The following is a 144179-nucleotide window of genomic DNA, read 5'->3' on the forward strand; positions in this document are numbered from 1 at the left end:
ACGACCAACCAGGGCCGGGGACAAACTGCAACCGAGGTACGTGCCCTTAGCGGGAACCAAACCCGGGTCTCTCTGTACTGCAGGTCGACGCTCTAACCGCTGAGCCAAACTGGCCAGGGCTCTACTGTTCTTTACAGTTCTCAAAAACCATGTTTCAGAAAATATCAAATGCTTAAACTCCTTTTGGTGCATTTCATACTCTGTGGAAAAGAACAAACATCTAATTTCATCATTCATCATTCAAATATCAGTAATCATTTTTCTATCAAATATCAACAATCATTCGGAGAACCGTACTTTAATTTGGTAGGTGTATGGGACATCTTGGGTAGTTTAGAATACATCAGGAGGTGATATAAAAATCATCCATTTCAAAAGTCAGTCAAAAAGGGAGAATGACTTACCTTGAAGCCAGGACACTCAAACTGCAGTGGGGCTTTAGATAATGAAAAGTTAGTATAGGCTGAGTGGTTTAATGGAAAGAGCCTGGATTTGATATCAGAAAACATAACCATAGGTGGTCTGAGCTATTTATACCTAGTGAAATTCGCTTCAATTTTCTGAGCCTCTGTTTCCTCATGAGTCAAATGAGCATAGTAACACTGACATCAGTGCCTATGAGGATAAAATGAAACACAAACGGAAGTGCCTACACACTTAATTATCTTAGATTGTGAGGCCAGGAAAGATATACCTGAAGAAGAATTATATGTAAAAGCCTCAAACTGTGACTGGGGTAAAGAAGATGCAACTCAGTTATGATGAAGAGTGTAGGTGAGCCCTGGCCAGTTGCTCAGTGGTTACAGCTCCACCTGCACACTGAAGGGACATGAGTTCGATTCCACAACCAATCACTGTGTCTCGGTCACATAAATGTTTTTCTCTCTTCCCCCTCCCCGCCCCCGCCTTCCCTCTACTCTCTAAAAATCAATGGAAAAAATATCCTCTGGTGAGGATTAACAACTTCAAAAAAGAATGTAGGTAAATGTTTCCTTTAGTTTGTTTTTGTTTAACTGAGGTAACACTGGTTTATAAAATTATGTAAGTTTCAGGTGTACAACATTATAATTTTATATCTGCATACGCTATAGCATACACACCAAAGGTCTAGTTTCCATCCATCACCATACAAACGACCCCTTTACTCAGTTCACTCTTCCCCCACCCTATTCCCTCCTGGTAACCACCAAGCTGATGAGTTTTTGTTTTTGTTTTTATGTTCCACAGATGAGTGAAATCATGTGGTACTTGTCTTTCTCTGTCTGATTTATTTCACTTAGCATAATACCCTCAAGTTCCAACCCTGTTGTCTCCTTTGGCTTTAATGATGAAAACTAAATTCTGGAAGCTTGAGTCATCTAGAGATGAGGCAGCAGCAGAAAGCCTAGGTCATGGAGAAAAGCAGATCAGCACTGGAAAAGTCAGGGAGGCAGCAGGCCTGAGTAAGAGGGGTTGGAGAAGCCTTAGTGGATGTCTGGCTAGAGCCGAATGCCTGGAAATGGAAAGGGAAGCTGAAAGTGATTATCACTTCAATGACTCAGGGATGAATCTTTAGGTGTAGCGCGAGGTGGTTTTTTACAGACTAATTTGGCTTAAGGAAGAAAAAAAAAAAGGCATTTTGAAGATTGAAGCAGTTGTACAGTCATGAACTAGCTGGCTGGTTAGTAAGACCTAAAGGGAAAATTTGTGTTTAATTGAATGAATTATACCTAAACAAGAGAACAGAAACCATGTTATTTGTAACATCCCTGTAAGACTAGGGATGTTAGGCTAGAGCCAAGAATTAACTAAGGACAACAAAAATATATGCACTTTTTAATTTTTTGTTCAGGTAAGAACACAAAAAGGATGCCCTTACTTGGGATAAGCAGATAAGCAGACAAGCCAGAACAAATCCCTTTTTCTTCTTTATCATGAAAAAATAAATATTTCAATGGAAAGAATAAAATGAACTTTAAAAGAGTTAATTGAAAACTAAGCGAAGAACTTGTAAGAAATACCCTAGTTCCCTAAAGCTTAACTTTTCTTGTCTAGAAAAACTCCAGCTTAGCAAGGAGAGTTTATATATTTAGGACTTTCATCTAGAATCAGCGCCGAAGACTATTAACACAAAGAGATTGAAGATGGACAAAGAAGTTTTCAAAAAAGAGCAGCTTGATTCTTAAAACCAAGACAAGGGGCTTTTCACAGATCCTGAGCAAAATTAATAAACCTATTATTAAAATAATATCTGGGCATGTAGAAAAGGAAGAAGAAATTCAGAAGTTAATGAGAATTCACTAAGTAATCATTTTCTTTTCTGACTATGTTGCAACTCCAGCAAAGCAAACACATGGGATAGACAAAGCACATCTGCTGTTTAGACTTCTACCTGGGAGAGAGGGGTCGTTTTTTTCCTAATCCCTCAGTCTGAGTAAAAGTGGTGTACCTTCTTCAAATTTCCACAAAGATGCCATGCACCCATGTACATAGATACTACTATGCGACAAGGAATGAAAATATGACTCAGTAATATGTGGGTCCTCATTGTCATCGACAGTATGCTAATTCAGTTTCAGTTGGCATGGAAGGCACCTGAGAATGAGAACCTGAGTGATAATATTGCATACAGACAAAATTTACGAAAGACATAAAATTGGGAGTTAGAATTACTCAGGTAAAACAATGATATTCAACATGTCAACAAGCTAAGTGAATTGACTTAGCACAATAGAATTAAAAGAAATGTTTTTATTGATTTGAGATAGAGAGGAAGGGAGAGGGAGAGAGAAAAAGAAACATCAATGACAGAGAAATATTGTTTGGATGCCTCCCTCACACCCCCTGCTGGGAATCAAGCCTGCAACCTCTTGGTCCATGGGTCGATGCTCAACCACTGAGCCACACTGGCTGGGCAGCAGAATGAAATTTTAATAGATTAGTATGTGAAGTGCTAAACATAAATTATAATATGTATAGGTTGAGAAGGTGTGTTTTGTAACAGTTGTTAAAAAGACTTTACTGCTTGAGAGTTTTAGTAAATTGTAATATAGGAGTCAATAGGGTAATATTACTGCCATAATAGCTCTCAGGATTTACTTGGGGAAATACAGTAATTAGAACAAAGCCATTAAATATCTTTTTACTGTGTGTTGTTTGGATAAAACCCTGAATTCAATTCTTGGGATCATATTTTCAGAGGGATGATGGCAAAGTAAACTACCTTCCAAGAACTTGAGGAGGAAAAGCTGATGGAGCTGGCAGGTACCGAGGCAAACTGAAGCACTTTCCTGTGGAATCAAGGCTAGTTGCATCCTGGAAGCATCCAGAGTGCAACACTGCAGCTCTTTAAAGCCTACTGTATAGGGGACAAGAGGTGGATGTTATTCAGCAGCAAATTTTCAGGTCAATTGAAGGCAAAACTGGGGGTAAAGGAGCAAATGCCAGTGGGTACTACTTCCTCCTTTGAAGTTCTCAACATACTTGGTTGCACATTTTGATCACCTGAGAAGAGCATTTAAAATGCTGATGCTTAGCCCTGGCCAGTTTGGCTCAGCGGTTAGAGCGTCGGCCTGCGGTCCGGAGAGACCCGGGTTCAGTTCCCACTAAGGGCACGTACTTCGGTTGCAGTTTGTCCCCGGCCCTGGTTGGTCGTGCGGGTGGCAGCCACTCGATGTGTCCCTTCACATCGATGTTTCTCTCTCTCTCTCCCTTCCTCTCTCTCCCTCCCACTCTGTCTGTACAAAAAATGGAAAAATATCCTCAGGGGAGGATAAAAAAAAAAAAAAATGCTGATGCTTAAACGCTAGCCCTAGAGATTCTGATTTATTGATCTAGTGTTGGGCCTCTATTAAAAAGTATTTTATCAAGCCCTGGCCGGTTTGGCTCAGCGGATAGAGCATCAGCCTGCGGTCCAGAGATACCTGGGTTCGGTTCCCGCTAAGGGCATGTACCTCAGTTGCAGTTTGTCCCCGGCCCTGGTCCTTCGTGCGGGTGGCAGCCACTCGATGTGTCCCTTTCACATCGATGTTTCTTCCTCTCTCTCTCTCTCTCTCTCTCTCTCCCTCTCTCTCCCTCCCACTCTACCTAAACAAAAAATGGAAAAATGTCCTTGGGTGAGGATAAAAAAAACAACAAAAAAAGAGTGTTTTATCAAAACTCCCCTGCTGATTTGATGTTTTAGGCTACAGAATCACTGAGCTAGACGACTACTCATTGAGAGGTGAAATGAGTCAAAACAGATGGTTTTTCTAAAGTCTCTTCCAAATTTGAGAAGATAAATGGAAATGCACACTTATGGGTTACATACTACAGCTAGGCACTTTCACAATTAATCGTCTCTAACATTTGAATTAATACAGCAAATCCTTTAGCACAGTGTCTGGCATGAAGTAACTCTCAAATATAAGCTATTTTTATTTCATCCTCTCTATAACTGTTCTATGATGGTATTATATCTCTACATCGCAGATAAGGAAACTAAGGCTTTGAAGTTAGATTTCCAAGGCCTGTAATAGAAAATTGCAAAATAAGGATTTAAACCAGAATTAAAAACTAGTTCTAAGTTCTAGAGCCCCTCTGCAGGCCACCTCTAAAACATCTGGAAGTTTATGCCAATCAGTGGTTTACCTGAGTAAACATTTCAAAAATTTAACAAAACCACTTCCTCTTGACCCGTTTGTAAGAAATTTCTCTTCAAATGCATTTTTTGAATAACAGAAGTATAAAAGTAGATATCCACGTTTTTTTGTTTTCTATCGTGGCCTAATGAATGGAACCACCTCTGTAGGTCTGGAGAGCCCCTGAGGACCGGGAATGGATGGAGGCGGCCCTGTAGAACTCAAAGCACTTGAGGAACGGGCAAACACCCCTCACTCCTGTACTGTCTAGCTCTGGTAGGTTAATTACATGCTAACAATGAGAGGGAAAGTTAGCACTCAGGTGATGGCCTGGTTCATGTCCGACCCTTCTCTGGAGCCATGTTGGTGCGGTGGCTGCTTTTAGAACTGAAGAAACGTCTCCGAGGGAGCTGTGATTACTAAGATTGCAGAACTCAGAGGGGTGAGTGCGCTCCCTCTCCCTCTCCCTCACCCACCCACACAGGCCCAAGAGATAAGAAAAATGGAATTTCCTCTCGTGAGCTGCTTACACTAAATGCTCTGTCCCTGACTCTTTGCCTTTGGTGATTAAAATCCATTCAGTGTTTAGGGTTCAGTAGCTTCAATTTAGTATATGTGGTCAGTACAGTTAAGGCAAGAAATGCTTCTAAATAGGTGGGTTTTCTGCCTTCTCTCTGAGAAGAGTGAAATGGAATGCGGGAGAAGAGGAGTATCTATTTTGGAGAAGGCGAGTGGAGTGGGCAATGGCCCCCCTAGTAAGATTCTCCACGTTTTCCTCTATTTCTTTCCCCTGGCTGTATGGAAGCATCAACTCCTCCCCCTGGGCTTCCAAAAGTATCTTTCGGTTGGGGGCGAGTCCAAGTGGAACCCGAAACCTACGGGTCACTAGAAACTACTAGAGCTAGTTAGAGCCAAAGAGGCCTGGCAAGGCAGGGGTGCGTGGAATCTGGGCCGCAGAGGAGGGGACGGCCGAGCGCAGCTCGCGAGCCGTGAGTCCCGGGCGGGCCGGTGGTCGGGGTCCGGCAGGGGGAGGGGGTCCCCGTTTCCTCCTCCCCATCCTCGCCTCCGCGGGGTCTGGTGACGTTGCGGTTTCCTCCTCCCTCCGGCTGAGCCTCGGCGCCCGCCGCGTCCCGCCTTCCTCCGGGCTCGCCCACACCCCACCCGCCCGCGCCGGCCCGGCTCCCAGAAGCGCCAGCCGAGGCTGTGGCGGCGCATCCCGCGGCGCGGCGCCCACCAGCACCGATGGCGCGGAGGGTGCGCTGAGGGCTTGGCTCCGAGGGCGCTGGGCGCCCTGGAGAGAGGGGGCCGGGCCGGGGCTCTGGAGCTTGGGCCGAGGCTGCGGAGGCGCCGCCCGAGAGGAAGAAGCCGCGGCGGGGAGCGGTGAGCCGAGGGCCGCGCGAGGGGGCGGGCAGGGGCGTGCGGCGGCCGCCGCTCAGGGCCCCGCGCGGCGCAACTTTCTTCCGGAGTCGCGGGCGGGCGGTGGAAGCCACGTCCCCAGCCGGGCGCCCAGCGCCGTGGGCTGCGCTCCCGGGCCCGGCGCGGCGGGGTGCCTGGAGGGTGCGCGAGGCGTGAAGCCCGAGCCGTGGGCTTCCCCTTCGGCGGGGCAGCCCCGGGGCCGGCCGTTCGCCCCTTCCCACGCCTTGGGCGCCCGGCGCAGAGCCGGGAGCATCGTAAGAACCCGAGATCGTTTTCGGTGCGTCGGCTCTGGCCCCGCCGCAACTTCCCGGACGGCCCGCAGGGCTCTGGCATCCCTCCGCCCTCCTTTCACTGCGCCCGCAGATCGGGGGATGGGGTCGGGTGTGCGGTCCCGGCGCTGGCTGCCCGCTCCGCGGCTGCGGGAGCCCGGGGAGCACGTCCCGGCTTCCCCAGACGCTGGGTGCCAGCGCTGCGAGGCTCGGCTGACGCTGGGAGGAGTTGTCGGTAAACCCACTCCCAGGCAGCCCCAGGTGGGGTGAGGCTGGGACGCTCGGTAAGCAATGCCACATGGGCTCAGGATCTGTCGCGGCTGGAATCCGAGCTAAGTTTGTGACCCGACAACTTTCTCCTTTTCATTGCTCATTTGATCGAGGCAGCAGCATCTACTTAGGCTGGCTGGCTGGCATGAAACGTTGACACAAAACCCTCTGCTTAAAAGCAGCGAGTGCACCTTATTTACCTGGAATTCTTTGGGTCAAGGAATGGCACTACTAGTTTCTAGGGGTCTTCGTGTAATTAAATCATTGACATATTTTTTTTAGTCATGCTTTGCAAAGTCATGGTTTAATTAATGTTACATTAAATTTGAGAATTGACTTTCTCACTTAGAAATAGTTTTTAGTACTTCTCACATTACAGAATGTAATCTTCCTGTAATTATCTTTTCCTCGTTTTTTTGATTTCTCAGTAAATGATAACCTGTGAAATGAAATATGATGTGCAATATTTTGTAGACTATTCAGACACCACTACTAAAATTGGATCACAAAAATGTTTGTAATGTGCACAGAAGAAATAAAATGTGGCATTATCAATCTGAGTATTTACCTATTGCGTGCTATTGTTTTCTTTTGAAGTCACCAGACAGATATAAATCTTTTTATGAAGTTTGTAGGTAAAAATGTGTTACAGTTAAAATGGAGAAAGGATTGAATTGGATACCTCCATCGTTTAGTCACCCATCTGTGTGGGCTCAGCAAAAAGTCTGAGACAATGCTGGTCACTTAGGAGACATTTAGAGCTATATGAGACTCTGCCCTAACTTTCCTGAAGCTGCTATAGAAAGGGAGAAAACCTAAGTCAACATTTGAGAGTTTGAGCTTGGGAAGCATCATTTTTCATTGATTGGTATATGTCAGATCAGTTTCATTGTTTTAGTTCAATAAAAACAGTGACCTACAAAGTACATTTTTAAAAAACTTATCTTTATTGTTGAATGTATTATAGATGTCCTTCTTCCCCCCCCCCCCCCCCTTGACCCTCTCCTCCCCAATCAAAGTACATTTTTGCTTTCAGGTTGAAAAATATTGATAGTACAGTCACCAAGTAAAAGAGAATTCTCAAAAAAAAAAAAAAAAAAAACTTGGACAAAGAAATTTGCCAGAACACATTTTGTCACTGAGGGGATTATTGGGACTTTTCCAGTCCTGCTGGTAGACAATTTAAAGTTCCTCCCTCTGAGGTTACACACCTGGTTGTGGGACACCCTTCAGGGGTGGGAAAGGGTTGGGTCTCCTCAGGCTATATAAGGCCCTCAACATCAATACCAGCTAACATCACAGGCCTGACCAAATGTAGCAGACCAATTTTTAAGTTGATAATTTTGTATGACCCATGAATGACGTTATAAATATTCAAATGGCCCTTGGCAGAAAAAAGGTTCCCTACCCCTGCAAGAAGTCAGCTAGGTTGGCCACATGAGGTCAGGACCATTATAGTGACTTCTACTTTTGTACTTATGAAATTAGACCACAATTTAGTTTATGAAGGTTTTTAATGAGATTTGTAGTCCTTTCAGTTCAGCATCTGCCAGTGCTGCTTGAGAGGAAGGAGGTGGTTACCCAAGAGGTGAAGTTCTTCACAGATGCTCCTCTGCCTTTCCCAATTCCTCATTATAAAGATATTTTCAATCTCTGAAAAGTGTTTAGAATCACAGGTGAAAATATGCTCTGCAATTAAACAATAAAATAGTTATACATTTCTTAATGTTATTTGTGATAGATTATTTTGGTATTTATTTTTACTGCCTTGGATCACACTGTTGCATGAAAGACATTACATGATTCCCTTTCAGTATTATGATGTCAACAAATGATTGGAGAGGAATAAAGGAAGATAAAATATTTAAATTTGGGTTTTAGTATATCAGCAGTGTTTGTTTACAAAAAGAGTGAAAAATTAGTAATAGAAGACTAACATGTTGTAGTTGCAGCATAGATTGAATAGTACATAACCACTGGCATATTTGAGTCCTAAATATACAGAGTAAATATTCTTATCCTTTTTTACCACCCCAATAAAAGAAGTATTGTCATTGTCCTGTGATGTGTGTGTGGTAGGCTTTTGAGATCTGAACCTGTGGTAGAGGTAACATCATCATCAGTGGATGTTGTTACTCCATTTACTGAGAGGCTGGATCTTAACTCCTCTGCAAAAAGGGAGAAGGTACCCAATGAGATTCCATGACCAGCAACCTTCTGAAAGAAAGTGTCCAAGCAGAGGATAGGACAAGTTCTTAATACTAATGAATGCCTTAGGGTTTTCTCATCTTGGATTTACATTATCTTCCCCTATGGTGATATGTAGAATAAAACTCTTTGGGAGTCACCAAATTGCCAGCAGATGTTTGGATGATACAATAAAATTCTCTAAACCAAGAGTCAGGCCCCAACATGGGAATTCATGAAGTGTATTAACCCAGAGAACTGAAAAGAGGAATTATTTCCCCATGAAATTCATATGGTGAATTAGTGAGAATGGGAAGTAGAGATTAAAATGGCAGATTCCTGAGGCACTGATCCATTTGGTGATAGCAATAATTAGAAAAGGATGAATTGCAAATAGTCGTGCCAATTCCAAAGCCCAATTCTAGTAGAGACTTCTCTTTTAAAAATTAAACTTTGCATTAAGTGGATACTATTTTAATGGGAATAATCATCTATTAAAGAAAATGTTTCTATATATGTTAGTAAATAAATGTAGATAGTTCTGATCTATCTAAATTTAGTGTTTCACAACTTCTAGGTATGTATAGAAGGTTAGCTGATGGTGGAGAAGTGCTGCAGAAAAGAATCAAACTGGAAAGAGAAACACAAAGTATTGTGGATGGGTTTAAAAAGGGGCCATTAGGATTAATAAACTCTTCCTTACACATTTATATGTGTTTAAACAATTGAAGGAAAGGAAAAGTCCCCATAGATTGTAGAGCTATATGAATACTGGCATTTTATTTTTTAGCAAGGCTAAAATTGCTTTGTACTTTTTAATTTTTTTCAAATAATACTAATATTTTTTTGTATTTCAGCCTAGTGAAAATGGAGAGTGATGTAGATGAAGGGTGTAGGTAAAAATATGTTCTGGTTAAAATGGAAAAAGAATTGAATTTGATACCTCCATTGTTGAGTCACCCATCTGTGTGGGTTCAGCAAAATGTACAAGACAGTGCTGGTCACTTAGGACTCATTTAGAGGTATATGAGACTCTGCCCTAGCTCTCCTAGAGCTGCCAATGTGGAAAGGGAGAAAACCTAAGTAAACAGTTGAGAATTTGAGCTTGGGAAGCATCCTTTTTCATTGATTCGTATGTCAGATCAGTTTCATTGTTTCAGGGGTGGGGAAATAGAAATACTGTTAAAATAAGCAATTTGTTTATCTTCTTACAAGTAATTAGTGGCCTGTCTTAAATATGAGATGAACCTAAATTGCATGTTTAATTGTACTTTTCTCCTTTATGATTCCAAATTTATGTTATTAAAGACTCTCACACTTTATTTTTCTACAGGTCTAGTTTATTTTCCCTTTTCATGCTCACTACTGTCCATGAACTGGAATGCTCATGTGTTTCTCAGGCTTCTGTAAACTGGCCTTTACAGACCCCCTTCCCACAGCTCTCTCCTCTTCCCCTTCTCTGCATCTTTTCTCATGCCTTATAAGGATTCCATTGTGGGGCCTCTTCGAATTTCTGCAGAGCCCTAGGCTCATCACTCAGTTCTCATTAGCTGGCCTCAGGTCTTTGAGTGCTTTACCAATTGCGTTGCTTACTATCTAGGCAAGCTCCAGCCTGTTGAGGGTGTAGATTCCAGATCCTCTTTCAAATGCCCAGAAGACTATAAACCTGAAGGAGGCAGAGTGTTCAGAGAGATGGTTGGAGATCACAAAGAAGAAAAGGGATTTGGAAAGAGAAGAAAAGATTGTTGAAGCTTTGTGTTTATTTCTTTCATGCAGTAGTTTGTTCAGTTCTTAATACAGAATAACACCATGAATTTTAATGTGCATAAAGATTACCACTGGATTTCTGTTTGTTTCAACTCTCTTGGGATATTCCATAAGCATGATTTTGGTTAGCGTTGTTATTAAATGTTATTAAACAATTCCTGAAAGAATAGAATTTGCCTCTTCAGTAATACTTAGAAGCTATAAAGATACTGATAATAAACATGACTTATTTTGGCATTGCATATTTGGGAGTAGCCATAACTATTATGTAAGTATAGCCCTGTTCTTAAAAATATAACAAAACACATATGCAGTTACGTCTCAAGTACACATACATGACATATTCATTGTAGGTTATTTGTGTCTATCTGCTTTTCCTAGACAGGGTCAGAGTGAGTTTGCAACTGACTGTATGTGTCTGCATGCCAAAAAAAATTTTTTGGTATTATTTATAGAATTAATAGTACCTCTTTTCTCCCCAGTTAATGTGAAAAATAGCAGGACAATCATAGCAAAATTCCCCGTGTGTGTTTAAAGTAATGTACAGGCTCTTTTAGTAGAAATTGAATAGGTTCACAGTCAGTTTAAAAAGCTGCCATTTAAATCTTTCCATTTGAATTATTCGTTGCACACACAGATGCCATAGAGTTGTAAATGTGTATTTGCCAATTAAATCAAGGCTTTTGTATTTTTCTCATGTGTAACAAACTTAGCTGCTAAGCAACAAGCATTTAATACATGCAGATGTTATACCACAACAAAGTTGAATCAGCATTTCATAACTCTTAAAAGGGATTTGTAAAGGAAATCGGCTCACCAAGCTTGTGGGTCTATAATATTTTTATTGATGAAGTAGGCAGGCAATATACTGATTTTAGTGTTGGAATCCATTGGTGATTGCAAGAAAAAAAAAAGAGAGAGAGAGAATATTTGTTAGCAATTCCTAATGTGGGAGGTAACAACATTAGGTTGTTTATATAAATTTTGGTGTAAAATGTGATCTGCAGATTATGTTGTGAATCTAGCAGAGATTATTCATTTAAAGAAACAACAGAGTGCAAATTGATACTTTCATTTAGAATAGTCCTTTAGATTGCGGTATTGAAAGAAGATTGCATTTCTAAAGTTAGCTTACATCCAGAAAGTTGTCAGTGACAAACTCAAGAATTGCATGATAAAAATCACCAAGTAGTTTAAACGTGTTCCGTGCCAAGGTGCACTCAGCACCCTGCCACGTGGAGTGGAGCAGTGGTGAAGACCAGCACGGCCTGGCTACGGAACAGTGCTGCTTACCTTCTTTACAGCTCTCGCTGCAAACTTCTTGAAACTGGGCTATTTGTGTTGTTTGAATGTGTCTGAGGACAGGCTGTAAGCAGTAGATTTCTAGAATTTCACAAATTCTGGTAAAGAACTTTTCTTGGGGCCTTTGCAGTTTAATGATGTCATTCTAGGAGGCACAAATGGAGTCAGGCGCACCAACCCCATGGATAATCAGGCATGGGCCAGCTGGAGGAGTCACCTGCAGTGTTTACACTTCTCCCATAGGGGGTGGGGGGTGGGGGGCTGGCAGAAAAGAAAAAGTAGCCTGAAAGGGGATGTTGAACAGCTGTTTTCCATCTTCCCTGAAGAAAAAGGAGAGGAAATCAACTTACAGCAAGCATCAAGAAGGATTTATGCTAAATACAGAGAAGTTTTTCTGTATGTTTAACCTTTAGAATAGATTTCTGATGGAAGTCTTTGAGTTCTTCTCTATGTAAAAGGATTTAAGTGAAGCTGTCCTGAAGGGATGATAGCATTTGTCTTCTGGGGTTCTAATTTTATGACTTCTGCTCATCTGGATTTAAAAATCTTAGAAATTAAAAATTATTTAATTGCAGTTGACCTTTGAACAACACAGTTTTGAATTGCGCAGGTCCACTTATATGCATATTTTTTCAATAAATACGTACAGTATGGCAAATATATTTTCTTTATGATTTTAAAATAAGATTTTCCCTCTAGCTTACTTTATTATAAGAATATAGCATGCAATACATATACAAAATATGGGTTAATCAACTGTTTATGTTATCAGTAAGCTTGTGGTCAGCAGTAGGCTATTGGTAGTTGAGTTTTTGGAAAGTCAAAAGTTATACACAGATTTTTGATGGAGTGTCTGTTGCTCAACTGTATTGTGAATGTAGAAGAAATGGTCAGTTTTATATAAGTTGTCTTTATAGTTTCTACTTAGCATTTTTATTTATTAGTACAAAGTATTGACTGGTTAAATACTGATCATATATAAGAGTCCTCTAACTTTTCACTTAGGTACACATTATAGTAGCTGAAAAATCCTCTATGCTTAATCTGTTTTTACCTCAAACAGTACACTTTTCTTCACATTTCTTTTTTATTCTAGAAAATCTTAAAAAAGGGTTTTGGCACTAGGCTATGATGTTCCATTTGGACTTTCAGTAATATCCTGTATGTTTCTCTGCTCCGTTTTTTATAGAACTAGACTGGCACCAGCGGCCACACGAACATACGGGGCCTTCATCGATTATGTGGTCAAAATATACAGGTCGCCCATGTCAGAAAGAGTCTGGACACTTCTCTCATATACCGAACTTCTTGTAGCAGTATTTATGGCTAAAAATAATTATTATATTTATAAAAACAATGTGAACTTTGTTTAATTTTTGTTTAGGAAGATAGAATCTCCAGTAGAATTGATCCTGTGGATTAAGGCCAGTGGTTCTGTTTTTTTTCTCAATATTAAAATTAGGCAGTAATTATCTTGGAAGAGGGTTTATTCTGATGAGCAGAAGGTTTGAAAATGCACTCTCAGCCAGTAGTGGGTCAGTGGACTTGGGGGATGCCAGAAAGTCCAGCCGAGCAGTCCATGTCTTAGACAGTTGGAATTAAGTGTTTCAATTTAGTTTTATAGCCTGTAGTTGTAAAGCAGTTTTGAAATGCTTTTCACCGTTACCTTTCTCAAAGGGAATGCATTCTTGGGAGTGCTGAAAAAGCTGCAGTGTTATCTTAGGTAAGAGGGTCTTTTGCTGGCCCCTTGAGTTGTGAGGTTAATGTCTTCTTTTTCTTTTTTTAAAATTGATTAGAGAGAGAGAGATATATCTATTTGTTGTTTCACTTATTTGTGCATTCATGGGTTGATTTTTATATGTGCCCTGACTGGGGATTGAACCTCCAACCTTGGTGTATCGGGATGACACTCTAACCAACTGAGCTACCTGGCCAGGGCCAGGCTAAATCATCTATAAGTTAGACCCTTTTGGTTCTAAAGAGAACCCAGGATAACTGGAGAGTGAAATAAGAATCCATCTGTTGCTTTTGTGTAGTAGTTCGGTTTATCCTTTCACAAACAATGGTATGATATTTTAAGATCCACCCTTTTTTTCTTAAGGACATCAGTATTGTTCAGATTTGATTCATCTTGTTAACCATGTACTATGATAGGGTTCCAAGATTTTCACCATTAAAATTTTTAGACTTGTGTGATTTGCATAGAATTCTGTATAAAATTCAAATTAACAAATGGTATTTGAGTATCTGCTGTGGGAACTTTCAAAATTCAATTTTACCTCTCCTTGTTAAATTTCATCTTGCACGTTTTAGGTTAAGTTGGACCACTTCCAATATCTCTTTCGTGGGGAAGAAATGTGTGGCAGTATTTATTCTACTAAATTGCCATAAAATGATAAATCCTGTGCCTGAAGAAGTTGAAGTGAGCTAGCAGAATTAGGGCGGTTACATAACAGATCCTTCTTTGTGTGCTTACACCTTTTTTTTCTTGTTGGTGAAGCCACTGAAGTTTGGTTCAATGATTGCAAGTTTTAAAAAAGATAAATCTGTGTTACTTGGCAATGAACGCTTTGATATATAACTTTTTCCAATGTACTTTTGAACCTGGAGAGTCAGATGAAAGAACGTTATACTTTAACGATAGAAATACTGAAAGGATTTAGTCATCCAGCAAGTATTTGCCAGGTACTTCTGTGTTTGAGGGGATATCTGGGTGGAGGTGAAGAGGGGAGGCATGCAAAACAAACATGACATAGTTTCCAGCCTTGGGGAGCAATAAAATTTAGTTGGAGAAATAACTGAGCATGAATCTTTGTGAGAACAATTAAGTGCTGAACAGACAAAAGCCTGCGGTAGAATTGCAGGCAGGAAGAGATCTGTAAGGATTACCTGGGCAGAGAATACTCACTTAGGAGGCGAGAGTGAACTGGGTCTTGGAGGATGCCAACAAGGGAAGGGAAAACACTGCAAGGAGGGCAAATGCACAGGAAGGGGAGTGAGCAGCAAAATGGGGTGCCTGCCAGGTCAAGGAAGCTTCTTAGAAAAATCGTGTAAAGTCACTTATCTCCTTTTATAACAGTCTGTTTCCTTTTTGCCTCCCCTTTCTCATATATTCTTTCATTATTTTCCGCAAATATTTTTGAAGGCCTGTATTGCATGTAATCAGTGGGGCTTGACACTTAGGAAAAAAGACTAAGACCCATGCCTCCCAGGAGCTTATACCTGAGTTGGTGAGCTCTACCTCAGATTCCTTTTGGGTCCAGAGAGGACTGAAACAATCAATGTGAGAAAGGAAGATAACTTGGTATGCCTGTAACCAGTACTAAATACATCAATGAGTAGAGACTTTTAAAGCTGTACGTATTCTTATTGACTCTTTAAAAAAAATTTTATTGTTGAAAGTATTACAATGTCCCCCTTTTTCCCTATTGACCCTCTCCTTCCCCAACTCCCTTCTACCTTCCCAGCCTAGAGTCCATGTCAGTTGGTTGTGCATTCATGCATATAACATTGACCCCTTTTTAAAGCCCAGTTCAGATACCACATTCTCATACACCCTTCCTTCTCTATCCCAGCCAGAGTGTTGATGTACGTACATTTCAGTAATACTTTGTCATTCTCATGCAAACTTACCTCCTTTTATTTTAGTGGTTTGTGTAAATATATTATTTCTTCTGTCATCTTATAGGATGGTATCAGCACCTTCTTGGCTGGCCTCATCCCTGAATTCCCAAAGAATACTGAGTAATACATATATGGGGCGACAGGGAGACCACTGATGATGGATGGGGTTGCCAGGGAAGGCTTTGAATGATGAAAGCTCCAGGTGAGTCACTGCTAGAGCCACCAAGAGGACTCGTGGCCCCAGGAGTTGAAGAGGCTGATTCCATTATGCTTGTGGACTGGGCAGAATAAAATGCGGCCTCTGGGAGAGCACAGCAGAGGATAAGATGTCACTGAAAGGGTCAAAGTTACTTCACAAAATCTTAATTTGGAAGAATCTTCCGTGACACCTGGCCCCCTACCCTGCCCCGACGAACTCAGGAATCACTTGACAGATGTCCATCTGGGCTCTACATTCATTTAGGACAAAGACACGAGAAGAACGTTTTAAAAATTTAAGATCGGTACAAAAGCCATTTTCTCCAGCATAGATGAAGAGAATTCCATCAGATTTGACCAAGAGAAGTAGCTAGGTGGAATCTGGCTGTCGGCAGAGATGGGTGAAATGGGCAGGATGGATATGAGAGGGATATGCCTAGATTGGGAGATGCAAGGAATGGGGCAAACACTCCCAGAGTAGGGTGCTAACGACAGTGAAATATAGACAGATTCAACAAGACAAAGATAGACACCAAGTACAACACGCGTGACCTTGAACATGCATGCAGACACAGACGTTAACTATCTGGCCGTGTTTCAGGCTTTGAGCTGGGGCATGTCTGGCAGGAGCATGTGTTTTGGCGGTGGATCTGTGGCCAGCAGTTCAGAGATTATGCTCTTGTTCTGCACAGCCCATGCAGTCTGCAGCATCCCAGTAAAGCCTTTCTTTTCCTCAGAAATTGTTTCCCGGGTAACACTTTATAGACTATAAAATTTCAGCATACTAAAGTTTTTAGCACAAAATAATAGGAATGATATAAGTATAGAAGAAATAATAATTCATTAAGGCATCCTTATTCTTTTGAATTCTCTAGATAAAAGAAATGTTAACACTACAGAAAGAGTTTCTTTTTAAATTGGAATTGATAGTGCCAATAAAGCCCTTATACCAAACCATTAAATAATAATAATGATGATCCTTGGAAATATGGTTAAAAGTGGGGACATTAAGAGAGTCACTTTAAGTTTCAGAACAGAGCAACCTCAGTCAAAGTCTTGGCGTCCAGACAGTCACCTAGTGGAGAGGGAGGCCTGGCTAGCCTGGGCTGAGCAGACGGGAACAGTGGTGGGATATCTAACCCCGTGCAAAAGGGGCTGAAAGTTTTAGGTGGCATTTAGGAAAAGACCCGGAGAAAACCCATGGAAACCATTCATGGGATGTTGGGAAACAACAAAGGAGGCTCAGGGAATGGGCTGCAATCAAAGTGGGCCATGCACGTTAACAAGGGCAAGCCGGGCGAGCCTGGGGCGGACACAGGGAGAGCTTTTCCCTAAGGGAGGGCAGGGAGGGCACTGGGTATGGTGGCAGCTCTCAGTAAGCTCTGTGATCATTACCCTGGGAAACCTCGAAGGGTTCAAGCACTGGAGTACACTGTTCCTCCAAATGGTTTGTCTTGGTACACAAAGATTTTTATTGCTTCTTTTTATGTAGTCATATTTATACAGCTATATAATTACATGTATAATTATCTCTGAGTTTTTAAAGGTTTACATCTTGACCCATTAGTTATCTATTTAATAAATAATCTCCGAGTGTGTATTAAGTGTTAAGGACTCTTCTAGGTGTTAGGGATAGAGCAGAAAGCTAAATGCCCTTATGGAGCTTACATTCTAGGTGGGGGAGCCAGGCACATACATATGAGTAAATTATATAATAGATTAGAAGGTTATAAGTACTATGAAGAAAAATAAAAAGTCAGGAAGGAGTTAGGGAATAGTGGTGGTTGTGCATGGTTAGGTTGTAATTCAAATATGATAGACACAGCCAGCTCACTGAGAAAGTGTCATTTGAGCAAATACTTAAAGGGGGTGAAGGAGCAAGCCACACTGCGGGACAAGCACACAGGGGCAGAGGAGGGAAGACTCCTCATGTGGACAAGAGTAGCAAGGAGGCCACATGGCGGGTATGGGCAAAGACAAGGGGAGAGCCGTAGACTCGGAGGCAGAGAGGTAACAGGGCCAGACCATGTTGAGCCTTGAGGGCTATTGTCAGCACTTTGGTTCTTACTGTGAATGACATGGGGAGCCACGGGAGGATTGTAAACAGAGCAGTGACATAATCTGGATTATGACTGGACAGGATGGCTCTGGTCCTGACGTTGAGAATGACCAGAGGGAGTGAGGGTGAAGCCAGAGGGCCTAGCTTGGATGCGCCGTGGTGCTGCTTAGGCCATTATGGAGGTGGTGAAAGTGGCTGGATTCTGGATGTATTTTGAGGGTGGAGTCAACAGAATGTGCTGATAGTTTGGAAATGGAGGCAGAGGGGAGAAGGGGAAGGTTGGGGAGCTTGGTTCTGAATTGCTGGCAGGGTTGTTTGCCAGCAACTGAAAAGGGGAAGTCTGAGAAAGCAGTGCCTACGTCTTTGGGTTAATTACTCTGTGCATCGCTGTTTTACAAACCAAATCTGTGGTAGTCTGAGTTCCTATTATGATTCATAAGAGGACATTTGGAAAGTACTGAGGGATTTTGATGCCAAAGAATTACGATCTGTGAGACAAAAATGACCAAAAAAATATACAAAAATGTCTGTGTATGTGAAAAGCAGCAAAAAAGTAAATTTGTCATTGGTGAAGATATTTATCATATATTTGAAGATTGAGAAATGGAAGAATGCTTGAATATAAGTAAGGAATAAAAAAGAGCTTCATGCCCTGGCCGGTTTGGCTGAGCAGTTGGAGCATCAGCCTGCAGACCAGAGTCCTGGGTTCGGTTCCCGCTAGGGGCACATACCAGAAAAAAAGAGCTTCATGTATAGAGCTAAAAGCATTGCTCCATATGTACTCATTCAGTAAATACATTTTATTTTAAATCAAGTGTACTAGAAATGTAGGTTTAATGCCAGTGAATTACTTTTCCATGAAATGCTTTGAAGCCTTTTGCCTAACATCTATGTATTTCATTTTTAGACACTGTCTAAAATTTTTAAGCAATTTGTAAGTCCAGTATATTCCGCTTTGTACTTTACTCCAATAGTAACATTCTTGAACAGAATCTTTTTCTGAGTGTAAGTCAGAAAACAGTAACAAAACTTGGGTGAAGAGAAGGATTTGGCGGAAAGTATCTCCTGGGACAGTTATGGCAAGACTCATAATTCTAACAGGAATTTAGTTGATTGGACTAAAAATGAAGGTCAAGGTCCCTGAGACCCCCTTGGGCTCAGTGAGTTGCTGGAAAGACTCACGAAAAGCTGTTGTAATCGGGGTTTAATACAGTGTAAGGATACAGATGAAAATCAGCAAAGGCACAAGGTGCGCAAGGAAGGCGAAATCCAGGAGAAATCAAACACGGGTTTCCAGGGGTCCTCTGCTAGTGGAGTCACGCTCCCAGCAGCAATATGCGACATGTGTGAAGTGTTGCCAGCCAAGGAAGCTCACCCCAGCCGTGATGTCCAGGGTTTTTATGGGGTTCAGTGAGGTAGACATGCAACACCTGTCTTCATGACTGACCTCAGCTATCCAGACCCCAGCCTCCCAGAGCAGAGACAGCCGTTTATCATAAATCATATTTAGTATAAACCATCTGATCAAACTGTTACCACATGGCTCAAGGCCGCAGGCATGCAAAAAACTCCTATTGGGCAGACTATTACAAGGCCTCCAAGCTCATCTCCCCTGAGCTAGACAAGGGCCAGTATTGAAGACAGGCCTTTCTTATAAATATGTAGTGTTTGAGGAGTAGACCTGCTGTGTTAACCCTTTTCTGCCTAGTATGGTAGGGCCTTGAACATGGTATTAGTGCTTCTTAGAGACATTATCACTAAGGGTAAACTTACAGGACCTTACTCTGGAGGAGATGATATAAGGGCATACCCATAATATACACAGTTTTAGCCAAATTCATAAATGAGTGAAACAGAGTAGATTACATACAAGGGGGGGGGGGTCAAACATGTTTTGTGGTACTTCGCCTAAAAATCTATCATTGATGTCTTGACTGATCCCACAGAAGTTTGCAGATACTGGGCTAAGAAAAGAGGAATATGTGGTATGACTAGAATCAGGAAACAGGTGAAAAAGAGGAAAGGTAACCTGGGAATTGATGTTAAGGCAGAGGAATTGGCTCATGTGTCTATGGAGATGACAAGTCCTGGTGTAAGTTTCAATCTGAAGGCAGGAGTAGACTGATATCCCAGCTCAGGGAGGAAGGGAGGGGGAATGGTCAGGGTAGGGGGAAGGGGAGAGACAGAAAGAGAGAATGTTTTTCTGTGTAAGTACACACACACACACACACATATGGTGTATCAGTAAGCTTTTCTATATGAATTTGGTTGATGAAGAAATAGTATTAGATTTGAAGACTTCTTTTATCCTCAGATGTGTTCAGTTACTTGGAATATGAACCTTGAAAGTTATAAATGTGCAGTTGAGCAGGAAGAAGGAGCCACCTCTTGGCATAAAATAAATACTTTGTATTTGTCAAAATATTTGATATTTTTAGTCTCTTGACAATCTACAAGGTTATGAATACACAATACACTACCTATTTTTTATGAGTACTTCCTCCTGGTGTCATGCACACTTCCTTCGGGTTGGCATGACCTTGGTGTTCTCCTTGAGAAGGTGGTGGTGCTTCTGCAAGCTTTGATTGAACACTCTGTAGATCCTTTTAGTGCTTTAAGTGTATCACTAATTTAAGGCCACAGAAACCCTGTGAGGAAGGTATTACTATTTCATCCATTCTACAGAGGAAAACAGGGACATAGCTAAGGATGTGGTGGTGCTGGGACTCAAACCCTGCAAGTCTGGCTGCAGCTGGTGCCCTCAACCACGGATCGTGTTCTGAGGTGAATGATGGTTAACTAGTATTTGGGGGGAACACTTACCAGAAAGTGGTAAGTGTTTTATGGGTGTTATATCATTTAATCTTCCAACCAGTCTGGGAGACAAATACCCTTTTTGTCTGCACTTTAAATGAGGGGCTAGGGTTCGATGGTTAGCTTGTCCGAAGCCATACAGTGGTAAAATCAGCCATTCTGACCTCTGTGCCAGCCCTCTCAACCACCTCACTGGTCTGCCCTCGTGACTCCATGGCAGGAAGACAATTTTACTTTATTTTTCGTGAGCATTTCATGGTTTAGTTTAACTGTCATTTAAAACCGTATGATGTTATATTTAGCTATTGGCTTCATTATCTCTATTTATCTTCTTTTCTATGCTTTATTTTTTTAGCCAGCAGTGGCAGAAAAAAAAGTGTTTTCATGCTTAAAATTATTGCTGAGAAAGCTATAGGTGGTTTCTCAGGCCCTTCCAAAAAATATTTAGTTACTTACTGTTTAGAAAAATTTTGAAAACAAAGATTGTTAATTTTCTTTTGGGGCCATGCCCAGTAAGTTAAATAAATGGCTGTGGACTAAGGGAGAAAGAACTATTTAACTTTAATGTCAGACAGAGTAATGCAAATACTGCAGTTTAAAAAAAAAACCAAAAACCTCAGAAACACCAGTTCCTTAGATTTTTTTATCCTATAGTTATTTAGGGCAGAGCATAGTTTTTCTTGTTTACTTTGTATCTTCATGCCTAGCACAGTTCCTGGATTTAATGGCTGCTCAAGACATAGCTGAATCAATTAATATTTACAAGAAATTCTTACCCCCAACATGGATAAGGAATTGATATTCTAATTCTGAAAAACAATACTTTTAAAAAGATTGAGAGTACCAAAAAGAAATGCATGTGCTTATACTCAACATTAAATTATTCTGAAAATACTTTAGGATATTGTATTCCAACACCATCGTTAAGAAAATCAATTAAAAGTGTAATGAAGAAGTACGAATCGATGTCCAGTTGTTAGACTGCTTGAAAAGGTAGAATTTACTTGTAGCTTAACTTAAAGTCTAACCATTTCATTTTCTCTTTTAGCTTTTTTAAAGCAAAATTAAGTACTCCAGTAGTTGCATCAGTGACTTTGCAGACCCTGCTTTCTCTTTGTCACCATGAAAATGATACAGACTGAATTTCCTTTCTACATTTTAGAAGACAACCACTCTCTCTAAAGCTGAATCTTAACGGTTCTTAGTTTTGTAATAATGTGCACCAGGCAAAAACCCTAAAACTCAATTAATGCCTTCAGCTTAACAGCCACTAAATTACTCATTCAAGTAATCTCTGGTGAATGGCAATTGCAGCCTTCAGACTTGATACCAGGAACTTTGTATGACCATTCTAAACATAATTCAAATTAACTATTCTTCTCATAAAAGGAAGTTAAACACCTATCGTTGTTGATGTAGGAAAGAAGTGAGCTTCAGATATATTGGGTGAAAATGTGGTATCTTCACGAAAGCTTTCCTGGGGACAATGTAGAAATGGTCTTTGACTGCTCAGAGCTGCACTTAACTTGCAAACCGAATCTAAAGTACTTTCAGTGCTGCGTGTGGAGGTGGTGAACACCATCATTATACAGTGTGGTTTTGCTGTGTGGGTTCGGGGTTATAATTACTCCCTCAGTAGTGTGTGTAAATTCTTGGGGGTTCTATATGGTATAATTTCATATTGTAGATTTTTGTTTGGAAATGACTTTTTAGGGAGATATATTTCATTTCACCCTTAAATAAGGAAACAATAAGCCCTTAGTAAAAGGAACTTTCATTTTGATTAAGAGCCCTTGGCTTTTAAATTTTTCTGTTTTTGGCTGAGTCCGCAGACTTTACACATCAGGGAGTATAATTTTAGGGAATGATTGTATGGTACGCAAACCATATGTTTTCTTAGGATTTGACAAATTTAAGAATAATGTTCAATTTATTTCATTACAAAAAATTTACCAAGGAAACATATGGTTTATTTGGCTATTTAAGAAAAATTACTTTTCAAAAATTATCCGAAATATACATTTAATAAAATTGAAATAGAAAAATAAGGACAACTTTAAAAACATGTATACCTTCCATTAGTTAAAATATATGCAAACAGTGAGGGGAGTATTATGAGACCATGGCAAGATGTTTCTCCAGTACTTGGAAACGGGGTTTCTCCGGGAGTTAAATCCTAAAATAGATCAGAGAAGGAAATGTGCAGCTCCGTTAGGATATATTGTGCTCTCAGGCCATCAGAGTCTGCCTAAAACCAGATTGGAGGCCCCAAGAGGGAGGGAACGTGGGTTTCAATGGCAGCGTGGACAAGGAAGAGCTGTAGATGCTAACTTCTGCAGTGTCTGCATTTTCCGGGACAGAGGGTGTTACATCAGGGGCATTCAGTTGTCTGGTCTGCTGGATTGTTTGGGGCCTTTATGGATATGGGTCTATCCAGTCTTAGTGTGGGAGGTATCCAGTCTTCAGCTGTCCTAATCATGTAACTAGCTACTAGGCCCATCCAGTGGGTTGGGCAAACTGGAACAGCTACTCCTGGGTGAGCGTGGTCGAGGTGGCACAGGAGCTGTGAGGAATGTACATTTTGCTCTTCTCTCCTACATGTCATGACAACATGACAGTTGTAAAAATTTTGTTTTTAATGATATCCCAGATGCTGACAATACGGCCTTCATTCAAGTGCAGTTGTGGCAGTGATGTTGACTGGTTGCGTTGTTCCAAGCCTAAGGCCCTTCCCACTGCCTTTGTTCTGATTCCTTGTTCACCAGGCAATTATCCAATAATTTTACTTCCTGTGTGGTTTTATGACAAAGCCAGAAATATTTCCTAATCTGCTTGATCATTGTATCTCTTATAAATGAATGCAGACATTCTGGTTTTATTTATCTTGAGGGAAGAGAGTTTGAGTTTTATTAATATTGGAGAACATCTCCTGGGCTGATCAGCTGAGATAGAGATGACATTGGCTGAGCCAAGACCAGACCCTGGTTTGAGGTTAGCTCATCAGTTCTGGCAAAAGCAACAGATGTCCCTCGAGTATTCATGTCCCTTCATATAAATTTGTTACTAGGAAACAGTTCCCCGGCCAGAGATTGTAGTATTTCCCAGCCTCTCTTACATCACTTGGACTTTCTTTTAAACAAATACAGTAAGATGCAGTCGCCTTTTGTACACCAAGATTTACTGGCCCTGGGAAGCAGTCAGACTCAGATAATAGTTTATTTTGTTGTTGTCCTTTTCTTTTGGGGCAAAACCTCCAACAAATACTTGAAAAGTTTCAAGGGTCGTATGCTTTTCTTCCTCATGAGTGTTGAGCTTACTATGCATGAAGTGTTGAAGAGTCGGGGCAATGTGTTTGAGTTGCAGCTGTCTTTAACAGTGGTATGACCTCGCCTGCATCAGTTAACACCTCTGGTTCACATTCTTTTGCTTATAATGTTCATTTTTTACAAGTAAAATATTTTATGGGTGGGTTAATACAATCTTACATGTCTGAAACTTTGTCTCTTTTGTTAAAAATTACAGATGTTTATTGAGCTCTTACTTCATAGCAGGTTCTATGATAAGTGCATTGCATAGTATTTAACCTCCCCATGAGATTGGGACCATTTTGTGAAGGAGAGAATGGCGGCTTTGAGACCAGAAGTCAGTTGCTCAAGCTAGTAGACAGCACAGCTGAGATTATACTCATGTCTGCCCAGCTCGACACACGTTAATCATAATGCTGTGCTCCTTAGACTTGGCACATACTATAAAAGGGTTTTTAATCTTTCTTAATTTGGGATATGTTTTACTTTCTACAGGGTGATTTCTCTCTTCCATTCTTATGCATTGTGTATTTTTTAAAATTTTAAATTATTTTTTAATGCTTTCTGTATTTTCTAAAGCCAGAGGAATTGAAAGAACTTTTGTGCTACCATGTGTTTCATGTTTAAGCAATCCCAGACCACTTGGAAACCCACTTCATTTTGGAAGCCTGATGGACTAATCTAGTTTTCAATTCTTTTCATTGTCATACTTTTTCTGTGCTCTCCTTGTGTAAGGATGGCAGAAATGTTGTTGAGTTGTTAAGCATTTGCTTATAGGAAAGAACCTTGGTTTAGGAAACCGGGTTCTAGTTCTGCCTCTGAAGTTTACTCTAAGATACTGTTAGAGTAACTGTACCTAGTAACTCTTAATACTGCTTTACCGCATTAACTTACTGTAAGTAAAATGTCAAATATGTGAAAATCATTTCACACAGAATTTCTCTGTGTGTCAGAAATCATAATAGCTGCAGTGGACAGTTGGAACCAGAACTAAAGCAAAATAATTTTTGGTTTATTGTTGTTGTATAAGAACATGCTTAAGGTAATTAGAATTTGGACTTCTTGAAATACTTTTTATGTCCTTTGGCTTGGCCTAAGCAAAGTGCCAAACAAGGACTACTGCAGATAGATGATCAAATTGCTGTCTGAATTATCTTGTAGTGACAGGTAAATTCTTAAAAGTCTATATTACATTCATTAATTAGGTCTAAATTAGAGAATGTTTTGCTGTCTGAGCTTTGTAGGAGGAGACAAAAGAACGGGAAAGAAAGCTGGATTAGAAGAGCTAGCGTATTATAGTGGAGGGGAAGAGGAAAGACTTTTATCGGAAACAAGGCCGAATGGAGTCTTTCAGAAACATCTTGAGAATTGACTTATGGGTAAATTGTATTATTAGAGTCAGCTGTGGAGGGTAGTCTGTGCTTTTGCCAGGTTGAAAATGCCATGCTCTTTGAACTGGGCCACGTGCAACTTAAAGATTTAAGTGAGTTGGCTCTGCTCGGTCTGCAACACAGTGAACGAGGCAGAAGATGGGAACGAGGCAGAAGATGGCTTGGGGGGTCACTCACAGACATCTGAAAGTACAGAATAATTTGTTGAGGAGGTGTGTGTGTGTGTGCGCGTGCGCGCGTGTGTGTTGGTGGCCATTCTGGTAAACTCTTTAGCCTTTAATGGCCATTGTTTCACTCAGCATTCTTAGCATCTCCCAGGGTTCATTCATTCAGGCACCACCCTCAACAAATGTTGCGTTATCCATTTACTTTTTTAAACAACCTTTAAAATATTTGTATTTGAAATGGGAACTTTATATATCTGTTGAAATTTTGGGTTTGTTGTGCAGTAGTTTTTCCTAATGTAGATTGAGCTAAGTATGTAAAATTAGCCTAATACCTGTCCATTTGTGGTCCACCTAAAATTATCTTGAGAAACACTCTCTTCATCTCATTTTAACTCTTTTCTTTAGAGAGTGGGTCTACAGAATGCCAGGGGAGAGTTTAAAGGGGAAACCCAAAGACTGGAAATAGGAGCTTAAGGGTGGAATTTTCTAGATAGACTTAAGATGATAGAAGTGAATTAGGTTTCCATGTAGGTTATCAGCCTAAAGCTAGTTTGGGTTAGACTTTATTAAGTTTAATTTCTTTCTTTCAAAGAAAAAACCCAATAGTTTTTAGGCTGCAGGAGTTTCTGGGCCTTGTGAGTGTCTCTCTCTGTTAGTTTCCTAGCAGACTTTTTTTTTTTTTTCATGAAACATTCTAAACTTGGGTTGGCTTCAAATAAGAGGGAATAAGGTTTCTCCTTGTTGATTTTAGCGATGATATCTACTCCGCCAGCTCCTAAGCCCAGGAGTTAGTTTAGTTCAGCCAGAGTTTATGAGCTGCCTTTTCTGTGTCAGGCACAGTGCTGAGCCCTGTGATGCAAAGAGGAAGTTCTGGTCCTGCCTTCGGTGAGGCACAGCATATAAACAGCCACAACAACCCAGTGATACAGCCACGTGTCGGATCCAGGAGAAGTGCACTCCTCGGGTAGAGCAGCAGAGACCTTGACAGCCGGGAGAGCACTGGGGGCTGGGCACAAGGAGTGTGACATAAGGGAGGCAGCACGGTCGGTGCCACCGTGAATGCTGTGGTTTTTCCTCCCCAGGCAGTCTTCATCGACGATCATTCTGCAGAATTTCTGTGGGTTCTGCGTTGGCCCACATGGAATTCCAACAAGAATTGATGTTTTACATGTGTGGTAACGCACAGCCTTGCTGCTCTGACACCCTCACATGAATTTGAAGTAATAACGAGGGAACCTTCAATAACAGTTGGCATATTGAGATGGCACCGTTCCCAAAACAACATCTCAATGAGGTTCTGTGCTTCAGAAGCAACTCTTCTTGTTAAATATACTCAGGCACGTCCTACCCAACGGGAAGCAATGTGGCAGAAGTGGCTGGGCTCATAGTGTGAGTCCCAGGTGTGAGGGACTGTCTGGAGCAGCCTTGACTGTCTCAGAGACTGGACCTGGGTAGGAGGATGATATGCATAAAATAAACCAGCCTTAAGCACCTTTAAGGAATATTTGTACAGAATCTGAAATAGAGAATTTCTAATCTCCACATAGCTTCTTAGCCTCCCTTATAACCCAGACCACCCCCTACCCACCTAGAACTTGAGCTACACCTTCGAAAACCAACAGTGGACAGATCTTCAATTCTATGCACATAGGGGTCAGTTAAAGGAGAAACAACCTATCCTCAAGCTGGGTACCTAAAACCCCCCGGTGTTAATTATATGGATGGCTGCATTCAATCTTAGATTTTGGGGGCTTTAATATATACAGGCTATTGAAAAATTGTTAGCACGATTGTTCTCCGAAAAGAGCAAGAAAAAAACCTGGAACTTGGCGGGGGGGGGAGGGGACAGTGGGGACTGAGCATTACTTGAGACCTAGCCACATTTCTGTATTGCCAGAGACCACACCCCTTCTCAGACACAGCTACAAAAGATTATTTCTTTTGGCCAGGTCTCTGACCTTGAAGGATCCAGCCAGCCGCCTTGAAGCTTTGGGTGCTAGACATAATATGGGCAGTCCAAGAGTTATTTCTATTTTATATTATTTAGCATGGCTATACTGATTTTTTTTTTTATTCACCACAAAGTCTTCTCCTGAAGTAAATCTAAAATGCTTTACCAAACCAGTGCCGTTGACTTCATATATTGTATGCATAGTATAAGGCACATTCAGAAATATAAAGAATTCTAGGGTTTATGGCAGCATCCAGAAGTGATGCTTTTCTCTTGGAGATTCAGCACGTTGAGTCTGGATTGACTTCAATGTGTGTTAAATCCTTGGTTCTCTTTCTTCTGAATGTGATGAGACAGTTTCTCCTTGGAAAAATCATTTGTGTTCAGCTGCTTTTTCTCCATCAGTTTTTCTCTTTAATAATTGAAAACTACTGTTCATTATTTACATAAAACTGTCTTTTACTGGTCTGCTTTCTATAACCTTTCCCCTCTGAAGAATTTTAAGAATTCCCTGACTTTCCTCTAGGGGATTTAATGCGTGCTTTATCCCAGATGTGAGACATAGACTAGGACTAGGCTGAGGGGTTTTTTTGGTTGTTTTTTTTTTTTTTAATGTTCCTACATGTGAAAGACATTCTTTTAACCTGTGAGCAAAGCTGCCACCGAAAGAAAGGACTTTTAAGAAAGTTAAGTAGTTAAGAAAATATGTGAGCTTGGTTTAAATGTCTGACTTACTGAATGACACCAAAATCCCATATGCAAAATGAAAAAGTAGACAGTCATTTCAGATAATAAGGGGAAAATGCACACGTGTTATTTTAGCCTTTTGATTCTGGGATTTGATTTTCTGAATGAAGGCGTGTCCGTTTCTAGTCCCAGCAGGCCCGGTGCCTGGTCTCCCCCTGCATGCTTGCTGATGTTGGCCCCGGGGATGCACGGGCCTGGCAGATGTTTTCCCTGCTTTTGTCTTCTCTGTCCCCACCTTCTGCTGACACAAAGAGGATATTTAGCCTTACTCATAATATTGCGTCTGCTTACATTCTTACAGCTGTATTGATCCTAATCCACGGTTTAGAGTGTAGAACGTTAGGAAGCAGGCAGAGGTTGGAGGGAAGCAGACCCTGTTAAGAAAGACAGGATCTTCTATTTTTTCCTAATGTCTATTCAGATTCCCAGATGACATTTCACCACCAGCTTTTGGTTATAATGGTTTTCATATTAGTGGCTAAAGACGAACCATAAAATCTAAACCGATTATGTGCTAAAACATGAGAAGAATGCCTGTTTGCACAGATGTGATACTGTTACCCCAAGTCCACAGTTGTTTTCCACAGTGTATACGTGCCTGACGAACGATGCCTAATTAATTAACTAATTGACTAATTTTAAATGATTAGGTTTCAGTAAGTTTCTATTTCAAATGTTTTATTAACATAATCTAAAGTCATACGTTTTATTTTTTTAATAATTGGGCCTTTTCCTAGTAAGTGAGGTCGTTTCCTACCATAATGTTTGCTTGGTTAACGTATCTTTCTTTTCCTTTTTTCCTCCTGTAGTATCTTTCGAAGATGGTTTGGCTGCCTTGGCGATTTGGAGATCTGATGCCACGATGAGGACTCACACACGGGGGGCTCCCAGTGTGTTTTTCATATCTTTACTTTGCTTTGTGTCAGCCTACGTCACTGACGAGAACCTGGAAGTCATGATTCCCTTCACCAATGCCAACTACGACAGCCACCCGATGCTGTACTTCTCCAGGGCGGAGGTGGCAGAGCTGCAGCTCAGGGCCACCAGCTCCCACGAGCACATTGCCGCCCGGCTCACCGAGGCCGTGCACACCATGCTGTCCAGCCCCTTGGAGTACCTGCCTCCCTGGGACCCCAAGGACTTCAGCGCCCGCTGGAATGAGATCTACGGCAACAACTTGGGTGCCTTGGCGATGTTCTGTGTGCTGTATCCAGAGAACATTGAAGCCCGAGACATGGCCAAAGACTACATGGAGAGGATGGCAGCTCAGCCTAGTTGGTAGATTTTTGTCTTTTTCTTCTTACTGTATTAACTCTGAAATTTAAAGAAACAAACTTATACTCAGATGGAATCTGGAGGCCACATTTTCACATACGTGTGTGTGTGAGTGTGTGAGTGAAGAGAGGACTTGTTATTTGTGTTGCCAGTGGCTTATAAAACATCCAGTTTCAGAAGACCTAGTAACGTCCATGTTTAAAGTTAGAAGGAAAATATTTAGATACAACCTAACCAAAGAAAAAATAATTCATTGAATTGAGTAAACAGTACCATTTTGATTGTAGAGAATTTTTTTAACTCGTTCGAAAAATGCTGTCATCTGGCCGTAGGTTCTGATTGACATCCCAAGTGGTTAAAACCTTTATTCAGCAAAAAATATCAGCCAATTAAAATTTATTTTTATGATAAAATTTGTTTTTATGATAATTAGGAGCTAAAAGTAAATGCGATGGGATGAACTTGTAGTTTGTAAACAACATCTTATCTAATTGCCAGCAAATTATCCAAACCTGTAGAAAAACCAATGTTGTTGTGTAGTTGTGTGAGGAATTCTTATTATGTAATAATTTACTTTCAGAAGTTCAAGATTTGAGGACAAACTTCCTCTCTTTTTGATTAGTTTAACTTTATTTTATTTGTTTATAATTAATGTGTCTACTTGCTTCCAAAAAGATAAGGATGAATAGATTAAATTAGAGATTTAATGGGTATTCTTACTTAAATTATGTTTTAGTACATAGTCACAGTTCACTTGCACTAAAAAAAATACAAACTATATGAATTATCCTTTTAAAATTATATAAACTGCTACTTGTCATAGGCTGGAGAGAGCTCATTGTTAATGCTTAGAAAGATCAATGAATGTATTTAATGCCGGGATGAATTATATCTCACATGAACTACATCTTACATTTCATAGGGGTGAGGAATAGCAGTTGGCAAGCTTCCTGAGTTTTGCCAATAGGGTAAAGAAATTTAATTCTTTCTAAAGTTCTGCCAATATAGTAAAGACTGTTTGCTTATAGAGTTTGAAGGATTTTCTAGAATTTCTTAATGAGAAAGATTATGGAAGAGTTGGCATTGAATTCATATCAGAGCTGATTTTTAAGGCTTCTTAGTTGGATATATGTAGTCATTCCAAAGCTTTTATAATATTTTAGATTGAAAAGAATCTTTTCAAAAATTACATTTCATAACTGAGCCATGTATGCAGTAGTTTCTGACTTGGGCATTAATGAACTATCTTACTCTACTGACACCAAGAAAGAAAATAAAAGATGTATGAAAATTTGTTTGATATTTGAACTACAAGATTATATTATCATGTTATAATTACTTGACATTGTGTAATTAGTTGAAAATGGCAAGCATATTTATTTAGGGAAAAAAACCTTTGTTTTCTTATAAGTGTACTTTTTTTAAAAGCTCCTACTACCCTGCTCTTTTTTTGATACATAGTGAAATTTGACAGATTAAGATACTGATGGAAATATTCCAGAGAGATAGTTAATGTAAAAAGCCATTTATTTGACCTTATAAAATAGTAGCTGACTGAGAAGTACCATATATTTTTTTTTTCTTTCATTTATCTTCCGATAGAGTGGGAGGGAGAGAGAGAGAAAGAAAGAGAGAAGCATCGATGTGAGAGAGTCACATCGAGTGGTTGCCACCCACACGACCCCAACCAGGGCTGGGGACAAACTGCAACCTAGATACATGCCCTTAGCGGGAACCGAACCCGGGACTCTCTGGTCTACGGGCTGACGCTCTAACCGCTGAGCCAAACCGGCCTGGGCGAGAAGTACCATATTTTTAATGGAGATTTTTTTTAGCATGAATGTAATAACATTAAGAGAATTGCATGACTAACGTAGTTTTGTTTATTATAATATAAATATTCAGGCATATAAATATCAGCTTAATGCTATTTGAAAAGATTAGACTCCTATCATAAAAAGAGAATAAATGACTTTATATAAAAATGACAAGTTTTACAGAGTTTCTGCAGGTTTTGATTTACTGGTTATTGGAGATATGTAGAAATTTACTAGAGAACTAGTACTTTATTCATGGCAATTATTATATAAATGGATATAGCTGTATGCCATTATCCAGCAATGCATAAACCAGTCTGTGACTTAGTAGAGCTGAACAATTGATTTCTTTTGCTTGACCTAGAAGCTGAAGGTCAGAAATTGAGAATTTACCTTTACATCCAGTTTCTTGCTCTGGAAGTGATCCTAGCATAAAATTTTGAGCTACTGGAACATTTTGTCTTAGCAAGTACTACTACCAGGCTGTGCTTTTTAATGATTTTGTGGAAATTTTAACTTTTTGAAAGCTACCATACCTCATCCCTAGACTCTTACATTTTCATTTAAATTTGTAGTTGAACATAATCACTTTTTGACAACTTAAGACACTGTTAAATGTTTTTATAGTTCAACTATCTCTGTTTAAATCAACTAATTCATATGTTCCCACTATGCATACAGAAGTATATTGTGGGCATGGATACTGTTTTAGGATAATTCATCTATATTTGGTTTCGGGGGTGAGGAGGAAGGCTAGCTCTTATTTATAAAGGATCAATAATCAATAATTCATACTTTTGAATTTTTTTGAAAAGCTTTGTACAATGGCTTCATCAGACTGAATACATTTGCCAGTTTCCTTGAAGAACAGTTCTACTATTTTGAAAACCAATAACCAAATTGTGTTCTTGGATTATTTAATCAACAAACATTTCTTGAGCATCTGTTGTATGTCATAAACTGTGCTGGGTGCTGGGCATTCAACGATGAAGCAATAGCCCAATAACTTTACAATTTGCACCTAGGCAAAGGGGTGCAAACTTGGGGTATTTGAAACCTAAGCTAGGGCTATGTCCTCTTCTGAGAAATGAGTGTTTCTTCGTGATGTGCCCAGCAGTGTGTATCATGCAGCACCCCAGTGTGGTAAGGTGTCCCTCTGGAGTCACACCACCTGGATTGGAATCCCAGCTCCCCCCTCTTCAGCTGCGTTACTTCAGACTAGTTTACTTAATTTGTCTGAGCCTTAGCCTTCTGATCTTTAGAGCGACAGTAACAGCAGTATCTACCTCATAGGGTTGTTAGGATTAAATGAGATAATATAGAGTACTTAGCACAGTTTCTTCACATAATAAGCCTTCAATAAATTAGAATAATGACAATAATGATAATTATTGTTACTGTTATTTACTTAGCACTAGACCCTGTTTGGTTTATGACTGTAAGAAAATAATATTGGGATTTATTTGGAGATTTTACTCATTTTAGTTGAGATTACTCTCAAAACTAGAACATCTGTTTAACTTATAAAATTTTCCCTTTGGCTTTGTTCCATGTAAACTTTCAGCAGGGATCCCCCTGAGCCCTTCTTGCATCTAAGAGTCTGATGCTAACGCCAAAGAAGAAGGCTAGGGGAAAGTACCAGTGATGTGTCTTTTGTCTGGTATTAGAAAGAAGTATATCTGAGAAAAGAATGAATACAGATTTAATAATGTAGTTCATTTCGTTTGAGCATTTTGTAAATAAAGATGTGAAAGACCACATCTATAGATTCACTTGTTTATGAATCTTGGGCCATTGTAAAAGAAGAGTTAAGTGGAAAATATTATCTAATTCTACTGATCTTGTCATGTGTGCACCTGAGACAATGTACCACAAGGTTGAAATGAAATCTGATAGCTTGATAGTGGTGGTGGTGACAATGTGCTGTGTCTGCCTCTGCAGAGATGCCCACATCCTGTCGCAGAAGCTCTTTCTCCTTTGTGCTCCCTTCTGCTAATGCTCATGTGTTCTTCATGACAATAAAAGTAACTGAGTAATTTAAACTTGCTCTTAACTTCTAAAAATCAAATTTTAAAAGATATTTTAACCTATATGTTTAAATAGGTTAAATAATGTCTTCAACAACGAATAATGTCTTTGACTTTTGAATTAAGCTTTTTTCCCTTATGGATCTCATCTTCCAAATGAGAGCTGGGATTTGGGTGGCAGCTGGCTCTGCGTTAGGTAAAAGTGTGACTAGAATTTAATATGCAACCACTTTAAGTACACTTAATGAGCTGAAAATATAGAGCTAAGGCTGGTAACAATTGAAAATGCATTTTATTGCACTTAAAATGAGTACTTTTTTTTTTTTTTTATCCTCACCCAAGGACATTTTTGCATTTATCTTCAGATAGAATGGGAGGGAGAAAGGAGGGAAGAGAGAGAGAAATATCAATGTGAGAGAGACACATCAACTGGTTGCCACCCACACAACCCCGGGGCGGGGACAAACTGCAACCGAGATATGTGCCCTTAGCGGGAACCGAACCGGGGTCTCTCTGGTGTGCGAGCCAGCGCTCTAACTGCTGAGCCAGACTGGCCAGGGCTGAATTCATTTTTTACATAATATCACCTAGTCACTAGAACAAGTTCTGTTCTAGTGGGGCACTTGGGGGTATTCTCATTTATAAATGGTTGTTTTGTGCATTCAGTTCTGATACAGTTAAGAAAAAGAGACAATTGAACTCTAATTAAATAAAAATCTTTCATCATTTTTTCCCTCAAGACCTTCAACTTTAAGGAAGGAAAATAATAAAAACACTTCTTAGTAGAGATTTATTTAAAAGGATGTCCATAAAGTGAGTTTCTAGGAAGAGTTTTTGGAGTCAACACATATTACTCCACTTTCCTAAAATTTTGATAACATTTATGTAAGTTTTCATTTACTTATTCTACTGTGCCTTCCCCTCAGAAGATTAAGAAAACATAAAATGCAAGATTCAAATTAGAAGTAGCCGGGAAAGAAAAGAGGGCAGAGGAAGGTGAGGGACATCAGCTGGACTGGGAATGAGACAGCTGCTGAAATGTGTCTTACATACCATGCGTGGGTCACAAGTGAGCCCTGAGTTCTTTTAGCAGCAGAGAAAGCTGACTCAGTTAGTTTTCAGTATACAGTGTCTGTGGGATTAAAAACAGATCAGTAACTCTGTAGAAATGTTACTGTGGACCCAAGGATAAGACATAAATTTCTCCTGGGGTTTTCATGCGGAACCTTCACTGTTATCTCGGGAACACCCTTACAGTGCGTGTGGGATGAGTAGCACAGTGCTGTTCTTTCTACGCAGCCTAGCTGAGGACAGGACCATGTCTGTTTTGCTTGTGTGTGTATACCCCACATCAAGTGTATTCTGTTGAATGAATGAATGAATACTGTAACATTCCTGATGGAGGATCTCTAGTCAAGTTCCCTAAAACCAGAGTGGAGGTGCAGGGGATGAGCGTACGGTTAAGCCACAGGCCACTATTCCCCCCCCCCCCCCAGTCTAGCCTCATCATTCAGTAGAATTTTGTATATGTAGACAAATGGAAATGGCCACATTTCTATCAGGCAGCCTCTCTATACATTGTGTATCTCAGCCTAGTTCTTGGTAGATGAGTGATGGTGATCTTGACATTATAGTCCTGGGCAAGTTGTTACAGTAATCTTCTATAGCTGAAAGCACATGAAAAACTCACTCAAATGATTATTGGAAAACACTACAAATCCTGCATCACTTAAGAAAAGTACAGTTCAGCTGACCAAATTTTACTTAACATGAAGAGATGAATGCATTTAAAAGAGATTTAAGATAGGAGTGTAACAAATAGAATGTGTTGTTCAAGCTGTAGTTGATAGTGTAGTTATCTGGTGTGCACTTCCAAGCCACAGGCTTTGGGGGGCTTTTGTGTAAGCCTTGCAAACCATGGGGAACAGGCCTAGCATAGTGTAAGCTTTGAGGAGAGGCACACTTCCATCTTAACTCTGCAGTTTTATTGGCCAGGTGTCCTTTGGCAGGTTCCTTAACTTCTGTAAACCTCAGTTTCTTCATCTGTAAAATGTGGATGATTCCTCCCGTGTGAGATTGTTCCAAGGATTAAATAAGAAAATGCATATGAAGCTCTGAGCATTATGTGCCTGGCACATAGTTTTACTAAAGTGTTTACTGTCATTACACAGAGATACACAGGAACATACAGATTTACTCGTGTGAAGTTTCTTGCTGCACATTACTCCATTTTACCTACTCTGTCACTCTGGAGTTTTTGAGCAAAGAATTCTTTGTGAATCATTCCATTATGGCATTTTTGCTTACTTATAGTCAGAAAATAAATCACAGAGGAAAGAAATGACTTCACTCTTGCATTGGAGCCAGTCAGCTACAGGAAATCAGAACTGGTGAGGGAAACAAAGAAAGCTGAACGTTCGGATAGAGAAGTAATTATATTTTTATCTGCAACAGACTGCATATTAAATCCTTACCTGTGAAATGCAGATTTCTGGAGCGTGACATTTGAGGCTGTATTTGCAAAATAAAATAAAATAATAAAGAGAGAAAAAAGAAAGAAAAGCCTTGGCGTAGTGAAACGGACCCATCAGTTTCACTCCTCCGCATTCCAAAATGAGGATGCTGCCTGTCTCTCTCAGCATGCTCTGCTTGGCCAGCATGCAGTCCCCTACAACCATTTTGCAGGCTTTTTACTTTTCTAATTCTCACGTTAAGGCTGGGAATTAAAGTCAGGGAGGATGTAGCTGGGCCCTGACTTGTGGAGCTACAGCACCATGAGTGAAAAGGTCAGGGTTTCCTCTCCTGACCTTGCAGTGGGGAAGACAGGGAGGCTTATCCCTGAATGCACGTGGAATCCACTGCATTCCAGGAAACAAATCCAGTGGATAGGTGCAACAAATGCTAGGCTCTCAGAAAACCCAGCCCCCAACTCCTCTGGCTTGTTCTCATTCATATTTTTCCTTCCTTTTATTCCTTCTCTCTCTCTGTCTCTACCTCTCTTTTCCTCTGTTCTTTTCCTAAAGAAAGTTACCCCCTTTCCCTGGCCAGTTTGGCTCAGCGGTTAGAGCTCGGTCCGCGGTCCAGAGAGACCCGGGTTTGGTTCCCTCTAAGGGTACGTACCTTGGTTGCAGTTTGTCCCCAGCCCCGGTTGGGGTTGTGTGGGAGGCAGCCACTCGATGTGTCTCTCTCACGTCTTTCTCTGTCTCTCTTCCTCCCACTCTATCTGAACAAAAATGGAAAAAATGTCCTCCGGTGAGGATAAAAAAAAAAAGAAAGAAAAAGAAAGAAAGTTATCCCCTTTACTTTGTTTCAGATCCTTGGAAATAAAAGTCTAAACTGATAACTTACAAGGCTTTTAACCATCCGATTCTTTAAAATTTATAGAAACACATGTTTTAGGAATATGGTCTTTGGGAATTCCTTTCTTGAATGCCATTTAATAAGCAGGTTGTTGCAGCAGCAGCATGGGGCAAGGATCAAGACCAGGTGACCTGTAGCAGGAGGAAGCATGTGAAGAGTTGCTGAGGGAGAGGCGGAGTTATCTGTGTATATTAGCTGAGCATCTCAGTATGATTGTTCAATACATACCAGGCAAATTGTGCTCCATGATTTCAAATGCAAGTAAGGATAAAGTCATTTTAGTAATGCTTCTTTGTAACAACTAATTGAAGATACTGTATAAAAGCGATCAAAATACAGGATTGAAAAGAAATCTAGAATTAATTTTCCTTGTGAGATCTGTTTGCTGTTTGACTCTAAGATTCAGTATTGGTCTGACCTTCAACACATCTCTGTGATGAGTGACTCACTTTCTCCTACCTCCTGCCCTTTTAGTGTCACTTGCTGCCTTTTAAAATACTACATGGGCTTTCGGAGTTGCCTGAGGAGAGGTGCTTAAGGCCAGAGGAATTTTCCTCCTCCTTCTGGTGGAGTTCTAAGTCAGCGCCCTTCACCTCATGTATACAAAGACATGAATGTTCAACATGGTCTTTACAATCTGGCTCTTAAATTTTTCTTATTAAAAATTTGCCCGTCACGATGTTTATTTAAAATTTGTGCATTCCTTGGCCCATATATTGAAGGGAAAATGTTGGTTGGCAAGTGCTGCATATGTATCTGTATTCTATTTTAATAATGCTTTGTAATATTTTTTTAAAGTTTGTTTTATCTGTGAAGTAAAATAACTATTTACCACTTAAGAATAGGGTCTTACTCAGAGAAAGACAAAGACCACATAATTTCACTTATACATGGAATCTAAAGAACAAAATAAAAAGCAAACAAACTAGAAACAGACTCACAGATAGAGAACAGACTGATGGTTACAGAGGGGTCGGGGGATGGGAGGCTGGGTGAAGAAGGTGAAGGGATTTAGAAGTACAGTCTTGTAGTTACAGAATAGGCATGGGGATGTAAAGCACAGCACAGGGAATATAGTCAATAATATTGTAATGACTATGTATGGTGCCAGGTGGGTACTTGAAATGTCATGGCATGACTTTGCAAAGGATATGATTGTCTAACCTCTATGTTGTATACCTGAAACTAATACAAAATAATACTGAATGTAAACTGTAATTGACCAAAAAAAAAGTAATAGGGCTCTGACAGGGTGACTTAGTTGGTTGGAACATCATACCGTACACCAAAAGGTTGTGGGTTGGATTCCAGGCCAGGACACATACTTAGGTTGCAGGTTTGATCCCTGGTTGGGGCATGTGTGGGAGGCAACTGTTTCATGTTTCTTTCTTTCCCCTTCCTTTTTCTAAAATTAACAAAAACATTTCCTTGGGTGAGGATTAAAAAAAAAAAGAATTGGGTCTTGATGATATTAAGTTCTTACTAATGCTCTATAGATATTTACAACTACTAGAGAGCAGTAATAACAGGCAGATGCCCATGGAGTCTCATTGAGCTGGGCAGTTCATTTTGCCTTATTTATCTTCAGAAAGGCTCTTTAATTCTTCATCTCCTGCCATATGCATTAAGGGAACGTGGTTTAGCCATGCTTAACACAGCTTCTCATCCATCTTTCCCTTTCCTTTCCAATGTCAACATGCTGGCATAGGACAGCAGAAGAAGACATAGTCAGGGGCCAGACCATTGCTTCTCCCACCTAAGCCTGTGGCTTAGAAGCTTTGTGTGTGGAATGGCTTGGAGGTGAGGGATCAGGAGGAAGGGGCTTTAGTAGAACCTTGTAATAGTCTAGGAAGGAGATGAATACCACAATTAAGATAGTAGGGTAGCCCTGGCTGGTTTGGCTCAGCGGTTAGAGCGTCGGCCTACAGTCCGGAGAGGCCCGGGTTCGGTTCCCGCTAAGGGCATGTACCTCGGTTGCAGTTTGTTCCCGGCCCTGGTTGGGTCGTGTGGGTGGCAGCCACTCGACGTGTCCCTTTCACGTTGATGTTTCTCTCTCTCTCTTCCTCCCACTCTATCTAAATAAAAAAATGGAAAAATGTCCTCGAGTGAGGATGAAAAAAATAAAAAAGATAGTAGGGTGGCCCTGGCCGGTTTTGCTGAGTGGTTAGAGCATCGGCCCGCAGACCAATGCTCTGGGTTCAATTCCAGTCAAGGGCATGTACCTTGGTTGCTGTTGCGGTTTTGTCCCCCACCCTGGCCGGGTTATGCAGGAGGCGGCCCATTGATGTGTCTCTCTCACATTGATGTTTCTCTCTGTCCTTCCCACTCTATCTAAAGATAAATGGAAAAAGTATCCTCGGGTGAACATTAAAGAAAAGATAGTAGGGTGGCAAGAAGGTGTAATGAATTTAAGAGACATTAGGAGAGAGAATCTACAGAGATTGATTGGATATGGGACAGGTTTTCTTCAAGTATGACTGTTGCATCAGCATCATATAGGAAGTCTGAAAAGGTAGATTCCTGGGCCCTGCCAAACCAATGAATAATTTCTTGGAGTAGGCCAAAGCACCTGCCCGTTTAAGGTCCCCCGAGGCACTCAGGTGTAAATGGTGAGGGAAAGGGAGGTGTAAAGACTGGCACTTGGTTTTTGTCTAGGGTGAATGGCCACACAGTGATGCCCCAGACCAGGGAGGAAAGAGGGTGGGCTCGTGGAGAGAAAAGGTAGTTCAGTCCCCTTTTTCTCCTCCCTCTCCCTTATTCTGTCCTTCACTCTTGCTACTCTGTGAATGCGTTTTGTTAATTGTTGTTTGTGTCCTTACTGAGTGTGGGTGAGCTGTTCAGGCAAAAGTATCTTTAGGTGGTAAGAAAAGGTTAACTTGTTTTCACCATCACTGTAAAACATGCCCCCATCCAGGGCTTACAGATTTTCAGAGTCTTGTTTTTCCTAGAATTTTGTGATTTTAGTATTTTAGGCTTTTCACTGACAGGCATGATGTGTACATCTCCCCAGTGGTCCACCTGGACCACGTGTACTGACGCTTTCACCCCTGCCCTGAGTCTGGTGGCGATACGCTTACAGACCTGCCTGAGCTGCCCTTTCTGCCCGCAAGGATCCCAGACTTTGCCATCCCATTTGTGCCTCCTTTCCCTCCTACGCTACTCAGACTTCAGGACATTTTCTCTAGATTCTGCCCCTCTCAACCCCTACCGTTACTTTTCATGTGACATTGGTTTGTAGTAGTAACTGGGTTACTTACCTTGTTCTCTCATCAGGAGTGTATGTCTTCAAGATGCAGCCCCAAAGAAACTTCTTTCTAGAAACCTCCTGAAGTCCAGCTTCTACTCATACCTTGGCCAATGTGGTTCAGATATGCCAAGGAGCCCGTGCAAAACTCTTACAGGATGCTTCACCTGTACTACATCATTCTTGATTCATTTGTTTGCCTCCTCCACTGACACACACGCTTATTGAGGGTACGCCATCCTCACATTTTGCTGTCAAGTCCTGAGAGTCAAATATGTTATACTGGCCACAAGGACACTATAGTGAACAGCCTGACTGGTGTGGCTCGGTGGATTGAGTGTCGTCCCATGGACTGAGAGGACCCCATTGGATTCCCAGTCAGGGCACATGCCCGGGTTTTGGGCTCAATCCCCAGTAGGGGGCGTGCAGGAGGTAACCGATAGATGTTTCTCTCTCACATAGATATTTATATCTCTCTCTCCCTTCCTCTCTCTCCAAAAAAAATCAATAAAAACATATTTAAAAATATATATAGTGAACAAGTGAGTAAATGACCTTATTTTGATTAAGAGTCTAAACTTACCAAGAGCAGAAGTCCTGAATTTGTATACAACTTTGCATCTGATTTAGTGCCTTATACACTGTGGGTGCTCCATTTGTCTGGGCTCACTTTTCTCTCTGAAGCCCTGCTTGTTGTCAGCCTGTAGTCACCGAGGTGTTGCGCCTTTGGCCTACTTGGAGGCCAGTAGGAGGTATGTCAGGGCTTGACATCTTGGTGCCTCGTTTACCAGAGAGTCTTGGATTACTCGCTCTTTGAAATGCTCCTGCACTTGGTACTTTCCCCTTCCTATCCCTTGATTTGGCAGCCTGCATCTAAACATGGACATACTATTCATGGATCTTCCCTATCAGATAACCTCAATATATTTTTTTTTAACTTTAAAGCCACCTGCTTCAGTCTTTGGAATGAATGGCGGTAACATTAGATGGTGGGAGGTGATACTTTACTGGAATTGAGGACAAGGAATGTGGAGCCACACTGCCTGTCTTCCAGTCCCATTTATCAGCTGTGTGACTTTGGGCATGTTACTTGGCTTCTCCAAGTAACATGGTTCACTTTCCTCATCTGTAAATTGGTGATAAACACAGTACTTTTCACATAGTAGTGTTTAGAGGATTAAATGAGTTAATGAACGTAGTACCTGGCATAATGTGTCAGCTTTAGCTATGACTTTGTTTATATTTTGTGTTCTTTTAAATTGATGCCAACAAAGGCAATTTTAATTTATAATAAATGTAGGCACGTATTCATTTTTGTGTAAGTTTATTGTGTACTTGGCCTGTTCTAGGCATTGTGCTAGGTACTGGGCATAGAACAATTTGAAGACAACTTATACATCTTGTTTTAAGTTGTTGACCTCTGGAAGATAAGAACTAATAGACAACATGAATGAAGATGATAAATGTTGTGATGGGGAAAATACAGTGTGCAGTGGGAAGACTTTACCCAAGTTGGAGCATTGGGGAAGGCTTTCCTACTGGGGACAGATAGGAATCAGCCAAGTGAAGGGGAAGAAGCATGTGGGAATGTTGCAAGCAGAAGTGACTGATGTTCAGACTGACAGAAGAAAGCAGAGTGCTTCTGAGGAACTGAAACGTTAAGGGAGGGAGGGACTGGCAGGCTTTGAGTGGACAGCCAGATGCTGCAAGGCCTTGTTCACCATGTGAAGGAGCTTGAACTTTTCCTTACAAGCTCTGTAAGGCCACTGAAGGGTTTTCACAGGACAGCGACATGATCTTTTTTGTGTGTGGGGTTGGTTTTATTTTTAACCCTTTCATTGCAAAATAAATATAAACGTGTCTTCACATGCCTATCCTAGTAACCACAGCACAGATCAAAAACGAACTTGCCAGCCACCCAGAGAAGCCCCTTCATGGGCTCCATCCCCATCACAGCTCTCTCGGTCCCCACAAAGACTACCCTGCCTTCTATGCTCATCACGCCCCTGGGTTTCCCTGAGGTTCATACAAGTGTGCATCCCTAGACCCAAGTTTAGTCTTGCTCATTTTTTAGAACGTCTTTTAAAAGTTTTTTTATCAGCAGTTTTCTCTCCATCCCTTTATTTTTGTTACAATTATTTATCCTGTGGAAGGACCTGGGCTCTTCCACCTGCGCAGCTTCCCACAGTCTGGACGTTGCTGATTGTACGGTCAAGGTGCAGCTGGGTGCGCTTCTCCACCTCGGCATCTCCTGCAGACTGCCAGATGCCGAGGCTTGATCCGACTCAGTTTGATCACTTGGACACAAGCACAGGTGGTGGCTGTGCTCCCCTCAGGAGATGGGAAATGGCTGCTGGTTTTTCCATGCGACAGATCTGTGTTTTAGGAAGGAACATCTCTGACCACACGTGTGGTCAGAGTGCAGAGGTCAGACTGGGAAGACCAGTTAGTCCTTTTGTGTTTGTCCAGATGAGAGCCTGGAATGGGGCTCTGAATGGAAAGGAATTATGGTTTCCAGAAAGGTTTAAGAGTTAGCATGTGTAAGACTTGACAGTTATATTTGAGCACAAAGAAATACCTTTTGGGGATGCTGAGAAGATGGCGGGACTGCTCAGTGAGACTGTGAAACTTGGAGCGGTTGGGAAGGCTCACAAAGCGTTTGGTTTGGAGATACTGAGTTTAAAGTGCTGCAGACCGAAGAGATGTCAAGTTCATCTCTCAAGCATTATTTTTAGCTACTTTCTTTTTGCCAGTAGTGTATTGACTTACAAAACTGTTGTCACCAGCAAAGAAAGATGTGATTCAATATAAAATGTGCTTTCAAGTACAACTTACATAGTTTCCGTTGATGATAAAAATAAAATGTAGAAGGAAAACTCAAAGAAGGTCAGATTTAATTAAAGTGGGCCTCCCACTATACCTAAATGACTAACAACCAGGAGAATGAAAAGAAAAGGCAAGGTGCTAACAGAGTATTCCGGCCTCACGGGTGTCCTTGGGTCACCTTGTGGAGCTGAAACCGAAATGAAACCCCGCGCAGGTGGTGCTGCAGGTGGAGAGCATCGACCTGAGTAAATCAGCTGTTTCTTCCGAAGTTAGAACAAGAAAAAAGATTCTTGATGAAACGCAGACAGTGATTTGGGCTTGTCACAATAGAATGAGCAACTTTTAGTTCGTTTCTCTGATTCCTTGACAGTGAATTCACCATGAGAAGAAAAAATCTGGGGAAGGAAGAGATAAGAATAAATTCATACATATTGCTAAAACTTTAATATCTTCCGCCTCAACTTTTAGCCATAATTTTGAAAAACCACATAGAGTTTACTGTTTTTTCTTCTATGGAGAACTTGTTGACTTGGGAAAGATTTTAAAGTTTGAGTCTTTTGCTCTTTGCTTTTCTACCATTTCCTGTCACTTACACAGAGAAGATAGGGGGAATGTGGTGACATCCGGCCTTCGGGATGGAGGTCAACTTTTGTTTTCAATATGACAAATAACTCAAGATCTAAAATTTGGAAAACTTGAATATCCATGGCATGTTCAACATAGCCTGCAAGTTTGACTCATAATTTGATTTAAATTTAATGTATTCATTAATTCTCTTTTGTGGCAACATAGGGGATAGCACATCTCCAAATGTTTTAGGATTCACAAAGAAAAATCCTAAACTGACTTTTTCCACTTTATTGCCTATTACTCTTTAAGAAGTACTCCTTGGAACTGTGTCCCCAGGACGTGAAACAAAATAAACGTTGTTGGTGTAGGGTGCTGTTCAGAGGCGTTGTTTCTTCATCCCTCTGGAACAGAGTGCTTTGGGGCAGGAGAGCTGCTCCATCGCTGTTCTTCCTGCGCTGACTGCCTGGGTCCACCTGCCTCTGCCGTACAGCACCTTCTGCCTCTACTCTGAGCATTTTGAGCTTCTCTGGTGTCCTGGGTTCCTTCCTGATGAGCTCACATGGGACTGTCCCTCAGTGCCGACCCCAGACCCTCTGCTGGAGAGCCCTCTGGGAAGCTGGGGATTCAACCCTGCCTGAACCTGGTCCTCTCTGCTGCAGGACGCATCCCAGGGACCGCTTGTTCGGTGTCTCCTTTATCCTCTGAGACAGTGGGTGCCAAACCTTTCTCACTCTGACCCACAGTAAGAATCACAGTGACGTTACCACCCGATGTACACATAACTTTAACTCTACATATGTAAATATATAAATAAAAGTTGCACAAAGCAGCCCTCGTATTTAAATCATACTTTGCAGTCTACTGTTTTCAATTCTATTCCATTCCATTAACTTACACTAAAAAACTTCCGGTCAAGATGGCGGCGTAGGTAAACGCAGTATCGCGTCCTCCCACAACCACATCCAAGTTACAACAAAACTACAGAACAACCACCATTCAAAACCGCCTGAAATCAAGCTGAATGGAAGTCCTACAACTACGGAATTAAAGAAGCTGCATGGAGACTGGTAGGAGGGGCGGCGGCGGACTGGCTGGTCCCACACCCACGTGTGGTGGATAAAAATCAGGAGGACACCTCGGCTGGGAAGGTCCTTCCTGAGGACTGAGGGGGTCCCCGTCCCACACCAGGTGCCCTGCTCAGGGTTCCAGTGCCAGGAAGAGAATCCCCATCACTTCTGGCTGGAAAAACCAGCAGGAACTGAGGCTCAGGGAGGCTGAGGCGGCTGGAGCCCCAGGCAGCTCCTTAAAGGGCCCGCGCACGGACTTATCGGACTCTCTCCCTCTAAGCTCGGAGGGGAGGCAGCTCCAGGGGCACCAGAGACATACAGGGAAGAACTGAGCTGTTTGGCACTGGAGCAAGGGCTGGAGAGGGGGCTTTCTCTGGGACAAAACGTGCTGTCAGAGGCCTTTGTTCCTTTGGTGAGCCCTTCCCTGGGGCAGCAGACAGTCGCCATACCTGGGACTCCAGCAACCTGGCTCACACTGGTAGCCCCGCCCTGCTGACTCCCTGAGGCCCCGCCCCGCCCCACCCAACTTTCAGGCCCACCCAAGCTGTTGGCACTTGCTTAACCATAGGATTGGCCTGACTTGGATCCTGCTTCAGGTTTTCCTAAATTTTTTCAAATGAGCAGCATCTGGTCTCAGCTAGCCCCATACCGCTCATTAAGTAATACACAGAAACAAACACAGGGAGGCAGCCAAAATGAGGAGACAAAGAAACAGGTTCCAAATGAAAGAACAGAACAAAACCCCAAGAAAAGAGCTAAGCGAAATGGAGATAAGCAACCTAACAGATGCTGAGTTCAAAATACTGCTTATAAGGATGCTCAATGAACTCAGTGAGGGCCTCAAGAGCATAAAAAAGGACCAGTCAGAAATGATCGATGCACAGTTAGAAACGAAGGAGGCTTTAACTGAAATAAAGAATAATTTTACACAGCTTCAATAATAGAGTACGTAAATCCAAGGAGCAAACCATCGATTTGGAATATAAGGAAGCAAAAAACGCCCAATCAGAACAGCAAAAAGAAAAAAGAATCCAAAAAAATGAGGATAGTGTAAGGAGCCTCTGGGACAACCTCAAGCGTGCCAACATTTGCATCTTGGGGGTGCCGGAAGGAGAAGAGAGAGAACAAGAAATCAAAAACCTGTTTGAAACAATAATGGCAGAAAACTTTCCTAACTTGGTGAAGGAAACAGACATACAAGTCCAGGAAACACAGAGAGTCCCAAACAAGATGAACCCCAAGAGGCCCACACCAAGACACATCATCATCAAAATGCAAAAGGTTCAAGACAAAGAGAGAATCTTAAAAGCAGCAAGAGAAAGGCAGCTAGTTACCTACAAGGGAGTTCCCATAAAGCTGTCAGCTGATTTCTCAAAAGAAACTTTGCAGGCCAGAAGGGAGTGGCAAGAAATCTTCAGAGTGATGGAAAGCAAGAACCTACAACCAAGATTACTCTATCCTGCAAAGCTGTCATTTAGAATCGATGGCCATATAAAGACTTTCCCAGACAAGAAAAAGTTAAAGGAGTTCATCACCACCAAACCGTTATTATATGAAATGATGAAGGGTCTTTTTGAAGAAAAAGATAAAATATATGAACAAACAAAATGGCAATGAATACATATCAACAATGGAATCTACAAACAAAATGAACAGGCAGAACAGAAACATTCTCATAGATACAGAGAACATTTTGTTGGTTGCCAGATGGGAGGGGGTTTGGGGGAATGGGTGAAAAAGGTGAAGGGATTAAGAAGTACAAATTGGTTGCTAAACTGACAAACCTCAAAGGGAAAGGGGCTGGGGGTGTGGGAAGGAATAAACCAAAGAACTTATATGCATAACCAGTGGACACAGACAATAGTGTGGGAAAAGGCGGGAGGGAGGTGGGAGTGGGGAGGAGGGAGTCAATGGGGGAAAAAATGTGGAACATCTGTAATACATTCTACATTCAACAATAAAGATTTAAAATATATATATATATATATATATATATATATATATATATATTGGTCATAATCCATTATGTTCATTCCACAATTTATTAATAGCTTGCAATTTATAATTTGAAAATTCTGTCTAACATACTGATAAACACATGATTCCTTTTCAGAGAATTCCACCTTGATATATCCCTGTTTTGAATATCTCCAGAGAGGGGATTGTTTTATTCTTTGAGGTGGCTACTTCATTCTGTGTTTCTAGTGTTTAGAGTACTTATTCCTAAAGCATATTAGGAAGCATCTTTTTTTCATTAGGAAACAGTGCAAGTCTGTGATTAATGATTGCATTTCAGGTTTCCAGGGCTGAGTGGAATAAATTCTTTAGTACATTATTTCCTATTGGCACCCAGAATAAAATCAGCCACAGTTACCCACTGTTTTATAAAGGCAAGTTCAGCAAAACCTTTAAAAATCATATTGTAAAAGGAAAAAATTTTGATAAAGCATGAGAAAGTGGGCATCTTGGGGAAACATTGACCTTACTGAGGAGACCATAGCGAGAGTAAAATGTAATTTCATGTATCTTAAGACCTTAAGGTCCGCCTCATTTTGGTTTTGGTATTTTCTTATCATTAGGGTGCCAAGATGTAGAAATTTGAGTACACAGTTTTTGCCATTGTTAGAGTGTCTTTCACTTTTTAAACTTGATATCCCATTGTTATGTTGTGTTGTCAGAATATTAGAGGATTGCTCTTCAAAATAAGGGAGAGCGTTTGTTCAGGCAGCAGCAAGGAGATGGTGGGTACAAGAAGGTCACACTCTTTAAGGTCATTGCTAGGACAGCTATAACAAATGTAGCTTAAAACAAACAAATCGATTCTCTCACCATTCCAGAAGCTAGAAGTCTGGAATCAAGGTTTAGCAGGGCTGGTTCTTTGTGGAGGGTCCAAGGAGAAACTGTCCCATGGCAGGTCCGTGCCACTCTCCCACCTTTGGGTGGTTGTAGGCACCCCTTGACATTCCTTGACTTACAGGTGCATCACTCATCTGTCTCTCATGCATACCATCCACCACCAACACGTGCATCCTCTTGTCCCTCCATCCTTCCAATATAGATATGTTGTCATTTTAACTAGATGCATATTGTTGCTGCATATTTTAACAAGGCAGAAGCTATTGACACCTGAACCATATCATGTATATAATGATCACTTTTCACTTTGCATACAACTTTTTGTTTTCTCTTAGATAACAGCTTTCTTGTTTCATGTACTTAGTTTCCTGCACCTTTATTGCTAATTACCAATCAGACTGTCAATTGGTTATGTAAATCTTCTCTCAGTCCATTCGAATAAGACATTATTCATAGCAATTCATCTTCTTAAAGAAGTTACTCCCAGAGCCATGTGACTTGCTGTGACCTAGTTATGCCATACAGCTGCTGACTTATTCTCCTTTTCTCTCTGGTGCTGGATCCCCTGCCATGAATCACATGTAGTCTTCTTTTTTTGGCATATATTCTAATTTGGGTGGAGAAATTCTCCACTGGTTTCAAGAGAAGTGAATTTTGCAACCTTGGATGCCTGCATGTGTTTATTCTGCCCCAGTGCTGAAATAGAAGCTGGTCTGGGTCCAGAATTAGTCTGGAAATCGTCTGTTTGGATTTTGGAGGCATTGTTTCATTGTCTTCTAGCTTGTCGTGTGCTATTGAGACAAATGAGCCCACTCTGATTCTTCATGTTTTGAATGAACTGATTTTTCTCTCTGAACCTTTTAGGGTCTTTTCTGTGTCACTAATGTTATGGAATTGAGGGACCGTGTGCCTTGGTTTGAGATGGGTCTGTTTTCATTCATGTGGACTATTTCAGCCTGGAAACTCATGCCCTGTAGTTCTAGGACATTTTCTTGATATAGCTGATTTTCTTCCCCTGTTTTTCCTTTGTTTTCTTTTTTGGTTCTCTTCTTACTCAGATGCTCAACCTCTTGGGCCAATTTTCCCATTTTCTTTTCTTTCCTGTTTTCTTTGTCTCATTTCCCTGCTCTCTTGATATTTCTTCTACTTTCCTTCAGCCCTTGTATCGAGTTTGTCTTCCTGCTATTTTATTCTTCATTTTCAAGAAATCCTTTTTGTTTTGAAATTTTTTCTACCTGTATGGTTTAATTTTATTATTTTGTTCATTTGGACCTCTTCTTTTCTGTTATGGGATTTTCATAAATCTCTGGTAGTCATTGACTATCTATTCATATAAGAGTGGGGTTTTATATGTTTCCTATTGTTGCTGTAACAAGTTGCCATAAACAGTGACTTAAACAACACAGATTTATCTTACATTTCTGTAGCTTAGAAGTCTAATGTGGATCTATTCACTGGACTAAAATTAAGGTGTTTGTAGGACTGTGTTCTTTTCTGGAAGCTCTAGGGCAGAATTTATTCCTTTGACTTTTTCTAGCCTCCAGAGACCACATAAATTCCTTGCTCTTGTTTCCCTTCCTCCATCTTCAAAGCCAGCAGTATGGCATCTCTGGTTTTTCCACTGTGGTTACATTTTCATCTGACCACAACCAGGAAAGATTCTTTGCTGTTAAGGACTCATGTGATTAGATTGGGTACCCAGATAATCTAGGACAATCCCCACCCCTAGGTCCTTAATCACCTCTGCAAAGTCCCTTTTGCCATGAAAGGCAATGTATTCATAGATTCCGGGAGTTAGGATATACATGTCTTTGAGGGGACTATTACTCTGCCTTCCACAGGCTCTAAACAGCTGATTGCCCACTCTGTGTACAGTGAGGCGGGGGTGGGGTGAGGGTTGGGGGGTTGGGGGTTCAGTGCACAATAAGGTTGATAACAATTTGTCTAAGCCTTTTCTTTGGGAAACCCTTGATGTCAAATCTTTAGATCTTTACTCTTGGTCCTAGAGTACTTACTTCCCCTTTATGTATCATGTTATGTTTGAAATAGAGATTATGTTTTTAATGTTGCATGTTATAACATTTATATTGAATTTTAGAACATAAATATATTTAAAAATACACAGAGTTATTATAACTGATCAGTTGCTGTCAGAGCCAACATTTATAAATTTCTATTTTTTTCTGAACTTTTTAGTTTGAAAATTTTCAGATTTGCAGAGATTAAAGACTATGTAGTTGATATTTGCTTATATACTTGGTTCCTGGATTCAGTCATTATTTGTATTTCATTATTTGCCTTTGTTGATTTTCTCTTATCACTTGTCTGTTTTGTATTTTATATATTTTTGTCTTATCTGTATTATTTGTTTTCTACAATTAACACTGGCTTTAATTTGCTTTTCCTGTCTTAGCTTTTTAAGGTGGAATCTGAGACGATTAGTTTTATACCTTTTATTTTCTGTTTTAAGACTTTCAGTGCCATAATATTTCCTCTGAGGACTGCATTGGCTATATCCCACAAATTCAGACATTTTATGCTCATTATCATTTGCAATAATTCGTAATTTTGCTTATGATTTCTTTTTTGACCCATGAATTATTTAGATAACTGTATAATATATTGGTAAGCTCTTAAGCTCATGGTAGCAGATCTGTTTTCCAAAATTCTTATCTTCACTTGAAAGCTCAAATTTTGTCATTGGCAACCAAGACGTTCAGTTTTCCTTGACCTGGAAAGCTTCCTTGTTCATTTAAAAAAAAAAAATGTTCACTTAAATACCCAAGTCTAGATAACCATAATTTGTCACTTGGTCATTTCCTCACGTAAAAATGATGTTTCATGAAAAAAAGCAGCTAGTTCAGCTCTTAACTCAATGTACAAGTTCTTTTCCTTGTGATAGTCATTGCACTTTGGTGTCCATTATGCTTTTTACATATTTCCCATTTCATCATACAGAATATTGAAAATATATATATACTTGGAGAGTTGAGATTTTATAAAATTAATAATTTTACCACTTCATCAAGGATATTCTTAGTGAAACTGGCTTTTTTTTCTTTCTTTCTTTCTTTAACTTAGAGTGCATGGCAGCAGTAAAGAATCACACAAGGATTACTGGAGCAGTCTGGTTCCCCTGCCTGGATTCCTGCTAAAATGTCAGCATTTTTAGCCATTAGTGCTTTTGTACCATCACTGCAAATATCAACATATAACATCTTTATATTATTATGAAAAATACTTTTACTTGGGGCTCCCCTAAAAGAGTCTTGGAGACCCTAGGGGTCCATGGACCTTACTTTAAGAACACCTCTCTAAGGGAAGAAACTATAGCTTATAAAAAGAGGAATATAGTGAAAGTTTTCCTAGCTAACCTCCTCTTAACTGACTCGCTTTTGAAGTTAACCTCCATTCCTCACGTAACCTAGCAACTCTCACGGAGTGCTGGAGGCGTCAAGCCTGGTGGGCCGTTTTCTGCTATGTCCATTCATTTCTGTTCCCCCCAGTAGAGTTATGTGCTTAGCAAATATCAACTGTATTTGTTCTCAGACCAGTTGATGCCAGTTTCACTAATACCTGTAATGACACAATTTTAATACTATTATGTAAGCCTTTTTAAGTGTGAGTTTTAAAATAAAAAGAACTAATGTTTTTACAACCAACTTCAGTGCTTTGTAATGACTTAGTGCAAAATATTGCTGTCATATAGTTTAGTGTGGATGAAATGTAAAAATTTAGGGGAAAACAAAAATCTGGAAGAATTCTATAATCTTTCATAAGTATCTTTAATTTCTTCCTATGTTATAGAGAAAACAAAGCTAGAAATTGTGATGATGTGTTATCTGCAGAAAAGAACTATGAAACTCCATTCTGTAGACCCATATTTAAAGAAAGGCAATTAGTATACCTTCAAATTATTGGTGAATGTGTGTACATGTCTGTATTTTAAGTCAAAATAAAATTCATAAATTAATAGTTGTCATATATTTTTATGATTCCCCATTTAACCAGCCTTTTCAATAAATTAACCACTGGTCAGAATCACATCATGTAAGATAGTTTCTTTGCTGCCATGAACTAGAAGGAAATTTCCTTTGGTTTCCATAACAGTAAAATATGCTCTCTTCCTACCATTGTTGTACTTTGTATCTGAGGCTGGGTAAGATTTTACTGGTAAAGGATATATATGACTTTCTAGATATGTAGCTATTACAGGCCAGATTTCATAATGATCTAGTAGTGATGAACCCAATGGTACCATGAACTATTTTTATATGTGTGCTAGTATTTTATTGAATTGAAAACTGCTTGGAATAAGTAACTGTATGTGAGAGGTTAGATATTTTCACAGCAATTGCATAATAATATTTCCTGAAGAATGAGAAGTTTATTAAATGTCCTTTTATCTTTAAAAATAAGTTCATCAGTTAATCAGACGTGTCAGGGTTTGGTAGATAGTGACAGTTCTTTGACACCAGCTTTGCTGCGGCTAGGTGTATATGAAGTCATTTATAGAGGCGGCATGACATGGTATGAAGACACAGAGCTGAGAACGGCTGACTTGGATTCTCCGCCTGGCTCACCCATCACCATGAGTCAGTGGAGACTGTGTTCCTAACTCCCTGGCAGTGAGCTTGCAGTATGAATTTTATTTTCCCCTCAAACTGGGGAATTAATTCACACTCTTCACAGTCTGTTTACAACCAGTACGCACATTGGCAAGCTGAACTGGCCAGGCGGCTTTTTCTGTGACCAAATGGTTAAGAAACCCATCAACCTGAGTCACTTTAGCACCATTCTGTATCACCAGCACAGCCAACCAGTGATATTATTCCGAAATACCAAGGGATTTCTCCAAATTCCTGATTTCATAATGATTGCATATTCATTGTCAACAGTGTGGCCTAGTTTTATTAGGTTGTTCATTTTTTCTTTTAATAAAAATGTTTATTGAGAGTCTACTATTTGCCAGACACTGTTGTAGGATTGGGGATCCAATAGTGGATACAACAGAGCAGGGAAGATAACCCTGCTGTTGCAGAACTTAAATTCCAATAAGGGCTACATATGCATACAGTATCTCATACATATATGTATATGCTAGGAGGTCCAAAAAGTGAGGAAGGGAAATGAGAGATTGTTGTTTGGGGAGTGATGTTGAAATTCTGACAGGGTGACCAGCGAAGGCCTCACTAACATCAGTTCTTTAATATAAGCTCCTAAAGGAAGAACACAGGATTACTCCTAGAAGAAGTAATCTCTCAGACATTTTTAAGTGTTCTTAACTTGGGGCCTATGGTGTTAATATGGGGGAAATATTGCATCTTAATTTTTACTAACCGTAACTGAAATTGATCATTTCTTACAGATTATGGATATAGATAACCAGCTATAGTGCTCTTGGGAGAACCTGTAACTGTGTCACAGATAGAAAACACAGATATTTTCATACCACATTACAGTTATCATAGGCATCTCAAAATACTGTTTGTGCTCATCACTACTCACACACTATGGTAGTTACTATCCCTGCTGTTAAATCTTATGATTGAATAAAGAAACACATACCACAATTTTTAAAAATATGTTTTAATAATTACATTTCAAAGTAAGAGAGTTCCTTATATCCTTGTGTATTTTAGCTTATGAATTTTAAAATATACCGAGAAAGAGGCTAACACCTCACTAAATTGCCAAAGGAGGCTCATCGTGGAGAAATGTTGATGTTCAGTTTAATTCCTAACAGAGAGCTTCCGTCCACCCCCCAAGAGAACGGCGCCCTCTTCCTTTGTTTCCGCCCCGTAGAGATTAATCAAATCCATCCTGAACAGATGGGGAGGGCTTTGTGGATAATTCCCCAGAATTGTGGTTATGAAAAATCCCTTTTAGCTTCCTGTTTGACACTTAAAATTCTTGCTGAATAGTATAGCAAGTCAAGCAGAAATGTGGCTTCGTGGAAAAATGACAGTTTAATACTTCACAGATCAGCTTTTAGACTTCTCTGAAAGTTACTCAAAGGACCTTAAAGGCATTGCAGTTCATCATATGAGGAGAATGAGATGTAGAATTAGAATCAGTTCATTTCACTTATTTGCATCAGCTTTTTGGCCATTCTCCCCATTGTGGGGTTGACCAAGTGAGTGTGTCCCAGTTGAGAGGCCATAACTCTAGGCCACCTGCCTTCACGTTGGCCATCTGTGGGAAGTGAGAAGGGATGTACATGTTCGACTGCTTCAGCAAGGCAGTTCCACAACCAGGACCTCTTATGCAAGTAGAAAAGGGAGGGGAGCATTAGTTAAAAATGGGTATGCCTTGCTACTGATGTCATGTGCTTCACATCTCTTTGGATCTATTCTACCGCCTCTCATCAAGAGGAAAAGAATCAAAAGAAAGCATTCTCAGCATGTTGAAGTTACTGGAAGTCTGAGAGAGAAAAGTGCTAACTCTGTCATTTTCACGTTAGATACACTTGATGCTTGTGTCTAATGCAGAGGGAAGTTGCTTCTGTGTCATTGAATCTCTTGGATTCCATCTTCAGCTGTGCCCTTCGGTTCTGAGTAATAGACACTTAAAAGTGGGAGGCAAACTGTGAGCCTGGTCGCACTCATTTGCCTGGCTTGTTCTCCTTTACAGGTTGGTGAAAGATGCTCCCTGGGATGAAGTCCCACTTGCTCACTCCCTGGTGGGTTTTGCCACTGCCTATGACTTCTTGTACAACTACCTGAGCAAGACACAGCAGGAGAAGTTTCTTGAAGTGATCGCCAATGCCTCAGGATATATGTACGAAACCTCATACAGGAGGGGATGGGGGTTTCAGTATCTGCACAATCATCAGCCCACCAACTGCATGGCTCTGCTCACAGGAAGCCTCGTTCTGATGAACCAAGGTGCGTGTGGACACAGTGGAGGGATGCCCAGGCGGACGCGAGTCGTGGTTGCCATGATACGAGCAAAGCATTTTTATAACTAGTCTTAGTACACGTTCATACTTGATTGTAACTAAGCCTGTGAGATGAAGTAATACCTAGGGCATCTCTTAGAGGATTGAGAGACATCTCTTTCTTTATTTCTGCTAGTTATATTAGCATGAAGTTTATTTAATTATGGCTTTTTTTTTATTGTCCCAAGCCATATTTTCTAAAATATGTTTTTATTGATTTGAGAGAGAGATGAAGGGAGAGGGAGAGAGAGAAACATCAATCCTCTGCCTCCTGCATGCCCCCTACTGGGGATTGAGCCCACAACCTGGGCATGTGCCCTGACTGGAAATCGAACTCACAACCCTTTGGTATATGGGACGATGCTCAACCAATTGAGCCACACCAGGCAGGGCCCAAGTCATATTCTTATAGCACAAGATCAGTGGTAAATATTGATTTTTCCAGAGAATTTTAACAGTGAAGACAGCCAGCCTGGTTAGAGTTTTTAAAAACTAGCCCTGGCCGGTTTGGCTCAGCAGTTAGAGCGTCGGCCTTCGGTCCGGAGAGACCCGGGTTCGGTTCCCGCTAAGGGCATGTACCTCAGTTGCAGTTTGTCCCCGGCCCTGGTTGGGTCGTGCGGGTGGCAGCCACTCGATGTGTCCCTTTCACGTCGATGTTTCTCTCTCTCTCTCTTCCTCCCGCTCTATTTGAACAAAAAATAAAAAAATGTCCTCGGGTGAGGATAAAAAAAATAAATAAATAAACAGGTGGTGTGTTATTTGAAACAAATGTTTCCTGCACGGATGTATATCATTACATCTGTACTCTTATTCTCTAAAGACTTCAAACAACCAATCTAGATCATTTAGGTCAAATTTGGAAGTGACTTTTGTGGATTGTATATCTACTTTGCCTTAATGTAAATGTAATTGCTAATATTACATTTTCTCTGTTCTTATAATTCTGACTTAATTACAACTCCTGTGGAAGTCTATAAATGACTAAATAAGATTGTATTTAAGAATAACAGCTCTCAGTGAATTACAAAGATATTAAATATATACTTAGAGCTGGCAAATCTAAAATAATTTAATTCTTGATTATATTCCTCATAAAAATAAATAAGCATTTTGTAGATTATCCAGCCTCAGATTTTCTCAAGTCTGGCTTTCTCCCTTGTCACATCAGCCAACCATCACTTTTAATTAGGTCTAAGAGGAAAATTAACTAACGTCAGATGAGCATATGACATGTGCCGATTCTTGTTCATATTTCTTCTAATTTTGACATCAACCATATAAGGTAGCTGGGATTTGGACCCACTTCTGGTCAAACTCAAAGTTCAATCTCTTGTCACTGTATTATGTTGCCTCTCTGGGAATAAAAATTTAATTTGTAGCAGTAAGAAAAGCTTAATTAAGAGGGTGAATTTTTATCCTAACTTTCTTTGCCCTCTCTTCACACAAAAACAAAATCTAATCCCAAGTTCTGTGACTGGTTCAGATTGGAGCAAAATGTGTACTTCTCCTCCGGCAGGAGTTTTCATATGCACTTGTTTTCTGATTACGGTTCCAGGTTGCTCTGGGATATAGTCTTCCAGAGCCCCTACAGGGAGTGCACACATTTGTAAGATGACTGGGTAGAGAAAGGGGTGAAATCTTGGGGTCTGCACCTCTCAGGCTTGTAGTCCTCATTTTCTTGGTGTACTCGCTCTAACTTCAGGAGCTGTTCTGGCCAGGCCTTCTCAGTGTTCCACGCTCTCCAGACCCGCCTGTAGGTGCTGACTGAGATAGCTTAGAGCACATCTGTAGTTCCACTACACTCATAGAATCTCAGGAGGATTCGAATTTTCTGTCTGCTCTGCTAACCCTGCCTAAGGCTTCGTGCATAGAGACCACAGGATCACTTGTAAGCAGTTTACAAATCAACTTTAAAGAAGAGAGATGTGAAATGTTTCAATGATTACCCAATAGTTATAATAGCACCAGGAAATGAAATAAGAGATTTCATGAAGTTATGGTTACATATCTTAAGTATCTTAAGTTTGAATTCAAAAGAACAATGTTCTTTAAGTGAGTTTGAGAAGGTACATGGAACATTGAAGGATGGGTAGGGTGTAGTAAGTGAAAATAATGAAGAACATTCTAAGGTATGTGGATGGTGGAAACATAGCATCATTAACAACACTGTACGTCATGTGACAGATTTGAAGTTTGCAAAGTGTGTTGATGGACATTGCCTCATATCTTCTGAACAGGGTTGCTCTAAGGAAAAAACAAGGCAAATCCGATAGTGTGATATCCAGAGAGCAGTGAGTCACAGGCCTGATTTTAGGCTTCAGTCACCTTGGTGACTGGCTGCAGATGGAGGATACAGAGAGGGGAAAGAGGAAGATGACTGGCATTTTAAACCCTAACAGTTAGAGGATGGAAATTGAAAAGTATCCAGAAGACTGGCATGTCAGGTGTGCAGCTGGGTGGGAGGCAGATCCAGGGTACAATGAACAGTCACCTCTGCCCAGCCGAGCTGAGAACGGTGTTTCCACATGAGATGAGAGTGGGGACTTGGGCTGGGACCTTGGACTTGGGCTGGGCACTGTGGTACCTGGGCCTCTGGAAGCCTCCACACCCAGCACACCTAGCAGACCTGATGGAGTGTTCAGCACTGAGGGTCATACACACGTCTGGGGAGCGACAGCAGTAAGATTATACCCACAGTAGGAGGCATTGAGCTTAATTTTATCCTCAGGGGTTGTGTGTTTTAAATACAAGAAAACAAACCTTAAATCTCAAGACCTGGGCTTAGATCAAAGTTCTGTTCATTTTCAGTCATGTGCCAGAGGTCTTGAACAAGTCAACCTTTCTGTAACTTTGGAGTAATAATGCATAATTGAGTTGTTAAAAGGATTAAGTAAGATTATGTTCAGTGCTGTGTAAATTGCAAATGTTATAAAAATGTGAGGATTTGTTATGGTTACTTAAATGCTAGTCTCCCAAGAATTATAGCAAGCTAACATTTATGTTGTAAGGATTTTTAGAAAGTTTTTAGACCTTTAATTTTCAGTTGGTGAGACTGAGGAATGTGACAATTTGAAAAAAATGCTTGAACAAAATCACATAGCTCATTTTTGGCAGATTCTTGACTCCAGCTGAATTTTTTTTGCCCTTAAGTTGCCACCCCAGTGGTCCCTTCACCTCATTGTGCTCCTTTTCAGATCCTAAGGAATCTAAAAGCATGAAGACCCCGTGAGAAAGTGTTTTCTAATAGAACAGATTGAAGACTGCCTGTTTAGCCTTTATAGTATTTGCAACTTATTGCAAACCCTATAAAATAATGGTGAAAGTTTTGTAAAGTGATAAACTGCAACAAAAATATTTCAAAGTAGTAGTTTTTAGAAAAAGTGAATGACAGGTCTCAATATACAGATCTTTTCCTGTTAACATAAAGTTACATGCAATTTGTGATCTTAGATGTGATATGGTTTCGGTTTATTAAAGATTGGAAAATGATACTCTCGTAAAGGTTTATCTTCATTTGATTAATAAGTGACCTGTATTCAAGAACTTCTTTACTTCCATCACGTACCCATCACAAACCTGGACTAGCAGGATGTTACTGATAATGTTGAGACAGAGAGTTTTACGAAATGCAGTTTGTCCTATAAACTAGTCAGATAACTCAGAGGGTTTTATTTAGCCGTATTTTTGTTTATGTTTTGTTACAGCCTTAGTCATTGTTTCCACTTGTTTTCATCCTTCAGGGTATCTTCAGGAAGCCTACTTATGGACCAAACAAGTTCTGACCATCATGGAGAAGTCTCTGGTCTTGCTCCGAGAGGTGACGGACGGCTCCCTCTATGAAGGGGTCGCGTACGGCAGCTACACCACTAGGTCACTCTTCCAGTATATGTTCCTGGTTCAGAGGCACTTTGACATCAACCACTTCGGCCATCCGTGGCTTAAGCAACACTTTGCCTTTATGTATAGAACCATCCTGCCAGGTATTGTGAGGAATCACAAGTGGGTCAGCGTTAGCTATTGTAATTTTTTCTGATTATGAAAATGAGCTAGAAAAATGTGGGGTTTGAGCCATATTACCATGAAGGGGATTTTAAAAAAATCAAAGTAGAATTCAATGTAAGAGTTATATAGCCAGAACATCTTAAGAGTGAATGTGAGGATTTGTGACTTAGGTATTGTAAAGCTTGGAGCATGACGGATCACATGTAATTTGTAGCCTCCACAGAACTTTTATTTTTGTATATGTAAAACTTGTGTACATATGCAAATTCATTTTCATGAATCTAAACCGAATATAGGCATTTGTGATTACTTGTTAATTTTCCTTTTTGTGTGATCCCTCATAGATCCTATTTGGGTTTTTAGTTTGTAATTTTTTCTTCCAAACTGTATAGACATGATTCAAAATGAAAGATTACACCTACGTATTTAAGTTGGTGCTTTCATATTTTCTTTTAAATATTTTATTGAAATAAATAGTACAAAATATAGGAAAATAATCAAAAAATGAATTTCTATAAAACTCATTTCTTGTTGCTGTTTAACTTAGTCACCTAGGAGAACTGGATCAAAAAAAAAGTCGTATGTGATTTATGAATGTATTTATTTCTAGGAGAGCCTTGTTCTCCTTGTTTCTAAATAGGATGTTAGAAAACATTTAGGAGGTAGTTTTTCATCAGATGGGTCTCTCCCCACTCCACCCCCACTCCAGTGAAATGCAGTTTTTAGATGATGGTTCTAGAATTACAGTAAAAAAAAAATTTAGTGTTTAAATAATTTTGTGGAGGTTGTATGCACATGGATTGGATAGAATTTCCATTATTGGATTAGTTTTCTAAAATATACTGCAAAACAAAAGAGCCATATTAAGATTTAGTTTACTCTTACATTCAGAACTCTATTCGTTTTATTGCTTCTTCTTAAGCATACCGGAGAGACCTGTTTTGTCATTTATGTTGATAGTCAAAGGCCATCTATAGTAAGGGACCTTCAGTGGTCTCAGTGTTTTGTAATTTGAGCTGAGATCTAACAGCCAAACACAGCAGGGCTGGGGTCTGCTGTGAGCTGTGTATGTGGCTACTTCTTAAGCTAGAAACACCTATGAACACCTCTCAGAAGAGGATTCAAGTATTTGTGATGATTGAGTCAGTAAACCTTTCTTGAACACCTATATGCTGGACAGGGGATTCAGAGAGGAATAAAACACAACACCTGCTTTCAGGGTGCTCACAAATTAGTAGAAGATTCAGAAAATCACATTTTATAATAAGATTTATTTAGAAGAGATTTACTAGATTGCTAGAAGCAAAAACATTAGCTGTACATGATGGAAATATAGTCATGGTAACATTCAGAAGGGATTCTGCGTTAAGTCAGTCTGTTTTCAACATTTCTCTATTTTTCTCTACTGTGGCAATTCTAGTAGTGATTAGTGCTATCTGACCCAGAGTTTTTGCCCATTCTCCTTTTTCAAGAATGTCTGGAGCATATCCTGTCTTCCCTGCTTTTATTTTTCTGGCCTATTTCAGTATAATCTTTGCACTTTTTTCTCTCTCTCTTTTTTTTTTAACTTTCAGCAATGCATACTGGCATGATCTTCTGTGGGAATTGTAAAGTTTTCTTCCTGTCGAAACTCCGTTTCTCCCCACTTTATTGGAGGCCAGATTGAGACATTTATGTTATTATTTTGGTGTAGGATGTGGGATGAGTTGGTAGGGGAGCGAGTCTTCATTTGAGGTTCAGGAACTCACCATGCACAAGGGCATAGTGTGCGTGTCCATGCAAATATAACCGCACGTAGCATGGGCCCTGGAAAACGAGGAAAGTGGGCAGTGTATGTCATGAGTCGTCATGGCATTGTCACCACCAATGACAAGTTACCATATAACACATACAGACTTGCACACAAGATTTGTGGAAGACCTTCAGAGGGATTCTGACGAATTGATCTGGGGTGGAGTGTGGGCATTGTGGTTTTGTTTGTCATTTTTATCTAAGATACACAATTGATTCTAATTTGCAGGCAAGATTGAAAAATCATTGATTAGACCTTCATGGGAGTATGAAGTTTTAAACTCACCTTAGTTCTGTTGAACTTCTTTCCCCAGGGTTTCAAAGAACTGTGGCCATTGCAGACTCAAATTACAACTGGTTTTATGGTCCAGAAAGCCAGTTAGTGTTCCTGGATAAGTTTGTCATGCGGAACGGCAGTGGTAACTGGCTCGCTGACCAAATCAGAAAGAACCGCGTGGTGGAAGGCCCAGGGACCCCATCCAAAGGCCAGCGCTGGTGCACTCTTCACACGGAATTTCTCTGGTATGACACGTCGCGCTGGCTTTGAAAAGAGATTGTACCCAGCGTGCTAGTTTTTTGCCTTAAAAAACACCCGATCTAAAGCACTTTATGCCACCTAGAGTACTTGCAACTTCAGTTCACATCACAGTGTTTGAACTCTTTTAGAAACATGCCCTTACATTTAAATCTAACCACTGTTTGCAGTTTTGGGTTTTCTTGTATTAGAGATGTCCTGGGCTCACACAGTTTCATAGATATGCATTTCTAACTTACATCATTTTTGAAATTATATAAAAAGAGAAAACCATAAACTTTGGACTGGGTTATTCTGATAACCATACCAAAAAAAATGGTGGTAAAATATTTTGTTTTGTTTTGGTAAATGGAACATTATAATCTTCTAACAGCAAAGCTGTTGCCAAATTTTCAAAACTGACAGTATTTGACAGTTTCTCTTTGATAATAAAAGAACCATGTAATTTTTTTTTTTTGCCTTAATCTTTTAAGCCCAGAAAGAGAACCAGTGTCTCCTTTTTAAAGTATTGCCAAATGTATTGTTGGCATCCAATAAATTAAAATAAAAATTACAGGGAACAGGTTAATAATTAATCCCTGATGTCTTTTCGCTTTTGTCATTTGCATTCAACTTCAAAATAAGATTCTGTAGTTTGATTGTTTCTCTTTATTATTATATTTAATATAAACAAATAAGAGGAAAATAACAGTAGAAAAGAAATAACTGTCGATAGTTTAACCATCATTTTTTAAAACTATATTCACGGGTAAGTGTTTTTTGTTATTCCTTACCTGAGGATATTTTTCCATTATTTCTTAGAGTGGAAATAAGGGGGGGGGGGGGGGAGACAACAAGAGATATCAATGTGAGAGAGACACATCAATTGGCTGCCTCCCACATGACCCCAATCAGGGCCAGGGATTGAACCTGCAACCCAGGTATGTGCCCTTAAGTGGGAATCGAACCCGAGACCCTTTGGTCTACGGGCTGATGCTCTAACCACTGAGAAAACCAGCCAGGGATGAACTAAATATATTAATATGCAGCCATTCTTGACTCCTTTAAGGGGTATCAAGTTGTTATCTAATTGCGTTTTCATTTGCCCATAAGTAATCCAGAGAGTTCTGTAAAGCTGACTACAGGAGTCAGGTTAATGCTTAGTCTAAGTTGGTTTAAAATCTACCTTATAGGAGTTTGTAGACTGACCAAAAACTGAGAGAAAGATGGAAAATTCAGCTTGTATCTTGATTTGTTAAATCACAAAATGAAGCCAATATTATTATACTAGACCTAAGTAGAGACACATTTTCTGAGGTTTTGTAACTGAGACTCTATCTAGAACAACAGATGAAACAGCCACACTCAAACACCAGTGAGATGAACTTTACCATAATGATTGATTCACTTTAGGAAAAAAGTGTCTACGAGCTAAGAATACAGGTCTGCCTTTCTTCCCTTGAGCAGGAAATTATATAAACCTGTCAGACTGTTATTTCAAATCATCAAAAGCAAACATTGTGTTTATTATTATTTTTGTGGCCTTTCTGAATCCAAAACCTATGTTCTTAATCACTTGGAAGTTTAATGTTAATTTTTTTATTACTTTGATAATAAACATTTACCCTAAATAAAAATAAGAGACCATTTATTGTCCAAAATGCATGACCTCATCTGCAGATTAAAACGAAACCTTTAAATCTGGGGTAGGCAGTGGTAGCCACAGTTAGAAATCCTCCGGTCTTATTATTTTCCTGAATTTCATCCACTTATATTCACAGATGTGGTATTCACTATAAATTATATCTAATATGTGAAGTTCAACTCTAAATTAATTTTTGGAGGGTAAAAACTACTCTGTCAAACTTTAATAGTACCATTTATTGCAGAACAGTATTTCATTGCAACTCAAGGCTTGTTAGATTCTAGATCCTAACACAGAGCTCCCAACGAGAGGCTTGGATGAAGCCTTAATGCTATGATCTATGAGCCTCAGTCATTTGGACAGTAGCTCTGACGTTAAGTGCAGAAGGTTATTAGCAGCAGTAATCATTTCAGGCTCAAATCCAGGGATCGCATGTTGTAAAGACATTCTCCGCTCCCTATCACCAAGGGTGTTAGTCCCCTGCGCAATCTTGTCATCCATTGGTATTTTCAGAAATGTCCCTGCTACAGTCTACACTGCGAGTGCTCTGGGCAGCATTTGTGGGTTCTGATGTGTTATTTTCACTTCCACCAGAAAACCAGTTAATTTTTAAAAATTCATTCTTTCAGGTATGATGCCAGCTTGAAATCTGTTCCTCCTCCAGATTTTGGCACCCCTACATTGCATTATTTTGAAGACTGGGGTGTGGTGACTTACGGAAGTGCACTGCCTGTGGAAATCAATAGATCTTTTCTTTCCTTCAAGTCAGGAAAACTTGGGGGACGTGCAATATATGACATTGTCCACAGAAACAAATACAAAGATTGGATCAAAGGATGGAGAAATTTTAATGCCGGGCATGAACATCCTGACCAAAACTCATTTACTTTTGCTCCCAATGGTGTGCCTTTCATTACTGAGGCTCTCTATGGGCCAAAGTATACCTTTTTCAACAACGTCTTGATGTTTTCCCCAGCTGTGTCGAAGAGTTGCTTTTCTCCCTGGGAGGGTCAGGTCACAGAAGACTGCTCATCAAAATGGTCTAAATATAAGCATGACCTAGCAGCTAGCTGTCAAGGGAGAGTGGTTGCAGCTGTGGAGAAAAATGGGGTGCTTTTCATCCGAGGAGAAGGTGTGGGAGCTTATAACCCCCAGCTCAATCTGAAGAACGTCCAGAGGAATCTGATCCTCCTACATCCACAGCTTCTCCTCCTTGTGGATGAAGTACATCTGGGAGAGGAGAGCCTCGTGGAGACGGCCACGAGCTTCTTCCACAATGTGGACTTCCCTTTCGAGGAGACAGTGGTAGACGGGGTCCATGGGGCTTTCATCAGGCAGAGAGATGGTCTCTATAAAATGTACTGGATGGATGATACTGGCTACAGTGAGAAAGCAACTTTTGCTTCAGTGACATACCCTCGGGGCTATCCCTACAATGGGACAAACTATGTGAATGTCACCATGCACCTCCGAAGTCCCATCTCCAGGGCAGCTTACCTCTTCATAGGGCCATCCGTGGATGTTCAGAGCTTCAGCATCCACGGAGACCCTCAGCAACTGGATGTGTTCATAGCCACCAGAGAACACGCCTATGCCGTTTACCTTTGGACAGGTGAGACCATGGGACAGTCTGCCTTTGCACAGGTCATTGCAGATCGTCAGAAAATTCTGTTTGACCGGAGTTCAGTCATCAAGAGCGCCACTGTCCCTGAGGTGAAGGACTATGCTGCTATTGTGGAACGGAACCTGCAGCATTTCAAGCCAGTGTTCCAGCTGCTGGAGAAGCAGATCCTGTCCCGGGTCCGGAACACAGCTAGCTTCAGGAAGACTGCCGAGCGCCTGCTGAGATTTTCAGACAAGAGACAGACTGAGGAGGCCATCGACAGGATTTTTGCCATATCCCAGCAACAGCAGCAGCAACAAAGCAAGTCAAAGAAAAACCGAAGGGTAGGCAAGCGCTATAAATTTGTGGATGCCGTCCCTGATATTTTTGCACAGATCGAAGTCAATGAAAAAAAGATTCGGCAGAAAGCTCAGATTTTGGCACAGAAAGAACAGCCCATAGATGAAGATGAAGAAATGAAAGACCTTTTAGATTTTGCAGATGTAACATATGAGAAACACAAAAACAATGGCCTGATGAAAGGCCGGTTTGGGCAGGCGCGGATGGTGACTACCCACAGCAAAGCCCCGTCCCTGTCGGCCTCTTACACCAGACTGTTCCTGATTCTGAACATTGCTATTTTCTTCGTCATGTTGGCAATGCAACTGACTTACTTCCAGAGGGCCCAGAGCCTACATGGCCAAAGATGTCTTTATGCAGTCCTTCTAGTAGATAGCTGTATTTTATTATGGCTGTACTCTTCTTGTTCCCAGTCACAGTGTTAGCACTGAAGCTATCAATCGCTTGATCACTTATGATCACAAGTCTATGTTAAAAAAAAAAAAATTGCCCTTGTTTGTTATTGGATTTTTTCTCAGATTCATTTTAACAAATTAAGGGGGGTATCTCTTCATACAAGAAGGCAAGGACATGGAGAAATCAGAATTGGAACAGGCAAAGAATGTGTCAAAGGGATAAAAGTAGTTTGGTTGTCACATGATGTTCCTGGAAGTGTTTGGCTTGACTAATTTAGCAGTCCATATAATACTACACTCTTAGAAGAAACAAGAAGACTGGTTGCAAGTAATATTTAAGAAACAAAAAAGACTTAGAATAGGATTTTATTAATATTAATTTAATGCTATTAGCAATCTTCAGATACTGTTTTGTTGTTGTTGTTAATCCTTACCTGAGATTATTTTTCCATTGATTCTAGATAGAATGGAAGGGAGGGAAGGAGAGAGAGAGAGAAAGATCAACTGGAGAGAGACACATTGATTGGCTGCCTCCCGCACGACCCCTACCAGGGCTGGGATTGAACCTGCAACCACATGCCCTTGACCAGGAATCGAACCCATGACCCTTTAGTCTGTGGGCTGACGTTCTAACTGCTGAGTCAGACTGACCAGGGTCAGATACTATTTTATAAAAAGACTGCAGCACACAATTCTGAGAAATAAAGACTTTTTTCAATGGTGTAGCCATGTTTAAATAAATCAATGTTGCTAAGTCCTGCTATCATGTTGTCAACTTCCTGGGAGTAGTTGGTTAGCTAAGTGAGTAACAGCACCTGTGTATTGGATACTGTTCAGATAACAAGATAAAATGATGGCAGAAAAATCATTAAAAACTTAAAATATATTTCCAGTAGAATACATGTATCTATGAATGACTATTTTTTTTATGATGTCAGTCTCTGTACACACATAACAGATTGCTTTTATGCATCCATTGGTTATTCAACAAATTAACAATTACAGATAACTTGATTTTCTATTTTCTTTGTATGGAAAATTGTTGTAGACCCAATGACTAAACTTCAAAATAAAATATTTTATATCCTGAAGGTTGATTTCAATACCAAAGAAGATGGGGAGCTAAAATTTGGATATGATTCTTATGTTTTTTAATAGAAAATTTTCTTTAAATTTATTTTGTTAAATAAACTTAATAATTGTGATTTTTCAATTGTGTCTTCTTCTTTTCCCCATTACATTTAACATGCATGCAGCAATTTCGAAATCTTTGAAGAGAAATATTTATCTGGGTATGCATTAATTAAACTTATAAAGTAGTGTTAGAATTGAAAGAAGTAATTTCTCTTCTTATTTACCTTTTTGTTGTTTAAACATTTGAAACAAAAGCCAACTTCTGATAGTTGAGTAATGCCATACTTTTAAAAACATAAAATTTTCTTATTTACTAGCAGCCAAGTCCTCAGGAAGTTAATAGCAGCACAGAGTACTGAAACATATCCCACAGTTTATACTTCAGCATAAGAAAATGATACACGTAAGAGGAACTGAAAAGTAAATTGTCTTACATTCAGCATAGTGGAGTCTTCGATATTTCTCCCTTGAATAGATGTTGGACTCAAATTTCACAGTCAGGACATGTTCGCTAATTTGTATGTCTGAAGTTATATGATGTCTTCTCCTTTTCTTTTTGTTTGTGGAAATACCAGTATATAACAGAAAACAAGAATGTGGAAAAACTCTTTTAAGAGCACCATTTTGCAGTTCTAATTTTGAATCTTCTTACATAAATAAAACACAAGTTTGACTTTTAATGGTGCTTCACTCATTATTCTTGGAATCTAGAACATGACTTCTGGGGAAGTCTTTTTTTTTCTTTTTCTTTTTTTCTTTCATGGAAAAGGTCTCCAGGGAGGATGTCATTACACACTGTTTAAAAGAATAATGTTTTCAAAAGATGAATGCTTCCGTTTGTCCTGCATGGATGCTATTACTGGGATTTAAACTTGCTTTATGTGACAGATTCTCCGTTTACTTAACCCCATTGGACATTCCTCTCTCTACTCTTTCTCATTCAAAAGGGATGAATTGTCTGAAATGATCAAAAGCAAATTTTTTTTAAAGGGGAAATTGCCCTTTGAGGCTACCAAGCAAATCTGATCTCAGATCCAAACACTCGGGGCCTACTTTCCAATAGAGATGAAAAGTGCCAGCGAATGCCCAAATCCAGCCCTTTTGTTTTCATTAGTTCAGGGGCAAATGATAAATTAGTTTCAAAGTAATTGTTAAAAATGTGGTAATCATGTATCTTTAAAATAAAGTTCATTTAGTAGGCTCTTTTTCCTTCTAATGAACTTTGTATCTATTTCACTTTAAAAAATTTCACAGGCAGTGACTTAAGTGTTTGAGTAAAAAACTAATGCTGAAACAGATCACTGCTCTTCATATGGAGACATGTTTTATATCAGAGCTCCGGCATATTTGATTGAAACTAAGGAGCTCTTTGTAGCTTCCAGAGAACCAAGCAATTTAAATCTCCCTTGTAACTGAGTGATCAATTATGGAGTCTGTTTCAGTGCTGCTCACTCTGAAAGGAGTGTTTCAAGTTCATGGGATAATATGTGAGCTGTTGTTCAGGGAACTGGCAGGACTTTCAGTCCCAGCCTTCAGGAAAAGTTGGGAATCATTAGCATACAGAGCTTGTCTGTGCGGTGGAAGGGACATATTCCCCTTTTGGTAACTGATTAAGTAATAAACAGCCATGATGATGGATGAGACCTATTTCTGCTGAGATAGTATTCTCTTGAGATCATTGCCATAACTGATAGTAAAGTCAGAAGGAAGACCTTGTTCTGTGACTTTTAATAATTAAAATTTATCATGTCTAGAATATTAAATTAATCCGCAATATCTGTCCTAAATTTTTAAAAGTACCCAGTGTTCTAAGATTATTAGAAAATAGTTTGAACAGAACATATGCTCACTGAATAATGTTTTAAAAAGGAAAGTTTACATTATCACTCTCACTCTGTTTCTAAAAAATTCTTCGTTGTTCACAAACAACCCACAAAAGAATCATAAATTTCTCCAAATTTTTAAGAAAATTCAAGTTATGGCCCTGGCCAGTTTGGCTCAGCGGTTAGAGAGTCGGCTTGCGGTCCGGAGAGACCCGGGTTCGGTTCCTGCTAAGGGCACGTACTTCAGTTGCAGTTTGTCCCCGGCCCTGGTTGGTTGTGCGGGTGGCAGCCACTCGATGTGTCCCTTCACGTCGATGTTTCTGTCTGTCTCTCCCTTCTTTTCTCTACCTCCCACTCTATCTGTACAAAAAATGGAAAAATATCCTCAGGTGAGGATAAAAAAAAAAAAAAAAAAAAAAGAAAATTCAAGTTATGAAGTATACAGGAGTGGCAAAAGGAGGTTAATAATAATAATACAAGAGGAGCAAAAAGATATAAACTAAGACCGTCCTAGAAAAACTAAAGTATATGGTCATCTGTGTCAAGATTAATTCAGGAAATAGAAGCGGATGGGGAGGTGTGTGAAGGTCTGACTTGAAGTGTAATGCTAAAAAGGAACTTGAGAACATCTGACAACCTCCCAAATCTATTGATGAAGAAACAGGGCTGAGCGGAGGCTGTCCTCTCTCCCGCTCCCTGCCCTGTGCTTATCCCTGTGTTGATCCATTTCTATGGCAAAGCCCATTCACTCGATTCTCTCCTCTTTATGTTCATGTTGAAAAGAGGTCGGTGTCTGCAGCTTAGCTTACCGGCAAAGGTGGCATATTTACCAGCCGTATTTCAGCTAGATATTTGCTTTATGCTATATAACATCAATGAAGTACTGACAAGTTTACAGGAAAGAGCAGAAATCATGCATTTCACTACATGGACCAAATATTTAATTTGGGATCTTTTAATACATAGATTCAAACTCTGTTTAACAAGACATGTCATCACAATGTGAAGAGAAGTCGACATTGCTTTACAACTTTCCTGTTACTTTTCTTGGCTGTGTAGTTTCTCTCTCTATTTTGAGGTTTCCTCCCTCCCTCCCTTCCTCCCTCCCTCCCTTCTGTATAAGTTATAAAGATACATGATTGAACAAATAAAATCATCTAGCAGGCTTGTAGTTTTAAAAATCTGCCCACTCACTTTGTAACTGCGCAGAAACCTTATTTTCTTCAATCTAGCATTTTATTTTTATTTTTTCCTTCAAATTGGCCTCACCTAGCACCCTGACTCACCCATGTCCCTCTCCCTTGCTTAATCATTAAGCCCTTGGGACATTGAGGTTCTGGTCAGCATCCAGTAGGTCTTAGGAACAAGGTCCTGGGTCTATTTACTACTGAGACAGTTAAACGTAATATCTTGGACTCGGTTATATTTTACCTTTGGACCCAGGAAAGCAGAACCATCCCACAGAACAAATCCTTGTGAAATTGGACAGAACAACTCCATGACTGACATTAGGACCAGATGCAATAATCAGTTACCCCATACACCTAGCACCAACCAGTCAGTAGAGACCATGACCCTAGCTCCATTAGTCACCATGATGAATGACTTTTTCCCTGTATGATCCATCCCCTTGAGACCATCACAGAGCCAAGTCTTTGAGCATGAGCTATCTGAGACTCCAGGCATAGCGCCATCTCCTGAGCAAATCCTTACTTTCTTAGCTGCTAACTCCTGTGCGTGTCTCATTGGGCTTTGACACACACAAATAGACCCCTTCAGTCGGTAACACTTTCTCACTCTTGATTCGGAGTTCCTGTTAGTAACAATTTCTGATTATTTTAGCTGTTGCATTCATTCTGTCCATGTTTATGATAAGGTTTAAAATTTGCTACCCACAATGAAGAGGATTCGCTTTTTTGTTTATCTCCCTTTTTTTCCTACCCGTTTCATTTATCCCCAACCTGCTAACAGAGCTATCAGGATTTTTGGTTAAGTCAGTATCCAGTATTTATAATATGTAAAAATGATCCACAGGTGAGCCATGTAGAGTACTATCTTACTTCTTTTCATATAGAACTTTGACTTCCTCAGAGTTAGCAATTGTTTCTTTTTTTCATTTGTTTAGTTGTCAGGCGATCTCATTTTATCCCCACACTTTCGATTTAAGGGTGAATGTCCTTTTCACATGTTGGCTGACCTCAGATCTCCTTCCCCATTGTTCTGAGGATTCTCTGTGCCTCTTTTCTGTGTGGAGATATTTTCTGAATCTCGTGCTTTCATTTTTCTTCATCAATGCCTCGATTTGGTAGAGCATAGCCTCCCCGAGATTCCATGGGGAGTAAATATTTTGCCTCCTTTCATTTCTGAAAACATCTTTATTCTCTCCTTCACTTGATTGATCACTTAACCAATCATTCTAGGTTGGAAATAACTTTTTCTCAGGCTTGTGCAAATAATGCTTCATGACCTTCCTGTTTCTGATGCTGTGTTTGAGAATGTTACTGAGTTTTCTCTCGGACAGAGCAGTTTTAACCAGCAAGAAACTCCAATCTCCTCCCTACTTAGTTCAGTGGAGGGATGCCGGAGGTAGTTGATTAATAAGCCTAACTGTGCCCTGGCCGGTTTGGCTCAGCGGTTGGAGCGTCGGCCTGCGGACCAGAGAGTCCTGGGTTCGGTTCCCGCTAGGGGCACGTACCAAAAACAAAACAAAAAATAAGCCTAACTGCTTGTGTTCTCGAAGTCCAGTGGAGAAAGGGGGCTAGAGATCTCTGTTGGGTGAGTAGACACATCCTCTAGTAAGTATAGCCTCTCTGCTCAGCTGTGCCTGTCTTGAAATCAGAATCCCTCTTCTGTCTCTCCAGGGAGTCAAAGCCTCATCTGCTGGAGTCCAAGTGCACTCTCCTGCTATTGCTCCATTTTCCACTCAGGTGCTTCCCACTTTCAGAGGTGCCTGCTGAGCGAACAGGCTTGTTTCTGTCGAATCCAACCCCATTCTCTTGCTGGCTTGGATTTCAGCCTACTGTTTAGTTGTCATTCGTCCATCTTCTCTCAGCCTCTATAGTTTTGCTCTATTCTCCGTCCATTCATTCTACAATTATTTTTTGAACACCGACTAAAGAGCTGGGCACTGTTCTGGTGCTTAGAATACTACAATGGTGAATAAAATTAAGATCCTGCCTTCTAGGCACTGACTTTCTAGGGATGGGTCTGACAAATTAATGTAATTTATAAGTTATGTAATTTATTAAGAGAGGATAGGTGCTGTGGGGAGGAAGGGCAGGATGAGGAGAATGAGGGGCTGTAATTTTAAATGGGGTGGTTAGGGTAGGCTCTGTTGATGTTGTCCCCATTCACCTTTTTGTTTTTGAAACCCCTTTACTGTCAATTTAATGGGGTTTTAGGAAGGAACAGAAATAAAATTTCTATACCAAACCTAGTATGTTTCACTGAAAGCCCACATCGCTTTTCAGGTAAGTTGACAAAGAAAAAGAATGACCATAACACCTGTTTAGTGAGCATCTTCTATGTGCTAGGTACTATTTTAGGAACTGGGGATTTGGTAAAGAACAGTAACAAAATAAAACTTGGTCCATATGTTTATGTTCTGATTTTTGGGAGAGGGGGCAAATAATTACAACAAAAGTACGTGATGTCAAGTAGTGATAAGTGCTATGGTGAGAAAAGCAAAGGATAGTGATGTAAGGTGCTGGAGAGCTGGTACTCTTCTATAAAAAGTGCTTTCAGATGTGATCATATATGAACAGACACTTGGAAGAAATGAGGACCCGAATCCATGGGGACCTCTGGGAGGAGAAGAGCATTCCAGGCAGGGAGAACAGCAGTTACACAGGCCTTTAAGTCAGTATGTGTTTCAGGAATAGGAGGTAGTGTGGCTGGAGCAGAAAGGCAAGAAGAGGATGGTGGGAAGCAAGACTTGGTCGTACGTGTCCTCACAGGTTGTAGCAAAGACTTGGACTTTGAGGTGGGAGGGCTGCTGAAAGAATGGAGCAGCAGTTAACTGAGATGTGGCAGGAACAAGTACGGGGAGCTGAGTCCCAGAGCACCTACATTTTCTAAACTCCAAGAGGACATGTACAAGTCCAGAATCCACCAGTGGGTCTGGCAGAAGATATAACTGTTGGTGTATTTTTTTGTTGTTGTTAATTCTCACCTGAAGATATTTTTCCATTGATTTTTCAGATAGAATGAAAAGGAGGCAGGGAGGGAGGAAGGGGGAGAGAGAGAGAGAGAGAGAGAGAGAGAGAGAGAGAGAGAGAGAGAGAGAGAGAGAGGTGAAAGAGAGACATCAACTGGTTGCCTCCCATACAATCCCGACAGGGCCCAGGATTGAATTTGCAACCCAGGTACGTGCCCTTGACCAGGAATCACACCGGAGACCCTTTGGTCCTCAGGCTGACACTCTAACCACTGAGCCAAACAAGCTAGGGCATTAGGGCATGTTGGTGTCATCTTAAAATTAAATGGAAAAGCACTAGCTGTATAAGAGGAGAAATACATTCTGGGTAAATGGAATAGCACAAAAGAACAGAGGTCTGAAAAATCAAGTCTTATTCAAGAATTCATCCCGATTGGTGTGGTTGGCTCGTGGAAGTGGTTGAAAATGAGACTGGAAAGAAAACAGGGAGGCTTGTGCAGGACTTCACATGGCATGCTAAGGAATTTGGACTTGCTTCTGCAGTGACGGCTCCTTAACCTTTTTTGTGCCTTAGCATATCTGAGGGGTACAACAAACACCCATTCCTGAGCCAGCATGGCAGCAGTTTTCACCAGGTGAGATCTAGGGATGGGGGTAAAATGACTTGGGTGGAGGAAGTTGATGATGTCACACATCCCCGTGTCTGTGGGAGTGGTTTTGAGAAATCCTTGAGATGGTGCTGATATGCCCCCATTTTTCATACATTCAGTTTAGGGGTGAGTTTCTCTCCAGTTGGAAATCACTGCAAACAGTGGGGAGCCACTGAAGGATTTAAACAAACAAACAAACTTTTTTATTAAATTTATTGTGGTGGAATTAACAAAATTATATAGATTTCAAGTGACATTCTATGATAAATCATCCGTACGCTGTATTGTGTGTTCACCACCCCAAGTCAAGTCTCTTTCCATCACTATTTATTTCCCCTATACCCTCTTCTACCCACCGCCCACCCCCCTTTCCCTCTGGTAATCACCATACTGTTGTCTTTCTATGAGTTTTGTTTTTTTCCTAATCCCTTCACCTTTTTCACCAAGCCCCTCAACCAGTCTCCGACAGGATTTTCTTTTCAAATAATCAGATTTGCATTTTAGAAAGATAGCTTTAGCTTCAACCTAGAGGGTGGAGCCAGTAGGAGGAGATAAGCAGCTCCTAACTAAATCCAGACCGGAATATTCAGGGCCTAGCCCACAGGTAAAACGTGACCGGGGAGTGTGCATTTTGTGGGAGTGTTGGTCAAAAGATAATAGCCTAGGGACCCTCAGGACGTATGTGTCTCCGAGTCTCATTTACTACAGAAGAACATTGTTGCTGGCCATGGCTCTGCCCCAATTACTCTGACTTTCCCTTAATAAGCTTAGGAAACTGTCAGAATCTTCCTGCCATTTTTATTTTCAGCCTGTCGGTTCCAGCAGGGACTCCACCTGACTGGTGTGGCAGGGGTGGAGGGTGTGTGATGGAGGGTGTGTGATGGAGGGTGTGTGATGGAGGGTGGTGGGAAACAAGCCTCAACTGAGGTTCTTTAAAAAGAGTGCCAATTGCAGGAGTATTTTGATTAACCCAGGCAGTTGGAGTAACTTGTAAGTGGGTGAAGTAAAAATGCCACTTTCTGCATGTCTCTAGGAATTAGTTATTGGGTAGTCTTTGTCAAGGAAGGATCATATGAGTTCAGTGGTGTGTCCCAAAGAATGGGCCTTTGAGGCTTTGGTTTAAAGGAGCATTTCTTTTTTTTTTTTTTTTTTTTATGAATTTTTATTTACTTTTTTGTTACAGATATTTTACCTTTTTACCCCATTTGCACCCCCCACCCCACCCCACCTCCGCCCCGTCCCCGGCTTAGTTGTCCATGTCCATTGGTCATGCATACATGCATATAAGTTCTGTGGTTTATCTCTTCCCACCCCCCACCCCCTCTTCTGAGGGATGTCAGTCTGTGCCCTACTTCCATGTTTCTGGGTCTACTGTATTCCTCAGACTGTTCATTATATTCCGTATATAAGTGAGATCATGTGGTATTTGTCTTTTTCTGCTTGGCTTCTTTCACTTAGGATAATACTTTCCAGGTCCCTCCATGTCGTCTCAAAGGATAAGAGATCTTTCTTTCTTACAGCTGCATAGTACTCCATTGTGTATATGTACCACTGCTTTTTTATCCATTCGTCTACTGGTGGACACTTGGGCTGTTTCCAGATCTTAGCTATTGTAAATAGTGCTGCTATGAACATGGGGGTACATATAGTCTTCCTGATTGGTGTTTCAGGCTTCTTAGGGTATATTCCCAGCAGTGGGATCACTGGATCAAATGGAAGTTCAATTTTTAATTTTTTGAGGTAGCACCATATTGTTTTCCATAGCGGCTGCACCAGTCTGCATTCCCACCAGCAGTGTATTAGAGTCCCCTTTTCTCCACACCCTTGCCAACACTTGTTGTTTGATGATTTGTTGATGGCGGCCATTCTGACAGGTGTGAGATGATACCTCATTGTTGTTTTAATTTGCATCTAAAGGAGCATTTCTTCAAGCAACAGCATCTAAAAACATTTCAGTCAGCTAAAACTTTCCAAATTAGACAATGAAAAGTTATTTTAGTATATATTTAGGAATTATTTTCTGAACAAGTTTTCAGTGGTTTAGGCATCTTCTTTTTCTTCCATGGAAATAGTAATAAAAAGATACCGTTCTGTGTGAGGGGAACATCTAGTCAGTTTTCATTGCTTTCACTTTCCAGCCTTTGTTGTTTACCACTTCTTAAAAAAAATTTGTTCAGGACAAGAGACAGCTGGTAAAAGAAAAGAAAACCCCCTTTATTGACTTCCTGTACAGATCGTCTTGATTTCTTAGCTCTTCACCCCACTCACTAAGGAATTTGTTTTACTGACGGAAGGATGGACCTGTTATTTATTAGGGTTCTGAGGAGAAATCCTTGCACTGTATATATTGTATCTGTTCTTGACACAAAAAGGGAAGAAGAAAAAAAATGTGATGATTTTGAAAGGTGAATTTACAGAACTTTTTTGAAAACAAAGTTGAAATATAAATTGCAGTTACATGTTAAAACATCTCTCTTGAGAAGGTGCCCTTGGAACATGAGCTTACCCTTCTTCATTCCTTGATCAAAGAACAAAGTTTCTGCTCCACTTTAAAAATAAACAAATAAATGAAACCTCACTACTACTGAACACTGCCCTTGGGTAGCTCACACTTAGGCAACATAAATATCGCTGCTCCATCTGTCTTCCCTAAGAGGCGATATCTTCAAGAGCAGAGATGGTGTCTCTTGCTCATTATATACACTTGGTTCTTACCCAGTGCCTGGCAGAAACATGGTATAAAGAAAATACTTGACAGTTAAGAGTAAACAAACAAAGCACCCAAGGCTGTGGTCCTAAAATACCTTACATATAAAGCTGCAGATCTTCCAACGAGCTAACATCACTAACCTCCCACATAGTTGTGAACTTTGGCCCTGAGAGATGCTCCAGCTAGATCCTGGCCCTTTTTCAACATTGTCACCTCTGGCTGTGAAGGCCCTAAAATTCAATCTCTGAGACAGGGTACATCAGAAAGGCAGATGTAAGCAAGGTCCACGTGCAGTTGCTGTATGTGCATACACGTGGTGGTCCCTAGTGGGATAGAAAGCCCAGATGCCAAAGCACAACTTAAAATAACACACTGTTTGTGTGGGATGTTGCAAACCACAGTCATCAACAGACTGCTGTTAAGCTTCAGCAACTGCCTATGAGATTGCCTTCTGAGTTCACAACACTGTGCAACCCAACGAGCAAAGCCTCATCGGCACAGCTGTTTTCTTAGACAACATAGGACAGTACGGTATAGGCGCAGGCCCTGTGGGTGGGCAACATGGCTAGGAGAGTTGGTTATTCAACTGGCTTTGCAGCCACACCTACACATGTGAAGAGTCACACCCTGGCACTTCAGAGTACACCACACTTCCTAAAAAAGACTCTGGCAAGAGTATCTCATATAAGTTACTGCATGTTTTCTCTGCTTATAAACAGAGTTTCTGTGTTGCTTAGTGGATGTGTTAAGGGCTGTATAGATGATGAGAGGAGCTTTGTGACTTCACTTCTGAGGAGAGGTCATTTTTTATATAAAAAAAGGTAATTAGGACGCCAAAGGAAAAACTAGGGAATGAAAGAATATTTGATAATTCTGAAAAGTAATTTTGTTTTTAAAATAAGATATAGCCCTGGCTGTTTGGCTCAGCGGTTAAAGCCTTGGCCTGTGGACCAGAGAGTCCCGGGTTCGGTTCCCGCTAAGGGCATGTGCCCCCCGGCACGTATTGGGGTTGTGTGGGTGGCAGCCAATCAATGTGTCTCTCTCACACTGATGTTTCTCTCTCCCTTTCTTCCTTCTTCTCTCCCTCCCGCTCTGTCTGAAGATAAATGCAAAAGTGTCCTTGGGTGAGAATAAAAAATAAATAAATAAATATTAAAAATAGGATATAAAGAGTCACAGCAATTAGACAAGTAGAAAAAAATAAAAGGGATCCAAATTAGAAAGGAGAAAGTAAAACTGTCATAATCACCAATGACATGATATTGTATATAGAAAACCCTAAAGACTCCATCAAAAATCCACTAGATTTGCCCTGGCCAGTTTGGTTCAGCGGTTAGAGCATCGGCCCGCAGACCAGAGAGTCCCGGGTTCGGTCCCCGCTAAGGGCATGTAATTTGGTTACAGTTTGTCCCTGGCCCTGGTTGGGGTTGTGCAGGTGGCAACCAGTCGATGTGTCTCTCTCACATCAATGTTTCTCTCTCTCCTTCTTCCTTCTTCTCTCCCTTCCACTCTCTATCTGAAGATAAATGCAAAAATGTCCTCAGGTGAAGATTAAAAAAAAAATCCACTAGATTTTAATAAATAAATTTGGTAAAGTAGCAGGATACAAAATTAACATCAAGAAATTGATGGCATTCTTATATACCAATAATAAACACTCGGAAAGGAAAACAACAAAATCCCATTTACAATTGCAACAACAGAAAAATAAAATACCTAGGAATAAACTTAACCAAGAACGTAAAAGACCTATTTCCAGGAAACTGCAGGACATTAAAAAAATATATAGAGGAAGATATAAAAAAAGTGGAAACGTATACCATGTTCATGGATCAGAAAAAGCAACATCATTAAAATGTCCATACTATCCAAAGCAATCTACAGATTCAATGCAATCCCTATTAAAGTACAAATGGCATGTTTCACAGATCTAAAACAAATACTCCAAAAGTTTATATGGAACCATAAAAGACTCCAAATAGCCACAGCTATTTTGAAAAAGAAGAAAAAGTACGAGGGATCACAATACCAGATATTAAGTTATACTACAATTCCATCGTAATCAAAACAGCTTGGTTCTGGCACAAGAACAGACATCAATGGATCAGAACAGAGAACCCAGATATCGACCCAAGATAGTATGCACAATTAATATTTGACAAAGGAGGCAAGAGCATACAATGGAAAAAAAGACAGTCTCTTCAATAAATAGTGCTGGAGAAACTGGACAGCTATACGCAAAAAAATGAAACTAGACCACCAATTCACACCATACAAAGAATAAACTCAAAATGGATAAATGACTTAAATGTAACCTATGAAAGCATAAAAATCCTAGAGAAAAATGTAGACAGAAAAATCTCAGACATCATATGTAGTGGAATTTTCACTGATACATCACCTAGGGCGAGGGAAACAAAGTAAAATAACTTAATAAACGGTACTACATCAAACTAAAAATCTGCCCTGCAAAAGAAACCAGCATCAAAATGAAAAGGGAACCTTCTCTCTGGGAGAACATATTTGCCAATGATACATTGGATAAGGGGTTAATATCTAAAATATATAGAATACTCATACAACTCAACAAAAGGAAGACAGACAATCTAATTTAAAAATGGGCAGAGAAACTGAATAGACATCTCTCCAAACAGGCATACAAATGACCAGGAGACATATGAAAAAATGCTCAACATCTCTAATCAACAGAGAGATGCAAATTAAAACGACTATGAGATATCACCTTACACCTGTCAGAATAGCAGCCCTCAACAAATTCTCAGACAACAAATGCTGGTGAGGATGTGGAGAAAAGGGGACTCTAGAAGAAAATTTAGGCATTTTCTGGTGGTAGAAATGCAGACTGGTGCAGCCACTATGGAAAACAATATGGTGTTTCCTCAAAAAATAAAAAGTGAAACTGCCATTTGACCCAGAGATCCCACTTCTTGGAATATATCCTAAGAAGCCTGAATCAGCGATCAGGAAGAATATATGCACCCCTATGTACATAGCAGCACTATTTACAATAGCTAAAATCTGGAAACAGCCCAAGTGCCCATTAAAAAACTGTGGTACATTTACACAATAAGCAATAAGAAAAAAAGAGCTCTTACCCTTTGAAACGACATGGAGGGACCTGGAGAGTATTATGCTAAGCAAACTAAGCCATTCAGGGAAAGACAAGTACCACATAATGTCACTTATTTGTGGAACATCATGAACAAAATATGCTGTCAACCAAAAGAGATCCAGAATTGTGGAAGTCAGGAACAGACTGACAAACTCAGAGGGATGGGGTGTGGGAGGGGTGGGAAGAGATAAACCAAAGAGTTTATATGCGTATATGCACAACCAATTGACACAGACACTAGGCTGGGGAAGGCGGGAGCAGGGTGAGAGAGGACAGGAGGGGTTCAATGGGGAAAAAAGGGGGACATCTGTAATACTTTCAACAATAAAAAATAAAATAAAAATAGGATATAAAGAGCCCACATGCTAGGCCTATTTTATAAAATGCGCTGAAGTTCATGAAAATACTTCTCAGTCCATATTTAAACCATTATTATATTAAAGCATACTGAATAGCAATGATAATAGCCATCTTACTGAGCCTTATAGATCTTAAGAATGTTGCATATGTCTGCACACCAATTCTATAAGGAAGAATTGATTACATCCTCATCTTATAAATTAGGAAGCTTGGGTCAGAGAGGGTAAGAAATGTGACCCAAAACACACGGCCAGCAATTATTATGGGCTATTGCATGAAGCTCAGAATAAAACAATGTTTTAATATTTGTATTTAATTATTTGTAATTTTCAATATACCACATTATAATCATATAAACTATTAATTAAGTTATGAGTATAATTACATAGAAACTATTAGTCTCACTACAATGGCCTACCTTTATTTAATTTTACAAAACTAAAAAGAGCAAGAAAAATTTTTTTGTCAAAGTAGATTTTTAAAATAAGATAGATTAAAGGACATCCTCATATGTTAGAAATTATAACTCTTTATCACCGTTTAGAATCCTGCAGCATGGCTTACAGAGAGCATAATATATATCACTAATGCAGAGTCGGATTCTGCTTTCTGTGTCTAATCTCATCTTGTACCCAAACTTTGATTCTTTCATTAGACAAGAGCTTCATACACATAAAAATAAATTATCTACTGTCCGACCGATGTGGCTCAGTGGTTGTGTCGATCCATGCACCTAGAGGTTGCCCATTCGATTCCCCGTCAGGACACATGCTCAGGTTATGGGCCTGATCCCCAGTGCGGGGCATGCAGGAGGTGGCCAATCAATGTTCTCTCTCTCTCCCTCTCACTTCCTCTCTCTGTAAAATCAATAAAGGAAAACAAAATTAAAATAAATGAATAAATAAATAATGTACCAATTTCTTCATATCCATCTCTTAATTTAGTGTTGTTCTCTGCACTTTGCCCTTAGTCATAATGTTTATGGTTTCTCAGGTAGTTGTGATAAAGGAAGTCATTGTAAAATTATAATGCTTTCAATTGTCCAGCTAATAATTTATATAAAATAAATCTACTTTATCACCTTCTCCTAAAGAAGACAAATATTTGCCTGCAATAATAATTAGTAGGTGTGGAGATATAAAAGAGGCTAGAAAATATTTCACAATTACTGAGTCTTTCAGACACTCACTTGTCAACCTCACTGCTTTTAAAATATGTGTGTGTGTGTGTGTGTGTGTGTGTGTATTGATTTTTTAGAGACAGAGGAAAGGAGAGAGAGATAGAAACATAGATGTGAGAGAGAAACATCGATCGGCTGCCTCTTGCACGCTCCCTACTGGAGACATGTGCCCTGACTGGGTATCAAACCGGGATCTCTCAGTCCACGGGAGATGCTCAGTCTACTGAGCCACACCGGCAGGGCAATCACATCGCATTTTAAACCCCAGTATTATATGAAAGGAAAACATGGATCTGCAGTTTTGTTTTGTTTTTTCCAATTTTGGCAGATTTTAGAAATTCTTTCTTTTTCACTTTTGACTGAATTTTGTCACTTTTTGCTTGATTGTTTTTAATTTTTTTTTTTTTTTTTTTTTATCCTCACTCGAGGACATTTTTCCATTCTTTGCTCAGATAGAGTGGGAGGGAGAGAGAGAAACAGAGAGAGAGAGAGAAACATCGATGTGAAGGGACACATCGAGTGGCTGCCACCCGCACAACCGACCAGGGCCGGGGACAAACTGCAACCGAGGTACGCGCCCTTAGCGGGAACCGAACCCGGGTCTCTCAGGACCGCAGGCCGATGCTCTAACCGCTGAGCCAAACCGGCCAGGGCTGTTTTTAATTTTTTTTGAGATCACACCTGTTCTTGTATAAAACTAGAATTGTGTATTACAGAATATTAGAGTTGAAGGCGACCCTGAAGATGACCTAGTCTACCCTTCCTGTTTTATAGTTGAGGAAATGCCTTGCTTGGCATTTCTTCACTTAGGGTAGGTGAGGGTATTGCCTAAATCAACAATGCCTGCTTTGTTTGACTTTTCCACTTCTAGTTGGACCAACCCTAGATTGAGAAATAAACAAAGACAAAAATAAGTTTATGATGCCATCGATCTGGCTGTTAGATTTCTCTTTACAAGTAAGTTATGGACTTACACATTTGAAGTATATTAACTTATTTTATTGAACAAAGATGAATGATATTTTGTTTACTAAACATCTGATTCTTTCTTTGGTTCCCGGTTAGAAGAAGGAGCAAGTCAAGTGTTAACAGCCTATACAGCACAATAGCCTATTATGGTGGTGAATTAGCGCCCTCTAGCACATTTCCTAGTCATCGCTTTTAAAAATCTAATAAACGTAACTGCAAAACTAAACTGATCTGAATACTGTGCTGGGTTCTTAATACTATCTGACCTTAATTCTCACAAAAATTGTATGACACCGGTTGAAACAGTTTTGAAAGGAGAGAAAGCTAATATGCAATGAGGCAAGGGCTACTTCAGGCGTGAGGAGAGAGTTGCGGACAGGGATGGCCGACTGTATGGAGGAATGCAATCATGAATAAGAAGTCAGGCTCCCTGGGAGCTCTCAGATGAGCAGGATAAACACAGCTCTGGACAGGAATGTTGTAACAGGCACATTAAGAACTATTGCTCCATTTTTATTTGTTTAATGGTGTGGGAGCAATGAAACAGAACCCCTACCTCTGCCTGGGGGTTTTGAAGGTGGCTTCAATGAAGAGATGACGATCAGAGAAATGTTGTTCAAAGATAAGAGCGAGTGAGAAGGCATAGAACTGAGGAAGACCATGACATGTAAGTTCAGGTACTGTTAAGGGGGTCGGTGTTGTTGGAAAATAGGGTGCATGGGATGGAGTGCAGCTGAGATGGATAGAACGAGACTAGGAAGAGCTTCTGTACCAAATCAGGGAGTATGTAACTTGTCCTCTTCGCAATTGGGAGCATTGGGGGTTTCCAAATGGAAAATAAAGCATTAGATTTCTTTCTTTTCCTGCCTTATGAGTTGAGAAATATAACCTGTAGTCAGAAAACTACTAAAACAAATATACCGTACAAAGCATAATTATAAAGAAAGCTCTTCCCTAACCCTCGTCTGGTACAGACATATAACATTGTGAACGTCCTGCTCACCTTCCCTACTCCAATCATAATCCCACTGTCTTTGCGATTCTTAAGCACTATTTTGTTTTCCTTTATACTTTTATTACTTATATGTACATCCTGAGAAAATAAAGTTTACTTTTGATTATTTCTGAATGTTTTACAAATAGGATCATACTGAATATATTCTTTGTGTTTGGTTTCCATTACTCAACATTGCTTTTAAGACTCATCCTTATTACTCCTTGTTGCTGTAGCATTTATTTCCATTGCTGCACTGTATTCTATTGTTTGAATATTTCACAGTTTATCTTCTCGACTGTTATTGGATATTTGTTCTTTGAATTAAAAAAACATACACAGCCCTGGCTGGTTTTGCTCAGTGGTTAGAGTATCAGCCCAAGGCCCAAAGAGTCCTGGGTTCGATTCCAGTCAAGAGCAGGTACCTTGGTTGTGGTTCATCCCCAGCCCTGGCTGGGGTCATGCGGAAGGCAACCAATCAATGTTTCTCTCTTTCTTTTCTTCCCGCTTTATCTGAAGATAAATGGAAAAATATCCTTGGGTGAGGATTAAAACACACACACACACACACACACACACACACCAATTCTTGCCTAATACAAACGAATTGCTATGAGCTTTCATATCCTGTGTTCTGTTCACACATACCTAACAGTTTGAAGAAAATATTGAGATTCCCTTTCCAGGAAGTTAACTGTGATAGGACTGTGTGGCATAAACTAGAGTAGGGTGAAGTACTAAGGGTCTGGTCCACTTTCAGTGAGGCTGGAGAGAGGGGTCTCATCTGAGAGAAAGTCCTGAGACAGAATGGAGCTCATAGGAAATGGAGTAGCACCCACAGGTGACCCTGAGTTTTCTAGTTTGAAAGACTGATATCCTTAACTGACTTATAAGATCTGGGGAGAAATGTTTTAGGGGGAAATGAGTTCCATTTGGGTTTTGAGGTGACTGCTGGACACATGTGCATCAGAAATGCCTGTCTAGAACTTAGGAAAGGGAGGAGCTAGAGATGAAGATTTGAACATGGTAACACACAGCCGGTTGTCAGAGCCATGGGAAAAGAGAATAGTGAAAACTGCCAATACTTTTTGAGCATTTATTATGAGCCAGGCACTCTTCTAAAAATGTTACATGTATCAACTCATGTCATCTTCACAACAACCTAATGAGACAAGTAATATCATTTTCATTTTATACATGAGAGAATTGAGGCATGGAAAGGTCAACTAGCTTACCCGAGGTCACACATCCAGTCAGTGGTGATGCCAAGAGATTATTTAGGAAGTGCATGCAGAGAAGATTGAATTTAGTGAGTATCAGTATTAGTGGTTGGGAGGAGGAGGAGCCTGGGAGGGAGACTAGATGAATAGTCATTGAGTTAGGAGGAGAGCCAGAGTGTCATTAACACCACATTTAAATGGACTTAATGAGGTAAGCAGTGCAGGTGCCTGGCACTACTGTAGGAGGTCAGATGCCAAAGTTGAGTCACAGATAGTCCAGCTCTGAGACGAGGTGTCAACAAGACCTATTCAGGCCTGATTCATTGCTTCCAAGAAAAAAAGCAAAACCTCTTCAAGGATGCTAATAAAGTATAGAAAAATAATTATTTACCTTTTGTTGCTGTTTATAGCTAAAACAAGAAGACAAATTCCTTCCTGAGGTAATTGAGTTGTATGGGTAAGGGAAGACAGTGGAGAAATGAGGAAGGTAGGGGAAGGGGAGCACACATACCTGACAACTCCGCCGAGTAACAAGCTGAGCTGGGCAGAAAGGAGGGCAGGAGGAAGTCGTGGGAGAGGTTGGTCTGCCAAGGCCTGCAGCTCCACCACCCCCACTGTGGCCTGATGACTATGATGAAGGTGGGTGTCCAGGCATCCCTTCAGCTGCACCTGAAACTGCCCCGTGGCCCTAGCTTCTCCCCGGTGATGCCTTGTTTCTCTCTAGATAGACTTAACTCCTGTCACAAGGCTGGCATTTGAAATGTTATGGGATTGCCATTTAACGAAAGACACTCCTGTGCCAAGGAAAAGGTCTGATCTTTCCATAGGAAGAACTTTTATATGTATTCAAAAGTCTCAACGTAATAATAGATTCCAGATTTTTAAACACATTACAATATAACCTAAACAATATATTTACAAATTATAACATGCACAACAGTATTAATTTTTTTTAATCCTCACCTGAGAATATGTTTTTATTGATGTTTAGGGAGGGAGAGAGAGAGAAACATCTATGTGAGAGAGAAACATTGATTAGTTGCCTTTCATACACACCCTGACTGGGGATTGAACCGGCAACCTAGATATGTGCCCTGACTGGTAATTGAACCCACAACCTCTTGGTGTATGGGATGACCCTCAACCAGTTGAATTCTTGGCCTGGAATGGTATTCTTTAAGATTAAGAGTGTCACACTTTCTAAATTTACTTTTTAAGTTTGGCATCTAAAGTTATGTTTTGGCCCTGGTTGGGTAGCTCAGTTGGTTAGAGCATCATCCTGATATACCAAGGTTGCAGGTTTGAACAAATGAGATTCTAAGCCCTGGCCAGTTTGGCTCAGCGGTTGGAGCGTCGGCCTGCGGTACAGAGAGATTCTAAGATGGCTGCTCAACATTGCTAATCATCAGAGAGATGCAAATTAAAAGAACAATGAGGTATCATCTCACACCTGCCAGAATGGTTACCATCAATAAATCAACAAACAACAAGTGCTGGTGAGAATGTGGATAAAAGAAAACCTAGTGCATTGTTGGTGGAAATGTAGACTGGTGCAGCCACTATGGAAAACAGTATCAAGTTTCCTCAAAAAATTAAAAATGGAACTACCTTTGACCCAATGATCCCACTTTTAGTAATATATCCTCAGAATCCCAAAACACCAATCAGAAAGAGTACATGCACCCCTATGTTCATGGCAGTGTTATTCACAATAGCCAAGTCCTGGAAATAGCCCAAGTGCCCATCAATAGACAAGTGGATAAAAAAGCTATAGTACATTTACACAATGAAATACTACAAGGCTGTAAAAAGAAAGGAACTCTTACTTTGCAACAGTATGGATGGACCTGGAGATTATTATGCTAAGTGAAATAAGCTAGTCAGAGAAAGATAAATACCATATGATCTCACTTGTATGTGGAAGCCAATGGACAAAATAGACTTATGAATACAATAGAACCAGAGGCGTGGATTCCATGGAACAGAAGGGAAGGGGGTTGGGGAGAATGGGTGAAAGAAGGTGAAAAGATTAGCCAAAGAACACATATATATGCATAACCCACTGACACAGACAACAATGTGGTGATAACCAGAGGGAAGGGGAGATAGAGGCTGGGTGGAGGTGGACAAATGGTGGGGGCAATGGGGACATCTGTAACAGTGTCAACAATAAACATAAAGTTAAAAAAAAAGAAACAATCAATGAATGCATAAATAAGTGGAACAACAAATCAATGTTTCTCTCTCTCTCAAATCAATAAATAATAATAATAAAAAAAGTTCCTTTTGAAGTTGTGCCATGAACATGAAAGATAATTATAAGAATCTGAACCTTAATTTGATTTTACTCTTGTAGCTGAGCCCTGGAGACAGAATTGACACTTTGCTAGAATCTAGCAGTTGTATTCCAACCAGGGCCATACCAATAGTCTGAGTTCTCATGAGAGCTACAGAGAATGTTTGAAAATTAGCTCCTTCAAAGATGAATGCAAGGACCAATATGAATGTGTACTTCCATTCAAGTGCTTTTGCTTTCTTTTCTGATAAATGTTTTGTGGTTTCTGAAATCAGTGATAATGATAATGTTGAGAAACAAAGTAATAGTTAAAACAAAACAAAACCCATAACTATTGGTGTGCTGATGTGCTTAACGGGAGAATCTCTCATTTCTTGAAAGTAAATTAGTGTTGAATTATGGATTTTCAAAAGTGTAAAGGTCTTTCAAATATTATTTACTCTCAGAGAAAATTCTTGAATCCTCTCCACACCATTCGTATTTTACTCTATTTCCAATAAGGGCTAAACAATTGAGCAATGTTTTCTCAGAACAGAGCTGGGTGTAAAGAGCTTGGTGATATTCAACAGACCCAGAGGTGGTGGGTGTGGGTGCAGGGTATTAGAGTCAACTGAGAGTGCTGGGAGAAAATTCGGGCTGGCAGGCAGAACCTGAACTCTCACGGCTATGGCAACGTGTCACAAGGACAGAATGAGCATCATTATCTGTGGGATCCATGACGAGGGAGCACAGTGGTGGCAACCCTAGGAGGTGGTGTTTAGAGACACAAGCTGACAAGATAACAGGTCAGGATGCAGCTCAGTTTGTAATAAGTGTCCAGGGCAGGATTGTAAAGTGCATATTCTGATATAAACCTGACCTCAACCTGCAGCTCTGCCCTCCTGATGGGCCCACCTTCCCTCCCACCCTCAGTACTCCCATCACTTTGGCTTTCTTCCTGACCATAGAATACCAAGCCCCCTGGCACCCCAGAGCCTCGCTCATTCAGATTTCTGCTTAAACATCCTCCACTCATGGAGGCTTTCTCTGATACTCCCTACCACACAATTCTATTCTAATTATCTGTATAACCTTGGGAACTTTTCTCTTATCTATATCCTCTCCACTGTAACATAAACTCAGTGAAAGCAGGGTATCTGTTTGTCTTGTTCCTGTTGTATCCAATAATCCCAGTCACATGAGGGGCAAGGGAAGGACGTTTTTATTTGTTTTAACATAAAATTACACAGATGATAGAACAGAAGTGATTTGCTTCAAACATGCAACTTTGCTGCAAGTGTAGAGGAAGCCTGGCAGACCTGGTCTAATCTCAGCAAGAGGGCCCCAACTGTTCTGCATGACAATGAGGACCCTAGTCTGTGGACAACTTCTGAAGACTTGCATAGAGAGCATAGCCATTCATCAAAATGCTATGGACTGTAGTCTTGTGCCAGGCACTGGTGGTGGGAGGTAACTAAGAAGGCATCAGGTTGAACTAAAAAAAGAATAGTACATTTCTTGCCCCTTCTCTAACAGTTCATTCAGTTCTGTAGGCTATTTATCCTTCCCAAATAAATACAGTGATACCTCGGTTCTCGAACATAATTCGTTCCAGGAGGACGGTCGAGAACCGAATTGTTCGAGAACCGAAGCAATGAAACCAATAGGAAAGCGTGACTCCACAAAGCGTGACTCTCTCTCTGCACTCACACTGATGACGCAAGCAAGGCGCGCTGGGCCAAATGAACGCCATTCGGCTCATCTCGGAAGTTCGAGTTCCAAATATAGTTCGGATTCCGAGACAAAAGTTTCTCGAATCTCCATTTGGTCGAAAACCGAGGCGTTCGAGAACCGAGGTATCACTGTAAAGCAAGCCTAGTTGATGGGTGCCAACAGTGACCAGTTCACTGTGATCTGCCCACCCAGACTCCATATTCAGACATGTAGTGAAGTGGACAGCTAAGGGAATACCAATTCCCTTAAGGTAGTAGAAGGTTGTTGAATCACTGAAAACAATCCTTGGTCTACAACTCAACATTCATTTGAACTCTTAAATTATGTACAACAATTATTCGTTGTCTAATTCCAAAGTTGCAATGTAAGAGGTAATCTCTCATGTTGAGTATTCACTTAGTAGGCACACCCTATATATAAAGTTGCTTTACATATTTTACTCAATTTACTCAGCTCAACAGTCTTGAAAAGTGGTCACTATTATCCTGCTTTAACAAACGAGGATGCTGAGTCTTAGATCTGCTACCTTATTACACACATGCATGTGTGCGCACACACACACACACACACACACACACACAGTACCTAATTTCAAAGGCCATGCTTTTTCAAGTACACCCTACTTCACTCTGGAGCCCAAAGTATGGCTCAGTTTCATAGAAGTGGTTACAGTTTGTGTCAGACAGAGCAGTGCTGCTTTGAGAAAACTAAAGGTGGAGGAAACATGTTAGATGTAGCTGCAATTTGCAATAATTTTGGTTCAAGAAGTATTTTTGAACAACTGTGTACTTCCCCTCCACCAAACGCACACACGTTCCCCACTGATCAACTTGATGGTCACTGAGTAGGAATTTGACACTCCTCCAGGCACTGACACTGTAAGGATATGAGAGAGAGAGAGAGAGAGAGAGAGAGAGGTCAATATAATATATTTAGTCTATTGTCCTTTGTGTCCTGTGGGAGATCAGCAGAGGAGAGGACAGTCAGGGTGAAAGAGGCTGGAAGTTCTGTCCAGAGGGGACAGGAAGAGGACAGACATCAGGGAGGTACTAAAACTGGATTTGGGCTTTGTTGTGAATTAGCTTGTGAAAGAGAAACCAGAAATCTGTCCTTAAGTAATATATCCTGTAAATGATCAGGATTTTTGGTAACTGGTCTCAGTGGGAAAGGACTTAGGAACTAGGGTGGCTGCAGAAGCAGAAACTCTGTTGGATTTTTTCCCAGATTGCCCAAGTAATAAGTATTGTTTACTTTGGCAGCTGCACGGGGGCAGGAAGGGTAAGGAAAGTCCCCTGGTTCATTGTCAACTGGGTGGAAACAGGGGTGAGGGGCTGGGGAAGTCAGTAGTGTGTGTGTGGTTGGATCTGTCTGTCAACCAGGGCTCATTTGGTTGAAAAAAGAAAGAGAAAGCTCACAGGGCAGAGAAGGCCTCTTTCCTTTTTTGAAAGTTGCTTCTTAGACGGAAAACCCCAAACCCCAGTCCCCCCTCTCCCCCCCAAAAAAGCATCTGAGAAGCAGGGTAGCCTAGAGGCAGAAGCTTCTGGATCTCTCCGCTGAGCCTTAGGGTAGGGGGCCAATGGAGAAGTTTCAGAAGGTCCTGGACCTGTACGTTAAGCACTACACCACGCTGGGCTACGGTCTGGTGACTCTTCTGACTGCGGGCGGGGAGCGCATCTTCTCCACCGCGGTGTTCCAGTGCCCCTGCAGCGCCACCTGGAACCTGCCTTACGGCCTGGTGTTCCTGCTGGTCCCCGCGCTGGCACTCTTCCTCCTGGGCTACGTGCTCTCGGCGCGCACGTGGAACCTCCGGCTCGGCCTCCGCGAGTCGGAAGCCTGCACCTGCTGCGGCGCCGCGCTGCACCGCGTCCTGGTGTGCTCGCAGCTCAGCGGGGCGGCCGCGCTCGCGCCCCTCACCTGGGTGGCCGTGGCGCTGCTCGGGGGCTCCTTCTACGAGTGCGCCGCCAGCGGGAACGCCTTCCTGGCCCGGCGCCTGTGCCCTGGCAACCGCTCCGAGTTGTGCATCAAACAGCTGCCGCTGGTTCCCTGCCGGGAGGCCCGGGCAGCCGACGTGCAGGACCTCCTGAAGGACCTCAAGGCCCAGTCGCAGGTCAGGCTCTGGCGGGGAAGGCGGGCTTCCGCGGGCGGCCTGGGAGAAGTAGAAATCGGTGCCCCTTTCCCAGACACATGACACCTAAGACTAACTACAATGGCTCCTTGCTTCTAATGTCCTGACAGGCAAATGTTGGAATAAACGGAATGAAAGGGAGGGAAGGCACTTCATTTAGCGTCAGGCACCTACTGTGTGCCAGATACCACTAGGTCCTTTACTTCCTACGTTAGCCTCCGGTGTCTTCATGGCGAATACGCGAAGTCTAGGGCAGGTGGTTCGCCCAGCCAGAAGAAGGCAGACTTGTTACAATGAAATGGATCTGCCTGGCTCTAGAGCCACCGCTCCACACTGCTCCTTGAAATATAAAGCTCAGAGGTTCTTGAAAATGCATGCTTGCTTCATTGAATTTGCCGATATTCCACGGGGAGTGACATCTAGGCATCTCCCTGCACCCTCCACGTGACTTGGAATATGACTGACATGCAGAGCGAGCAGTTGTACTGAGGGGCTCCAGAGGTCACTGCCACTCTTTTCTCTCAAGAGGTTAATACCTAAAACTGTTGCTTGTTCATCATCATGACTGCTGAGCAGTTCAAACTTTTTCTGAGGATTTGAAAATTACTTGTAAAAAGTGTGACTAAATTAGTATCTTCCTGCGTTTTTGTAGGTGCTAGGCTGGATCCTGATAGCAATTGTTATCCTCTTCATTCTGATTTTCGTATTTGTCACCCGATGCCTATCTTCAGCTAGTTTTCTGCAGCTGAAGTTTTGGAAAATCTATTTGGAACAGGAGCAGAAGCTCCTCCAAGCTCAAGCCACAGAATGTGCAGTCGAACTGGCAAAAAAGAATGTTACATATTTCTTTGAGCACTCACATCCGGAGGAATGGAACACCCCATGCATGAGAGACTGGCAGCATATTTCATCGCTATATACTTACAGCATGTTGCACAACTATGTTAATGAAAAAGAGAACACTGATGGTAACAAATCTACTGATGATAAAACCAGTGTTGAGTTACAACCTTGCAAATGAATAGAAAAAGTTCTTTTTAATTATTGTTTCATGTAAAAAAAATTGTATTGTTTATAGTGGCTTTTGGGGGGTGTCTTCAAATTATGGAAACATGAAATGTTAGATCTGAAATAAAAATGTATAATTTTACCTCTTTATTTTTCTTTTATTGTATGTTATTTATTTATTATTTTTTAATCCTCACCTGAAGATATTTTTCCATTTATCTTCAGATAGAGTGGGAGTGGGGGGAACATTGATGCTAGAGAGACACATTGGTTGCCTCCTGCATGACCCTAACCAGGTGGGAGATTGAACCACAACTGAGGTACATGCCTGTGACCGGAATCAAACCCACAACTCTTTGGTCCTCTGGCTGATGCTCTAACTGCTAAGCCAAACTGGACAGGGTTTACCTCTTTATTATATTAAATATTTTAAAAAATGATTGATTGAAAGTGATAAACTAGATCAACAGTTTTATACCCTTAGTTTAGGGTTCTTTTTATTGAATAATATTGATGCTTTCAAATAAAAGAGTAGTTAGTAGCAAAAACAGTGAAAAAACAATTGAACTTAAGACCTTTTTCTTAGGTTATCTGATGTTAATTTCAAGTTCACTTTCTTGCAGGCAATACTTTGTTAGGAACTTTAAAATACTGGTATTTTATATTTCTTATATTATTACTAAACAAAAATACAAAATTTATTCTGAAAAGGAAAGTAAAAAAATTTAAACACAAAATTTGTGAAACTAGTTTAGGATAATTGCAGACAATAATTGTTTTTAGTTTGTAGGATCAGGTGAAAAATGTTAAAGCTATTTATTATGATAAATTTCAAATATGCACAGAAGTAGAAAGGATAGTATTATGAACCTCCATATAGTCATTACACAGCTTCAACAAATGGTGAAGTCAGATTAAAAAACAACAACCATACAATACAAATAAATATAGAAATACAAATTGTGACCTGATTTAGATGAGGGGAGGAGGGTGGGGGAAGTCTGTGACAAGTTGAAATCTGTAGGGTAGGAGAAGAGCATTTCTGTGTGTAGGAACAGTATGTGCAAAGGCTGAGGTGACAAAGATCTTAGCAGAGATGGAAGCCTTTTAAAGTAACTAGAAAAATGAGCAAGGGACAGATCGTGGAGCCCTTTGAAAGCATGCAGAAGATTTTAGGTTCATTCCATGAGCATTTTAGAAATATTGATCTGCTTTTCTTGTGGAAAAAAGGAATGGCAAGGGGAAGAGGAAGAGCCAAGGTGGAAATGAAGCGACTACACAGGAGGCCACTGCAGTAGAAACAAGCAGGAGTGAACTTGAACTGGGTTGATGGTGATGAGGAGAGAAAAAGTCGATAGAGTCAAAGTAGACTTTGAATATAGACATGACAGAATGTGTTGATGGAAAGGGGACAAGGGTTTATTGAGAAGAGGTTATCTATAGATAAACTGTTGCTTGATGATGTCAGGGTTTTTCAGAGGACGTTAGGTTGCTATTTCTGTCCATCCCACAAATTCATGGTTGTTTTGTGCATTTTTTAATGAAGTATAGAAACTTCAAACTGTAAAACAATTGAGCACTGACCATTTTCAGCCATTCTTCCTCTCTTGGCAGACCCTTGTGTTGGCTTCTACTTGTCTTTTGTCATAGAAGACCATTAAAAAGAACTAGTCAGCAGGGCTGAATATCCTGTTGTTGAGAGTCTTATGTAACAAGACAGTTGGCAGCAGAAACTGCATGATCAGTTTTTTTCTATTCCCTAATGAATACTTTGGAAAATCCTATCGTGTCTACTTTCATTTTTGCTTCCTTTATTTCATTTCTCAATTTCTTTTGTATATTCTTTCCTTTCATTTTTGCTTCCTTTATTTTATTTCCCAATTTCTCTTGCATATTCTTCCCTTTCAATAGTTTTTTTTTCTTCTTCTGGTCTTTAATAGTATCATGTTCTCTCCATTTTGTTGACTTATAGTCCACTTTTTCTTGCCCAGTCTTTACTAATTACTGTTAAAGTATACATGCTTAAGATTAAACAATGATAATGATGGAGAAACATGTGAAGTAAAGAGTAGAATTACCTCATTCCTTTGCAATATATTCTTCCCAGACGGAGCCATATGCTCTGTGTCTACACAAATACTATCACACTGCACATGTGGTTCTGCAACTTTGTCACATAAAACACTGTTGTTCCATGTACATATGTAACAATTTGCCTCATAAAAAATGACTGCATAGTATTCTGATTAGTATAAAACTATCCTATTTTGTTAAAAAAAAAGTACACACACATGCATACATACATACATACATACATACACATACATTCACATAGATAAGCATTACATTGTCAAATTTGGTCAATTCTTAACACTAATAATGAGGAAGAAGATTTGTTTTCAAACCTCATGCACTTCTTACCTTTGGATTTTTTGGTAATGAATAATAAATATTAAGTGTGTTTTTAGAAAAGATTAAGAAGAACCCTTACACTGTCAACAAAGCAGTTTTGTATCTTCCACTTCATTTCATTTTCCTGTGTTTGTGGGGTACCCATGAAACACATAACTCACAGCTATAAGTGAGGAATTGAAGATAAGAGAGGTTACATTACTAGTCCATGGTCATCGAAGGCAGAACAGAAGCTAGAGGCTGATGCTCTCTGGATCATGTGGTACAAAGTGGTCACGTGGCTGTTTTTAACACAGATGTTTCTTTTTTAGCCCATGTGTCCTTATAAGCAAAGAAGATAAAAATGTCCTCAGTGATCCCAACATTTTTCATCTTATTTAGAAACTTGGCGACTCTTGATAGGTAAAACCACTTTGAATAATCATAGTGAGATCAAGACAGTTATGTCATGATGGGAACATTGTCACCACTGTTTGGTAGGATACATCACTCCTCTGAACCTGGCCCCAAACAGGTCACATCATGGGCTGAAGAAGCATTTCTGTACTTGGTGTATATTTATTTTCTGACTCACCAACTCATTAACACCTGGCTGTATGCTGCCCTCAAGCCTTAACTCTGGAAGAGATTCAGACACAGCATTTGCTATTAACATTTGTTGAAAAACAACCATATTATTCTAAGGGATGATTCTACAATGTAGTGAGTACTGGCAAGATGACACAATTTACACAGCATAAGATTAGTCATGTTTCCTTCGCTCCATCCAACGCCATAAAGAGAAATATCAATGGTCTATGAACTGGTTAAAGAAGCAAGTCTTGAGGGAAGCATACAAAAGTAGAATTAGCCACATACAAAAATGGCTGTAAAACATCTTGGAACCCCTAAGTTTCACATCTTGTATCTCATCTACCAGGTGGCCTATTGTAAATAACTGTTCCAAAGACAAGAGATGGAGAGATGCCTTCTGAGTCAACCCCAGCGGCAGCAGCCACTGTCTATTTTGTCCACAACAAACTCCCACTGAATACCTACCACGTGTCCAACATCCAGCTGGCCCCGAATGGTAAGCCTTTAGTTGATCTTATTTTACCTTTTACTCTTTATTACTTACTTATGAAAGATCCATTGTGAATTGCAATGTAACAGCTGCGGAGGTAATTATATTGCATTCTTATTCAAGGAAAGAAACCTGTATCCAAAAAGGGACATGGTCTGTTAAGACCCTTTGCTACAAAGAACAGAACATTAAATACTTCTAAATGAAAGAAAAATAGTACAAGATTAGGCAATTTATTGTCATTTTAAAAATTGTGAGATATCAAATATAGAAAAGAGTAAATAAAACTGTTATGTACACTTTATTTATTTTTATGTATTTATTTTTATCCTCACCCGAGGACATTTTTCCATTTTTTGCTTAGATAGAGTGGGAGGGAGAGAGAGGAAGAGAGAGAGAGAAAAAAACATCGACGTAAAAGGGACACATCAAGTGGCTGCCTCCCGCATGACTCAACCAGGGCCGGGGACAAACTGCAACCAAGGTACGTGCCCTTAGCGGGACCGCGGGCTGACGCTCTAACGGCTGAGCCAAAACAGCCAGGGCCGGTTCTGTGCACTTTAAAAAATAATGACAGACAACATCTATGTAACTATCACAGGAGAAAGAACTAGTAAGTAGGTCTCCAGCATCGCCCAAACTCCAGTTTCTTGTGCCTCTTCACAATCCCAACTCTCTCCACCTAGAAGTGGGAGGTGATCATTTTCTTACTTTTGTTTATAGTCTTATCACTTATGTGTAAATTCCTAACTATTAATGTTTGGTTTTGTCGGTTTTTGGACATTTTGTAAATAAAATCATCCTCTAAGAATTATTTTATCTTCTTTTTTGTTTGTTTGTTTGTTTGTTTGAAAGACTCATCTATATTATGTCTAGAACAACTAATGTGTTTTGACTGTATCACGTAAATATACAATCTGTAACAATCTAGTTATCCATTTAACTGCCAATGGACATTTGGGTAATTCATAGTTTCTGGCTCTTACGTGCAATGCTGGAGTGAACATTCATGTATTTGTATTCATGGGCAAGTGTTTCTTTAGGGTGTGTTCCTAAAGATGGTACCACAGGGGCATGTACATATTCTTGTTTGGTAGATAATGTCAAATATTTTCCATAAAGGTTGTACCAATTTAAACTACTTTGAGAGCAGTGCTTCTTATCTCTGTAACAGTTGGTATTTCCAATTATTTATTTTTTTGTCCCTCTGGTAAAAATGTAATGATATTTCTCATTTTGGTTTTAATTGGCATTTCCCTCGCCATTAAAAGTTTTTGGCAGCTTTATATATGTTTAGTAGCCATTTGGATATCTTCTTTTATGAAAGGTCTATTTGAAACTTTTGCCCATTTTTTACATTTAATTTGTCTTTTTCCTGTTGATTTATGATATTTCATTATTATTTTATTCACTTAAACCGACAAATGTTTATTGAGTGTCTGCCATTCTCCAGGCATATTTTAGGCATTTGGGGTGCACCAATGAACCAACAGCAAAGACCCTGACCTTTTTGAGATTACATTCTGAAGGGAGAGATAATAGACAGTAAATACACAGAAGTAAATAATTGGGTATCTTAGGAGAGAAAGAATACCATTAAACAAAAAAAAAGAGAACACTTTAAGAGGCATAGAAACGCTGGATGTTGGAGAACTATTATCCTTATTGAGATGTAATCCTTGAGCAGAGACTTGAAAAGGTGGCCTGAGTAGTGAAGTAGAGGACAAAAGTAGGCCAAGAGGTCAGAGAGGTCAGGGGATGGGGAACAGATCATGTAAGGCCTTCGAGCCATTGTAAGAACTTTGGTTTTTACTCTGAATGAACTGAATAACCACCTCACACATTCCCGACTACACCTAAATCATCTGATGACTGAGTCAGACCAGTGGATGCTCTGGGATAATCAACAGAATACAAGAAGATGCTGATTTAAAAAGAGAAAGTGATGCTCCCTTTTAGACTATAGATGTCCATAGTCCTGTCATTGGGGAAATGATGCCCAAGACCTAATGGAATATGTTACTGTGGAATTGAAGTCAGATGGGAAGTGCGTGTGTGTGTGTGTGTGTGTGTGTGTATGAGTTCTCTTATGGTGCCTTGTGTACATTTTTAAACTTTTAAAACATATTTTTTATTGATTTTTTTAGAGAAAGAGGAAGGGAGAGGCAGAGAAAGAGAAACATTGATGAGAGAAACATCAATTGGCTGGCTCCTACACACCCCCTACAGGGGATCAAGCCCACATCCAGGCATGTTCCCTAACCGGGTATTGAACCAGCAACCTCTCCATGCTCTGGACGACACTCAACCAACTGAGCCATACTGGCCAGGGCCCTTGTGTACATTTTTAATAGTTTGTTTAGCTAGGAGAATATTACTTAAGAAAACATAATTTGATAAGATTATTAATAATGGTCAGAAGTGAATTTACATATCCAGTAGTCACAGATTGCTTTTAAAACTCTGCAGCTCACTTTTCAGTGATTCTCCTTGTCAAGTTTTGGGCTCTATTTAACCAATGCCCTCGTGTTCACCATCAACTTCTTAATATATTAATTTTTAATAATTTAGGAAACATCTAAACATATTATCTACATATGTGGAAGTCTTTATAATACCACAATTAAGAACTCAGTCACTGGAGACAAAATATAATTACTAGGTGACCTATGAACAATAGAAACTTACTTCTCACAGTTCTGGAGGCTGGAAGTCCAAGATTAAGACATCCATTTCCTGTTTCATAAATGGCTTATTTCTTGTCATATCTTCACATGATAGAAGGGGCAAGGGAGCTCTCTGGGGTTTCTTTTATAAGGATAATTTTTATCTTTTAAGCTTATTGCAATCATAATTTCTACTCAATGCATTCCCTAACTACAAGAGTCTACAGTAACATCTTCCTTCTCTGAACTCTTATAACTTCACCTCTCAAAATCACTGTAGCACTTGATTGTACACTTCTTTGTATTATATTAAAACTATATTTTCTCTTCCCAGCATGATTTTATGCCTTATGAAAAGTATTAAAAAAGGATTATCTTGCAAATTCCACAAAACAGCAACAAGTGAGATAAAACAAGTTGATAAAACAGGTGTGATAGATTAAATATTTTATTATTTTACTAAAAAGAAAAAATTTAAAGCATTACAAGTATTTTTTGAAATTTGCAGACACAAAGCATTTAACCATAGATGATAAATCAACAAGAGGCTACATTTTGGTAATTACATTATCATTCCAGACTTGAAAACCATATGTTCATGAATCAGGTGATTTCTTGTTATATGTTGGTCTTTTGTGCGTGACACTCCATTTTCTAAAGGCAGATTATAGTATAATGAAAGCAATTATATAAATTTTTCTTACATATAGTAAAGAAACAACATTTAAAAGACAAAAGGTTTTTGGGTTTTTTTGTTGTTGTTTTAAATTTTTCATGGCATACTCACCAACAATTTGGGTTATTGATGTTCTACACAACGCAGTTTGGGAAACAGTACTTCAGACAATCAGAGGCAGATGGAAAATCAACTGTTGTTGGACTTACTTTACAATATTCTTAAGTCCCATAATCTACCCCAAAATAACAACTTGAGTAAACTCAAGTCTGAGACATGGTCAAACTGTGGAGCAACTTATTTCCATGGATAAGCAAGTTGATAGATACATGGGGGATTCATTAAACCATAATTTATTTCATGGAGACCAGATAATCATGTGTCTAGGCATCTTTAAAGATACTTAAAAGCACTTGGAGAGAGGGCAGTGCATAAAATAAGAAGCAGATGTTTTTACTCTTAAAAATCAAAACACTCCTAACCCCTTCTTAGCTCCTAGCTCTGCTTAAACTTTCTTGATGAGACAACTGTTTCTATTCAATTTATGTGCAATCTAAAAAGTCTAATTTTAATGAGTCTACATTCTTTAACTTTAAAATTGCTTGCCATTGTTCATACCAACAGAATTTTACAATCTTTCCAGCCTCGTAAGCATCTTTATCCCAGCTACCAACTGCCTAACTCTCCCTGCAGATGTACAGTGAAGCTCTCTCTATAAAGTAACTATTTTACTTTTTAAAAGATCTAAACCTTTATTCCAGTTTCTCTATATTCCCACTCTAATTTGAAATTCAACAATCTACACTTACTGAAAATAACACTTGGTTAATATGGTTATTGGCAGTGAAAGATGGCCAAAAGAGGTACTTCTGGTTAAAACTGTTGATATGAAAGTACATAATAACCACGATAAAACAAAAGCAAAGAGTTCTTTCAAAATCATAAAGCAAACAAAGAACAAGGTTGGAAAAAGCAACGCAATTTTTGGAAGTTGAAAAGCAGTTGGTAACTTGTAATTGGACTAACAGATCTGAGAAATCTGAATCCCAAGCTGGAACTGGAGAAAGATAAGAAGCAATATAACTGGTACCATGAAATCTGTAAAATAAATAAATAAATAATTCAAAATTTAGCAGCATCAGTCACCTCTGGACATGGGGCTGGAGGCAGGGCTAAAAAACAGGATTGGTTTAAGAATTAGTCCCTCTGATCTCTGCCCCCATGCCAAACATCTGGGCAACTGCTTCTTTCTACCCTAACAAAAGGTGGGACTTTTAATCTCTAGATGTAGTTTTCCAAAAGATTTCTTAACTGAGGGACACTAGACTACATGATTGGACACTAGATTGAACAAAGGGGAATCAACTTGAAATGATCACACAGAGGTTTAATTTCTTCAGCCTGGTTCCCCAACCTGGTCCCCCAAACACTGGCATTCAGCCTGCATTCTCCAGGCAGTAGGTCCAAAGAGCCAATCTAGCAAATCTGACTGCCCAGGAGAGGAGATTTCAATAAAATGATACATTTTGAGGTTCACATTTAAATTCCCCAACTAATCATATTATATCGAAGCCCATAACCTACAAGCTCCACCAATGTTCATATTTTATCCAATATAAGTGGATGACCAAGGAGCTCCAGAGACTTGAGAAATGCCTGAAAAACAAAAGCCAAAACAAAATTACCTGTAGGAAGCAGAAGCCACACACTTTTAAGAAAACTTTGTTTAAAAATAAACTACTGTTCATCCTTTTAGAGATATAAGAGGAAACATTTTATGTATGAAATAATAGAACAGTATTAAAAAATCTGAAGGCAAAGAGTTCTTGGAAATTATAGCAGAAATTAAAAATGCAATGGAAGGACTGGAAAAAAACACTTGGAGAGATCTTTCAGCAAGTAAAGTATTAAGATAAAGAGAAGGAAAAAGAGAGAAAAGTAAAGAAAATTAGATGGTTAGTCTAGGAGATCTAACATCTTACTAAATAAAATTCCAGGAAAAAAAAAAACACAGGGAAAATGGAGAGGTTAGAATATGAAATCATAAAAAAAATTCAATATATTTTCCTCAAAAGGAAGGACATGAGTTTCTAGATTGAAGAGTTCCATGGGGTGATCAGCAAAGTAGAATGATACAGACCCACAGCGAGACACATCGTGGTGTAATTTTGGAACACTGGAGATGAGAAGATTTTTCAGGGAGAAAGAATAGACCAAGTTTTCCAGAAACATAGAATGGACCAAGAAGCAAAAATCAAATGGCATTGAACTTCTGAAAAATAACTGGAAGCTGGATGAATATGTCCTCACAAACTCTTTCCTATTCACTCTTTATCAGGAAGTACACCCAGCAAGGAAAGTCACAGGATCAAGGAAACAGGGATCCCATAGAAGGTAGAAGGGAATCTCTAAGGTGATGGTGAAAGGAAAAGACAAAAATATGATAATTTGGTTCTCCAAATTATTGGTCTGTTATGTACTAGTAAAGGGTTAGAGAGGAAGGAAGCTAAAATTTTAACAAAATTGTGAGTTCTTAATATTTTACTGGAAAAAATCATTGCGACCTCTTTCAAATAGTGTGTGATGATTTTATAACATGTCTACAGATTCTTTGAAACCCATTCCTTCAAAAGACAGATATTAATTCCTTCCTCTGATTGTGTGCTGGACTCATTTGCTCACTTTTAATAAATAGAAAAAAAGTAAAAGTGATGATACATGTCTTCAGAGCCTAGGTCATAAAAGATGTTGCAGCCTGCCAGGCTGTGAGGCTGATCAAGCATCCACTGGAGAGGCCCCTGTGGTAAGAAACTGAAACCTCCTACCAAGAGAGCCCTGTCAGTGTGTGTGAGTGGCCTGCCTTAGAATTAAATCTTCCAGCTCTAGTCAAGTCTTCAGATGGCTGCAGACCGTCCAATTCAGCCTTGAGAGAAACCCTAAACTAGAACCATCCAGCTTAGATGTTCCTAAATTCTTGACCTACAGAAACTGTGAGATAACAAATGTTTGTTATAGGCCATTAATATTAAGGGGCAATTTGTTACACAGCAAAAGGTAACAAGCACATAGCCTTTGAAATTTGCTAATTGATAACTATAAGGTCCATCTCCCTTCTGATGTTGAGTGACATTACGACTTATTTTTCTCTACCTGAGTGTCACAAGCTCCTCTTCCCCTACTGTCTACGAGACAACTTTTGAAGAGAGTTTTACACTGTATTCATGGACAAAAAGAAGTATAATTTTGATGGGTTAAGGAACCAAGATTTGTATATGCCCAACTACTGGCTGGTGAGCATCCTCTTCTTCCTTCCTGCATTATAGTTCATGGCAACATCAAAATCTTAAATTTTGAGTCAACTTTTCTTTTCCCCACTGTAATAGTTAAGCAACAAGACAACATCAGAAGGCTTAGGAGGGATTTCTTTAAGAAAATAAATTGATAAAATCTTAATGTGTTTGAAAATATTGAGAGATTTATTTATACAAGTGGATAAAGAGTGTGGGGGTTAGTAATAAGATAAAGCTACAAAAAATGTTAAAAAACTATTCTATTATTAACTCTAGAGAAAATCAAAAGTTGTGAAGGAAAGGAAGTTTATTCTTAGTGTGCTACATGGTTCAGTGGTAAATAGTGTTTACACAGTCATTGTAGTGTAACCACTGACTATTAATCCAACTCCAATTACACTTTACTAAGAAGAACCAGGAATAAGAAGTTTGCCTATTTACGTGGTTAGAATAGAGAGTATGTATCAGAAAGTCTCATGTTTCTTATAGGGAGATAAAAAAAAAATCATGCCTTAAGTGAAAAATCAGGAAAGAGCAAAATAAACATATTATGTATGGTAATGCAGGAAATGCCGAATAAAAATGGTTACAAGACTAGAAAGAAGGTTCTGGTGTGAAGCAGGAAAATGTAGAAGGCAGAAATGGAAGGGTCAAGAAGAGGAGCTAGGCAGGGATTTACACTCTTTCAACTATTTGCATAAATTCATTTTTAAAAAGTAAATTAAAAAGAAAAGAAAAACAAGATACTAAAATAATAGCAAAAATGTATGGAGAGAATCTGTAAATGATACCAATGTTATTAATTGGTTTGGTGCTTTACATCTTTTGCAATGCTAAATTCTCTTCCAGGGGTCCCCTATATATGGTCCTTACATCTACAGAGAGGAATATCTATATGACATTAACTTCTGCTTAAGATCTTCCAGTGTTTCTGAACTTATTCAAAGTAACCCTATGACTGGAGCCATAATAATCTGCTCTTTGAAAAGAATCTTTTTGTGTTCTGAAATGGAACAACCTCTCTAGTGACTATTTGAATCAATTCCAGTGACTATTTTGTTATCTCTATTGATTTAAAGTATGAAGAACAATATTCTAGTTATTGAATACATTTTTCTCATTTTAGCCTTTCCTTTTCTTTACAACATCACTCAAAAAATTTTAAAAGAGAAGCCAGCTTGATTTAGTAAATATTTATCAAGCATTCATTACATGACCATGGTCTGGTGTGTGGTAGTGGGCTGCAGACCTATAACCAAATGACTATAATGCAATGGGATTTGTGTAAAGATTAATGTATGTACACGTCAGAGAAATAGTCTAGTGATGATTTGCCTAGAGCTGCCTCAGATATTTATGGAATGAGGCAAGATATAAATTGACTAACTAAGGAGTAGGAGAGAGATGGTAAGAGGAGTTTTTAGAGAACACAAGCCCAAAAGAGGTTTTTGGAAGATGAATTGTTTACCAGGTATACAAGCTGGGGAAGGGCACTGCAGGAAGAAGGAACAGTGTGTGAGAAGGAACAGAAGCACACATAGCATTGTGTATTGAGGAATCAAACAACATCTGCATTGCCCTAAATGCAAGGACTAGAGAGGAAGGCAGAGAGGGCTATTCACAGAGGGCTTTCTTTGTCATCATAGAGAACTTAACCTTTGCCCTGTAGACAGTAAAGAGACAGTAAAGAAAGTGGTGGTACCACCAGATTTAAATACATTATCCTAGTGAAAGAAATGTTTTACTTGGTATTTTGAAAATTATATAAACAAAGAGAAAAATAAAATAGTATGATGAAGCACCATACACATAGATTTAACAACTCAACATTTTAAAACAAGTGTTTATTGTGGGAAGTTTTACAAATAAACGAAAGTAGAGGAAATAATATAACTAAGTCTCATGTACTCTTAAGTCAGTTTCAACAATTATCAACTCATTACTAATCTTATCTATGGCTCCAGCTCACTTCCATCATTCCCTAATTATTTTGAGACACATCCAAATATCTTATAATTTCATCTGTAAATATATATAACTATATATCTCAAAAGAAAAGGATACTTTAAAAAAAAACATAGAATGTACAACATCAAGAGTGAGCCATAATGTAAATTATTGACTCTGGGTAATTATATGTCAATGTAGGTTTATCAGTTGTATCAAATGTACACTCTGGTGGGGGATGTTGATAATGGGTGAAGTTATGCATAGATAGATGCAGGGGTATATGAGAAAGTTCTGTACCTTTCAATAAAGTCATAATTAAAATAGCAAAACAAACAAAAATCCACAATAGAATAATCACACCTAAGAAATAACAATTTTTCTATCACTTAAGTCCCCACTTGCCTCATAAAGGTATTTCTTTGAATTGCAATTCAAAACAGGTACACAAACTATAAAATCAATCTCTCTTAAATATCTTTTAAAACAAATTCTTTTTTTTTTCTTTATTGATTTTTTTTAGAGAGAAAGGAAGGGAGAGGGAGAGGGAGAGAGAGATGGAAACATCAATGAGAGAGAACATTGATTGGCTTCCTCCTGCATGCCCCCCACAGGAGATTTGGCCCACAACCCGGGCATGTGCCCTGACTGGGAATTGAACTGGTGGCCCCATGGTGCAAGGGTCATGCTCAACCACTGAGCCACACCAGCTGGGCTTAAAACTAATTCTTTATTGTAGTCATTTGACTTATTATTTAAAAGTTTTAAATTATGGTAAAGTACACATACATACAATTTACCACACCCATTTATAAGAGTGTAATTCAGCTGTATCAAGAACTTCACATTTTTGTGCAACCATCATCACCATCCACCTCCAGATGCTCTTTATCTTGCCAAATTGAAACTCTGTACCCATTAAACAAGGATTCCCATTCCCCTCTTCTCTCAGCCCCTAGCAACCACCATTCTACTTTCTATCTGTATGCACTTGACTACTCTAGGTACCTCATATAAGTGGAATTATACAATATTTGTCTTTTTGTTCCTGGCTTATTAAGATTACCATAATGTCTTTCAGGTTTATCTATGTTGTAGTATATGACAAAATTTCCTTCCTTTTAAAGGCTGAATAATATTCCATTATAAGTATATACCACATTTTGTTTATCCATTCATCCTCTGATGGACATTTGTGTTATTTCTATTGTGAATAATGCATCTATGCATATGGGAATACAAATACATATCCAGGATCTTTGAGATCCTGCTTTTGATTTTTTTGGTTACATACACAAAAGTGGAATTGCTGGATTATATAGTAGTTCTATTTTTAATTTTTTGAGGGACCTCTATACTCTTTACACCCTAGTGTAAGTGCCAGTGTGTCATTTTACGTTCCCACCAACAATGCACAAAGGTTCCAATTTCTCCACATCCTTGCCAATACTTGTTCTTTTCTTTCCTCTTTTTTTTTTTTAATGATAGCCATTCCAATAGATGAGTTGGTATCTCATTGTGGTTTTTATTTGCATGTCCCTAATGATTAGTGATGTCAAACATCTTTTCATGTACTTATTGGCCATGTGTATATTCTTTATATATGTTTTTGGTATTAATCTCTTATCAGATATATGACTTGCAAATATTTTCTCCTATTCCATGGGTTGCTTTTCTACTCTGTTAATTTTGCTCTTTAGTGCACATAAGTTTTAAATTTTGAAGTAGTACTATTTATCTATTTTGTCTTTTGTTGCCTATGCTTTTGGTGTTGTATCTGAATTTTCAAAAAGAAATATATACATCATAAATTCATACTGATAGTTTTCAGTTCAAATCTGGACTACAACATTTTTAAAAATTAAATTTAACATGATTGAACAGACCTATTATTTTCCTTTTTCTCATGCCCAAGATCCCAGATCTTAACAACACTAACTTGATTACTACTTTTCTTTGCACCACAATACACATCCAAATTAATGATACCAATACTATCATAAACAATTTGATTACTGAGAGGAGTTTCAGATTTTTTATTTTGAATTCTTGGGTGTTCCTTTTTGTCCTTAAGGTATATCCCCCTAAAAAGTTGTGAAATCAAATTAGTGTTTAAAATCAGTTGGATTAGTTCTTCTCTATATTTTATGCCACTAACTCATACATAGTTAGGTTTATTTATTTAATTTTGTTTTCATCTGTGAATAATTGTTTTCAATTTAAAATGTTTAATTATTGTGTAAAGTGGTTGCATGGCTACAAAGTTAAATCACCCAAACAAGATGCATTTTGAGAAATCTAGCTTTTATCCTTGTTGCTTCCACATTGTTCTCTCCCTGAAATTGGTAATCTTTAAAAAATGTTTTTGGTTAAACCACATATATATAAAGTCCATATTTCTTGGATAAATGTTAGTTTACTGTGCACAGTTTTTCTCTACCTTCCTTTTTTACTTAATATATTCTAGAGGTCATCATGCTGTACAATAAGATCTTCCTTATTTCTTTTTTATAGTAGTATAGTACTCCATTTTGTGGTTATGCAATAGATTATTCAATCAGTCCTCTATTGATAGACATTTCATTGTTCTTATTCTTAATTAATACAAGTGTATAATCTTCTGCATATATCTACACTTATTATTTTGCATATTTAGTTATTCTTTTTGTGAATTAGTTTAAACAGAAATATAGATGTTATTTGTATCCAAAATTTTTTAATCTCTATCTTTAAAAAATAACATCCTAAGTAGTCACAATATCATTATCACACATTACATAATTACAGTATGGTAGTTGCTTTTCAGGGACAGCAGAGAAGGAAAAGAAAGGCACTGCTGATAGTGGGAAGGACGAAAACTAAGGCAGTGGCAGTGTGTGGGAAAGCAGAAAACCGATTCAAGGCACATTTAGGGAAAGGGGGTGTTATTCAGCAAGACTTGATCGTATAATGAGCACTTCTATTATGGTTTTTTTTAATAATTTATTTTTTATTATTATTTTTATTTATTTATCCTCACCTGAGGACATTTTTCCATTTTTTGTACAGATAGAGTGGGAGGGAGAGAGAGAAAAACATCGACGTGAAAGGGACACATCGAGTGGCTGCCACCCACACGACCAACCGCAGTACGTGCCCTTAGCGGGAACCGAACCTGGGTCTCTCCATACCGCAGGCCGACGCTCTAACCGCTGAGCCAAACCGGCCAGGGCACACTTGTATTATGGTTTTTAAAGATACATTCAATCTACCCATGAGGGTAAATGAAATCTTTTGGTCATGTACCCGCTTTCATTATATTACAATCCATATGCTTTTTAATTGTGAAGCATATGTCTCGAGGAAAATGAGCCCTTGAAGAAACCAAAGGACAGGTAGAATAAAGATCATTTACTCCATTTGTCAGGGAAACTCTGGCCACTCTAGAAAAGTATGGGTCACACTAAATACACAGTAAGTTATGGTCTTCAGCCTAATCTCCATCCTCTATAGCAAAGCAAATCATATGATTCTGTGCATGATCAGTCAAAACCATTTTTCAAGATGGGCCAATTAGACCTATAGATTATCATTTCATTCATTCATTCATTCTGTATATTTGTCATTCAAACAAATACTATCTTGTATTGACTGTGCCAGGTTCTGAAAATACAAAGGTAAACAAGATGTATTATTTTCCAAAAAGGAACTCACGGATAAATAGGGAAGAAAGATATGTAGGAACATACTAAGTTTATGGGAGAGTTATATGTAAAAAGTACTAAAGAAACCAGAGATGAGGGGGCAACTCACAGTTCAGAGGTGGGGTGGAGATAGATCAACTAGGATCGTCTTTAATGAGTAAGGTTGATGAATTGGGCTTCACCTGATGTGTAAGGAATGTGGTATGTTCTAGAAGCTATATCCTGTGGACAGGAACACTTCTGAGAGGTTTGTAGTGTGGCTGTACTAGTACCTGATTTGTATTTTCCAGGGATTGCTTGATTTTGGTGTAGAGAGTGGCATGTAAGTGAAAACTGGAGGTAGGAAACCTGTTAGGAAGCAGTTGAACCCCTGAACTAAGTGGGGGAAAGATCAATAGGTGTTTAAGATGTAGAATTAAAAGAACTTAGTGATAGATTAGATATAAGTAGTAAGAACAGGAAGGAGTAAAAAATGAATATGAGACTTTTAGGTTTTACAACAGGGTCATTAACTAGGAAATTAGATATTGAAGGAAAAGAGATTTATGGGGTGTGAGAAAATAATGAGTTGAATTTTGGTCGCACCAGATATGCACTTCTGGAAAATATAGGTGGAGTGACTAGTAAGGAATAGGAGACAGGAAGAAGGTGGAGAGGAGAGGTTTTCTATGTAAGGGTCACACTATTCAAGTGCAATGCCTACCTTTAGAAAAGTGCCAAGCATGGAGAGGAAGGAAGGAAGTTTAGAATAGTCAACTAAAATATACGAGAAGAGTCAGGATAGAGAACTTTAAGGTAAGCATGTTTGACCCGTCCCACAGGTCGAGCAACGAGGACTCTAGAGGGGGAGTGAGGATGAGGAGGGACTAGAGACACGAGAAATGGAGACAAGACAGGGCTCTGATCAAGTCTCGTTTATTCAGGGGAAATTCACACAATATATAGGGCAAGAAAAACAGGAAGCACCTTTTGTCAAGCACCAAGCTCGCCGACCACAAAAGGAACAAAAGGTCAGCAAAGACTGGCTTGTTGAGTAAATGGTTACTTAAAGAAATGCAGAATGCAGAGATATCCTGCCTTGGGGCAGGAGATGGCAGAGCAGATTTTAACAAAATGGATGCCATGCAAAAAGTCTCCCACAGGTCCCCTTTTTCTTTAATTTTAAGGCCAAAATAATACCTTGAGGGGACTGTGCCTGTCTTAGGTCAGGAAACTTGCACACGGTGCCAACCTGTCCGAACCCATCATTGGAATAGCAAGGCAGCATAAGGCCTTGTTCCTGTCTTAGGTGGTGGTTGGCGATGCGTGTGAGTTCCAGTTGCCCGTCTCTGGCTATCCAGTCCAGCGCACCAAGGTGACGAGGTTTTTGAGACTGACTCACAGCTAGAGTGAGCTTCTCTGTCGGCCATTTCAAGTCTATGATAGTGGACCTGTATAGGTTGCATCTTAATGGCATCTATCTGCTGCTTGATGAAAGCCATCACCTTATTGATGGGGAAAGGTCCTAGTGACACAATCAGTAAAAGGCCAAGTAAAGGGCCCAACAGAGGGAGAAGATAAGGCAGCACCCCATTTAGTCTGCTCCAAAGGGGGTTATCGAAAAGCTCTTTTAAGCAGCAGCGTTCCTGCAAGGCAGTCGCATGGGGGGGCCAAATAAGGCCCTCAGGAGCTCGTCAGGGCTTGGAGGAGGCCCCAACCTCCTTCCACAAGCAGGCAAAGATGCAGTAGTATCCCTGGCAGTAAGATTTCAGCCTTTCGGTCCATTCCTGAAATAAAGAAAAAACAGGAAAAGCCTCTCAGGGCGAATTTTTGTCCCTGGAGTTATCTATATGGTTATCTGTTATTCCTTTAACTTGATCAATCTGTTTAACCAGACGCTCTGGTAGCCATCTGGCAGATTTCATTTTCTTAGAGTAAATGCATACAGAACCTCGGCCCCAGATGAGGACTGGGTCTGGGCCATGCCAAGAGTTGGTTAGCAGATCTTTCCATAGTACTGATGCAAATTGTTTTTTAGTTTCTGTATGCCAAAAGCGATTAGCAGCAGATTGCCCATCAGTGTCCAAATTTAAAAAATTGAGGATAAATAAAGCATGAGAGAGAATATTTCTGGGTGACCCCCTCGTGGGGTACCATTCCCCCTTTTTTATTTTATTAATGGTGATCTTTAAAGACAGAGGTGCTCTCTCTACAATCCCTTGGCCCTGAGGGTTGTAAGGTATACCTGTTATGTGTTGAATATTGAGGCGTTTGCAAAATTGGGAGAAGGCTGAACTTGTATAGCCTGGGCCGTTATCGGTTTTCAATTGCTGTGGGCATCCCAGAACTGTAAATGTGGTTAGCATGTGACTGATCACATGTTTTGTGGCTTCACCAGTTTGGAGGGAAGCATAAATGAATCCACTAAAGGTATCTGTGATAACATGTACATATTTAAGATTTCCAAATTCAGAGATGTGAGTAACATCCATCTGCCATAATGCATTAGGGATTAGTCCCCTTGGGTTTACTCCAAGGTGGGGGACCGGCAAATGAGTGGCACATGAGGGGCAGTTTTCAACAATTTGCCTAGCTTGTTCCCTAGTAATCTGATGCATGAGGCGAAGCGTTTTAGCATTGCGATGATGTAATCGATGACTGTTGTGCGCTAGGGTGATTTTATCAGAGCTGTTATCAAGGCTGTAAACACTTGGTTAGAATCCTGGAGGCGAGTAACTATGTCAGCTTTTTGGTTTCCCTCAGCAAGAGGTCCTGGCAGCCCAGAATGGGCGCGTAAGTGGCCTACGTAAAATGGGTGAACTCTTTTTGTAATTAGCTTCTGTAATTGCCTAAACAAATTTCCTGCATTGGATATGTTTTTATCTGTCCAGCTGTTTCTAATAGAGGTATAGAATGTGCGATGTATGCACTATCTGTGTAAATATTGAGAGATTGATCTGGGAAGGCAGAAAAAACAGCAACAATGGCTTGTAGTTCTGTTAGTTGAGCAGATGTGCTGCTGGTCATAAATGACACTGTTTGGTCTAGATAAGTGTAAGCAGCTCTACCTGTCGAGGACCCATCAGTAAATACTAGTAAGGCATTTCTCAAAGCCTTAGATGCTGTGAGTATAGGAAAGGTAAACTCATGTTTGTTGACAAAATCATTACGTTTGTCTGGTGGATAATGATCGTCTAGAATCCCCGCATAAGAGGCTAGAGAAATGGGCCAAAATTCAGTATTTTGCATGAGCCAGCTAATTTGGTCCACGGTATAGGGTTGTATAATAATATCTGGCTCCTTACCAAAATAACATTTCCCTTGTTTCCTGCCCATCATAATGAGATTGGAAACTGCCTGATAATATGGCTCAATGACCTTTTTAGGTGTGGCAGGCAAGTGAATCCACATTAAGGGTGCTGTCTGCCAGAAAACAGCGGTAGGGGAGGGAGCAGTCTTACAAATAATAAACTTTAAAGGCTTAGTGTAATCCATAAAGGTGGTTGCTTGAGAATGGATAGCCTGTTCAACTTTGCGTATAGCCTGTTTTCCTTCCAAGGTAAGTTCACGGGGAGATGTAGAGTTGGCATCTCCCTGCAATATATCATACAGGGGTTTATTCTCCTTTACTGATTTTTAAATAGGGCATAAGCCAATTAATGTCCCCTAGCAATTTTTGGAAATCATTTAGGGTTTTAAGCTTGCCTAATTTTAGTTCTAATTTTTGAGAGGTAATTAGGGACCCTCGCATTTGAAAACCAAGATATGTATAAGGGTCTGCGCATTAGACCTTGTCAGGGGCTATTTCCAGGCCTTTGTCTCGTAAGGCAACGAGCATCATCTCATGGCATTTCAAAACCTCGCTCCCCTCTTTTCCGGCTATGAGGATATCGTCCATGTAATGTATAATGTACATATTTGGCCAATTGTCTCTAACTAATTGTAAGGCTGAGGCTACAAAGGATTGGCATAGGGTAGGGCTATTAGCCATTCCCTGTGGCAGAACACGCCACTGGAATCTTTTCATAGGCGCTTTGAAATTTATAGCCGGTAAGCTGAATGCAAATCGCCTCTGATCATCTGGATGCAGAGGAATCGTGAAAAAACAATCCTTTAGATCAACAATGACTTTGAAATAACCCAAAGGTATGGCAACAGGTGAGGGAAGTCCTGGCTGTAAGGCTCCCATTAGTGCCATAGTCTTATTTACAGCTCTTAAGTCTTGCAATAGCCGCCATTTGCCAGATTTCTTTCTCACGACATAAATAGGTGTATTCCAAGGGGAGTTACTAGGGACGATGTGGCCAGCATCAAGCTGCTCCTGTACCAGCTGTTGTGCAGCCATCAGTTTTTCTGCTGTTAGAGGCCATTGGTCAACTGACACCGGCTCCTCAGATAGCCACGTGATCTTTTCTGCATGGGTCACAGGAGTGTCAATGGCCCCTATGGAAAATGGCCTAATCCTGCCCTATCAGTCTTTGGGGAGGGCTCTATGGGTTCTGTTATACCCGTATTATTTTTTCCCAGCCCTTGGCCTGGTAGATATCCAGTTTTCAACATTTGGGTAGTAATAACAGATAGGCAGCCCCAATATCAGAGCATAGGCGAATATAACCAGTTAAATCAGTCTTTTTCTTATAAGTCTAATCACGGCTTGACAGGTGGCATTAGCATTTTCAAAAGCCAATTGTTTAACAAAATCCGTGCCAGCGTCTGCATTACCGAAAATTCTGCCTGCTGCAGTAATTAAGAGGTAAACAAAATCTGCAAAAGGCTCATCAGGTCCTTGTTTAATGTTAGTAAGAGAAGAGCTCATGTTGCCCTTGATGGGCAGTTTCCTCCATGCTCTAGTGCCTGCAGCCTGAACTTGTGCAAAAAGACCTGCATCAAATTGCATTTGGGCATCACTATTAGCATGATTTCCTTCTCCTATTAGCATATCAAAATCCCATCCATTACCAGCCTGCGTGTTGCGTTTAGCAATGTCCCTGCAGTTCTCTACATATTCTGATTTTCATAGGAGATAGTCTCCTCCAGCAAGTGTCGCTCGGGCTAACGTCTGCCAATCCCCAGGCGTAAGCCAATTCTCGGCTACTGATTCTAAAATTGCCGTAGTATATGGGGCTGTGGCTCCGTATTGTGCTACAGCGGTTTTTAACTCCGTTATTAATTTAAAATCAAACCCGCTATGGTGACGCCAAGCCTGTCCTTGCATGTCCACTGTTTCTGTTACTGGAAAAGCCTCTATATCATCTAGCTCTGGTGCAAGTTGCATGCGGGGAGGGATCTTTGGGGCGGCTCCCCTCATGGGTGGATTTTAGGCATAATTTTATTCTGAGTGGGCTCGGTTTTTTCTTCCTCATTATACATGAGGTCCTCACATTCTTTACTTTCATTTTTATTCCCCTTTTTTTTTCTTTCTGTAATATACCCTCGCCATTTTCTACTACATTGGCAACGAGGGGGTCAGAATGTCTCTGAGATAGGATTTCATCTATTAAATTCCAATAAGGAAAAGCAGTTACTGGGACCTTCTTGGGTCCATAAGTCTTATAGTAATCTCTAAGAGCATCACCGACTATTTCCCATAGTTTTTGATTTATAGTTCCCTCTGTAGGAAACCAAGGGCAAACTTCCTTAATATAATCAAAATACTGACACAAATGCTTAATTTTTACCTTTACTCCTCGTGCCTTGATAGCCTTTCCTAGTCCTTCAACGAACATCTTATCTTGGCTCAATTCTTGACCCATAATCGCCGTTCACTTACCCGAGGGGTGCAGACGCAGCAGGTTCCCACGTCGTTCCCTCTTTTCTTTTCCTTTCTGCCGGCCACTCGAACGGCGTCCTTCACTGGATCCCCCGTGCTGGAGCCCCACGTTGGGCGCCACTTGACCCGGCCCGCAGGTCGAGCAACGAGGACTCTAGAGGGGGAGTGAGGATGAGGAGGGACAAGAGACACGAGAAATGGAGACAAGACAGGGCTCTGATCAAGTCTCGTTTATTCAGGGGAAATTCACACAATATATAGGGCAAGAAAAACAGGAAGCACCTTTTGTCAAGCACCAAGCTCGCCTGACCACAAAAGGAACAAAAGGTCAGCAAAGACTGGCTTGTTGAGTAAATGGTTACTTAAAAAAATGCAAAATGCAGAGATATCCTGCCTTGGGGCAGGAGATGGCAGAGCAGATTTTAACAAAATGGATGCCATGCAAGAAGTCTCCCACACATGTTAATATAGGATTGTCTATTTTCAAAACTGGTACTCTTAGTTTGGGTTGCTGTAATGAAACTCCGTAGACTTATTGGCTTAAACTATGTGTTTCTCGCCCTTCTGGAGGCTGGAAAGTCCAAGATCAAGCTGCTAGCAGAATTGTTGTCTGGTTTGCAGATGGCTGCCCTGTTGTATCCTTACAGGGCAGAGCGAGAAACATCTGTGTCTGTCTTCTACAACATTAATCCTATCATGAGGCCCCGCCCTCATGGCCTAATCTAACCCTAATTACCTCCCAAAGGTTTCACTTCCAAATAATATCAATTGGGCATTGAGGTTTCAACATATGACATTCGGGGGGAGACATTCAGCCCCTAGGACATTCTATCTGCTACATCCTGTTTTCTTAAAGGTAGCCAGTGAACGGATAAGGGAGGCACTGGTGGCCTGTGAGGGAAGCCGCATCAAGAGAATGTATTTTTTTCCAGGGTGGTAGAGACTTGATCATACTTTGAGGCTTATGAGAAGGAAGTAAGTGGAAGGGGAGAAGGGATAAGTGATGAAGTAAAGTCCCTAAGGAGGTAGTGGGTACTAGAGCATGCCTATGTCTCTGTACGAATAAGCAATTCCATATACTACTAATAATTTATTCAATTAGCTCTTCCCTGGAATCTTCCTCATGGCATCATTATCAACCTTTCCATTCTCAGTAAATTCATTCATTAAAAAAAATAAGATACATTAGATAATCTCCAAAACCAATTATGGTCCTAAAATTTTATCTTTTAGTTTTTGCTACAAACTTTCTGAGTTATTGCATGATCTGTTTCCCTGAGTCCAAGCCAAATTCACCACAAATATTTCTACCTCTAAGGATAGCTACCGGGCATATCATTGAGAATTAGTTCAACTACATTTAACTTCATAGAGCACAAATCTTTGCCAAGAGACAGCTAGTTGGTTCATCATAGAAATATCATGGTAATCAACTATTGGGCCTGCAGGAGAAGTTGAATTCTTGGCAAAGAATTGCCCTTTGAGCTATTTAAACTCAAGCACTAGTTTCGGGGCTTCTTTCTCCCCATTCATTCATTTTGATTTGACATCCTCATCAGGAACTCTACTCCGCAGGTGTTCAGAAAAGTGTAATAGGGCCATTTTTCACCTCTCAAGAGGGTTGAAGGGTACCTGGTTTAGACCTGGATCCCTTCCAGACTATGTGAAACATCCTAGGCAGCCAAAACATACTCACAGGTTACAGGTTTTAGGGACTGCTGACGGTGGGGAAGGACTTTTCTTCCGTCGGTTTTAAGTGTCTCTACAGAAATAAAAATTATGTCCGTGGACACTTTTACTTATTAGCTCCAGCTTTTGTGCCGCTTTCCCCAGGGTGCGTTTTCAATAGTGACAGCCACCAGCTTTTCACAGGATTCTGTGAAAACCCTTGGAAAATCCTTCCCAAAGGGGAGCAATGCCATTTATTTTACATTTGGGGGAAAATCTCCTTGCAAGTCTTGGTTTTCCGTGATTTCCTCAGTGGTCATTTCTACCTGTATCCCAGGAGCAGTTTCAGGATGCAGAGTACCTGGGGCAACTTTGTAGCCACAAATCTAGGCCCTGCTTGGAAGAGCTTCCTAAGAGAGCTCGCAACCAAATCTCCCTGTCTCCTCTGGAGACAGAGGAAGTCCTGTTTATGTGGTCTCAGGTCAGGATGTTATCCCCCACCTTGTGTTGGTTTGTTGGAGACAGAGGAAGTGAAGGTGATCTTTATTTTCTCCTTAGGCCTGCGTATGATTGTTCAACCTGAAGGCTGGAGAACTTTCTACTTCCAGGGTGCTGACAATATGAGCAGTGGCCCACAGAAGAAGGCTCTCATCCAGCCTCTGCCCACCTCCTCTCCACATAGATCTTGAATCCTGCTTCACAGGGAAGATTGAGCCAACAGTCATGACTTCTATCAAGGTCTTCCCTAACCCCTTCAATCCCATCCCCACTAATGCCCACTCTCACCTTCATCAGTCTTTTCTTAGGGGAAGGGGAAGTCTCAATGCAGGTTGGAGCCAAACCTTTCTCTTCTGATCTGGATCCCACCCCCTCCTACCTCCTCTCAACCTTGCTTCATCAGTCATTCCCTGTCTCCTATATTGTCAAATGCCTGTGTTCTTAAAAAGTAAAAGGAGTAGACAACCTAACTTTTTGCTGATTATTCTGTGTCTGTTTCCATTTATAGTCAAGTTCTACCAGTCATCTATACACAGTATCTCACCTCCTGTTGACTCTTCAATCCACCCACAGGGAGGCCACTGCCTCCACTTTGCCCTGAAATTGCTCTAGGGCAAACACCTTTTCCTTATCAAATTAAACATCCCTTTCTTGGCTTTTCTGTGTCATCTAATACCCCTAATCACTGTGTTCCTGAGACTGCTGGCTTCGGTGCCACCGTTTCTCCTGTGCACATCTCTGACTGCAAGTTTGGTCTTACCTGTGCTCTTCTTTCTTTGCTGCCTCTTGAATGGTGCTCCCCCACCCCGATTCTATTTTTGCTCCTTATATTTTCTCAAGTGCAGACTCTCCCCAGATGCTGGTGTCGACACCCAGTGCCTTTACTATTATCCACATACTGATTACCTCTCTTCTGAGTCCTGCAGCTATTAGATGTTTCAAAGAAACCTCAGACTGAAAATATTCCAAACTTACTAGCTTCTTTCCTACACTGGCTCTGCCTCCTGTGGGCCCTCACTCAGCCTCCGCAGCTACGGCAGGAGCCATTGCCAGCTCCCTTTACTCACCAACCCCTCACCATAATGAACTTGAAGTTTGGGCAAATGTAGCTCCTTTGTAGTTTCCGTATTCAACTCCTCTTTCTCTGAATCCAGCTCCCCTTTCTTTGTTATCTAATGATTCACAGGCTGAATCTGACATACCACATAATCTGATGAACTGACATACCACATAATTAACATGCCTGATAAAAATCTTAATTGAATTCAAAACTGAGAAAGCCGCATTTCCAGGTGCTTATATTGTTTGGCATGTATAGACCATTGGGAATTAGAATTTCCTCTTTTAAGTCATTAAGTCTTGTGATTCATAAACTACACTGCAAGAGCAAGTCACTGAATACAGTTTGCTGGCTTGAATGATTTAGGCCACTGGGAGGCTCCAGAAATCAGAGGATTGTTCTGACTCTGAATCCTCAAGTGACTCCTAATGTGGTTTAAGTCTCCGTTGGATATCATTGAAGCAAGGGCCTGAAATGTTTGAGGTACTTTTTGTTTTGTTATGCTTTTTGTTTGCTTGTTTTTAAAGATCCCCCACTGCACTGGTATAAATGCCCTCTCCCTGCAGAATCTCCCTTTCTGGGACTTGTGTGCTGGGTAGATGCAAACTAAACACAACTTGCTATTTTCTCCCTTCTGTAACCCCTTCCTCTCTGTGAGAAGGAGAGCTATTGTAAACTCAAATTTTCTTTTGTTGTACATCCAACTATGTAAAAATGTAATAATGAACAGGTCTCCTTGATATTCTCAAATATGTTGCAAATTGTCTGTCACATATTTATAATGAAATGCATTTGGTTGCATTACTGTAACAGAAACCCAACTCTACTCTCTTAGAGACTACAGTAAATGTATTGGCTCATGGACCAGGCTGGCCTTGCTTTTCAGTTGAGTGGTCCCTGTCCTCCTCCCTCTGTCAGCAGCAATGACTGTAGTCTGGGGAATACCATGTCCTGACTGGCTTATATTTAGCAGTCAAGAAGGTGGTTTTAAACTGGGAATGAGCCACTCTGCTCAGGTGATGACTTCCCCTGAAATAGATGGGTTGCTTAATAAAATGGTGGGCACCTGAACAGAAAACTGTCCTTCTGTCAGAAGGCAGAAACATATAGGCAGCCAACAAATATCCATTACATGAAGCATAATTAAAATAAAAGAAATGGAAAAGGGAATAAAGAAGGAAATAAAGGGGTTGTAGGAATGAATATTCTTGGTCCTTCATAAACAGGGAGAAGAGGGAACTTTTCAATTATTCATAATAGTTCATTCCAACTGCTAAAGAGATCCAGCCTCCTAATAGATAAATCTGAGATATTACAGGTGGATGTGGAGTTCTTGCAGTGTGGCGAGGAAAAGCATTTCCAGGGGCCCACAAGACAGGAGAGGTCTGGTGGCAAAGTTTTTCAGGAAGCAAAATTAAAGGAGTTCCCCAGTGCCCCATCTCTGTCTCTTTTGCCATGGAAAATCAGGGCCAGAAATAGAATCAATTTCCAAAGATTCTGTTCCATATTAAAGCTAAGTTCCCAATATCCAGCTAGCTTAGTTTGTGTTCCCAGCTGCAATCTGTTGCTATGCTGTGGGATTCAGGCTCCCACCTGTAGCCTGAGTTTGGCGTCCGCACGGCAAACAGCCACATGGCTATGGGGAGAGAATGCGTGCACACACAGGTGAGTTCAGGTTACAAAGGGGTGGGGGGGGGATATTCTTTGTTCATCTGGAATTCTGTATTCTCAAGCTTGGGAGGAATCAGAAGCTTATTCAAAATAACTAATCAGCTTCCCAAACTTTTGTGGGCTTGCATTGGGGTCCACCCCCTCGCCAATGGTCTTTTTCCAAGATTAAACTGACAGGCCTCTATGGTGGAATACCTCCTTCTATGCCATTTTGACTTTATTGCACATGTGTTTACTTCCTCCCCCTTTGGCCTATCCCTTCCCCCACTGATCTGTCAGGAATGGACTGGTGGTTTCCTGGGAGGAGCGTGAAGCTGCAGCTTTATGGTGAACCATACAGGCCTCTGCTTCCTAGCTGAATATGCTCAACAGTGTCTCCCCCTTTGCTTCCTTTCCCATCCATAATTAGCTAACTACAGAGAGATTTGAGAAGACAATAAATAAGTGTATAGGCTGCTGAGAGAAGTATTCCTGATGCCTGGCAACATTAAATAGATGATAGTCCTCCTCGGTGAACAGTTTGGGCAACAACCTGGTGATGTCACTTGAGAGCACTAAACTGTCTCTCTGCCCCAAACCTTTCTTTCCCTCTGGCTTTTTCAAGATAACAAAAATCTCTGCATTGATTGAGTTTCCAGATTCTACTCTTGGCCTTCTGTGGAATTGGTTTCAGGGTCCTTCCATTGATGGTACAGCTGCCCCAGTGACTCTATTTGGTCCTTAATACCTATCTCAACATCCTTCTGAAGAGACATCTGGGTAGGTGGGCAATAAAATTTCCCTATAGTCTTTTAAAATTCAAATATGTGGAATTTTTCAGTGGTTATTGATGTCATTTACGCATTGATATAATTTTAGATATTTAACATATCCTATCTTCTCTATCAGTTCACAGATAGAGAGAATGAGATAGAGAGATTGATTATATACCTTACCCAAGATCAGCCACTAGTCAGCATAAACTGAAGCCACTAGAAACAGAACTAGTCCTTATCTTCAGGTTTCTGTCACTACTATATCACTTACAGCAGTTTTAACTGATGGTAACATACAAATTGTAACTTTTATTTTTAATTGATTTCTCTGCAAAATCCAGTAGATTCCATACTGCTGTATAGGCTGCCCTTCTGTGCTAATGGTCTGGTGAAGATTATTGTTTATTTTCTCCAGTACATTTTGAACGTTAAATATGTTCTGGTCACAGACAAAATATACTTTGTAAGGATTTTAGAGGATACAAATTATAGTAAAAAATTTTAACTGAATAAGCTTTGATTAAGAAAGTATTCTCAAAGAATATTATTTACCTCTCATTTTAATGATTTTTTGACCTCACCATTAGTAATATTTCATGAAAAAAGGAAAGAATTTGGTTAATGTCAGCTATCTAAAAATTAAATTAATTAAAATTAAATGATATTTTTAAATGTCTCAGAATTAGCATCCAAATAAATAGCTTTGCCTTGTTGATCACAAATCTAGAGTAGCTTCAGGAGGCTGAAGCTATAAGCCAAGCCGATATATGAGAAAAATCATATCCATAGTTTTTCAAAAATATGAAAGATTGCTACAAATAGAACTGTTTCTATAGAGAATTCAATGCACAGTATATAGAAACTATATATAGTGGAACTCCATATTGTATATTGTATCATTTCATCCATTTTTTTTCAATGAGAAGAGATAAATACACCAGCTGTATAGGTGACACTTTTTTTCTTTTCTTTTTCTGTTACCATAAATAAATGAAATGAATAGACCTCCTACGCTGGACTATATAATATGTGAAATTCATGCTTCCTGTCTTATAAGGAGTTATTTGTATATGAAATTTTGACATGAGATTGAAAATGTGTGACTTAAAAGCAAAAGAAAGAAACCAGCTTTAATATTCTAGTGTATTTCATTTTAAATTTCTGGCTGATTTATAATCTCCTTAAAGCCCATGCTATTAAGCAATTTAGAATTTCATTGGCTGTATATGTTTAGCTAATATTAATTCTTCAACTAGTCAGCCTGTGGCATTTTGCATCCTTTTCTTCATTTTTTCCGTCTGTATTTTTTCTCATCTAGCTTTTTCAGGAATGTTATTCCTATTTCCGTCACACTGTCGCCTTTTAGTCTATCTTGCAAGAATGTAACATCAGCAACCAAATGAACCTAGGAAAGAGAAAAAAAAAAAATCCTTCATCATTTAGGTTTAAAAAAACCTCACCACATTTTTCTGTCTCTTTTTTCAGCTTTATTTACCCCACAAGGAGCTGACTTTCCTTATGGAATGGTCAAAAAGAGCTTGCTCTGTGGATGAAGGGCCTCTCCTGTGTGTCCTTCAGAGATGGTCTGGCTGTGTGTGAGCACTGTGCTGTGGGTCTGCAAAGAGATGGGCGGTCCAGGCCAGGCCTAACTTGGAGGACTCTGGGCCAAGCCCAGAGATGTGGGGCCATGCCAAGTTTTCCTCGCAGGGCTGAATTATGAATCTATCTCAAGAAGAACACAGATTCCCAACTCAAAGATAGCCTTGAACCAATGTGCCTCGCAAGCAGAACTACCAAGGATAAATGAATTCATAAATGATTCCTCTCCAACTGACTTGCCATATATCATTCAGTCCTAGCTAAATAGCATAATAAGTATTGTCCTAACAATACTTAGCAATCACTTACGGCTTTGAGAGGCTTGAAAAAATATAGATTAAATAAATTATGAATATAAAATCAAAGATAGAAATTACAGACATGAATATTTGATGTGGGGGCCTTCTTTTGCTCTATGAGCATAGTCCTTTCCCAGGCATTGAAGTAAACCCTAAGGGCTGACTTCTCTGTTCATTAAAATATATTCACATAAGAGCAGCATGGTATTGCTGATCTACCCTCAATAGAATACCATTCAGCTATTTTTAAGTCACTGGGGTAAAGAAAATAAATAAGCAAAAGTACCTAACAGAGGCAAATAACAAGTGGAAAAGCCTGGTCCTAGTGAGCAATTAATAATTAATTAATTATAATCTTACCAGACTCGTTACCCTCTCTCACTAAGAATTCCTTGGCCAACCAGCCTGGGATTTGTTAAACCATAGACCTGGGTAGGCCAAGCTATTTGGCTCATGCAGGGTACAAAAAACATGCCTTTGTGATGCCCACCACCCAAAAGAAGGATGTAGACTGCACTTTGAAATATATAAGATTAATTCACTCTCATTTTTTTCTGTAAGATCTTTTTTGACAGAAAATTAAACAAAATAACAAGGAGACCACACTGAAGCTATTTGGATATTTGGGGCCACATGTTGCCTGATGCCTATGTGTCTGTCATTCAGCACATATAATATAATTCATTTTTTTATTAATTTGTTTTTGTTACAGATATTTCTCCTTTTTCCCCCATTGACACCCTCCTCCCCATTTCCCCACTCCCATCCCCAGCTTTGTTGTCTATGTCCATTGGTTATGCATACATGCATATAAGTTCTGTGGTTTATCTCTTCCTCCCCAGTCCCCTCTCTTCTGGGGTTTGTCAGTCTGTACCCTATCTCTATGTCTCTGGGTCAATTTTGTTTATCAGTGTGTTTAGTTCCACAAATTAGTGAGATTATATTCCACAAATAAGTGAGATCATGTGATATTTGTCTTTCTCTGCTTGGCTTGTTTCACTTAGCAAAATACTCTCCAGGCCCTTCCATGTCATCTCAAATGATAAGAGATATTTCTTTCTTACAGCTGCATAGTATTCCATTGTGTACATGTACCACAGCTTTTTTATCCACTCATCTACTGATGGACACTTGGGTTGTTTCCAGATCTTAGCTATTGTAAATAGTGCTGCTATGAACATGGGGGTACATATATTCTTTCTGATTGGTGTTTCAGGCTTCTTAGGGTATATTCCTAGAAGTGGGATCACTGGGTCAAATGGCAGTTCAACTTTTAACTTTTTGAGGTAACACCATAATGTTTTCCATAGTGGCTGCACCAGTGTTTCTTATTTCTAGCTTGGTTTTGATTCATCCCATTCACTCCCAGAACTCTTTCCTCCCCCTTTCTCGATTTCATGGCCATTGATTGGAGAGCAAGCTTTAAAAAGTGGTAGAGTGGAAGTGTCGAAGATTTGTGTGACTAATATATTTATTTCTATTGTTTTACTCTTTTGGATTACCTGTTATTATGTCCTTTCCCTAATTATCACAAATAATTGAAAATTATATGCATGCTTCATTATTGGGTAGGTCAACACATGCCTAGCCTTGGGCTACTATCTGGTCTCACTATTCTAAATAGCTTAGCTTCTTGGAGAATGAGACTGTTGGTTATTACCTCTGCCTAAACTGTCCTTGGCTCATCAGTCTTTGACAGATTGTCTCCACTCACTGTCAGGGCCTTGTCTGGTGTTTCTTGAAGTTACCATGATCAACTTCCTAACTGCTCTCTCTCCCCCTCCAGCATTGTCCCCTCCTGCACACTTCCCTGTGCCTGACAAAGGAATGAAATTCCTAAAACACAAATTTCAAAATATCTTCCCTATTTAGAAACCTATAATGGGTCTCTGCTGTTTTCAGTACAAAAATCTCATTCCCAACTTGTCATATGCCTTTTAAAAAATGCCTTTAAAAAAATCAGACCTCTGTAAAGAAATTAAATCTTTTTTTTTCATGACAATCCTTCTTTCAAGCTACATGTCATTCATAGTAAACTAACTTAAGTTCCTTGACTGAAACAGTCTTTTCGTGCATGTGGACATGCTGCTCCTTTCTCCTGGCTAGTTATTTTCTCCGCACCCCAAGCCTTCACTTCACCTAACTCTGATCTATCCTTCAAATGCCAGATCAGAGTTTTTCTAGAAAGTCATCCCGGATCTTCTATCCACCCCAACCTAGGTCCTCCCATAGCCTTAGTTACATTTCTTTACATACATGATTTCTCTGCAGGACAGAAGATTCTTGAGGGGCAGCAACTGTGTCCTGTTCATCTTTGTAAGGTCAGTGCCTAACTCTTGGCAGATGCTAATAATTGTCTTAGTTAAATAGATGAATAATTCAGGTGTGGAAGCCAGCCTCCAAAATAGTCTGCAATGATCCCTGCCTCCTGTTATTCAAGCCCTCAGGTAATCTCCTCCCACTTTGCACCAGTGTTGGCAGCACTTGTGATTAGAGCTACAGAGAGGCCTGTTTGGCAAGGAAGGTCATGAAGCTTTTAGCCAACTGCCAGCAAGGTACTGAGGCCATGTGAGTGGGCTTCAGAGCCCTCAGCTCTGACCAGCAGCGTGGCCTCATGTGTATGAAGCTGGGAAAGGCTCTGAGCCACAACCACCCTGCTAAACTGCTCCAAGATTTCTGATCCTTAGAAACCATGTAAAATACTAAACATTTGTTGTTTTAAGCTGCTACATTTTGGGGTCATTTGTTACCCAGCGCTAGATAGCACATGTACTCAGCAAAATGAAGTAGGAGCGTTACCATTTCCAGGGCACCTCGGATAATCCCACAGAGTAGATTGCAGTAGCACAGAGAGGACCGCCCAGCGGGGAGCTCTTCCACAAACTCCACCAGAGGATTCTTGTCTAGAATCAGGGAAAATGCAGTTCTGCTTGAATTGTTACAGGTCACACTTGGTGTAATCCCCAAGTACATCTTGAAAGCGACCTAACAAAGAGGGGAAAAAGTTATTCAAGTTTGGTCTAGAACAAATGTCTATAAATAGGGCACCCAAAAGCCCTTTTCCAGGCAGTGCTGGGTAATGGTGAAGCACACGGAGTCTGCAGTCAGGAAGTCCACGCTCACACTTAGCTCTGAAATGTCCTGCACGTGTGACTAGTGCAAGTCTTAGGTCCATTTATTTCTATGGAACATCTTGAGGGACTAGGTTTCTGTGGGAACAAAATTTTTCAAAAATAAGTATCTTTTAGGAAGGTGGGAAATTAAAATATGATTAATCATCCACATATTAGTATGATATTTGTCACACTGAGACTAGTAAAAGATAATCTTGTGATTTAGAAGGGACACAGCTGCCCTAACAGGAATGTGACAGAGCAACGGATGATACAGCAAGGTTAGACTCAAGGGTATGCTTTGGAAAGTGGAGGGAGTCATGTCATTAAGGATGACAAGTCTCTGACAAGGAGCAAGGAGTAGTGGCAAAAGGCACATAGATGAGTCATAAAGAAACTTCTCAAAAACATCTCCTGTTTTACAGGACTTAACAGTGTTTACAATACAGAAATGGAAGAAATCTTGAAGATTATTTCTGTTGCATTCCCATTTTCACAAATAAGTAACCAGGATTCAGAGAAATAAAATGACACGGCCAACGCCACACTACACCTTGATTCCTTGGCTCCTAGACCACAGCACTTTCGTTTCACAAAAAACACGGGCCTGGAATTTGAGGTTTATTAATGGGAATGTCAGCTTGATATGTTGTTGTCTTTCGAGTGCTTTAATTAATTTAATTTTATAATTAACACCAGTGTAGGAAAGAAATGGAAATAATTTCCTTAAATTGTTTCTAATTAGAAGTACTTCTAATTAAATGTTCTTCATTCATTCATTCATTCATCCAATAAGTACTCAGTGAGCACTGCCTCTCTAGTACAGTGACTGACACAGGTGGAAGTTCAATAACTATTTGAAAAAGAAATCATTGAATGAGCATCTATTCTGTTTGACACCATGTTTAGACCCAGAATATGTAGACCCAGTTAAAATGTAGTTCCTGTTTTATAAGAACTTATAGTGAAAAAGGGCTAAAATGTTAAACACATAACTGTGATGAGTCCTGCGAGTATAATGTTATATACAGGGTGAGGCAAAAGTAGGTTTACAGTTGTGAGTATGCACAACACAGAGTTTATTCTTGTGTTATTATTTATTAATTATTGCATTCTTTTCCATACGAACAACTGTAAACCTACTTTTGCCACATCCTGTATTAGGACACAATCTGGAAATACTCACAGAGGAAGGAACAGCTGCCCTGTTCATGAATACTGAGAGAGTTTGTCAGGTGAGCCAAGTAGGGGGTGGTGGTGATATTCTATGTAGAGGGAGCATATCGTGGGCATGAAATACCATGAAAAGACTCATGGGAAGTGGGCATTTATCAGCTTGTGGGCAGTGGGGAGGCCCAAAGCCATAAGTAAGCTAAGGCAGACTTTCTGTTTTAGAGGGATATCCTCTGTGTCAGCATGGAGGGCGGGTTTAGGACTGAGCATGAGGTCAAAGGCAGAGATACCAATGAAGAGATTACTATGATAGCCTAGGAAAGAAATGATGAGGATGCTTCTCATTTTGTCTTTTATTCAAAACTCAAAGGCTCCCTGAACTTTTCCAAATAAATTTCAAGTAGCCCCAGTCCTGAAATTTTCTTTAAGTCTCTGACAGGAGCCAGCTTAAAAGGATATAAAGTGTATCTTTGCTCTTAAGTTGCAGGAGAAAAAAAAAAAACAGCAGGAAACTCCAGGCTTGGAGATTGATTTGGCTTCTGACCAACTGGCTGTAACCCATTTCTGGTGATGTTGATTTCTCCGGATGGAAAATTCCTAGGCTGTTATTTAAGAGTGAGAATTTCTTTCAGATTCCCAGTGCATGGAAACATCATAAAAATGGAGGCTTTGCACTTTGGATTTAATTCTCAGTGTTCTGGCTCTAGTTTCATGGCCCAATACCCACCAGTAGGAGGCATTGTCTAAACATGGTTGGGAAATATTCATTCCTCGGGAATGACTTTGTTTTTTTATCTGGCAGAATTTAGTCTGAGAAGGAGGACTGTTGCTTCCAAAGAAGAAAGATCTCTACCCTTGGCCACAGCCACGGCTGCTCTGCCAACAAATAAAGGCAAAGCATTTCCCCTCTTTATCTTCAAAATGGATGCTTTCAATGGGATTTTAAAATTCATCGTGAACCAGAAAACTGTTATTGGCTACAGCTTCATGGCCCTGCTGACCCTGGGAAGTGAGCGTCTCTTTTCCCTCGTGGCATTTAAGTGCCCCTGCAGCTCTGAGAATGTGGTCTACGGGCTGGTGTTCCTTTTCGCCCCCGCCTGGGTTTTACTGATCCTGGGATTCTTTCTGAACAACAGGTCGTGGAGACTCTTCACAGGCTGCTGTGTGAATCCCAGGAAAATCTTCCCCAGAGGCCACAGCGGCCGCTTCTTCTATGTCCTGGGGCAGATCACTCTGAGTTCCTTGGTGGCTCCAGTGATGTGGTTGTCTGTGGCTTTGCTCAATGGGACTTTTTATGAATGTGCTATGAGTGGGACAAAAAGTTCAAGACTCCTGGGACTGATCTGCAAGGACAAGCCCAAAGAGTGCTGGGAAGAGCTTTACAAGGTATCGTGTGGCAAAACCAGCATGACAGCCACGGACAGTGAAGAACTGAAACTGTCCCTGCAAGCCCAGTCTCAGGTAAAAACAAAAAGGACAACCTTGCGTTTCCTCCCAGCTAGGAGTCTCTCAGTTCTCCTTCCAGCCAGGGCTGAATCCTGCTAGAACAGTCTGATACAAAGTTGAGATTGGAATGGGATGCAGTGTTAAGACAGCCTCAGAAAAAGCTTTTCAGAGGTTGGATGGCTCAGTAAAATTGCCAATTGAATTGTCTTTTCCATTTCCAAACAGAAAATATCCTCTGGGTTCTGTGTACGTAAATATTTAAGTACTTTAATACTATCTCTCTGGGTTGACTTTATAAATAATGCATGATGCTAACTCATAATTGAATGTTAAGTCCAGAGAGGTAATTAGAAATTACTGCCTTCTATCAACTATTTATTTTCAAACTGGTTTCTCAGAAAGAAAAAAAAAACTCATACACATAGCGTTCATCTATTAACATATAGCTGAACCAAATGCGCTAATACTTTGCAAAGTTGTACATAATATAACTAATATCAAGATTCTCTTGAATAATTCTGGAAATTTCTATTTCTATGTGTAAAAATTGTCAGGATTGAGAAGAGTTTCCTGCCCTGGCCGGTTTGGGTCAGCGGTTAGAGCGTCCACCTGCGGTCCAGAGAGACCCGGGTTCGGTTCCCGCTAAGGGCATGTACCTCGGTTGCAGTTTGTCCCCGGCCCTGGTTGGTCGTGCGGGTGGCAGCCACTCGATGTGTCCCTTTCGCATCGATGTTTCTCTCTCTCTCTCTCCCTCTCTCTCCCTCCCACTCTATCTGTACAAAAAATGGAAAAATGTCCTCGGGTGAAGATAAAAAAAATAAATAAATAAGAGAAGAGTTTCCTATATAAAGTAGGAATTGGCACTTTTGAAATAGTCTTCAGTAAAAAGTAATCATATTCTCCAGGGGGATGATGTCCTCCGCTCTTAGTGTGGTACAGCTGAAGAAGTCTTACATTACTTTAGAAGCTCAAGATGTGGGGCATTATTTTATTTAACAGAAGGGAATCATAGCTTTCCCTGACGCAGGGAAGTAGCTTGTCAGCCTTCCAAGTACATGAGCACAAATCCAGATGTGGAGCCTTGCCCTGGCCTCAGGAAAAGACCGAATTCCTACATGCGAGTGGAAGGAAGTGCATTCCCCAAACCAAAACAAGCAGCAAGAGTGGATAAACATCCACAATTGGTCAGCAATGCTACTTGTTATGGGATAAATGCACTGAAACTAGTATAATTGTACTTTTTCAACAAGGATTTACACATCAAGGCAAAGTCTGTTTTTAAAACCATATATTATTCCAAAGCTGGCTGGCAGGATTGTCATATACTTTTCCTAAACAGATAAGCCTAAACATACTCCAACGTTTTTGTCTGATGCACAAAGCACATCTTAGGTAAAACATGCCAGGCTCCCAATTATCTTCCTTCTCTTGTTGAAGGAAGGTGTTAATTACGAATGTTATGACATGATGAGTGATTGATGATTTATGTCCCCAGGCACCAGGCTCCATTCAGTTAGTGCCAGATCCAAACACTTACCAGTGTGTGAGCTTTTCTTCTCTAAACACAAACACAGGGAATCATGCACATGCTGTCATAGCTTACCCTGGGCACACTGACCTGTTTACTTTTCAGCAGAATGAGAAGGACCTGGGGCTGATTCCCAGGGGAGGATGCGTGAGGGATGTGGACAAGGTGAGCTGTATCAATAGCAGGTGCTCACAGTAGTTCAGATAAGCGGAGCAACAAACAGTCCAGGCTAATATTTGGGCATGTGGGTGGGGTGAAAAATGTCCCATTCGTGGGTGGAGCAGGGAAACCAGAAATCCAGGTGAGTGGTGCTCTTTTTCTTGTGGGAGGTAGAGTGTAGTAGTGGGAAGAACTTGGCCTTGGAGTTTGCTAACCTTGGATTTGAGTCCTGATTCTAACACCAGCTCTGTGACCTAGAACTAGTGATTTGACCTCTCTGAACCCCAGATTCCTCTAGTTGGGGGAATAACACCCACCTGGAAGGGTTGCTTGAAGGTATGGAGATAATGGACATAAGTGGGCATAAAGCTGCTGGCACACAGTAAGGGCTCTAGATTGATGAAAAAACTGCCAGGGTTTGAGGAGGAGACTGATGCAGAATGGGACAGTATTGAAGACAGGAGTGGGAACATCCACCATGTCTAATAAGATCCTGGGTGCTGTGAGCCGGGGAAGAAGAGGATGCAGTGCTCAGTACTCAGGTGAGAGCAAGGTGACACTAGGGTCATTTCTGGGCGTGGGGAGAGAAGGGAGGGTGAAGTTGACCAAACAGTTTAAAACTCAAGCAGAGTTGGCTCAGATACCGAGGTACGGTCGCTTACTGGCCCACAGGAGGCCTGGCTGAGGGAAAAAGGGAGGGTAGAGGATCAAGTCAGGGGACTATGAGGGCTTTCACACGATGGTAGCTGTGTCTCATCCATTAATCATAATGATAGAAAGATACCATGTGTTCAATAATGCTTTTACACCCACATATATATTTGAAAAATAGCAGCATGTGATCACAGCTCATACTTACTGAATGCGCATGTATGTCTACATCATCTCAGTTTAATCCCCAAAATTACCCTCTGAGGTGGGTCACCCACATTTTATAATTGAGGAAACTGAGGCACAGAGAGCAGCCACAGTAAGGGGAAAGTTGAGATTTAAACCCACTGGGGCCAACCCAGAGCTGGCACTCATGTGGAGTCTGAGACCTTCGTAGTGACTCCCTGGTCCCAGGCGGAGTGTGAGAAGCACAGGTTTAAAGCTCTGGAGCCCATTTGTAGTTCTGCTATGGTCTGAATAAGTTCTCTTGCAGATTTTTGTTTCTATTTTCAAACAGGCCCATCTGCTGAGAAATACCAGGGGTCATTTCACTGACATGTCAAGAGAAAGTTTGAAAGAGCTCTGTTAGTTGTCCAGTTATGAAATTAATTCCAATGTTCAAAATATAATTAGAACAACAAAAAGTTTAGAAGATAAGTTGAATTATTTAGGCCTCTGTTTTTTGGGGTTTTTTTTATCCTCACCTGAGGACATTTTTCCATTTTTGTTGTTGTTGTTGTTGTTCAGATAGAGTGGGAGGGAGAGAGAGGAAGAGAAAGAGAGAGAAACATCGACGTGAAAGGGACACATTGAGTGGTCACTACCCGCACGACCCAACCAGGGCCGGGGACAAACTGCGACCGAGATACGTGCCCTTAGCGGAAACCGAACCCGGGTCTCTCTGAACCGCAGGCCGATGCTCTAACCGCTGAGCCAAACTGGCCAGAACTAGGCCTCTGTTTTTAATATTCAGGGGGGAAAAATCCAGCTGAACCAGTTTGAACTCAGAGAGAAATTTGTTTTTTCTTATGATCAAAATTGAGAACCAATATAGTTCTGAAGGTTTTGGAGTGACTGTAATGTTTTTCTCAGCAGACTTTTAGTTCTTACAGTTTCCTTACTGTATTATGTTTATTTCACTTTATCACTGATGATGAGTAATAATATTTTTCTCAGAAAGGGTTGCTGCTCCCTGCAAACCATAGAATTTGGGAAAAATCAGTTACTAACTACATATATGAATTTATCAATGCCTGAAAACACACGACCAAGGAACTGGTCATTTGCTCAAATAACCACATTTAACCACGCACAGAATTTTCTTCCTCCGATAGCTAATACTGTTGGAGGGCTTGGGTTACCTGATTCTTGAATATTCTATATATTTGGCTTTTTTCTACTTGCCTGCCTTCTGGTTATTTCCTTGCATACCAGCAATGATGGGTAGGGTGGGAAATCATTAGGTAACTCTATTTTGACTGTTAAAAAAGTGTTAAAAAATTAAGATGAAAGATTTCAACTGAGATATGGCAATGACTGTGGTTTTAATTTAGCCATGCACTCCCCATTAATATCACCTAGCTCCCTGAGAGGTGGCTTTGCCTTTACAATGTTTCTTTCCTTCTAAGATTCTAGGATGGTGCCTGATTTGTTCAGCATCCTTTTTCTCTCTGCTCACCACTTGTTATGCTCGCTGCCGATCTAAAGTTAGCTACCTTCAGCTGAATTTTTGGAAGACATATGCACAAAAGGAGAAGGAGCATTTGGAAAATGCATTCCTGGACTACGCCAACAAGCTGAGTGAGAGAAACCTGAAAAGCTTTTTTGAAAACAAGAGGCCAGAGGTCTTCCCCATGCCTTCTTTTGCCGCCTGGGAGGCTGCTTCAGAGCTGCATTCTTTCCACCAGAGCCGGCAGCACTACAGCACCCTCCACAGGGTGGTGGAAGATGGTCCAGAACTTAGCCCTGAGCAAGATGAGACCACAATGGTCCTCGTGGGTACGGCCCACAATGTGTAGCTCAGCCGCCATTGCTGACTCATGGTGTCCAGCGGTTCAAGCCTTCGTACAGCTTCTTTCTGTATCAACAGCAACCTGTGAATATCTGTGTTTTCTCACATTTTATGTTTCTTTATAAGACAAAACACCAAGGGAAGCAGATTTACAGCTCCCAAGTGCAGTGTTAGGATGTACTCAAACTGATGCTGAGCTACTGACTGGTTAAGGATAGTGACAAAGGTGCTCTTGCTTTGGTTGATGGTTGGGATCAATGTCTTCAAGTTCTAAGATTTTATGAGTCGACAGCAGGACTCACATAACTCTTTTGCCTTCGGGGACTCCTTTCTACAGTTAATACACACACACACACACACACACACACACATATTCATGACTGTACTGATATAAAGACCCATATATGACTATTATATATTAAAACATTTTTTCAACCAAAAAGTTTATTTTCTTCAGATTTTAAAACGTTAAAAACACTTGTAGGCTCCCAAAGGTATAATAGGCCCTAGGCACAGTGCTCACTGTGCTGAATAAGTCACCTGTCCCTACCCTCTCCTTTCCCTTTGCCCTCCTATGCAACCAGAATAGAGTCAATACCTGATTCTTTGACGTTTACAACCTCTCGCATGTACAGAGCTGTGGATCTGTACATGCACCTCTTATGTGGAAGCTGCAAGAATAAAGATTGTTTCCCTTTGTGTGGTTGCTGCCTTGACTGCTATATGTTCAACCCAATCCCATCATTGTCCAAAGTTCCCACGGGAACCTAGGCTGCCTTGAGGAGCTGACACAAGAGTCTGGCTACAGGTCTAATCATTTCTAGCAGAGGCTTCTGGCTAAGCCTTAATGAAGCCCAAAATGTGTACTGAGCCATAGAGGCATTTTAAGAGAGGCCGAGGGGCAAGCTGAGCTGCAGAGGCGGAGCTTCAGCACAGAGAGGAACCCCGCGAGGAGGTCTACACTGCCGGTGGCTTTGTAGTTATTCCTTTTGGAGGAAGACTTTGATCAAGAGCATTAGGTTAGTTTAATCCATTTTGTGGGTTGGAACATACTTATTACACATATAAAATGTCATATTTGAATCTGAAAGGAAATCTGCTTTTAGGCAGCTTCAGATAATATTTGCAATGTTCACTTGTTTGTTAAAACTGAGTTACGCAGAAAGAATACTTGTCTAGCTGTAAGAGAGACCATATTCTAAATTTTGCTCTTCTGCTAAGGTGGAAAGGCAGACTTAATGTTTATGACAACCTATTATGTGCTGGATAGTTTGCATATGATTTATATTTAAAACTCACAAGTATACCGGGAAGGAAGTATTACTGTTTCTATTTTTATAAATAACACTACAGTTCAAAAAGGTTAAGGTTATGCCACAGGTAAGAGATAGAGACGAAACCTGTACCTGAATTTATCTGACTCAACTTCTACCACATAAAATGTTCCACGATGTTGGTATATTCTCAAATATTCATTTAACCATAAAAAAATGTATCCTCATTTTAAAAATCAAAGTGTTAAAATCAACCCTGTTATCCTGAATCTTACAGCCAGGAGCACATGAATGACCAGTCAGCTGGCTTGTTGCTGCACTGGGGGTCGATGCCTCTGCCTGGGCTCCAGGCTCTGCCATCCTGCACAGCTTTTCCACCTTAGGTTTATTTGGGACAGTTAGGCTCAAACTATGCCTCTAGTTCACTATATCAATAAGGTTAACTTCCTGTTTTATTTCCTCAGGTGAAAATGGCAATTCATAAAGAAGGAATTTTCAGCAATAGAAAGTTCATAAAATATTTAGACTAGTCCCCAAACTTTAATTCTTATATTTTTTAGTGCCCATATTTCTGTGTGTTCTTATGACTAGCTATCTTTTTCTAGTTTCAGATGTCCTGATCCTACAACCACATGAATACCAGAGAAAAAATATTTATAAATTTTAAATTATAGTAAAAACTGAGATTAAAATGGGGAAGTAAATTAATTCATTCATCTAATCACATTTTCTGGATCATTTCAAGGAATAGGATGAAGGAAGGAAAATCTAAACTCAGGTGATATTGAGTAATTTTGCTTAAGAACAACACTTTAAAATATATGCGTCCCTTGGAAGAGTATCTAACCTATAAAACGGTTACTAATTGCATTGTGACAACATTTTATCCCTAGATTTAACATAAAGAAATTTACTTCTGCAATAATAATGGTTGCTGATGGAATCAACATAACAAAATGATTTCTCCCAGGGGTTTTGCTGGTATTTATGTCACGGGAGGAAACATGAGGGATAGTAATCAGTGTCTTAGAAAGGCATGCTTCCTTAAACAAATGGCTAACTATGAGTGGTGGATCTCACTGACCCGGTATATGAAGTCAAGCAGTTAAAGAAATATGCAGTTACAAACTAGTGTTTAATCAATATCCATCTTCTTTATAGTGAATGTCCTGGAAGACACAACTTCTCTCCCTACCTCCTGCCCCAGTGATAAGCGAGTCATCTCAACCACTGGTGGGGTGGGCTTTGTTTCAATGAAGACTATCCTTTATTATATCTCTCTAGTGTTTTCCACTTTTTAAATGGCATTTTATCTTCTTTGAAACACTTGAAAGAAATAAAATGAGAGCAACTCGAAGAATCTGGACTGAGGGTCTGAAGGAGTGGCAGTCTTCACATGCTGCTGCAGTCACTCTAGAATGCTAGGAAACACAGTGCGAAAGCCCTTGATCGAAAACAGTCGATGCCCATTAAGATCACTTGGGGAGAATTTAAAGAGTTCATATGCTGGGTATTATTCCCAGAGACCATGATTTAATTGGTTAAAAGTAGGATCTGGGCATCAGGATTTCATGGGGAAAACTTTCGGAGTATTGTATGGAGCAGAAAGATTGATAACCGTCACCCTAGAGAATGACTGAGAGGTCAGGCCAAGTCTGGCAAGAATCTTACTTCTGACACAGACTAAGAATGACGCCAAGCAGGGATGACCCAGAAATTGGCTGGCCTTTTCCCAAGGTGTCTCTGAACTCTTAGGCCAAAATATATCTTGATTTTTCCTTTGGGATTTTGTTTTTCAGAGTATTTCCTCAATAATTTTCATCTCCTAGTAAAGAATTTAATGATAAAAAGTTACATTAATGAAATACTCCCAAAGCTATTGCTATTTTTAATCTGTGAATGAAAAGTGGGCTTTATAATAAAACTGACAAGTTCAGAGTGGGGCAAATCACAGGCCTGACCCGCTCAGTGACCAAAAATAATCACATAGGATGGTCTGATCACAAATGCCTACCTGGGCAGGTCATAACATGTAGTCACATCCCAGACCTATAGCTTCCTTAGCAAAGGTCAATCTTGATCTTAAGTGAGCTCTGTCCATTGTTTTTATACATCTAGGGTGATATACTCTCGAAACTTCAGAGCAATGTTCTTTTCCACCCCTTGAAGGCACAACTGCAGGCACCAGAGCAGAGACCACAGAACTTCTCGTTATTATCTTGTGTCCTGCACACCATCTCTATGTGTTATAGATGTTCATTATTAACCATCTTGTACCCACAAATGTAAAAGAAGTATGTGCTTCTCCATTTTACTTTTTATCCAATCTAAGAAGTTTCCCTGCTTTGCTTTCCTCCAGCCTCCTTAATCGACCACCAATGAATTTCATGTAACCCTCCTTACGTCTCCTTTGACTCTAATGTATAAAATAAGCTGCAAAGCTGCCATTCTCAGGAGCATTTTCTCAGTCCATTGTGATTTTGCTTCCAGGCATATCCTCAAAATTTGGCTCAGATAAACTCTTATAAGACTTTGTTATAGGGTAGATATTCTTTTGTCAAATCCACACACTTAGATTTGTTTTCTAAGTCAGTCTCTCATAGTTCCATCCAAATAAATTAAGCAGTAGAAACAAAATCAAGAACCTGCAGGGAAGAGTTAGGATAGACTATATTTTTTAACCTTCTTTATCCACTTTTTTAAAAAATTGAATTTATTTGGATAACATCGGTTAATAACATTATATAAATTTTAGACTAGATTTTCATGCTGAGATATCTGGAAGACTGAAAACTTTCTCCTGGAATGTAATAATGCCAAGAAGACGAGATGCCTAAAGTCAGATTTTTGATAAGTCCTGACCATAGCAGAAGTGGAAGATTAACTTCCTTGAGTAAGGAAGATGATTGGTAGAATTTACTGAAACTTGATCCTTCAGAGATACTTCTCTGTGACTAGAGTAAAAGTAATGTTACACAATTGTAGTCATAAGAAAAGTTCAAGGGTCATTTTCCTGTAGGTTCCTTGCCTTCACAGTGGAACTCTGCCATAGTAATTGATATTATCTGCTGTGTTAGACCCAGACAGTCTGCAAGATCCACAGACCCTGAGGCTATGCGTACGTGCTTTACCACAAAAGAAAACTCCCTACGTTTTTCTTTGTTCACCCCTCCCAGAGGTACAAGGGGGAATAGTTCAAGTGTGTGGGTGTTTATATAAGGCAGTTCTTGCCTACTCAGAGGGGATAACTAAGCCTACATGAAGATGTTTGTTTGAACAAATTTCTTATTTTTAATAAGCTACCTGGCATATGTTTGGCCCAAATGGTGAGAATTCTCAAAATATTTTATAAATTACTTTTGCTGCTAATATTTATTTCTTTAAAAATATTGAGAATTTTATAACTGTAAAGGATTTTTATTTCCTTTAAGTTTTTCCACTTTCTTATTCCAAGCTCAAAAAATGCTACTCCGAAGGAAGCTGGGCTGACATTCAGCTAACTGTGATGCCAGTTTCTCTGGAATGCTGTGTGGTGTTGTGCTGTGACTTCCATGGAATTCGCTCCCTGCTTATCAAGGGCTCCCACTTATTTTTATATCATATGTTGGAAAATGTAGAAAATGTCAAATGGGCCCCTACTACGAAATTGTGAGTTAACCTTTAAAAAATAGTAATTAATAGCAAAGAGAAATATTCTATTTTAGGCTTAATCTGATTAGTTTCCCTTGTTCAGAGGAGGGATTACAGAAAGCAGTCATCCCAGGAAGGTGTTGAGAAGGCAGCACGGATGGTGCTTGAGCCCTGGCATCCACCCCGGCTTTCTCTGTGTTGAGAGCTGCTCCTTGTGACTTGGCCTCCAGTTGCTACTGCTTGTGAACCTGCCTTGACAGGTCTGCCGAGACCCTTGGGATTTAATGGCTCAGCCTTTCACTTGGCTTCTTCCCACCCCTTCAGCGCCCTGCAGGAATCACGTGGTTAGAAATGCCTGACTCCCAAATCTAACTTTGGCTCTGAGGACTTGACCATTTTAGTACCTCAGTTTCCCACTTCCATCTTTTGGGTGGGAGTGGGAGGAACATATAATAATTCTCAAGTATCTCTTTACAAATTATTCTCCTACAAAACAATGATAAGATACTAAATATTTTAGGATTGGGAGATCTCTGTAACTAACAGTCTCAATCACTGGCTGTCTGATGTAGGTGTATTGTCCCTCTGAACCCTCTCCCCACCTCCCACCCTGCACCGTAGGGACTTCCTGGCAGATATCTTGGCTATAGCACTGGGTTGCCCAAGGTGGAGTAGATTTGAGCTGAGTGGAAGTTGCCCTGCATTAGATTCTGTGTGGGGAACGAGCCTCCTCTCCATGTTGCAGAAGGTGAAGGTGGAGCCAGGGCACGTGACCATCTGCAGATGCTGACAGCTAGGCATGGCAGTGACGTGCTCCCGGCCTGATGAGGGAAAGCAGCATGAAAGAGTCACGTGCTGAGAGGGTCATCAACAAAAACCAGTTCTCCACATTAGTGGAGATTTAAACACAGAATAGGAATTGCCTAGTAATGAAAAGGTTCTACGTCTCCCTCTATGTTGTGACATTCAGGCTGCATTTCTTAGTCTGTCCCTTAGAGTAAGTTGTGTTTAAGAGGGAGAGGTGCGTGTGTGTGCCTGTGTGTGCGTGGGATGGTGGGTAGGGGAGCAGGTGAAAGGCCACTTTAAAATTGAGATTTAAATTGTCATGTGGTAAGAGGAATGAATTCAATGTATTATCATTATAATCGGCTAGTTATTAATAATAATAATGGGAAGGAAACAACGGGAGACCAGACACTATAGCTTGATCACCTGGGAACCATCGGTTCATTCCCTGCAGATCACTGGGGGAAGGAATCAACCAAAGGGGGAAATGGACACATGCACAGTGTAGTTGGGTTGACCCAGGGAAGATGGTTGCCTGTCATTCTAACCTGGGAGAAGGATAATTGGCTAAGGGTGTGGAGTCACTGCAAGTGCAAGAAATCTTGGAAGGTTAAATCCCCAAAGAAACCTTCTCTCTCTTGCACTTCTGTTTCTCACTGGCTCCATGACCCACACTCACTCGTGGCCATGTGGATCCCCCCTGCAATGGACTGCAGCTGGGAACACAAGCTAAGCTAGCCAGATGCTGGACTGGATTGTGCTTTGCTATGGAGTGAAGACTCTGGGCAGTGGCTTTAATCCTAGCTCTACTGAAGACAGGATTGGACTTTTTTCATGGTGAGACAAACGGAATGGGACCTTGGAAGGGACCGTTACATTATCAATAAAGCTTTCCACAATATCTCATCCTCGCATGGGGGCCTCAGGAAATTATTTTCCCTGTGGCATCCCAAGGACTCCACTTCCACCTATAACAGGCGAGGACACAGAAGGTACCCCACTAATAACAAAAGGACGGAAAAAATAAGTCTCCCATTTTGTGCATAGAATTATGTTGTCAACAGAATTCCAGTGCTGTGCATTGTGCTGGATGCATTGCCTTTAGGCTATACTCAGAATTGTGAAATAAGTGAGTTTTAAGGAAAGTATTTCTTTTTAAAGTGTGCATTGTTTGGTCCGGCCCATGTGGCTCAGTGGTTGAGCATCGACCCATGCACCAAGAGGTTGCCGTTTCGATTCCCAGTCAGGATACACACCCAGGTTGTGGGCCTGATCCCCCGTGGGGGCATACCAATCGATATTCTCTCTCATCGATGTTTCTATCTCTCTCTCCCTCTCCTTTCTTCTTTCTCTAAAATCAATAAAGAAAAAAAAAATTTAAGTGTGCATTGTTTGGAAAAGAAAAAAAGCCTAATATAATCAGAAAAAAAGAAAGAAGGGAAAATAAACTATAGAATCATAAGGAACAAAACTGTTTTGTTTTTAAGAGAAAGAAAAAGACCTAAGATATGCTAATGTCTCTAACTTGAACATTCTGGTTCAAGTTCATTTCACCCGGGTAGGTTTCCTATTCACACACAAAAATTCAGTTCATCTCTGGTAACATTTTTTGCAAAAACACAGAATGCTAAGAGAAAGGATTGAAAAAGATTTAGAAAAAAGAGAAACAAAGGCAAAAGCCCTATAGGATTTGAGGAGCAGATCAAATTTTTCTGATACTATCCATTGTAGTACAATATCATTTTTTTCTAGGAGAATTTGGTTATCTCCCTCCTACCAAAGCATCTCTTTGAGTTTACCATTCTGAGAAATGCCTGTCCCACTCGTACTAATGGTCTAAATATTTATTTTCTACCAGCACTTTAGTTTCCCCTTTGAATGCTTCCTAGGGGAAACATTTTTTGAAAGATTTGCTTACTTAATTATTGTCTGCAAAATGCATAACAAAGACAATTCTTTCTACTTCAATACCTTACAGTTAGCATGTGAAATGGAGCCTGCTACACCAGCCTATACAGGAATTCTAGCCTCTGGGACAAAGGAAAACAAACACTAGCATCAGTAATATGAATAACTTGAGCAGAGAGCTCCTAAGTAAAGTAAAACTCATACATTGTTACTACTTTTCTGGACAGAAAGAACAAGGTCTGTAACAATTACTTTGCCCTGTTCTAGAAAATCTCAGAATGTTTGTCATACCCAAACCCCTCTCCTGAGGGGTTTCCTATGATGGTCATGTTCTATGTCTCAGTACCCTGCTGTTTTGGCCACAGATAATAGACTAGAATGGACATTGAGAGCCTGGTCCATAGTTTGGTTACAGGCCTGGAAATGGCCTATCATGAAAACTCTGCCCAACAAAGGGTTACTGATTGACTGGACAGGTTAGACTGAGACTCTCTTTTGGGGACTTTGACTATGAGACACAGCGAGAGTCACCATTTGGGTGATTGAACATTTGAGGACAGAAGAGAAAAGAAAATAAACAGAAGTCACAAGTCAGCAGACACTGTGAGGCTGTCGAAACACTGAGGTGGAGAGAAGAAAAAGAATAGAAAGGGGAAGGGATTCAATGTACAAATTGCCAGTGATAAACAGTCACGGGGATGTAAAGTGCAGCATAGAGAATATAGTCAATAACATTGTAATAACTACATATGGTATTATGGTGTCAGATGGTACTAGACTTATCGGGGTGACCACTTCGTAAGGTATATCACTATGTTCTAAAACGAAAACTAATATCATATTGTATGTCAACTGTAATTGAAAAAGTAAGAATTTATTTTAAAAAAATATATTAGTAAGTAGACGCAAGAGCAAAATAGGCAGAGAATAGCCAAGTCAGCAAAATGGTGGAGGAGTGAAGGAGGTAGGGATCTACAAATGCCTGCTCTCGAGGTGACAGGTAGACAGAAGGACCTCCCAGTTTCTGTTCTTCTAGGAAGCCTAGCTATGTGTCCCCAGATATCCTCACAATAAACCCCTATGACCTGACATACCCAAAGGCCAGCAACCTAAAGGACTCTAGCTAGCAAAATTTGGCTCTGTAATACATAGAAATGATTATTTTTTTTATCTCTAATTAGCTTCTTTTAATAAAACTGTTGCTATAAATGTGTTTCAAAACCATAAAAAATATTTTTGTATAATTAAGATTTTTTTTTTAGATCTTAGATCAGAGAGAGGCATACTTGTGTTTTCTTCTTTTTTTAATATGTTTTCATCGAGTTTTTAGAGAGAGGGGAAGGGAAAGAGATAGAAACATTGATGAGAGAGAGAAACATTGATCAGCTGCCTCCTACACGCCCCCTGCTGGGGATCGAGCCCACAAGGCAACCCGGGCATATGCCCTGACTGGGAATCAAACCAGGATCTCTCAGTTCATGGGAGATGCTCAATCCCCTGAGCCACACCAGCTGGGCTAATTGTAATTTCTATTTAACCTTACAATAAACTGGAAGAGATACATGCAATTAGGTTAAGGGAAATGTAATATCTAATAATTTTATTACCTATTTAATGTTTGCATTTTGTAATCACAGTTGACTTCAGTGTAGCAAGAATGAATCTCCCACCTTTCATGAAACTTTCTACAATCATAAATAGTGGAAAAAGCAGTGTTTCAATAAAATTTTAAAGATGAGTTTACTGTCTATTATTTAATAAGAATTAGATATTTTCCTGTCCAGAATTCTATTACAGTTCAAAGCTTGTTTTTATGGATTTGTTATTGTGAACAACCAGTCACGTTTTAATTTTCTATGTAGTAAATATTGCTTGAGTTAGGGGCTTGCAGGTGTTGGGAGTTAAAGTGGGAAGGGAAGTAGGAGACTAATTTGTAGCTGAATATAGACTGCTGCCCTCTTCTGGAAAGAATAGGAAGAGCAACAGTGTGTAGATGTGTGATAAGATCTTCAGACATTTGCTAAATTCACTTCAATAATATGTAACATATGTCTACAATGTTCTGGTTTGCCATTGTGGGCCAAACCCTAAGCATGCCTGGAATTATTCTTTCCTTTGAAAAGCTTACAGATGGGTTGGGGCAATGACATTTCCAGAAATGAAAGATCACTTTAATGGGTAATACAGTAAAGTATCAAATGAAACAAAGTTTGTGTGTATTACCATGACTCAATAAAACTCTATATTATTCCATTCTTTGTAAAAACATTTTTTTCTCTAGTTAGATGGGGAATAGAAATATATACAAAAGAAGCTGGTCACCAGCAAATTTTTGGAAGATTAACAGGCACAAAACACAATAAGATTGTACTTTACAGACTGATTAAGACATTAAACCAAAATGCAGACTTATGTTGCTCTATTTCCATAATAAAGATGTTCTAAGGAAGGTTAATCATGAGCTCCCTTACCTTTCCCAGGTTGCTCTGTCATGTTCACTTATGCATCTTGACACTGCAATTCCTGTCTCCTGTGATGAAAACTACGTTTCACATTAAGACCTATGAACATTTCAGAAAGAGGACCTCGTCGATTTGAAGCCTGAAAGACCATTACACAGGCTATAAGACTAAGCTCCAACTCTCAATACTAGGTGGTAGCTTCAGTGCCAATCTGCCATTTACTTTGCATCTCACTTTGAGCACAAGGTATTAGCCAGCTAACTGTACTCTGAGATTCTTGGCCACAGAGTCATTAAATATTCTAATTGTAATAAAATAGAGAGAGAGTAGAGTTTATAGTCATGAGAGACAGAGAACGTAGATTTGATAATAGAGACATTAATGGAAAAAGAGGCAGTGGCTACATTTAATACATTTCAGCGTTTACCAGAAAGCCAATTTCAGAAGAAAAGTTTGCACATTGAAAATTGTGTTCTTTCGCATCTAAAAGTTGTAGGCAGCTGACACCACTCTGGTAAGAAAAAAAAATCAGCTTCCTTTTTGCCATGTCTTCCTTCTAGCGGCCTGCAAGAGTTGCCTGAGAGGTGAGATTTGTGTCTGTGTGGACGAGCAGTTTGGATAGGGTCAAACATGAGGCCACCAAAATAAACAACAGAAATGTAAACGAAAATCACAGTGGCTCAGGCCTCTGAGTATTGCCTCTCAACTCCGAACATTGCCTTGCTTCTAATGTTAGAGTTCGATCTTGCAAATATTTCCCCTTTGCCAGTAGAAGATTCTGTAGGGATAGAGCAAAAGGAAAGGACTTCCTTTCCGGGCTCTAGTGTGCCTTTTCTGGATCACTCCTGCTGGAAATGACTGGCGTAAAGCACCGTGTGGCACTCACTGCCCAGCTTGCTAGCTCCCGCCCGTGGACTTCTCACTGCCTGCCTCACACTCCAGGGGGCTTCCTGCTTACCAGTTCTGACACAGAATTCCCTGCCCACCAGTCTCCGTGGGAACCCAGAGGCCTTTTCCAGCTTCCATGGGCTACAATCGTACCTTCTCCAAAGTCATTTGAACCCCATCTTTGGATGTGGAAGCCTCTTTAAAATGTGTTCCTTCTTTGAGTATTCTCTCCCAGTGCTAGGGTCTTCTTCAGCATTTTTTTTCTTTCTCAGTAGCTCATCATCAGTAAATAGTTAATAATTTTTTATATTAAACCTTGCTTATTGAACTGATTGTGTGGTTTCTGTCTACTCACTGGGTCCTCACTGACTCTCCTTCCAAGGCAGGCACACCCCCCTGAAAAGGTCTAATCAAGGCAGGTTGGAATGTCCCTATTAAGATATTAAATCTCTGCTTCTGAGTACAAACCTGTACAAAGACTGCGATTCCATGGCCATGGAGCCGCCAACACTCTCGAGTAACTCAGGGGGTCTTAGACTTCAAAGTATTTGAATAACTTGTATAGATTCAGCCACGGCAGTTTTGTGTATTCAGATCAGAATTAGTACAACAGAAATATGACCAGTACGATTCACTGGAATCCTTCTGTGTAGACTCAACTCTAATCTTTTTATTTTTTTATTTTTTTATTTTTTTTTCCTTTATTGATTTTTAGAGAGAGAGGAAGTGAAAGGGAGAGAGAGATAGAAACATCGATGAGAGAGAACATCGACTGGCCGCCTCCCACATACCTCGCACTGGGGGTCAGGCCCACAATCTGGGCATGTGTCCTTGCTGGGAATCGAACTGGCGACCTCTTGATGCATGGGTGGATGCTCAACCACTGAGCCACACCAGCTGGACTCAACTCTAATCTTAAATGGAGCACTTTATAAATAAAAATGATTCCCCCAGGAAACAGAAGACCTGTTCCTACATGTAGTTTTCACTAGCTCTCAGATGATTCATTTCACCCATCGGGACATGGGTTTCTTCTTCTTTCTCTACTTCCCTCTCTTTCCTTCTCTGGAACAAGAACAGAGATCACGAGTTCTGCAGAAGCCACGGTATGTAGGTGAGAAGTAATCAACAAGGATGATGGGAGTGTGCGGTCTAAGTGTGTGGCCTGGGAGGGTGGCCAAACAAAAGTTACAACCACTGGGTTCTATTCCTGACCCTGCTAGGCTCCAGAGGCAACATGTGACCTCAGCAAACCTCCTCTGATCTTGCCCACTTCTCTATAAAACTGACTAACATTTGACACCTGCCTCCTCTGAAGAGAGTCTACAGGATGGATGAGATAATGCTGCCAAGACCAGAGCTTTTAATGAAAGCTGCTAATTATAAGCAAAGCTTCTTGGTGAGTACATAGCTAAAACCTGACCCTTCATCTGTGTTAAAATGCTCCTGAATTGGGTGACATCATTCCCACATGTAAAAGAACATTTTGCTAGAGAAATGAAAAGTATTAAGAGGGAGGAAACCAGGCCTTTGAAGGAAAGTGCAGACCAGGAGACAACCCCTCTGCACAAAAGAAGGGTGGAGGTGGCAAAATATTCTCTTCATTGATAAGAAGAAATCTTGCATAAGAGTGGAAGTTTGAACCCATTTTGCGTTGATTTTTGTGTGTACTATAAGATACACGTCCAAGTCCATTCTTTGTATGTGGGTATCCAGTTTTTCCAGAGCTATTTGTCAAAGGGATTATCCATCCTTTCCCGATTGCCATATTCAATGGTGAAAAACTGAAAGCTTCACTTCTTCTCAACATAGTACCAGAAGTCCTCGACAGAGCAATTAGGTAAGAAAAAGAAATAAAAGGCATCCATACTACAAAGAAAAATATAAAAGTGTATCTTTTTGCAGATGCTATGATCTTATATGTAGAAAATCCTAAAGACTCCACCAAAAAACTGTTAAAATGAGGAAATGATTTCAGAAAAGTTGCAGGATACAATATCAACAAAGATCCATTGTGTTTCTACATACTAACAACAAACTATCTAAAAAAAGATATTAAGAAAACAATCTAATTTACAATAATGGCACAAAAAGGGATAAAATACCTAGGAATAAACTTAACTAAGGAAGTGAAAGACTTATATACTGAAAACTATAAAACATTGCTGAAAGACAGTATTCTGTGTTCATGGATTGGGTAACTTAACATTGTTGAAATATCCATACTACCCAAAGCGATCTATAGAGTCAATACCATTCCCATCAAAATCCCAATGGCATTTTTTACAGAAATAGGACACAAGCATCTATATTTCTGCATTTTGAATATTTACTTTTTGTTAAAATAGCTAATATTCTTGTAGTATTGCCCATAGAATTGATTTAGTGAAAATTATTTCATTTTTTAAACTACTGTTTCAGGATCTTAGTTATAGCCTGCAATATGAAAAGAGAAAAAAATTTAACTTGTTTAGTTGTGTGGTAAATTCACTATACTAGGACTAGAAAACCTAGATTTTAATTTCAACCACATGATTCACTAGCCATGAAATCATGAAAATAAGAATAATAATAAGTGGAAAAATCTTTCATTTGGTTATTTCTTAATGCACAGTTTTTAAACATATACTAGTATTTAATTTTTACCATATTCTTTCTGGGGCTCAGTTTTCTTATCTGGAAAATGGGGGTAATAATTTCTACTCTGCCTACTTCACAGGAAGTAGATGATGAAAAGATGAAAGACAACAATATGTAAACCTGCATTTAGAATCACAAGCCATTATGTAGAACTCTTATTGCCACTAATGTGAAGAGTCAGGATGGCATTATCAAGGGTCACAAGAGAAAAGAAGAGACTGACTAAATTGGTCAGTTGTGAGAACCTGGAGGCAGCATTCCTGGACCTCATAAATATCTCATATCCATGCATATTTTCTAGGTCTCTCACAAATGAACGACATTGGCTAATAACCATTGGCCTGTAGATTAAAGGAATTGTGGCTAAGGATGCATTTCCTAATCTCTCTCTTTTTTTAAATTATTGACAGTATTACAGATGTCCCCTAATTTTCCCCCCTTAACCTCCCCATCCCCTCCCATATCCCACGCCCCTGCCCCATCCCAGCCCTTCACCATACTATTGTCTATGTCCATTGGTTATGCATATATGTATATAAATTATTTGGTTAATCTCTTCCTGTCTCTCTGCTTCCTGTCCCAATCTCATTTTGTATTGAAAATTCAAACTAGTCCCGGATGATTCTAACTTGTCTTTCACATATCAGGGCTGCGAAAGTTCTTAGAGCACACACATTTATGGGAAGCTTTCTTTTTCTCTTGGGAAAACATTGCTCCTGGAATGCAATGGCTACAACAATGTTGTCTGAGACAGCCAGCGTCTACCTCCTTCCATGTGCTGAAGAATGATTCCATCAAGAAATAGGTTTGGGGCATGTGTGCTATACAAGTGCCTTACACTTCTTTTCTGTTCACCTTCTCAAAACATTTTCCCCAGTGTGGGACACATACCATTTGGTCAGAAAAATTGATAGATGTTTAAATGCCTGGAAGCATTTATCTCTGTTCGCAATAGCTATATCTCTGTGCTGAAATAAAATGCTTTTTGATCAGAATCCTCTCACTTAGCACCTAATCACGAATACAGATAGAACCTGTTCAGTCAGAGCAGAAAACCACCAAACTCAGGATGAATTGAAGATTTTCAAAACATATTGACAGAGCTAAAAGTGCCCTTACCTGGGCAATTATGTCTGTAATTTCCAAATAACTGTGGCATCGCCTCACACAAGACCGAGCCAGAAAGTCTTCCACCAGCCGTGTTCCAATGCCATATCCCCTGTGGGTGAAGGAAAGAATGTGGTCTGGAAATAATATTTGAAGACTTTGTGAAGTTTATCAGTGTTTGAGAATGGATTCATCTGGTTAGCACTTGGCGACTGGATAACAAACTAAACCAAACCTGATAAGTCAAATGGCTATTTGGCAGTGGGCTCTGTATTTGTTTCACAGTCCATAGAAACAGAGAGCAAGGCCTTGGGCAGGTAGCTAAGTTGGTTAGAGCATCATCCTGATATGCCAAGGTTTTGGGTTCGATCCCTGGTCAGGCCACATATGAGAATTAACCAATGAATAAATAAGTAGAACGTCTCTGTCTCTGTCTCTCTTTCTCTCTCTCTCCCTCCCCCTTCCCCTCTCTCTAAAAATAGAAAGAAAGAAAAAGAAACATGGGGCAATACATCTAGGGAATATTAACTAATCTACAA

At 40.1% G+C, this 144179-nt stretch overlaps 4 protein-coding genes across 9 annotated transcripts in view; 3 read left to right on the forward strand and 1 right to left on the reverse strand.

The window, feature by feature from the left end:
* The first annotated feature begins 4787 nt into the window (after window positions 1–4787).
* Window positions 4788–64761, forward strand: DSE (dermatan sulfate epimerase). 6 transcript variants are annotated; one of them, XM_036248880.1, is made up of 6 exons: window positions 4788–4874; window positions 28875–29343; window positions 53741–53994; window positions 57788–58027; window positions 60155–60362; window positions 62629–64761. In XM_036248880.1, exons 2-6 carry the CDS (start codon window positions 28928–28930, stop codon window positions 64385–64387), a joined length of 2877 nt encoding a protein of 958 aa, XP_036104773.1. In that variant the 5' UTR covers window positions 4788–4874; window positions 28875–28927; the 3' UTR covers window positions 64388–64761. The 6 variants fall into 6 exon arrangements, with proteins under 6 accessions (XP_036104773.1, XP_036104775.1, XP_036104774.1 ...); XM_036248882.1 differs by lacking the exon at window positions 4788–4874 and adding an exon at window positions 5871–5978; XM_036248881.1 differs by lacking the exon at window positions 4788–4874 and adding an exon at window positions 9347–9389.
* A 23457-nt stretch (window positions 64762–88218) lies between these two features.
* Window positions 88219–89902, forward strand: CALHM6 (calcium homeostasis modulator family member 6). Its single transcript, XM_036248481.1, has 2 exons — window positions 88219–88802; window positions 89473–89902. Exons 1-2 carry the CDS (start codon window positions 88272–88274, stop codon window positions 89839–89841), a joined length of 900 nt encoding a protein of 299 aa, XP_036104374.1. The 5' UTR covers window positions 88219–88271; the 3' UTR covers window positions 89842–89902.
* Window positions 88717–129003, forward strand: CALHM5 (calcium homeostasis modulator family member 5). The gene is made up of 4 exons (XM_036248479.1): window positions 88717–88802; window positions 93160–93309; window positions 123953–124611; window positions 128563–129003. Exons 2-4 carry the CDS (start codon window positions 93204–93206, stop codon window positions 128950–128952), a joined length of 1155 nt encoding a protein of 384 aa, XP_036104372.1. The 5' UTR covers window positions 88717–88802; window positions 93160–93203; the 3' UTR covers window positions 128953–129003.
* The window catches only part of TRAPPC3L (trafficking protein particle complex 3 like), a 32122-nt gene continuing 6176 nt past the window's right edge, over window positions 118234–144179 (reverse strand). Inside the window, exons 3-5 of the mRNA XM_036248482.1 lie at window positions 143653–143752; window positions 121664–121849; window positions 118234–118371 (exon numbers count right to left, since the gene is read on the reverse strand). Of these exons, the coding sequence (XP_036104375.1) occupies window positions 118252–118371; window positions 121664–121849; window positions 143653–143752 (406 nt within the window). The 3' untranslated portion in view covers window positions 118234–118251. The remainder of the gene's footprint in view (window positions 118372–121663; window positions 121850–143652; window positions 143753–144179) is intronic.

Source organism: Molossus molossus, unplaced genomic scaffold, assembly GCF_014108415.1.
Source record: "Molossus molossus isolate mMolMol1 unplaced genomic scaffold, mMolMol1.p scaffold_m16_p_8, whole genome shotgun sequence".
Taxonomy (NCBI): Eukaryota; Metazoa; Chordata; class Mammalia; order Chiroptera; family Molossidae; genus Molossus; species Molossus molossus.

Coding starts and splice junctions, on each gene's coding strand:
- DSE (XM_036248879.1), top strand. Junction 29,344..53,740: donor ATGGCAGCTCAGCCTAGTTG/GTAGATTTTTGT, acceptor TCTCCTTTACAG/GTTGGTGAAAGATGCTCCCT. Junction 53,995..57,787: donor CCTCGTTCTGATGAACCAAG/GTGCGTGTGGAC, acceptor TTCATCCTTCAG/GGTATCTTCAGGAAGCCTAC.
- CALHM6 (XM_036248481.1), top strand. CDS start 88,272: ATGGAGAAGTTTCAGAAGGTCCTGGACCTGTACGTTAAGCACTACACC. Junction 88,803..89,472: donor ACCTCAAGGCCCAGTCGCAG/GTCAGGCTCTGG, acceptor GCGTTTTTGTAG/GTGCTAGGCTGGATCCTGAT.
- CALHM5 (XM_036248479.1), top strand. CDS start 93,204: ATGCCTTCTGAGTCAACCCCAGCGGCAGCAGCCACTGTCTATTTTGTC. Junction 93,310..123,952: donor CATCCAGCTGGCCCCGAATG/GTAAGCCTTTAG, acceptor TTTATCTGGCAG/AATTTAGTCTGAGAAGGAGG. Junction 124,612..128,562: donor CCCTGCAAGCCCAGTCTCAG/GTAAAAACAAAA, acceptor TTTCCTTCTAAG/ATTCTAGGATGGTGCCTGAT.